Source organism: Akebia trifoliata, chromosome 3 (genome assembly GCF_017979445.1).
Source record: "Akebia trifoliata isolate Shusen 1 chromosome 3, ASM1797944v1, whole genome shotgun sequence".
Lineage (NCBI taxonomy): Eukaryota > Viridiplantae > Streptophyta > Magnoliopsida > Ranunculales > Lardizabalaceae > Akebia > Akebia trifoliata.
In genome coordinates, this window is record NC_141377.1 from 24,365,081 (window position 1) to 24,509,259 (window position 144,179).

Here is a 144,179-nt window from a genome sequence, read left to right on the forward strand (position 1 = left end):
TCCATCGACCTTGTTCTTCTTTCATACACTAACAAAAAATAACCTACATAGCCCCCCCCCAAAAAAAAAAAAAAAACCCAACCTTTTTTTTTTTTAATTCGGACAACCCTTTTATGTTTGGGTGAATATTTGAGATGCCCCTATATTTTCAAATTGAAAACATGCCTCCATTGACTTTGTTCTTATTTTGTACACTAACAAAAAACGAACCTACATCCCTCATCTTCAACTTGTAAGTAAAAAAAAAACCTTCATTTTTCTTCCTAAAATCAATTCAAGCTCTTCAACTTCTATAAAAAGAAAAAAAAATAATAATTTCAATCTATTTAATCTCATATTTAATCCATCATTTTGAATCTCACCTTCATCTCTTTGTAGAAAATCCTAAATTTTTCTTTCAAAAGCTCACATCTTCTATTTCAAAAGTCTTATTTTGTTGTTTAAGTTTGCAAGTTATAGTAGATAAGTCCAACAGTTTTGGACTAGATTAAAGTAGGATGAAGGCGAGGGTACTAAGATAATCTATTAGAAAAGACTGAGGTCACGGAGGCATGTAAACTTTTTAGTCAATATTTGAGATCCTAGTGATGACATTACCCTTTGACTTAGGTCTTCTCTCATAGATTGATGAAAAATGCCTAAATATCTCTTTTCTCCAATCTCTAACAAATAAACAATTGAATTTTCTCCTCAAAACCACTCATGTTCAAGTTCTTCAACCTCACCAGTCTCCCCTCCCCCAACAAGAAAACCCTGGCTCTTCCCTTGCCCTTCATATTCACAACCTTATAGCTAGATTTCTTTCAACCTTCAAACCTAAAGAAATAACAGTAAGTAGAAGACAACAGAAATTTGGGTGGAAAATGAAGGGTTTTCTACAAGAGGTTAAGAGATGTTGATTTCAAGGAGTTGAAACTAAGTTTTGAATAAGTCAAAAATAATTTTACCATAGGTTGAAGAGCTTCAAGATATATTTGGGTGATAAAAGTCAAGGTCTTTGGTTAGGAATGGAAGAATAGGGTATTTAAGTCATTTAATTTAGTCTTGAAAAGTTATCTATGGTCAAGTGGGTATTTCTTCTTCAGTTTAAAAACAAATTAAGGGGTAGAAAATAGATTCACTAAATGAAGAAGGGGCATGTCTAAATCACCCTTTGGCCTTTGATAGCCATCTCTCAAATAAATACCCACTTATTTAGAGACCACACCCAAGACATTCAAAAGATGTTGAAAATTTCAAACAAAATCTCAAGTATGAAATAATAATAAATAAGCATGTGATTAATAGCCTCCCTCATGAATTTGTATAAAGTAAAGATGCTGTCCAATATAAACAGTCAAACATGAAGAAAACAATCTTAGTTGGAATAACGGCAACCAACGTCTTATAAAGAATAAAGGTTCCGCACTTGCAATTGCCTTGGAAAAAGAATTCATTGCAAGGTCCCTTTCAGTGACCATTTCCACATCCAACTATCAGAGTCCATCAAAAAGATGGAAATAAGGGCTGTCAATGGATTGGATTCGCATTAGATAAGCACCTAACTGATAAGAAAGTTATTAGATTCCGAATCGATCAGATCAGATCAGATCGGATCTATCATTTTAAGCTCCGATTCAATTGATCCAATATATGACCCCAATCATTATTCATTACTATAGGTTCAAACACATTATCACATCGAGTTCTATCGGGGACATTGATTGATCCAAAATTGATCTGATAACTTGACATTGGATCCTTTATCAGAACCCAAATCCTTAATCAAGACTTGGAGTTATCGGATCGGACCATATAAAATTTAATTTCTAATCTTATACATTGAGAGCGATTGCAATGGAAGTACATATTCTTTTCAAAGATTGTTGCCATGGAATAATTGACCCGTCACTAAGATTTCTCCTAATGTCAAGGATTTGGGACTCCTTTTTTATGTTCCCTGATGAAAGAATGGCAAATGTATATGAAGTCCTTCACAATTAAAGAGAGAATATTATGACAAAAATTTATATTCAAAGGAGAATTACCACACAAAATATCTTTCCAGAACCTTAACTACTTGATTTTGATTTGTTCACCTGACTTCATTCAAGTAGTTTATCAGCATGGTTGATTTTTCAAGTATGATAACTGGAGTTATCAAAAGACTTCCTATTACTACCCATTGCCAGACAAAAAGGGTTAACAGTTTAATCACGAGTACCTGAGGAGATTTCCATCCATAAGATCTCAATTTATTTTTAAAATTTTTTTTATTCTTCGATCATAAGAGCAAAAATATGATTTAGTACCTGTCACGGTATGCATTTAAAAAGCACCTTTAGCATTGAAAAATGCTTTTCGAATTCAAATTATCATTTGGTAAATACTTGATGAATTCAGACCTATGGAGGGCCGAAATGGCTCAAACCAGCTTCCTGCATCCTGTGTTGGTGAGACATGAAGGAATTGTAAAGTTCCTTTGTTTTCCAAACGTAATGGCCTTTATCACTATGTCAAAACTAGAAAATTCGATGGGCCAAGGTCCACGAAATTTAGAAACTGAATTTTGACGGCCTAGGGCCATTGAAAATTTTTATGTTTCTCATACTGTTGAAGGTTTTGACTTATCGAAAAAAAAAAATCCACAACAAAAAATTCAACATCTTGATCCGTCGAATTTTAAGAAATTCGATGGCCTTGCGCCGTCGAATATTGGCTTTTTCACGTTGTGTTATATTTTTCTCATTTAATAACTAAAATATCATTTATGATGTTACCAATACGATATTACAAGTCTAGAATTTATCTAATAAAGTTAGAAAGTATGGAGAGTAAAAGAAAAAGGAAATATAATAAAGTTAGAAAGTGTGGAGAGTAAAAGAAATACAAGGGGCCCACAAAATCCCCCCTCCTTACACACAAATGTAGCACTATACCTTAAAGTCGGGTTAATGAGGTAAAAATAGAAAAAACTTTAGTTGGAAATGTGTTATTAAAAAAATTCAAATTAAAAAGATAAAAGATGAAACATAATAAAGTGGACTAAAGGGTAAAAGAGGAAATATAATAAAATTTGAAAAGATAAAAAATAAATGATGTAAAGTGTGTCCTACGACATTATAGTATAATGGGAAGTTTATATAGGTGATGAAAGGTTTATCCTAATTGAATTTGTAACCCACTGAAAAAAGATAAAATTGTAACAACTCAGTTGCATTTTATTATATAGATTGTAGATCCTACCATTGTTATTAAAAAAGAAATTAAGATTTAGAGGTAAAAAATAAAAAAAATAAAAAATAAAATGGGTTAAAGAGGAGATGTAATAAAATTAAAAGAAGTGAAGACGACAAACAAAAATGTGTTGCGTAGGACGATTAAACATTTGTCCACCAACAGAACTATAACTAACGAGACATTTATTTTCAACTCAAAAATTACAAAACAATAACAATTCAGTTGTGTTTTATTATATTCATATGCAAGTATCTATGTGACTTACATTTATGAGAAAATCATTCTTTAGTCCAATTAGAAACATAACCAAACACGGCTTAAATATATACTTACTTGGAAATGTGAAAGCAATCCAAGCACCGACCAAAAAAATGCAATCCAATGGGAGAAGACTGGTCAGGCCCATTAGTTTGAAAGTCAACCATGAAGGTTTATGGAAGGTCCCATAGTGGATTAGTAAGGGTCCATCTGTTTCAACTTCCAGCTTCTACTTCAGGCTTTTGTGTCTGGGAGAAGCAAAAGCCCAAAGCCTGGGAAGATGCGTCTGGGAGAATCTTGTATGTTACAGAAGTTGCATAAGTACTAGGCTTTGCGAAGAAGCCTAAAAAGCTTGTTTGTTTCATAGCTTTTATTTGCTGGATTATGAAAAAAAATGTCCAAAATACCCTTACATGTAAAAATTGTAAAATGAAGTATTTTGACAAAAATCTTGATAATTATTCATACAAATATAAAAAATATAAAAGATAAACTTGTCATCTAACATGTTTTAGTCTATCACATGCCTTCAATCAAAGATGAAGTAAATATGCTACTATAAATAAAACAGTAATCAAAATAAAAATATTATTAAAACTACAGTTCAACCAAACCGATTTAATAAATTTTCTGTTTGATTTTTGAAACACTTTTAAACCCATTTTTCAATGGCATTCATTGTATTTTTTAGGGCAAAGATGATCAGTAGTAGCATCTGTTGCAAAGTACACTTTTCTTTAATTAGACAGAAAAAGTGAAAAAACATTGTAAATTGAGGACTTGAAGTTGTGAAAGTGGGTATGAAAGCCTATTATATAGATTGTAGATCCTACCATTGTTATTAAAAAAAAAATTAAGATTTAGAGGTAAAAAATAAAAAATAAAAAAATAAAATGGGTTAAAAAGGAGATGTAATAAAATTAAAAGAAGTGAAGAGGACAAACAGAAAAGTGTTGTGTAGGACGATTAAACATTTGTCCAACAACAGAACTATAACTAATGAGACATTTATTTTCAACTCAAAAATTACAAAACAATAACAAATCAGTTGTGTTTTATTATAGTCATATGCAATTATCTATGTGACTTATATTTATGAGAAAATCATTTTTTAGTCCAATTAGAAACATAACCAAACACACCCTAAATATATACTTACTTGGAAACGTGAAAGCAATCCAAGCACCGACCAAAAAAATGCAATCCAATCGGAGAAGACTGGTCAGGCCCATTAGTTTGAAAGTCAACCATGAAGGTTTATGGACCATGAAATATGTCGAGAAGATATGGATGTCTCATCTTTTGACAAAGAAGAGTGGAATCTGCCGACCATTTCTTGGACACAGTGGGGATGATTGTTCTCCCACCATCAAATTTCAAACTTGGTGGTTATTATTAATAATGTTTTAAAATTCAAAAACTCTTTTGAGTCAACTCGGATAAGTTCAATTAAAAATTAATTAGTAAAATCAATTTTTTAAGGTTGGTATTTATTTTTTCTTTCAACAAGACATACACATATTGCATGTGCAAGCTACCATATTTGGAATTGTGGATAAAATTTTATGAATTCCCCATCAATAATAAAAATTACCAAAAAGAAAACACAAATTTATTTTTGAGTTAGTTGAATCCTACACTTTACATTCTCAGACACCCTAAGAGTCATTCTACAATAAATCAGACAATCATTCTTTAAATATTATAACAATGCAAAATACTTCTTTTTAAATAAATAAAAAAGCAATCATGATTATCGAAAAAAAAAGGAGTAATTAATGTAATCATTTATCCAAAATGGTAATTCTTGAATTCATGTTTATCCAAATAAGGTCACGTCATTAGACACAATAAATAAATCTAGTATATAAAAATCTCAGGTTACACATCAATATATTCATCGAGATTTGTATTAGACCAATCCTAGCATCGATTGGTAAGATGTGATGGATTAGAAAGAGTGATATTTTATACCCAAAGTGATTATAACACAAACCTAGATTCGTCCTGCCAACACCAAGTTCTTAGTCTTATTAAAGCCGCCTTACAAATCAAAAAAATGCATATAAAAATATAGCATTAACTCATAAAATTAATCGCTTTAGAGTTTTACACTGAGTAACCTCTAAAATCTATCAATTATAGTTGAATCATCAAAGTTTGTAGATGATTTGTTGAGTTTTAGAACTTTAATATTACCTTATTTATTTATTTTTATTTTTTTGAAGTGGGGGAGTTATACTTGAACCCACGACCTCTAAGAGCAACTCCACGCATGACCAATCCCCTTTCAACTTCCATTTTTGATCATGAAATTAAAAATAGGAGTCTCCAAGGCACTACTTATCCCTCACCACTTTTTTTGGTAATGGAATTTTGACTAGCCAAGACAGGTCAATCCACACGGTTTCCCCATTATTTTATTTTTTTTAGGGGCAAAATTCAGACAACTAGTTGAAAATATCACAATTTCAGACCGATTTAAATTTGAGTTGAATTAAAAAATATTAGAATATATGTTTATGAATAGCAATTTGTTTGTAGCGCTGTTGAACTGGCTATCCATGGATATTCAAAATGGCTACCCATAAACACTTGATGACCCATAAATGATTTTACATTATGTCAAACCAACTGGGCCATGGGTCTAAGCCCAACTGTGGTATTAGCTAATGTAACGAGAAGTATCTCATAAAGTATCCAAGTATGAAAGAAAATAAAGAGACCAGTAGAAAGAATAAATCTCTCTCCCTACATTGAATTGGAGAGAAAGAGAGAGACAGAGAGAGAGAGAGAGAGAGATGGTGAGGGAATGGAAAGACAAGGTAATTGGGGATGGAGGTGGAGGTAGTGGTGGTCTACTGCTCTTTTGGGTGGTTTTGGTCACCCTTTTTCTTATCTCAACCATCATCTTCTCTTGTTCAGATGGTGCATCCAAAGACAAATCCTCTACTGCTACTGGGGATCATCATACTGTTAATGGTGCGGGATGTGCTGCTGGTTGTGGCGCTGCCTGTGGTGCATGATCAGCTCACCACCATCACAGCTTTTTCTTAAAAAGAGAGGCGAAAGGAAGATCAGTTCTGCAGTTTTCGGAGAGAAGTTTTTAATAAATTTCTGATCATGTTTTCTTGTTGCAAGCAATGTTCTTTTGAGGAATAATTTGCCTTGTTACTGCTGTGAGCTAGCTTAGAATGATTAATTAAGGAGAAATTTTATTTTTACAGATGGAGTAGTTATAATGATTTATTTAATAAGATTAGAACATGTATATTGATTTTCCCCATATTGTAATTACAAAGAACACTAAATACTCTAATTAATATGATCTTTATATATATATATATATATATCTTAGCCTTCATGAGAAGATGTTCTGGTACATCAATAATCGCGTTATCCTATATATATATATATATATACATATTAAATGCTTTATAAATCCTCCTCAAACTTATGGTGATCAACAATCATCTTGATTTTATGTTTTCTAATAATCATTATTATATGATCATCTAATGAACTAGTTGATTGTCAAATGCATATCATTGAATAGATGATGAAGAGTTGCATGAGGATTGCCTGCATCACAAGTGATATAGATCGAATGCCTAAATTAATGCGTAGAAAAACTCAGATGGATCTTGATTGGACCATAATTGGTTTAGAAAATATCCAAACCCAACGTATTTTTGAAAGTTAATTATCAAAATTATATTATCATGGTACACATTCCAAACTATTTAGGAAGTTGGTACAAATGTGATTTTGGTAAATAAGTTATTTTTTTAAACGGTCAAAAGTTATTAGTAAATACCCTTGTTATTAATTTGTATGAGATATATTTCAAATTTAATTACCCTTTTCACACATTATCATAGGGGAAAATTCAGTATTTATCAAATGGATCGTGCCAAATGGGTCTGATGGGATGGATCAGGTCAGGTCGGTTTAATTGATTTAAGTCAGACCAAACGGTATTGGTTTGGTTACATCTTTTAACTTGACTCAGTCAAATGGGTTTGACATTGACAGATCTTTTGAGCTGGATCAAATCCATCCAACTGGGTTCTAACAATGTCAACTAAACTGACCAAGACTTGAGTCAATTGGAGCTGACTCAGTTTGTTGGGTTGAAGAGAGCTGGTGTATTTAGGATATTTTAGTTTAAAATCTTACAGACCAAATCATTAAATATTTTTGGAATGTGTGATATCACCGTAATTTGGTTAGAAAACATTTCGTTTTCTAATGTGTACCTTACTCTATTTATGTACTATAATTATCTTTATGTACTTTTTAAACATTCCCAAAGTTGCTGGATATAGACTTGTTTTTCTTGGTAATTAAGCAACTGCATTTATAAAGAGAGTTGCTATTGCCACATCAACATATACTAATGCCGCACCAAAGAATTGCCGCACAGTTGGTGTGGTGTTAGTCAAAGTTGATGTGGCAATGTTGACTCTCTTTATAAATAATGTAAAAAAAGGTGTACAACGTAAAATGGGGCATACCCATATTACAGAAATCTTAAAGGAGGGAAACCCAACAGATCACCAGATGAAAGCCTATTGGGTTTCTCCCAACTCAAGAATTATATAACACAAGGGGTATATTTTTTTAATCTTATTTATAAATCCACTTGCTTCATTACCAAGCCGAATAATAATAATTAAGTTTACATCAAGCAACCTTGGGTAGTTTAAGAAAGGACATAAAGATTAAGTCTACAAATCAAGTAAGGTTCTATAAGAAGGAGAATATTAAAAACCCATTTTGTGTTGCAATGATAAAATCATTAATCTATAATTTGTAAATGAGGAATGCAAGCAAATTAATATCTTTTCGTATTTAATTAATAATAGTTTATTGTAATCTTTCCCCACTGATTTTGCTTTGTACTTCTCAACTTCATTGTCTTGTACATCTACTTTCCTCTAAACTCTGACATGGCGAAATCATAGTGAGACGAAGGAGAAAATCATTGTCTTCCCCCTAACATAAAACCTTGAACCCAAGGAGTCAAACAAAAGAATAAATTTATAAAGAAATTAAAATTTATATTTTTATTGAAGAAAGTTAATAATAATAATAATAATAATAATAATGATAACATCCCTTGCAAACGTATAAATAGACGCTAATCTTATTGGCTTGAAATCTTAGTCCTACCTAACTTATCCAAAATAGTAAAATTTACAAGAAATATTTACCCTTCTTAAAATAGTAATTAAAATAATTCTTATTTAAGCCAAACTCTTCAACTAACCTTAGAATATCTAGTAAGTAATAACAACCTTCAAATAAAATTAGGACTCTAAATACGTTAAAACTAAATAAAAATGGAACTTACCAGAATAGCAAGTTTTTATTATAATTGTGTTTTGACTCACAAAATAACTCTTTTGGCCCTCAAAACAAATGCTAATCAACATAAGCAATTACCATGGCATAATGCTCATGAAAAAAAAAATTGGTTATATAAAATTGAAACTATTTTGACAACCTTATCAAAAGTTATAACCGTTTAAGTTGAGGTGCACATCCCTTCCACTCAACTTCGACTTTGTCCCTCTATATACTCCTCTGCCACTCATCCTTACATCAATCTCTACTATTATTCGATCAACTCATTACCATATTTCATGGGATCATAAAAGTTGTGGAGGTTTTTTTGGGCTTTTCACTCTTCGAGATTTGTATACTAACCGTGATGGTGAATATCCTTCCTCAAGATACAAGTCTAAAGTTAAAGAGATTGAGCACTTCTCTTTCAAGTGAGACAGTTAAACTCCCATCTTCCTCGCAGGCAAGATAATTTGATTATGGTCTTCTTCTCCAATGACACGATAAGATCTTGATCTTCTTCTCCAACAAATTAGGATCTCGATGTAGTGTCTACCAAGGATACTTTGATGGTCAAGTTAATACTCAGATAGAAAGAAATGAATGAAGAAGAAAATGAATAGTATTCGAAGAGATGGAGATTAGAACCCCCTTTAATTTTCAGAGTATAAACAAATAGGAAAATTTGGAGATAGGAGTCACCACATGAATGAAACATGTGTATAATGAGTTGAGTAGTTGAGAAGCACTTAAGTGCTGATGAGACTATCGTTGTTCTTCTCACCGGAGTTAATAATAATCTTACTTTTACCTTACTTGTGGGACAAGTAGGGGATCAAACCCAAGAGAAAGGAGGAGTAGAGTTAAGCTAAGAGGATAAAATTCAAATTAGCTAAAAGGAATTAAAACTGTTTTTCTTTATATTTTTGAACTTATAAGAAGATGTAAAATTACTAGAAAATGAACTAAAGTAAATGAAATTAAAAGCAAGTAAACTTATGAAATTAAAGCACCATTGGATGTGGATCTACTTAAAACATGTTGATGAGCAATTCCTAGTCTCTAACCTTTTTATAACTCAATCGTAAGGGCTTGGTGTTAGCTCCTTAGATCGAAAAGTTTTGTAAATAAAATGAAATGAGGGAACATAAACAAAGTAGAATTCTTTAAAAACTTCCTACTACCCATTATCTAGTTTAAGCATGTTTTATCTTGATCTAATCTAAGCATAAAGTATCTATATTAAGAATAAAATGTGCAAGAAACTTAAAGAGAACTCATAAGCATTTTAAATAAAAAAAAGACATGAAATTAGAAATAACATAAGAACTTGCTCTAGGCTTTTCCACTCTCCAATGGAGGGGAACTTAGCCTAATGTCATTGCAAGAGAGGGAAGCTAAGAAATGAAAGAACTGTTCTTCATTTCATGGAGAAACTTACAATTTTTTCTTTTTCTATTTCTTACAAAACTATTTAACCAAAAGAAAATAACTAGAAGATAAAAATACAAAAAATAAGAGAATAGATTAAGAACCTTAGATAAGGGAACCAAGAGGGACACTTTCTCTAGAGATGGAGGTTTTATTTATAGAGAAAAATGTGTATAGAAGAGTCTAAAAGTAGCCTCCACTTTTGTAGACATGAGAAATGTTCACCTTTGAACCTCAATGCTACGTTGTTTGGAGTCGCCACCATTCTTTTTTGTAAATGGGTGTGAATGGGCACCCGAATCGATTCTTTTGAAAACTATTTTTTTATGGCATTGTAGTGACTCTCAATCATGGAAAAGGTATGGTCTACCTAAGATCTAAGTAAGGGGATTCGGTTAGAGAATGGGGAAGGTGTTAAGCACCCCATTCTCTCCACCTAAGGTGGTTACCTTTAGATTTGGCCATTTTGAAAATGATTAAAATAACAAGTAGAATGCATGAGATGCATGAAGTGGGTGGGTGCATATAGTGTGTATGTACCTCATTGGAAGAGATTTTGATGTTGGTGTTGACATAAGAGATATCTTATAGAAAAAGACATTCTATGGAGTCAACACACTTTTGCATGAGTTGAAATGTTGGTTTATGATTTTAGAAAAATTCCATGAAAGGAATTCTCTTAGATCTATAACCTTAATGCATGCATGTTTAGCTAGAAACTTAGTGTTTTAACCCCATCAAGAGAGTTACACATTTCTTCATCATAGCCAACATGTGTGATGTGTGTGTATAGTGTACATTATGATGCATGATATGAGAGTGGGTTAAAAAGGGCTTCAACCTCCATCCTTTCGACCAAACCGCCTCAAGCATTCCATGCCCAAGGTTGAGGTTCAATCTACTCGGGATGAAGGAGGGTTCTCCATTACATCCTAAGGGTTTCTAAAAAAGAAAAGAGAGGGTTAGAAGAAGAAGATGCAAGATAAAAGAAAATAAATAAATAATTACTATCCCACCTTGTCCCCTTGGAAGTCTTGAATGAACTTGAGCTTGAGAAGTGAACTTGAGATTTAAAGGATGAGAGAGTTGGAGGTTGGAAGTTGAGAGATGAGAGATGAGTAGAGATTTTGGTAGAGTTTTAGGTTGAGAGATGGGGGCTTGAGAGCATGAGTTGATCATGGAAAATGAGGGTATTTATAGAGTTTTTGGATAACTTTTGGGGATAAAGTGGTCCAACCCTAAAAATAAAGAAAATGGACATGAGATTTAGGTTATTTCTTTTTGGATTTTCCATTTATATGAGGGTAAAGATGACATTTGTGAAGAAACCCTAAAAGCATGCTTTGATCCTTGGTTTTTTGGTAAATAGAGGTGAGAGAACAAAAGTACTTTTGGGATGGTGAATAGGAGGATGACATGTGTAAAGGTGGAGTGGTAGGTAAAAAGTAGATCTTGATTTATTTGTAAATAACTCATAAAGCAAGGGTGGAAGTGTAGTTTTGAAATGGACCAATGGGAAAACAAAAGCACATTTGAAAGGGTGAATAAGAGGATGACATGTGTAAAGGTGAAGTGGTAGGTGAAAAGTAGACTTTGGTTCATTTGTAAATAACAAATAAAGCAAGGGTGGAAGTATAATTTTGAAATGGACCAATGAGAGAACTCCATGTATGTACTTGAAGATTCCCACCTTTTGAGGGCATAATGGGAAGTTCCCTCACCTTTATGGATTATTACCAAAGACCAAATAACCTTTTTGGTTTGACTAAACTTTTTTGAGAAGGGCATTCTTGAGTTTTCACAAAGGGAAAGTTGACCCTCCAATTAGATGATGCATTGGGTATTGGGGGCTTATGAGGCATCAACATGTGTCATCATATAAGGGGTGAGAGAATGGACTTGAGTTTGGGTTTGGGTTTGGGATATGGACTTGGATTTGGGCTTAGGATGGACTTGGTTTTGGATTAGGACATGGACTTGGATTTGGGTTTGGGATATGGAATTGGATTTGGGTTTGGGTGATGGGCATAGGTTTAGGTGGATTAGGGACAAGGTATGGGCATGCGATGATATGAGATGATGCATGTATACATGAAAATGATGCAAAATAGCAATGTGGGTCCGTCAAAGAACTTGAGTTCTAAATCGAAATTAATTCGAGAAAATTTGGATTTTCCTATGGGTTCGTGCAAATTGGGGTGTCTACAACTTTTCTTTGCACAAAAAAATAAAAGAGGAGAATATGAGTTAAGGATTAGGGCATTTCAAAGTAGCCCAAATGCTTTTGCCTTGAGATTTTGATTCCAAAATATTGATTTTCTGCACAAAAAACACACGTAATTATATTTATCTAGTAAATGAATTTATTTATATATAATTAAGCTTAATTAACATGCAACATGGTGTTTTGAGGCTTATCATGATTATTACCTTAATATGGATAAATAGGTACAAAAATCAAAATAAATATCTGGAAAATATGTGTATAATTGAGTGTTTGGAGACACTCATCACACCCCCAAACTTACCTTTTTCTAGTCCCAAGAAAATAAAATTGTCACTTTCGCAGGCACCTCGACTGCATTTAGCGAATACAGCAAGCCTTAGAGATTCCATTGGATTTCGACATAGAAGAAATAATTGTTCAGCTTGTCACAAGTTTCAAAAGGAATAAAAAAAATAGTGTTTTCAACATGTTAGATAATGGACCTTCAACTCAACTCGATTTATAGAACAATTGGTAGTTTTCATAGCTTGGATTTGAAGTAGGGAACTTCTAAATCTTTTTAATTGTCATAGTTTTCAAGTGCATCTCAGTTTGCAATTCAAAAACCTTATATTTTTACTATAAATTAGGTAAAAATGATATCTTTTACAAATTCATATTTTAGAATAATTCTAAAGATGTTATTTTTATGGATCGAACTTTCAAATATTTTTTTTGAAAGTTTCGATGAATTTGGGGGAAAATTGGAGATGAATATGAAAAAAAAAATGATGTTGGTTCAAGTCCGACGATGGCACCAGTAAGAGTTCATTGTCTCTGTAGGTGGCACCGACACATACTGCTGGTGGCATCGACAAAATCCCATTTTAAAGCAATTTTTTTCCACTAGCATGTATATTATTGTAGACACCCCATTTTTGCATCCGCCTGATTAATCAACTCGTCAACCCGATCGCAAGGATTCCCAATGATGGATGTGTATTCCATTGCTTTACTTTGTTACCAGATTTGTTTCAGAAATCCAGATGAGGTATCTCGAATTGACAAAACCTTAGAAACCACGCTACGCTAGGAAAGTACGACCCCAGAAACATAGAAATCATCATCTTGCAGACCAAAAAGAAGCTTCACGATAAAAATCATTAAAAATTATCAAATTACCAAAATACCCCTAACCTCAAAACAACCCTAGAGCCTACGTTACGGTTAGGAAAACCCATTCGAACACATAAAATGATAAATCGGAACCAAATAAATCATTTCACCAATTTTAACAGAATTTGACAAAATTACGGAAATGCCCCTCATAAAGTTCACCACCATTTCACACAAAAAATTTCATAAATAACAAAAACTAATATTTCCATTGAATTCCTTACGAAAAACCGATTCTAAAACATCCTAGAACATTAAAAACCGACTTAAAATGTGAAAAGTCCTCTCCGGGGGCAAAACGGTAATTTCACAATTTTCATGATAAAAAATTCCGAAATTAATAAATAAAACATTAAATAATTAAATTTAAACATTAATGAAATTAATTTAAAAATTTGAACCTAAAAAATCGATCAATCGGACTCTCAGGCAAAATTGTTGAGGGTTCGTGGGATATTTCTTTAAGGACCCCTCCATTTGGGGGTCCAAAGAATTAAAGAAATAATGGAAGAGGGTTCTCCAAAAATCAAAGTAAATCAAGCAAGACTAAGGTCAAGGTATTCAAGTCAATCAAGTGAGACTAAAGTCAAAATTAAAGTCAATTAAAAAAGACTGAAGTCAAGATATTAAAAGTCAATCAATTAAGACTGAAGTCAAAACATTAAAAGTCAATCAAATAAGACCAAAAGTCATAATAGAATTCTAATTAAATAATAACTCTATCTAATAGAGTTCTAACTTAAAAACAATTCTACCTAAAACAATTTGAATTAAAACACAATTCTACCTAAAATAATTCTAATTAAAACACAATTCTACCTAAAACAAGTCAAATTAAAACACAACTCTAATTAAAAGATTTCTAATTAAACACTAACTCTATCCAAATCAACCCCTAAAAAACATCTATAAATAGAGGTGCTCACACCCTATTTTCGTATCAAATCATAAACCTTAAGAGAAGTAGGTCTAGAAGCTCCCCTAGCCCCCCATAAACCCTAGTTTTGGAGCCCTAACTCCTTAACTAACATCCCTCCTTCAATTTTAGTCTAGAAAACACCTAAAAGCCTTCTAAAAACACCCCCAAATCCGCAACGAACTTGAAGAGTTCAGATTCAAAAACAATGAGATACCTTGCCTCGGAGATCCGAAGTCAAATCCGGAAGCAGAACGAAGCAAGGGAGCACGGTACAAGGAGCTCTTTTTGTCAGATCTGAGGGAACCAAGTCCTTGCCATCGGAAAGGTAAATTTTTATTTTTATTTATTTTTTTATCTAGGTTTTAGCAATGTAATTTACTTGGGACTTTAGTAGAGACCAGCTTTGGTCGGGCGGGGTTGGTGCCTAACACCTTCCAACCCCGTAACTTGATCCCCGAATTCAGATTTTTTATGGTAGATTAGTTCTTTTTATCCATGTTAGAGTCAATATGGTTCCTAGACCACAATAACTAGGTGGCGACTCCCAAACCTCAAGGGTCAAAAGCGGATCTGCGCACCCCACGGATCGAGGGCGCTTTCAATTATCAACATCTTCTTTTCATTAAAACATTTAAGTAAATCTCATATTTATATTTACTTTCTCATATAAGTTAAGTTACTTAATGAAAATAAGGGAGTACCCCACCCCCATTTTTAGGGTTGGCAATGATCCGATTATTATCTAATATCCAATCCAATCCAAAAAAGTAAGATTTAGATCTGGAATTTGAGTGTTCGGATGGGATTTGGGTTATAATTTATAAATCCAAAGAAATTCGGATAAACACCAATCCAATCCATAAAAACTAGGAACCTCTATTATCTATTAACAAAACCTTTCGTATTCCAAAAATGTTTATTCACACATATGATATACGTGAGACATATGGCGGAGGGAATGAAGATAATTAAATATTTTATTTTTCTTAACCATCATTTTTTTTCTCTCCTATTAAATTCCCATCGTTTTCTTTCCCTCTTTCCTTATTTTAGTATAAATATAAAAAAAAATTACATCTTCAAACCCTAAATAATACAAACAATGGCTTCCTCTTCCATTGATAAAGATGAGATGATCGAAAAATCAAGATGAAGAAGAAACTAGAAAAGAGGAAGAAAGAGAATCGTTACACATAGACTATCTTTTTCTTAGATTTCAATTTGCGATTTTGACTTGGGTTTTTAGGGTTTTCTATTGATCCCTTGGGTGGAATCAATTGGGGAAAATCGTTGATGATCTTCCTCTTCTATATTCGATTGCTTAGGGTTTAGGTTCATCAAAATTTTGGAACAAAACGAGTAGAAATAATGGCAATGATTTAGGGTTAATATTGAAAGTGAACTCAAGACTTTTTTTTTGCATCTTTTTTCTATAGAAAGAAGAATTTGGGATGAAGAAAAAGGAAAATAAAATAAATAGAGAAATCGTGCATCCCTCTTAGTACTCTATCCCTCTCTTTCCTAGACTTATTCTCAGATTCTTTGAATGTTGTTAGCAAAATCCTAATATCTCTATTGGATCCGATTGGATCGGCTTTGGGTTGATTGAAACTATAGTCAGATTGGATTTGGTTCATGAACTTATTGATTCGATCGAATCGAATTTGATTCATAAGGTTAAATTTTTTGATCGGCAGCGATTCGATATTGATCCGGTATCGAACCGATCCATTGTCGACCCTACCCATTTTGATTCAATAAAAATGATTTTAAAATACAAAAATCAAAGAATAAAATAATCTAATTTTTAGGTTCAAGAACAAAATGCAAATTTTGACATTTTTACTAAATTTTAGACAGCCATCTTCGTGGGCTTTTCTTTCAAACCGAGCTTTTAAAATTATGAAATGACAAATCTCTTATTTATGACTTCCATTTCAAAAACTCATTTTCCATTTGAAAGACTTTGGAAATGGTATTTGACACTTAGTCAAATTTTCACAACTTTGACCACTCATTGAAAGTTTTGCCCTAGATTGCCAACATAATTTATTTTTGATCATTATACTTTAAATGAGTTTGAGTATTTAAATTTGATTGAAAACTTTACTTTTATCTATTTCAAAAAAGTGTATAAGATTAGCTGAATTTGAGAAAGAAAATGGTTTGAGTGTAAAAGTTTTTCAAGAATCGCATTGTAGATGAGATATCTTACATTTTATAAATGAGAGTGTAGATTATCTTTGGGTGTGTGTGTTGGTGAGTAGATATTCATGATTAACATTTACTTTATGTTATTGCGAGACGATGTTGCATGTTATTTACTTTTCTATATGAGCAATGATAATAAGAGTGTTATTTATATTTGTCGTGTTGAATGGTTGCATGATAGAAAATTGAATATCCATGCTACACACTTATATGTTAATTTTAATTTTATTTAAAAAAACAAAAGAAAAGCTTGAACATGTATTTATTTTGGAATCTATTAAATAGTATGTGAATGCTTGAAGGAACAGTATGTCATATCATTTTTGGAGTGACTTACTATCTTAGGATGTACAGTTGGGACGATAAACTCTTCTGTAGTATGGGATGTATGGGAGAGTAGCATAATATCTAAGATCAAGGAGATTCCATTCCATCATTACCATTGAACTATGCAATGCAAAAGTAGTTTGTAAAAGAGTGGAAATGTATTTCGATCATATGTTCGCTTGATTGGCTTAGATGAAAATGACCAATCAATGATCATTAACAATCTAGAGTAATCAAACATATTGATACTTCGTAAAAGGATCTACTATTATACCCCACGATGGGCCCACCCACAGTTCAAGCCATATCACAAATATTCTGGTTGGGAATCAGACACCATTTTAATTGCTCAAAGTTTTATGAGCTTACGAGATGAAAATTTGATATATTCAAAGATTATCGAACCAAGAATCAAGAGAAATGAAGAAAAAAAGTGATTGCTAGAAGAAGAGAAAATCCAAAAATCAAGAAAAATAATTGTGCAAAATATTGATTTCTACTTGCTATCCATATAACGACCGGGGTAGATAGCGATTTTGGATCGCTATATTGTGTATAGCGATCCAAAATTTGGTTCGTTTTGGTGAAGTGGAATTGGGTTGGTATTTCGGATTTGTGGTTATTTTTGTATATCTCCTCCCTCTAATATTCTATAAATAGAAGGAGGGGATCCAAATTTAGGGGGGACTTGGAGTGTTAGAGATTTTTCTTAGAGAGATTTCTTGAAAAAATCATCTAAGGGGATTATGAAGATGGAGAAAGCTTCAAGTAGATTTTAGATATACTCTTTAAAGTCCCAAAGAAGTCTAGGAAGATAAAACAGAGTTTAGATCTTGGAATTTTCTAGATCTTGAGAATGTTTCTCCCAAATTTTTATAAAATTATTGTAAGATTTGATTTCCTACTCAAAGAAGCAATAGAAAAAGAAATTTGTTCAGATCAAAAAAATTTATTCAAGCTAACGAGAGTAAGATCAAATTTGTGAAAGATTCACCGAGTTTTTCTCTTAGATTTCAATTCCAAATTGTTTCTTTTGAATCTAAGTTTTATTATGGATTTAGCTTATTTGTTCTTCAATAAAAATGAATTTCTTAATCTTAATCCTTATGTTTCATTGTTGATTCTGATCTCCCATCACAAAACTTGATTTCTCAACTTCAGTAAATTCCTCGATTAGATCTAAAACTCTAATTCAGATTTGATCAAGATGTTATTTTAGTTATAATTTCGAATTTGGAGTTCTAAAAAAGCTCCACAATCAATAACAAAATTGATCACTCATTACATTGTGGGATTAGATCCCAGGTCCTTCTCCTTATACTGGGGACTAGATCAACCAATAACTCATCACTGTTTCCCCTAGCTTATATCGACTACCACATAACCACCTATCTATCCTCCATACATTCATCTTGCTCATTCTCATCCTATTTTATATGAATAGTAACAGTCTATAGAATCCCAAGTTTTCGATTCGTATCTCAAGAAAAAATAAATAGTGAAATTTTCAGAAAATCTTGAAAGTGGGACTTAGGGTAAAATTATAAGACCTTGTTCTGATCATTCTTAATGAAATCTGATCTTACCATTAGATTCAAAATGATCGAAAAATATACTTTAGCTTGTTAGCAAGCTTAAATGCGAATCTGAACATAAAAGTTGCAAAATCCTCGATTACCGAGTCGGACCAGGCTAAAATAGTGACTTTTTGTTAGAGTAAGAATTATTAAGATTTTATTATACCATTGAGTTCGTGATAAAAAATTATTGAACATGGACTATTTACTTGTCATTTTTGGAGCCCAAAAAGTCGAATTATCGTCAAAAACGAAAACGACGTCAATTTTAGGGTCACAGTGGGCTAAAAATGCAAATTTTTGTTAGAGATAGAATTTATAAAAATTGACTAGACCATTAGATCCGAAACTAAAAATTAGACAAAATAGGATATTCATTCGTCACTTTTGGAGTTTGGATAGTCAAATTATCATCGATCGAAACAATAGGTAAAATACTGATTTCGTCCCTAGATTTATATAAATAAATTTTTTTAATTTTTTTTACTATTCACTTTCATTTTAAACTACCCAAACCAACCAACAGAATTTTTAAAAAAAATTATTTTTTTAAAAATTTCAAACTCAGATCCCTCGCGATTGGGCTGTCGTTGACTTCCATCGTAGAAGGAAAAAAGGTTCGTAACCTCGACATCTACAAAATCCACCCAAATCTCTTCGTTTCATCTCCTCTTTCACCCTATATCATCCAAAATTAGTTGTATATATATACGAGGATTTCGAAACTTCGACCTTAAATTTCATCAATTTCGAAGTCAAACCGTTCTCCTTCGTAGAAGGGAGAAAGGACGACGACATCGAGATCTTTAAAATCACCGGGTCAAATAAAAAATAAGTCACTTTGAAGTCTAACTTGTCTCGATTTTTGTGTCATTCGTCTCGATTTCTATGCACATCCTTCGATCATCTCACACAAAGATTGTAAGGAACTCTCAATTTCTATTAGTAATCGTAGATTGTGAAATTGCATTTAGGATTTTATTAAAAATTTGTGGTGAGTTTCCAAAAATATAGAATTAAATTGGTTATTTCAAATTCATGTCAGAACTTGCATATTTGATATATTTAATTATATTTTATAACAAATTATACGTGGACAGAATATTTCACTGGGTTATTTCCATTAATTGGGTCTTGTGCACTGTTCGGACCCCGTTTTGATCTAAGTTTTATACTTTTTCAATGTTATTGATAAAAATAAATTTCATAGTTGGAAAAATGATTTAATATTCAATGAACTCATATTGAGTTGATGAATATCAGAAAGTGGATATTTTGTTTGAGAGATTGACAACTATAAAAATTGAAAAAAAAAGAAAAAAGGGTATAGAACGGTAAAATGTCAAGAGTCACACCCGGGGGGTGATGTCTACATTTTACATTGTTGTATTGTGTGTAGGTTGGTAAATGGATATCTAGGGACAATGTTACTGGTTGCATGTTTATTTATTTTCTGTTAGTACGAGGCACTGTTTACTTTTCCGTTCTGTTATTTATTTTAAGCCGGGTAGCCATAGTTGCATGGTAGGAAACTGGATATCCATTTTCAACCTTGTATTGTTAAATTCTCTTTTATTTTTAAATGATATATATATATATATATATATATATATATATATATATATATATATATATATATGTAGCTATTTTGTGAGTTGTTAAAAAGTCTGTGAATGCTTGAAAGGATAGTGCGTCATATCATCCAGAGTGGTGTATTATCCTGGGATGTACGGTAGGGACCACCAAGCTCATACGTGGTATGGGACGCGTATGAGAGTGGAGTCACAACTGAAATCTAAGTTTATTCATTTCTATCTTTACCAGTGAACTTGTAATGTAAAGGTGGTCGTATACGAATGGTTTGTATATTTGGGAATCACATGCACGCCTGATAGGCATAGACGAAGATAATTAGTCAGTGATCACTAACAATCTATAGTAGTAGAACGTTTTGACACATCAAAAAGAGATCCATTGCTTACGGTCACGTCAAACGGCCAGCCTGAGCCGAATAAATAATCTCGCAAGTGTGGTAAACAGTGATCAGCTACAAAATCAAGAACTAATACTTTATTATGAAACATCATGTCCCGATTGGGAGTGATCCAGTCGTGAATCCCAACTATTTAATTCCACTACTCCACCATTGTGTATTATGTATCTGTTGCCTTATTTTGATATATAAAATGAAATGCATGTTTAATATTTTCACTTGATCAATTAGTCTTGTATAAAAAGAAAATGTTATAGTGAGTACTGCTAATCGATGTAATGTGAGTTTTAAAATATTTAGTTGCTCATCCATGGCTATATGTACTAATTAATTGTAGTTTCTTCTGTAAAATTTTACTTATTTTAAAATTATTCAGTACGTTTATTCGTTCATGTTAGGAGAGGTTATTGGCAGAAATTGTTTTCTTCCTCACTGGGTAACCATTGTTACTCACCCTTTCTTTCTTTATTTTTTTTAATTTCAGATCTGAAGCTTGGCAAGGCAGGTGTAGAAAACGAGTGAAAATCATCTGGTGGGTCAGATAGATAGCCAGAGTCTGCCACTTGGTGAGTATTGAGGCTATACCCCTAATGATGTCAGTTTCGTATAAGAATATTATGACTTTTTTATTGAGCGTTAGGACTTTTGTTAGAGTGAGAAAATAGTTGTATAATTATGTATTTTGTTATCCTTCCGCACTCTGATCTATCGTACGTTATTAGATGTATATAGGCTTCCGCTATTGTTATATTTTGTATATATATATATATATATACATACAAGATTATATGTCGTTTATTAGGTGCAAGTTGAACGCCTTGGAATGCTAACATAAACAGAGGAGACCATGCCAAAATTTTGAGGTGCCACCTTGTGCCTCGAGATCTAACATGGGGTTTGGTGTTAGTGTTTGGTGGGGCACCACACAGTCATACTTTCAGGCAACACCTGTACCTAATGATTATAGTTAATGACCAACTTGAGGCATATAAATAATCATCCAAGCACAATATGTGCAGCGACATGCCACAAAATTAGGAATTAATGGTGAAGGTCCACACTAGTGAAGTCTAGAGCAATTAAATCTTGATTAGGAAGTATCCAGTCTTGATTCTCAGTGCATTTATCAATTACACTACCACTGCTCGTATTTAGATCTGTTAGGGATTCTATGTTGATTTTTAATTGGATTATTTACAAGTTATTTTAAATGATATACTTACTCAAGTTTAAATCGAAAACTTGCATATGTTTCAAATGTTTTAGAGTAATTGATAAATTCATATCTAGGGGATTGTTAGTTTGAGATAGTTGTTTATTAGTTGGGTAACTCCCCCATTACTTATCTTAACATTTCAGTTGCAGATCAACTCTCAATCAAGGAACACTATGAGGAGCCTCTAGGAGAGCTTCAACCTCAGTGGACACATTGATGATCAAAGCCCACTCTAAGGCGAGCATCGGGGTCATTCTTACTAATTCTACTATAGTTCAGATTTAAGATCTTTCATCTTTCTTTTGAGTGAGAGAGTAAGATTTTTTTTAGTTAGACGACTTTCTTATGTTGGTGATGTTATGCCATTTCCTTTCTATTAATATTATTTTTGTTTTAATCATAGAGTACACTTTGATACACTGTTGTTTATATGAGATTGTGGACGCCTGCCATTATCAGTTTATGTTAATTCCGTTGCTATGTTATCACCATTTAAACTTGTGTTGTCTATTTATATTGTTATTATCTATGAGACATTGTATTTAATGCCTTAGGATTTTAGTACAAAATCATAAGGATTCATGTTAAGATTTGGGAGCACTACAATATAACTAGATAATGAGCTTGGTGCAAGACTTAGGTCCAAGATGCTTATGGAGTGACCCAAGAAGTTTAGGAGATTTGAACTTGGACTAGTGGTAAGGAGCAACCTCGGTACAAAACCTAGGTCTGAGGTGTTTATAAAACGACCCTAGAAGCATAAGAGTTTTGAACTTGGACAAGTGCTAGGGGGAAACCTCATTACAAGAGTTTGCTCCAAGGTACTTATGGGGCAATTCTAGGTGCATAGAACTTTTGAACCTGAACGAGTACCAAGGAGCAACCTTGGTAGTAAACCTAGGTTTGAGGTGTTTAGGAATTTTGAACCTGGGTGAAAGCACCCTCGATCCGTCGATGCGGATCCGCTTTTTCTTTTTTTGGGAGTCATCACCTAATTTTACAATATAGGAACTTAAACATATCTTTAAATAGATAAGAAATTCTAAGCTACGAAAAGATCGTGGGTACGGGAATCAGGTTACGGGACTAGAAGGTATTAGACACCAACCCTCCTGACGAAAGTCAATCTCTAGTCTTTCCAAAGATTTACGTTGCAAAACAGCTTAGATGCGGAATAAATGAAAATTTACCGTTATTTTTAACTGAATTATTACAACAGTTGATTCCTTCAGAAATTGGTGGAGAGCATTTCTCATGTGAATCTTCTCGTTTTATCTCTATTGCTAGATTTGTCCCCGATTTTCGAGATGAGATTTTCTTCTCTTAGATCTGAATATTTTACTGACTTTTTAGGGTGTTTTTAAAAGTTTTTTGGTGTTTTTTTTTTTTTGAAAATTGAGGCTTGGGGTTAGGTATGAACTTGGGGCTTCAAATTTAGGATTTTAAGGAGTATTATAAAAGTTTTTTACCTTCATTTTCTAGGGTTTCTTTTGATGTACGAAATTAAGTGGTGGAGGCTCTTTTTTAAAGAGCTTTGTGATAAGATTATGATTTGATTAGGTTTTTATACATAAGGCTTATCTCTATTTAATTTGTTAAGTGGTTTAGATAAGATTTTAATTAAGTTTTATTTAAACTTTAAATTTAATTTTTTTTTACTTACATAGAATGAGAATATTTTTTTTAATTTTGGAGAACTCCCCAATGGAGGGTTCTTTATAAAATTATTTTGAATTCTTTGAGACCCCCGATGGAGGGTTCTTTATTAAATATCAAGTGGGCCCTACTTGAATAAATGGGTCACCACTTAAAATTTGGTTAATGGATTTAATTAATTGAATTTATTTGTTCAAAAATTTTAATTTGATTTATTAAGATTTCACTTTACCTTAATTAATATTTTAATTATTAGTTTCAGATCATTGAATTTTAGGTTGAAAAATTATTATTTTGCCCTCAAAGAGAACTTTTGTATTGGAATGTTGTTTTTTAACGTTTTGGAATTATTTTTCGTAAGGAATTCAATGATAGTATTGGTTTGTGTCACTTATGAATTTTTTGTATGAAATGATCGTGGACCCTATGAAGGGTATTTTGATAATTTTTTCAAATTTTATGGATATTGGTGAAATAGTTTATTTGATTTTAGTTTATTGTTTGATGTGTTCGAAAGGGATTTCTTAAGCGTAATGTAACCTCTAGGGATGTTCTAAAATCCAGGGTATTTTGGTAATTTGATCATTTTTTTTGATAATTTTTCTCGTAAAGTTTCTTTTTGTCTCAAAATGATGATTTCTATGTTCTGTATCATATTTTCCTAGCATAGCGTGATTTCTAAAGTTTTTTTACTTGAAATACCTCATCCAAGTTTTGGAAACATATCTAATAATAAATCAAAAACTTTAGAATATTCATCAATCATTGGAATTATTATAATCGGGTTGACAAGTTGATTAATCAAGCAAGTGCAAAAATGAGGTGTCTATACTAGGCAAGTGATAGGGAACAATCTTGATAAAAGTCTTAGATCTGAGATGCTATGTATCAACCCTTCTTACTCAAAGAAATAAAGTTGTCTAGAAATCATGCGAGTGTGATAAAATGACTGATGCAAAAATCTATCCAATATGATCTCACAATGACCCTTATTTCCTAAATAGATACAACTTTCCATAGATCACTTACTTAGACTGATACAACTTTCCAAGATTACTTGCCTGGGTAGATACAACTTTCCAGAGATTACTTACTTAGACAGATACAATTATCTGAATATTATTATCCAATGAAGTAGTTGATTGCCAAATGCATTTTATTGATGAGATGCAAACTTGTTGCATGGGGATTGCCTGCCTCGGAAGAGATGGATCAAATGCCTAGATGAGTAAAAATAAAAATAAACGGCTCAAATCAAATGGATGTCGATTGAACCATAATTGGTTGGAAAATGCTGAAATGACAAAAAGTATTTACTGCGATTCTCACAAGATTGACGTGGGATGTACACATAATCATAGATGTGTTTCCTCATGATATGAGTAAAAACCATCTACGGTTATGTATTGCATGTCCACGTCAGAATTGTGAGAATCACAGTAACTCCTGTGTCACCCTAGCACGACTCTGGGAGAGATCGAAACCCATCGTGCTTTGGCAAGTTACCAAACCATGCAACAAAACAATCTTATTTAACTAAATGGCACACATTCCAAACTATTTAACAAGTTGGTACAAATGTGATTTTGGTAAATAAGTTATTTTTTAAGTCAAAAGTTATTAGTTAATATGATGAATGCCCTTGTAATTAATTTGATGAGATATATACCGAATTTAATTACCTTATTCACACATCTATGATAGGGGCAAAATTAGTATTTATCAAATGGATCATGCCAAAAAGATCTGATCGAATGGATTGGGTGAGGAAGGATCGGTCTATTTTAAGTTAGACCCAAATGGTTTTGATTTGGGTGGCTAGGTCAAGTCAACATTTTTTACTTGACTCAGTCAAATTGGGCTTGACCATGATCGATCTTTTGAGCTGAACCAAGTCCAATCAACTGGGCTCCCATCATGTCAACTCAACTGATCGAAACTTGAGTAAATTGGAGTCGACTCAATTTGTTGGGTTAGAGAGGAGAAGCGAAAAAAAAAATAATGGTAAGTTAGTAAATACTTTGGGAATGGTTACCCAATTCGTTAGAAAAATGTCAAACCATGAACTGGTTCAAACTCAACCATTTGTAGTATGGTTCGCGGTGGGTTGGTGATATATAGAGTATTCCATTCTACTTCAGTTTTTTTTGTAAAACCCGTCCACATGTTGATAATATTTGACATATTCCTCTACAATTTCAAACCGATAACATGCCACTTTGATCTTGGTCTTTATTAATAGATTAATTTAAAAAAAAATCAAAATATGTCATATTCAATTTTTTAATCGTCAGGTTCATTGCTTCAACCATTAAGAGTTGTTCTAGAGTAAAATTGAAATGTACATCGATGCTGACTTTATGATGTGGTGGTACACATAGCCATGGATTTTTTTTTTTCACTTGTATCTTGATGAAAAGCGTCTATGGTTATGTGTGCACCACCATGCCAGAATGTACAATTGATGTACATTTTAATGTTACTTCAGCATTTTCCAACCATTAAATGCCTTCATCTCCATCTATCCCTATAAACCGGGTTCATTCTGGAGCCATGAATCTGAATTCGAATTAAGCATACTCATGAATCAGGTAACATAGCTTTCGAATGTGTGATATCCTAATAATTTTGACATAATTGCCAAATGAATTTTAAATCTGCCATTTCTTTAAATTTGCGGCAAGATGAATCAGTCTGCTGTGTAACGTTGGGATGGAATGGATAATGCTTATCAAGATCCTCTTCCAACTCGTCAACGTGCTTATTATGTTGTTATGAATCCATCTATTGCTGAATCTTCTTGATTTGTTGACTCGGGAGTAAGTAGTCATTGTAACATCAGGTTTAAATAATCTGAACATTCATTCTCCATATGCCGGAACTGATCATGTTGCTGTTGGGAATGGTAAATCACTTCCTATAAAGAATACAGGCTCTGGTTTACTTCAACCTTTTAACTTTCTAAAATTTTACATGTACCTAATATTAGCCATAATCTTCTCTCTGTACACAAATTGGCCAGAGATAATAATTGCAACCTCATCTTTGATTCCCTTGGTTTCCGTGTGCAGGAAAAGTCCACGAACAGGACTTTGTATCACGGGCACAGTGAAGGTGGTCTTTACCCGTTCAACTACTCATCCTTCCGCTTTGGCTTGTGAAAATACTTCTTCGTCTGTGTGGCATATGCGGCTTGGACATCCAGCTAATGATGTCTTCAAGTCTATAATCTCTACTGCTAGTTTACGTGTTTCTAATTTTGCTTTAAAGCATTGTGAGAACCGTGTTTGATGAATAAATGTCATAGACTCCCTTTTCGCTCCTCAAATAGGACTGTTAATCGGCCATTGTCTTTACTTCATTGTGATGTGTATGGGGTCCTTCCCCAATTGTTTCCCATACTATCTACTATTTGTTGATGAGTTTTCAAAATTTACATGGATTTTTCCTTTACATGCTAAATCTGATGTTTACGGTGTTTTTACTCATTTCTTACCTATGATACAAAATTGTTATCCACCACTGTTCAAATTTTTCCATCAGACGGTGAAGGGGAATTTTGCAATAATCATTTTAGAAGTCTCCTTTCCAAACACAATATTGTCCATCAAATATCGTGTCCTCATACCCCTGAACAAAACGGGGTTGCTGAGTCTAAACATAGACATGTTGTTGAACCGGCATGACTTTATTGAGCCAAGCCGGCATGCCACATTCGTCTTGGACGGATGCATTTTGCATTGCTACTTTTCTTATAAATCAGTTACCAACCGCTTATCTTTCAAACTCATCACCTTATGAAATTCTCTTTCATTGCTTACCTTAATACTCCATTTTTTAAGTATTTGGGTGTTGGTGCTTTCCTTGGCTTTGACCATATGTTGAACATAAACTTGCCCCCAAGATCCATTCCATGCATTTTTCTTGGTTATTGTCAAAAATCCACCATTCATCAGGTTGTGTTTATTCCTTTAGGCATGTTATTTTTTGTGAATATATTTTTGGGTGGCGTTTTTTTGACTATAGAGATCATCCTCACAAAAAATCAGTCCATTTTGAAAATTCTAACCTCATGAAAAGTGGTTACAACCTAACGATAAAAAATTGACGATTCACGATTCTTCAACTAATAAACTTGGATATGAAATTTCAGAATTGACTGATATTTTGTGATGATGATTTTCTCATCATAGAGAATATCCTCACAAAAAATCAGTCATTCCAAAACTTTTAACCCGTAAAAGATAAAATACTTTGTCTAAAATATTATCTAGGATTTTGTAAAAAAGACACTGCCCTATATTTTTCCCGTTAAAGTATCTAATTCTTCCCTTACTGTGCATGCTTAAAAATAACAAGAACTTACCTTTTTCAATTCCTAGACCTACTCTCTTCAACTATTTACCTGTCATCTCAACACCCAATACAACCTATTCCTACTCACCCGTACGCTCATTAATACTATCACACCTAGTCCTATCCTATCTCTACCACTTTTCCCATCTCTTTTAAACCCATCCTCTACTCTACCAACATCACCCTCAAATGAGACTAGTCAATCTCAACAATATCTCTACCATATTTTACTTAGACAACCATCAATTTCAAATACTCACCCAGATGTTGACCCTAACAAAAGTTGGTATTTTTAAACTAAAAATAAAATTTTCATTACAAACAAACCTTGTCATGGAACCTCCTCAAAGAGAGCCTACCTCGTTTACAGAAGCCATCAAACATAAAGAGTGGCAAATTGCTGTCTTCCGAGTTCCAAGGTCTCCAAAATCAAGGTACATGGAGCATGCCCATTTGATTGCCGAATTATAAGGTGCAAGTGGATTTTTAAGATCAAGTAAAACTCTGATGGCACGATCTCCCATTATAAGGCACGACTCATTGCCAATGATTATCTCCAAGAAGATCAGGGGTTAGACTTCCATGAAACTTTTAGCTCGGTGGTAAGACATGCTACAATCAGATTGGTTCTCACCCTTGCCATTCATCACAACTGAACTATAAGACAACTTGATGTTAGTAATGCTTTTCTCCATGGCTCTATTAGTGAAGATATGTACATGTCACAACCTCAAGGATTTCAAGATACAAATATGCCGAATGCCGTATACAAATTACACAAAGTTCTCTATGGTCATAAGCAAGTTCCAAGATCTTGGTCTGAGATATTCTCTAGCTTTCTTCTTGCTGGGGGGTTTCATATGAGCAATGCATCACTCAATGTTTGTCTTCCATCACAAAAGTCGGATCACTGTGCTTTTACTATATGTGGATGATATGCTAATTTGTGGTAATAATACCACTCATATTTCCTCTTTTATTTCTGGTAGGGGGCAACATTTTTTGATGAAAGACTTAGGAAGTTCATCCTATTTTCTTGGTATCAATGTGAAACATACAACACATGGCTTATTCTTATCACAAGAAAAATATGCCAATGATATCATCCACAAAGCATTTATGCAGACATGTAAACCTTATGCTAGGCCTGTTACATCCAAAATAAAGACTACTACTATCTCTTCAACACCATTTCATGATCTGACACTATAGAGGAGCAAGGTTGGTGCTCTTCTATAACTCGCCCAGACTTGAGTTTTCCAGTAAATTTAGCATGCCAGCACATGCATACTCCACATAGGATGATTTCACGGTTGTCAAACACATTATACGTTATATTAAAGGGACTGTCTCACACGACATTCATCTAGTTAATGGTTCTCTACATGTCTCAGCTTTTTTAGACATTGATTGGGCTGGAGATTCCACTGATCGACGATCAACCTCTGATTACTGTATCTTCATTGGTAGTAACCCAATAATTCGGAGTGCAAAGAAACAACCAATGGTGTCTCACTCCTCCACTGAATCAGAATAAAGATCACTAGCTCATATCGCCGCTGAGCTATCCTGATTGCGCATGTTACATTCAGATCTTCATGTCTCACAGTCTTCTCTGATTTTTTGGTGTGACTCAGCCATCTCCCTTGCTTCTAATCCTGTATTTCAGGTGCGGACCAAACACATTGAGGAAGATTATCATTTTATTAGAGAAAAGGTTCTCTCGAAGGAAATCATAGTTCATCATATTGCATCTGTGGATCAATTGGCAGACATGTTTACCAAGCCACTCACTGCACAACACTTACGACAACTTTCAAACAAACTCATGATTCGTCCCTTGCCATGTGTTTGAGGGGGTCTGTTAGAATTATTACCTTGTTAAGTTTGTTAAATCTGTTAGTAGTTAGTTTGTTAAGTGAGTTAGTAAGTCCCTCACCATGTGTTTGAGGAGGTCTGTTAGAATTATTAGTTTGTTAAATTTGTTAAATCTGTTAGTTGTTAGTTTATTAATCTGTTAGTAGTTAGTTTGTTAAGTGAGCTAGTAAAGTAGTTAAGTTGTTAAGTTTGTAATTGTGTCTACTAATGACACCATTGTAGAACTATGTTCTGGAAGCTATATATAAGAGGTTCGGTTGGCTCTCATCGTCTTGAGGGTCTTCTTCTTCACCTCTCAACGGTAAACAAGAACCATAGTCGGATGAAGGAGAAGATCATTGTCTTCCTCCTAATATAAAACCTTGAATGCACTAGGCCAAACAAAAAGGTAATTCTCTAAAGAAAATTCAAATTTTATTCAAGAAAAATCTGAATAATAATAATAACAATGTCCCTTACAAAAGTATAAACAGACTCTAGAATTGTAATTTGATTGAAAACGGCTCTTCTGCCCAGAAACGAAATGTTCCTGGAAATTCTTGCTCCCATTGGACCATTTGTATCTATATGCATCAGGATCCCGATTCATGGATCTCTCAGTTCGAGAAATAAGAGGATCGAACCATTTCTTCTGACTCTTTTTCAAATTCGATAAATGTTGGTTGATCGTATATTTCATTATAGTTCTATGATTCAGAGTATCATTTCCTATTTGATCCCTTTGAATTCCATATTCGAAGTTGCGATCGGATCTATTCATTAAAAAGAATCGATTCGATACATTTCTTATGTACCCATAGGTTGACCTCCTTGTCCTTGCTTCTCTCATGGTACAATCCTCTTCCCGCTGAGCCCCCCTTTCTCCTCGGTCCACAGAGAAAAAATGTAGGACTGGTGCCAACAGTTCATCACGGAAGAAAGGACTCACCGAGCCGGGATCACTAACTAATACTAATATAATAGAAAAGAACTGTCTTTTCTGTATACTTTCCCCGGTTCTGTTGCTACCGCGGGCCTTACGCAATCGATCGGATCATATAGATATCCCTTCAACACAACATAGGTCATCGAAAGGATCTCAGACGACCCACCAAAGCACGAAAGCCAGGATCTTTCAGAAAATTCACTCATTGACTGAGTAAACAATTGAATTGGATTCGGTTGGATGGTACCAACGAAATCGAATACTAACTCCCATTTCTTATTTTATTGAATTAACCGACCAACTTGCTATGCTATCGGACATTTTTCGATTCGGTTTGCAAAAAAATTTCGACATATTTCACTTGATTATTATTCTATTATGAGAATCAATCCTACTACTTCTGGTCCTGGGGTTTCCGCACTTGAAGAAAAAAACCTGGGTCGTATTGCTCAAATCATTGGTCCATCTCTCCCAGACATATGTAACGCTTCCAAACATATGTAACGCTTTAACTAGTACACGGAAATGGATACCATGATTCTTCTGTCTATTAATAACTGCATGCATTGCACGGTGGATGTGAAGAAGTAGACCATTATCTCAATAATAATGAGCTAAGCTAGTATTTGCAATGAATCCCCCCATTAAGTAGTCATGCATTACGATAGGAACTCTCAATTCTCTGGCAAATACAGTTCAACTCTTACATTTTTTCTCTATGGATTGAGAAGAAAGAAGGGCTCAACGAGAAGAGGATTGTACCATGAGAGAAGCAAGGACAAGGAGGTCGACCTGTTTCAAATATACAACACGAATTTTGACAATGCAATGTAGATGTACCCTCATGCCGATCCAAATGACTCAACTTTAACACGGTTGCTTCCATTGTGTATATACTTACGCAAAACGGTAAAATTTACTTGAAATAGTGTTTCTTTCTAAAATATTTAAACAATTCTTGCTCCAACCCAAACTCCTTTATTATTCTTAAAATATCTGACCACCACCTTCTAATCAAATTAGGACTCAAATACCTTAAAAATAAGAAGAAAAAAATGAACCTTACCAATAACTAAAAGCCATTTGACTTGGTCTGAGTTTGTATCAACTCTGGCCAATATTTTCAAAATATCTGACAAGTCATCAAATCTCGGACGAGTCAATGTAAAAGGACAATACACCACAATCACTAGCTGCTGATATTTAAAAACAAGATCCCACCATTTAAAATTATATAGAACTAGTAGTTTAAGCATATGCTCATATCCATTTTCGCTAGATCCATTTCTCATTGACAAACTAAGGATTGCAATCCTAGCTAAATCAATACACAATAATGGGATCCTTCTCTGCAAAACAGAGAGATTGTGGAGTCAAAAATACTCCTATATTTACATCAATACGAAATTTTATTATGCTGCAGCATACAAAACTTCTATGTATCAAGTTCATTTTACTTTTATTGAAAGAACATATTGAACAAATAGAAAATGAATCCATCTTCGGTGTTCAACGAATCAAAACCTCATATGAGGGGGGCCAAAGAAACTGCCTTAATCATAAAAGAAAAATGAGAAAACACAATAAAAAAACACACAAGCTTTAATGTATCGATATGGAGCAGAATTCTAATTTGATTGTCCATGAGGAGCGTCTTCATTGCCTTTAGCTTTGCCTCTAAGCATGTCGGTGAAGTTTCCCCTCATGATTCGTCTAAATCTTGTGTCTTCTGGTGGGGTTTGTGGTACTGACGTCGGATCCTCAACTGGCTCTACTGGATCTCCACTCTCTTTCTTGCCCAAAAGTCCACCTTCACCAAAGAAACTAGTGACTGATGATGCAAGTCCAAGATGGGCACCCATGCCCATGACCTTACTGATAGTTTCGAAGGTCCCTCCTGACCTTTCTCTAATTATGATCTCTAGGGCTTCCTTGTGAGCTGGGTCAAGTGAATCTGGGTCTTTTAATAGATTCTGAATGGATGGTAGGAGAAACTCCCGAATGCTTGTTGCTGGAAGATCTGTAAGAAAATACAAGTTAAGCAGTAATAATTCAATCTCAAACACATATCAAGCTTATGTATAATTTGGTGTCGGAATCCAACATAAAATTGGAGAACTACGTTTAAACTCATAAACCAAAGCTGTAGGAAAAGAAATATTGATTTCCATGTTGAGCAATCAGCTGATCATGGAATATTGAATGTCATCTTTTTCAAAACTATAAATCTAAAGGAGACCGAGGAAAATACAAAAGATGAACAAGAAGACCTACCTGGGAATAGAAAATTGAACGAGAAAAACAGAAAACAAAGCACCAACAACATTACCAAGTACTCAAAAGCTCCTATCTAAACAAAGCACCAACAACACTAAGATTCCAATACGAATCTGACCCGAAATTCCGATTTTTCATGTTCTTTCGGATCGGATCGGAATGGAACAATTCAGACATCAGGTATATTTCGGATCATTGCCAGCCCTAAACAACACTACCGAGTACTCAAAAGCTCCTGCTGAAACACGAAATCCTCAAATAAAACAAACCATTGAAACTCTAAGAAGGGTTTGTATTTGAAGAAAACAAGCTATATAATGTTGACAATGATCCCCTTTTAGCTCTGACCTAATTATTTGATTTCAGCCAGATAAATCTTGTTACTCACTATTTCATCATTCATTGTGCCCCTTCATAAGAGGGGCCTAGTTCAGACTCAATTTTAAGGGATGATAACTATCATTCCATTTAGTTGAATCTTCAAAATGGTCAGAAAAAAAAAAAAAAAACACTATAGTGTTATCTAAAAGTCTAGTCAGATGGTCACACCGATTCAGCTAGATTTCTCTCTATAAGATCTGAGTTTGGCACTATGTAATTAAGATATGGACAAGTGTCTGACACATGTAAAAAGTCTCAGAAACAAAGACCATACATGTCTATACATCTTATTCCATATGTTTAGAGACATGTTTTAGAATATTTAGTTCAGAGTAGGTTTAACATTTGAGTTTCAATAAGTTGATATGCATTAAAATTATATAGAAGAAAAAGCAAATAATAGCTGAGAATAAAATGATTAAAGATTAATTTCACGAAGAGTTGGCAGGAGTGGTACAGCATGGTAGCGGAACACAACAAATTCTTAGAGAATGGTGTCGTTGTCACATAGTTTGGGGCTCATCAAAAGATGGATCCATATACCTACCCAGGTGTAAAGTTTCCTAATATGGTTGAACAGAGACATTTATCATCCATAGTATTTGAACTAAAGAATACCCCCAATATATAAGCACCATAATCCATGTACTCATCAGGGGGGTAAAAATAGATGGAAAAAAAAAATCAGTGGTCATTGTGAGAAAGCAAACCTGTAGCATCTAGAGCACGTATTGATTCACAAAATGCATTGGCTCTCTCACGCCGGCGCATCACATCATTTCCAGGAGGTGACATAGTTGTAAGTTGGAAAATCTTGGACAAAAGATGTACATCATGTCAAAGAAACATTGCACTGCCAGAATATTACATAATATTGCTAAGATGAATTGTGTGCATATATGTGCGCATGCGTGCTTGTGTTTGTGACAGAGGGGTCAAATTAATAATGAGAAGGTTGAGGATATAATCTCTGAGTCTGTCTGTTGTATGTGGTACTGCCACGACCAAGGCACGGACAACAGCAACAGTAGCCTCATGGGATCCATCTTCGAGAAAAGCATCCATCTGAACACGTATCTTATCAACAATCTGAAAGAAGCAAAATTTGGTCAGCCAACTATGTGGGTGGAAATGTTAATTAAAATATGAATATCAAATCGATAACCAAAAAATGTTGTACCGTGTCATTCTTGAAATGCTGAGCTACAGCTCCAAACGCATCAATGCTAGCATATTTGACATTCAGGTTTTGATCAGAACCAAGAGTGACCAGGGCAGGTAAAACATGTGTAGAAGCAACTTTTGCATTGATATATGGAACCTATTCAGGAATAAAATGAGGAGTTAATGAAACATTGGATGTAATTGAAATGGCAGTTCAAGAGAAGTGGTAGAGCACATACAAGGACTTTCAACAGATTGGCAGCACTCATCTTCATATTTACATTGGAGCTGACAACCATTTCCCACAGAATATTAAAAATGATTCCATGATGTTCGTCAAAAATGCTGCATCACAGAAAATACATGTCAGCCAAATATAAGAATGATCAGTAAATTATAAGACAAGGCAAAAATACAAACCATAGAAAGCGGACTGCATCAATGATCTCAGCGGTACGATTTGCTGACCAACCCTCCCTCATCGTACTTTGAACTAACAGCTTTTTCAAGTACTCTGCTAATTGATCATGCATACTAGAAGCACCAAGAATACCCGCCAAGAGAAGTGGTAGCACACACATGATAGAAAGTTTCTCAGCCACAGCAGTTTTAGGTCGCAAACCTGTAAGCAATCAACAATATAAAATAATGCAATAGTGTCAAAACTACAAAGGAATTTGAAATTTTTTTACCTTTGATTCTTAACTGGATAGCAGAGGGAAAAAAGGTAAAATCAGCAGTATCCCCTACTGCCACCAAGAAAACAGGCAACATTATGTGTGTCAGGTACTGATCCCCAAGGCATTCTGATACAGCCAACAGAAACTGCATTACAACATCCAAATCAGAAGCAGCCAACTGAGGCATGTTTATCCTATCTTTAGATCTTGGGAATATGATGAGAAAGGTAACCCTAATAATGAATGTGGGATAGATAACTTAACCTTGGTGATTCTGCTTCGTAGATTATCTTCCTTTTGAGGTAACAGGCAGGCAAGTTGAATCAAGTCAGCAAAACAGTCAATGTGCACCCAGTCAAATGCAGGCCACTCCACATGTCCCCTAATAAGGAAGGTAAGACCACTTAGAAGGAAACAACAAATAGATGGCTTTAAATATTCAGGAAAACAATCATGTTCCTTCCTTCCACTGTATCCAAAGTCAAGTCTTTTGTCATTGAGAGTGAGTTTATGCATGCTTTCACAGTCTCCATCCAAGTTCTATTGGGTCTTCCTCTTGTTCTTTTAAGACCTTCAACTTGAATATTTCTTTTAATTAGGGCAGTAACTGTTCTTCGCCAATCGTGCCCAAACCATCCGCCTACTTCTCTTGGTTAATGCTCATTTTCACAAATGCATCAATTTCTAATATTACTATCCTAGTCTTTCCACTCACCCATCCCAATATCCCCAGCTGATGGGGACATCAAAATTATGGGTCATCATTTAGTAGGTATTGTAGCCTATTAACAAGTTGGACAAATTTTAAGGATATAAGTCTTTTTTAATTATTTTTCTTTTAGGTTATTTTGAGTCCTACTTGCTTTAAAAGTTAATTATAAGTATTTTAAGTTTAGCACAAGAGTTCTTGTGAAATTAGAATTTTACTATTTTTTGGAAGTTATCTATCGAAACAATGTAATAGATTGCTTTAGGACTAATAAACAAACAAATAAAAAGTTACAGAAGTTTTTTTTTTTTTTTTTTCTTGCATGAATGTTGGACATTGAACTTGATGATGCAATGAAAATCACTGGTGGGCAAATCTATCAACTTCTTTGTCTCTTCTTTTTTCTTTTATTTTCTATTTTGAACCCATAAAACAGCCAAGCCAAACCCTTCTTGGATTACAAGAAACTACCCAAACCTACCATAGCGTAAATAAAATCAATCCAAACTCCTTCAAAACTCATATTTGAAACCCACAACCCAATCCAAAATCTTCTTCAACCTACCCCAATTAATTTTAACCCTATTGCAAAATTTTGTAATTACCATTTAAAATATAGCTAATTTGGCTCCGTGAAACCTATCATAATGGCCAATAAGACCTTTTGGACCTAAAAACTCTTTTTATATCTTTTATTTTTTCTTCATCATTACTTAATTAGTCTTTTCCCACTCTTCCTAAAGTAGAACAAACCTAGAATCAATAAAATCTAGGTTGTCTGACATCACTATCTCATTTGTTAACATGATGCTTCTTAACTGCCCAACATTCAACTCCATAAAGCATAAGTGGTCTTATAAATCTTATAAAATTTTCCTTCAAGTCTGATTGGATACATCTGTCGTATAGTACGCTAGAAGCACACCTTCACTTTAACTATCCAACTGTCATTCTATGGGCAAGCATCTTCTTCAATCTCTCCATCCTTATGTAAGAAAGACCTAGGATAACAAAATTGGTCACTTCGAGTTATTTCTAGACCACAAGGTATCTTCTTCTTGTGTTTCAGTGCTAAATTTACAATGCATATACTCGATCTTGGTTCTACTTATCTTTAAATCCCTTGGACTCCTAAAATCTTTCTCCATTCTAGTTTCCAGGAAAATTACTGATAAAAATGATCTCAAGTTAAAAAGTCTGTACCAGTTAGGGCACAAAGTGATAAAGAAAACATGTTCATGAAAATTACACATACCCTGCATAGAGTTCAAGCAAGGATATAGAAAATGATGCTCCCCTTGGTTCCGAAGTCATGAAAGACCCAATCACAGAAGGAAATGGGCAGGTTTCAATTGCTTTTTGGCGCACGAAAGGGAGCAACTCTGTCAGCATGCGGAGTAAAACATCGACATTCCAGCGTTCTCGCTCTCCTAAAACATGAAGATATGACTCAACAGAGCCTTGAACCCCAGACAATGGTGGACACCGCTGTCAAATAGGAAAAAAAAAAGAATATTAGAAACCTTGTTGGGTCTCATTTCTAGACCTGAAGGAGAAACTCTTATGTTCAGAGCATACCTGAGCAGAGCCCAAAATATGAGAAAGCAAAACTCGTAAGACATGGTCTAGCTTGTTTCCCCAATTTATGACTGCAGGAACTAATTCTTTTAGCGTAGTTTCGACAACCACTCCAGAAGGGTCACAGATCAATTGGAACATCAACTCCTCAACCTATTCAACAAACAGAAAGAGAGAATTTGGAGCAACTCTTTTTTTTAATAATCTCATTTTACTATGATCAGGGGAAAAGCCTCCTAGCCATTCCCAAGACCATGTGTTTTCAACCTGTTCTAGAGCTTACATTGCAGCCAATTCTGTCAAGTCAGTTTTCTGCTCCATGATTGCCTCTGAGCATATATAGTGAGGCTGACCTTGAAATATTTGTCCATATTTGGAAATAGTGGAAGCAGCAATGCAAGGTTATGAGCAGCAGCCTCTCGAACAACTGTAGCAGAATCCTCGATCAGTTGTTGCACAATTGACAAAATGAGAGAATCTCGAATCTCAGGTCGAACAAATACTGCAAGCTCTCCACATGATTGGGCAACAAGCAGTCTACGTTCCTCATACATGTGATTAATCTACAGTCCAAAAAAACAAGATGTATGAAAACAGGATCCTTAAGAAGAAAAAGGATAGTTCCAGTCAACTAAGAAGTTTCCAGCAAACAAAGATTCAAACTCACTTGTTCCCAGCATTGGGGAAGCAATTCTGATTCAGTTCTCATCTCTCCTACATTCTTAGCTAGGCTCACACAGGCCTGAGATAAAAGTAGATAATTCAACTTAAAATAGTTAAATAAATGAATAAAACTTTGACTTGATATCCACATCATAAAGGTTTGTTAAGATGGCGATGTCATGGCCCATTACATAGAAGCTCAACCATGGTTTAAAATCTGGCTTTGGGGTCTCATCTCTTTCATGGACGAGACCAAGTTGTCTCGGACGAGTCAACGCATCTCGGACAAGATAAACCATTTATCATGGTTTATAATTATTTATTTATATAAAATTAATTATAACGTGCTTCTAAAAGTAAAGTTGATTAAAAGATGTTTAATCATGAAATCAAATTTTAGTTAGATAATAATATGTATTTAATTTCGAAAAAACAAATTATTTTAATACAAATTTACAAAAACCCGGTTGACTCAGCCCAGTTTTACTGACTCAGATAAGATATTCAAAATCTTGGCCGATTCATCTTGTTTATCTCGCGAGATTCTGCAGACTTGAGACAACTTGTCTATCCGTCTTGTTGATGGAAGATAACGAGATGACTCGTGTGAGTCATCTCGGTCTCGGACAAGATTTGAAACCATGAGCTCCACACATAATTAGAGCAGCACAAATAATAACTTACATCCATTATAATTCGTCTCTGCTGTTCATCTGGCCGTTTAATTAAATTAAATAACGTGTGTGTCAAGGAATCTCGTGTGCTGCTATCTGGATGGCGCTCAATTGCACACATTATCAGAGGAAGAAGTTCCTGTAGGTACAGATGGCGTCATAACACTGGTAGACTAACCCTTTCACTGCAAACTAGACATAGGAAAAAAGATTCGGAAGCAAACCTCACGATGGTTGATCAAAACATACGGAACAATCTTGGGCAATGCATCCGAGAGAATCTGGATTGTTTCCAAACCCTGTCAAAGAAAAACTTACATTTAGAAACTGAAGCATAATGGAAATTCCACCTCATGAGAAAGAGTAGGACTAGTCTGACTAACTTAGTAAGGAAAAAAGGTCATACTAGCTCATCCACCATCAAAACAAAACCTCAAGAGTAGGACTAGTCTGACTAACTTAGTAAGGAAAAAAGGTCATACTAACTCATCCACCGTCAAAACAAAACCTTGAGGTTTGTTTTGACGGCGGATGACCTTAGTAAGGACTTTCTTTCTTACTAAGTTAGTCAGGAAATTGTTTCTGTACGAATAATTTTAAAAAAATGCTCTAAAGGAAGGTAGTCATACTGCATAGAACTTACCTTCTTTTCGGGAACAGCTTCTTTCTGTTGACTGTCTGATTTAATATCAAGTCCACTATCTCCCGGTGGGGGTCCAGAATCATTTTTGTAGATATTCTCACTGTTTTCAACTCTACCATTCTCAGTAGAAGAATTTACAAGTGGTTGCTGTTCAGGCTTAGTAACCATATTGTCCTCAAAAGTCTGATGTTCAGTATCTGTGACTCCAGATGTCAAGTCTTCATGATGAAACATTACAGCTTTATCTTCATCTATCTCAACAACTTTTTCTTCTGTTGGTGTATGCTCATTCTCACAATTGGTAGACTCTACAGGACTTCTAGCTATAGAATTCTTTGCCTTTAAACTGTCTATTTCCATCTGCAAAGATTTTATTTCTGCCTTATAGTTTTCTAAGGGCTGTGATTGTGTGTGATTGATATCCCCACCTACCCAACCTCTACCAGATCGAGATCCTTCAATATGCATTTTCAGTGAAGTGATTTCAGCTCTGCAATCATTGAGGTCCTTTCTTTGAAGCTCCAATGATTGCTTTAAATCTTGCACCTGAGAAATTAGACATTATTAAATAGTCATTTACAGATGAATCAATGCTACAAACATGGCTTCAAAACTCATTTTGACATCTTGTCTAGCCCATGGATGAGACTGAGTTGTCTTTGATGAGTCAACTCATGTTGGACGAGATAAATCAGTTAACTCATTTTACAATTATTTATTCATTTATATTTATATAAAAATAATTATAATTTTTTTATAAAAAAAGTTAGATTCGAAGATGTTTAATCATTAAATCATATTTTACTTAGATAATAAAAATTTTAATTTTTTGGAGTGTCCACTAGCTAAGTGGTAAGATGTGTGGACTGTTGTTCCCACGTCCTAGGTTCAAACCCCCTTGAGCCCAACTTCATATGCTAACCACTATATATATATATATATATATATATGGGGGGCATTCAATGGCCAACTTTTTGGCAAAACATTTTTCAAAACATGAGTTAGAGGTTTTGGAATGGGCTGATTTTTGGTGATGATGATCTCCACGAGGAGATCATCATCACCAAAAATCAGCCCATTCCAAAACTTCTAACCCCATCAAAAACAGTTTACAAAAAATGGACAGTCCACGATTTTTCAGCTTGTAAACATGGGTTAGAAGTTTTGGAATGGGCTGATTTTTGGTGAGGATGATCTCCTCACCGTAGAGATCATCCTCACCAAAAATCAGCCCATTCCAAGACTTCTAACTCATGTTTTGAAAAATGTTTTGCCAAAAAGTTTGCCATTGAAAGCTACCCTATATATATATATATATATATATACAAAATTCTGGTTGACTCATACGAGTTTTACTGACTTGGCCGACATTTTCAAAATATCGTCCGAGTCATCTCATTTGTCTTGCGAGATTTTGCATATGTGAGATTCCTTGTCTATCTGTCTCGTTCATGGACAATACTAAGATGACTCAGGGTGAGTCATCTCAGTCTCAGACAAGATTTAAAACCATGGCTAGAACTAAGCTGTAACAAAAGATTCAGTGTAATATGTGAAAACTACCAGAACCTCCTTGTCCTTGAGGTCCTTCTGGAGAGTTTCTGCAGATTTTGTTAATGCCATTATTTGACCATCAGCTAAATCCTTGTTTTTTAGCAATGAATCTTTCTCATGAATCAGTCTCTCATTTTCCTTTTGTAACGACTCATTTTCTCGAAGAAGGGAGATTTTCTCCTGCAGGACAAACAACAATATTATTTATGCATGAGTCCAAATCAGACATAGCTGTGAAATTTGGTAGATATTAACCATGTATAACTGGTAGCATTTACATTTTGATTCATATATGGTCAAGTACAAAAGGGGATCATAAAAGTAGATAGAAATAAGTTCCAATAGATTGGATGTGTTTTGGTGCATGGTATTGTAACATTTTTAATTTTTTACCAAATTCCGTAGAAGCTAGATACATCAATGTGTCTCTATGCCAAATACAGAAGTTCAAGATTTTTGACTGAGGATTAGAGTTCTAATTTTAAAGCCCTAGTTTATGGTGTGCTCATCTATGTTATTGATTCTTCTAAGAGGTTATTTGAATGAATGGCAGATTTGGGTTCGGCGAGTTTTTGTGAAAATATCTAATGTACAATATAGAATGTTAAAAGGGGTGCAAAGGATACTTTTTCTCCTACTTCAGCAACACTTTTTCTTCTACTTCAGCATTCTGTATTGACGATTGACTAATGAAGTAGGTAATTGAGACAGCCCATGTTCAAAAAAAGGTTTGAATTAAACTAATAGTATATGCAAAGAAGTTGTTGAATTGATTTGATTCATAAATATTTTACGTAATGTTTAGTTAGAGAAAGTTATTGAAAAACAATATGTAGTATATTTTGGCAAATGAACATAAAATAATTATATACTGCAGAAACTTTCAATTATTGAAATATAAAATATTTCTTTCTCACTGAAGGGAACGGATCAAGGGACATATGAAAAAACATATGTAAACAATGTAACATTAATAAATTTTCAAAATATAGGTTAGAAGTTTCGGATTGAGCTGATTTTTTGTGAGGATGATCTCTATGATGGGAAGATCATCCGAAAAAAAATCAGTCCAATCTGAAACTTCTAACCCCATTAAAAGTGATTTAGAATGTGGATCGTCGATTTTTTGTCAATTTTTGCCAATAATTTGTAAATCACTTTTGATGGATTTAGAAGTTTCAGATTGAGATTAATTTTTGTGAGGATGATCTTCTCATCATAGTGATCATCCTCGCAAAAAATCAGCTCAATCCAAAACCTCTAACCCATATTTCAAAAAACCATTGTTTTTACATATGTTTTTATTTTACATATGTCCCATGAACTGCCCGCCCCCCCTCCCTCCCCCCCCCCTCCCCTCACTGAAATATAAAACAATAATATCTTGTATCATTATTAATGTAAGGCATTAAAACTTGGCATTCATCTCCAAGCTTAAGATCAATGGAGATTGGAAGTGCGATGAGGAAAGTATAAGAGAAGGGATTGTTGAGTTCTACACAAAACTTTACATTGAAGACCATTTGTCTCGGCCGCTCCTAGATCAGTTGGACTTTGATGCAATATCTTTAGACCAAAAGGGGTGATTGGAGCGTCCTTTTGAGGAGAAGGAAGTTCATCTTATTGTGTCAGGTATGTGTAGTTTTAAATCACCAGGACCGGATGGTTTTTCTATGGGGTTTTTCAATGCTTGTTGGGAGGTGATCAAAGAAGACCTCATGGTGGTTATTCACGATTTTACAAGGATGGTTTTTTGGACATTGGTTTGAATGGGACTTTCATCACCTTAGTCCTTAAGAAAGAAGGGGTGGAAGACATTTTAGATTTGAGACCTATCAATCTTGTGGGAGCTACCTACAAGATAATTTTGAAATTCTTCGCAGATAGGTTGAACTTGGTTTTGGAAGGTATTATTAGATCTCAGCAAGGTGCTTTCGTAAAAGGTAGACAACTCTTGGATGGAATTATGGTCGCTAACGAATGCATTGATTCAAGGTTGAAGTCAGGTAGTGTAGTTAAGGGTGAAGAGAAGGTGCAATGGCCTCCTAGTGCTTGAGACGCAAGGCGAGGCACACGCCTAAGTAAAGTAAGGCACAATAAAATTATCAAAATTAAAAATTTTAATAGTGAAAGGTGGGTTCTAGATATTTTACAACTATAACATATACAAATGGGAGTTTTTACAAAGAACTTAAAGTATTCACACTTCAAGAAGAAGAAAGATCAATGGTAAAAGAAAAGGTTGAGAGGAATAAGGAGAATAAAAAGAAGGGAAGAAAAAGAAGTAAAAGTTGGCCACCAACATGTGTTGTTGCTGCTACGGCAGAACAACAACTATGGCTATCAATGGGTGGGTTTTGATCAGGCTTGGTTGAGCACTAACCAGGCCCTAAAAAAGCAAGCTCAACCTTATACTAGTCTAATACCCGTATTAGGAAAGGTGGGTTCTAGATATTTTACAACTATAACATATACAAATGGGAGTTTTTACAAAGAACTTAAAGTATTCACACTTCAAGAAGAAGAAAGATCAATGGTAAAAGAAAAGGTTGAGAAGAATAAGGAGAATAAAAAGAAGGGAAGAAAAAGAAGTAAAAGTTGGCCACCAACATGTGTTGTTGCTGCTACGACAGAACAACAGCTATGGCTATCAATGGGTAGGTTTTGATCAGGCTTGGTTGAGCACTAACCAGGCCCTAAAAAAGCAAGCTCAACCTTATACTAGTCTAATACCCGTATTAGGCCTAAGTCAACTAAGTCCTAACAAGCTTGAGCCAAGTAAAAATCACCAAATGTAAAATTCAATATTTTTAATCGTAAAACATTGAACTTTCAAAATAAATTTTATTCTATATATAAAAAGTATACAATCAAATTGGAAATTAGTGTTTTAATTAAATAAAGTAATTCATTTTTCGTAAGGGGCACACCTGGTGCATCTTGTGCTTTGACTGAGGCATGCGCCTTGGTGTGCCTCACTTAAACTGCCTCGCCTCACATGTATTAAGGCGCTTTCGGTTCCCCCCCCCCCCCCCCCGTCTTGAGGCGCTCACCTTGACTACACTTAGTCAGGTATCCCTAGAATAGTTTGCAAGGTAGATCTTGAGAAAACTTATGACCATGTGAGTTGGAGTAGCTTGAAGTACTTGTTAGGTTATATGGGCTTCGGGCAGAGATGGATCGGTTGGGTCATGAAATGCGCTTTCATTGCGGCTTTCTTGATTCTAGTTAATGGGTCACTGACTAGTTAGGAGTTTGAAAGGCTTGAGGCAAGGAGATTCTTTGTCGCCTTTTCTCTTCATTATTGTAGAATAAGCTTTTGGAAGGATGGTGGGTAAGGCAATAGCAAACAGAGAGTTGTCAAGTCTTAGCGTGAGCATTCAAGGACCGTTAATTTCGCACCTTCAATTTGCGGATGACACCTTGATTTTTTTGGACGTCTATTTACATCAAATACGTTTCTTGAATGGGTTACTCATTTGTTTCGAGACTTTAGGATCCCCTTGAATCTAAGAAAAAGTAAGGTTTTCGCAGTCTGGAGGGTGGATAATATAGAAGAGCTTGAGGCAATGATGGGTTTCCAAGTGGGTTGCTTAACCTCTACTTATCTAGGGCTCCCCTTGGGTGCCGCTTACAATATCAAGGCAATTTGGGACCCAATTTTGGAAAGAAGGTGAAATTAACATTGTTGAAAAATACCTTAGCTAGTATACCGGTTTACTACCTTTTCCTCTTCAACATGCCAAGCTCGGTGGAGAAAAGTTTGAGTAAGTTATCTAGAGATTTCCTTTGGCATAATAGAGATGGGAATAGGAAATTCCACTTGGTTAACTAGAAGTGTGTTTGTCTTACGAGAAAGGTTGGCGGCCTTGGGGTTCAGAACTTAAAGAAGATGAACCAAGCTCTTTTTGGCAATTGGTTATGGAGATTTGGAACTGAGCGTAAAAGTTTCTGGAGAGTAGTCATAGCAACAAAGTTTGGAGAGAGGTTATTCGGGTGGCTTAATGGTTGTTCTCGTGGGACTTACGATTGTGGAATGTGGAAAGGTATTTTAAAGGTTTTCCCTCAGTTTCAGGAAATTGTCAATTTTAAGATAGGGAATTGGTTAAAGGAGAGATTCTAGGAGGATATTTGGTGCGGCTTGAAACCCTTAAGTGAGAAATTTCTGGATCTCTTTGCTTTGTCTTTTAAAAAAAGTGCAAGTATTTTTTTTTATGAGTACTCCGAACTCTGGTTTGACGTGGAACTTTGGTTTCAGATGAGCTTTTAACAATTGGGAACTAAACTCGACGATTAGTCCCGTCGCAGTGGTTGATTCGATGGTCATAAGCTTAAGGGAAGAAGACTCGCGCATTTGGGATCCGGGGAAGATTGGGGTGTTTTCTATCGAAACCTTTTATTGTGTTTTGGCATGGGAACAAGTTAGGACCTTTCTTGTGGTACAAGTGTGGGGCCCAAAGTTCCGTCAAAAGTTGCCTTCTTTGTTTGGGCAGCTTCCTTGGGGAAAATCTTAACTTTGGACAATGTAATGAAGAGAATCATCATCTCAGTCAACTATTGTGGGTTATGTAAGGAGGATGGCGAGACGATGGATCACATACTTATCTATTGCAAGGTGGGCTCAGAGATTTGGTGATGGGGACATCAAACCTTGAAGAGTAGATTTTAGTTTTATTTAGATTTCTGTTTTAAGATTTTAATTTTATGTTTTTTGGGCTTATTTTGATGTTTTATTAGCTCATGGTTTAGTATAATATTTAGGGGCATTTTAGTCATTTTTCTTTATCTTTTATTTAAGTTTATCAGGGTTAGAAATTAGAAGAGAGAAAGTTATGAAAATTAGGTTGTTTATTTGGTGTTTTAGTTTAATTAGGGCTCTTAGATTTATTTTCTTTATATAGATTGTATTAGGTTTTTTTAAATGAAGAATGATGAATAAAAAGAGAGCTTGAACTTGATCTTCCCAACAATGGGTGTGGTGTGAGGCCATTTTAGAGTGAGTCCAATACAAAATTCTTTTCTTCTAATATTTATTTTTCCTTTCTACTCTTTTGTTTTTCTTAATTTTATTTTTCTTCCTTGTCTTGATTTTCTAAAATTCTTGATTCTTCAAACCCCTTTCTTGATTCTTGAAACCTACAAACTTCAACCCTTAAATCCTTCCCCATTTTCTTTAACCATTATTTCATTAATCTCTTTTCCAAATCTTTAACCCTTAATCCCTTCCCATTTTCTTTAACCCTTATTTCATTAATCTTTTTTTCAAATCTACCCAATACTCTATTACTAAACCCTTTTTTTGAAAATATATATATATATATATATATATATATATATATATATATATATATATAAAATTTTTCAAACCATTTTCTTTAGTGTAGCCCAAATCCTTACCCAAAATCATAAGCCTTACCCTAACCCCTTATTTTCCCCTATCCTACTCAAATCCTTAACCCAATCCCCAACCAGAATTCCCTAAATCCCCTTATTTACTGTTCTCCCCTCACCGTCCTGCATCAAATTTGGAATCAGAGACTAGGTTCAGGCAACACAAATTAGTAGATAGCGTTGAAGGGAGATGAACTCAAAAGAGATGTTCTCAAAAGATTTGAAAAATATATTTTCAAAATTACGTCGAACGCGCTACTCTCAAGCATATTTTCGCATTGTCCATGACCGTATTATAAAGGAAAGCAAAGAGCATAGGCAATTAAGTTATTTATGGTATGAGTTCAGACAACAAAACTTGTGCTCCAAGTACAATCATTTTGGATACTTTAAATCAGAGTACTCGAGTAGGGATAATGGGACAAATGTGATAAAAGTCCTGCACCTAAACTCAAGGTGAGTAATGAAAAAATTGATGAAGAAATCTATAAGCCTGATTTATGCGAGAGTGAGATTTACGAGTGTGAAACATCATTATTGGTTCTTGAAGAAGAATCTAAGTCTGAAGAATTTGAACAACTGGCAGGAAATTGTGGATCCACAACATACTTTGCTTTTAACACCAATTTGATCCCATGACAAAGAAAATGTAGATAATGTTTTAGATAAATCAGTGAGTTATGTCAACTTTGGTTCCTGTCAAAAAATGAGAGTTCAAATTTGATTCAATAATGTCAACATTTGGGAAGAGATTGAACTGAAGACTCAACTTCGAGATGAATTAAAATGAAAGACCCCACCCTGGGATGCATTAGTTGAGAAACAAGTTTGAATCAGATTACATGTGGATTACAGAAACTTCACTTGTTGGGGAATTACTACAATTTTATTTTGCCAGTGGTGAAATCTTCCCAACCGAGGAGAATTGATGGGGATATCAAATCTTGAAGGGCAAATTTTAGTTTCAATTTCAATTTCTATTTTAGGGCTTATTTTGATGTTTTATTGGCCCATGGTCCTATAGTACAATATTTAAAGACAATTTAGAAACTTTAGTTTATCTTTTATTAAAATTTATTCAGGTTGAAAAATTAGGAGAGAGAAAGTTACGAAAATTAGGTTATTTTATTTAGTATTTTAGTTTTATTAGGATTCTTGGTTGATTTTCTATCTTTATAGATTGTATTAGGGTTCAATTATGGAGAGACTAATGGAATAAATAAAATGTTTTCTTTTGAGTGTTGATGCATTCAATGTGGTTGATGCCATGGAAATCATTAGGGTGATTCCAAGGTAAATATCATTTTTTTCCTTTCTTTAATTTTCTTATTATCCTCTATCTCTTCTTCAATCCATCTTTTCTACATTTTTTTTTTAATTCGTGAGAAATCAAGAAACCATCAAGAACTTTTTAATCTTTTCAAGTTTCAAGAAACCAATCTATAAACTTTGGTATCACCGTCCTGCATCATTTGGTACTACCACATTTGACCTTTTTAGGTGGCGTGGTGTGCCCCTTGCTCTTTTCATGATCTAATGGATAGTAAGGTAGTTATTAGTATGGGTTTTTTGGGCTTCAAAAGTAAATTGTGGAGCTTTATTCCGTTTGCGATTTTTTAGGAGATTTGGTAAGAAAGGAATCTTAGGACCTTTGAGGGGAAGGAGTCTTCGTTTTAAGGAATCCTTCTATCTATCTTGGGTTCTTTATTTTTGTGGAATAAGGTTTTTGGGAATCTAAGGGAGTCTTCTTTGAAGATTTTGTAACCAAGTGGGAGTAAGGGTGTAGTATCTCAGATTAGGTTGGGTTTTGTTTCTTTTCATGTTTGTAGTTTTGTTTTGTTCTTTGCTTCATGATCATCTTGACCATGCTTTTAATAAAGATCTTTGATTTATCCAAAAAAAAAACTTGGAATTTGAATACATGAATCTGAATCTTCAAATTTGTGTGATTGCCCTAATTTTGTTATTTTCAATATCAATCACACACACACACACACACATCTTATCGTAAGTATCCCCATCCTTCGGGCAAGACTAATCACGCACATATTGATGGGACATCAAATCTTGAAGAGTAGATTTTAATTTTTATTTAGACTTTGTTTTAGGGCTTTAATTTTATGTTTTGGGGGCTTATTTTGATATTTAGGGTAGTTTTGTAATTTTAGTTTGTCTTTTATATAAGTTTATTAGGGCTAAAAAATTAGGAGAGAGAAAGTTATGAAAATTAGATCATTTATTTGGTGTTTTAGTTTGATTAGGACTCTTAGATTTATTTTCTTTATATAGATTGTATTAGGGATTTTCTTTTAAAAACAAGAAAAAATTTGATGAATAATGAGTTTCTTTCATGGAGTGAAGTGAGTTCCTTACAATTTTGTGTGATTCCGAGAAACTTTTGGTGTGATTCCAAGGTTCTATCTTTCTATCCCATCTATTTTTCTTCTAATTTTTATTTTTATTTTTATTATTTTTTCTTTAACTTGAATTTTTGATTGTTGAGTCTCAGTTCTTGATTCTTGAAACCTACAAACCTCACCCTTAATACTTTTCATATTTCCTTAACCATTAATCCTTACCCTACAAACCTTAACCTTTAAACCCTTTTCATCTATCTTACTGAAAATGTCATAATTGTAAAAGAAATTAGTTTACTTTTGAGTTTACCCTATCTTAGCCTAAATCTTTAATCTAATCACCAATCAAATTTCCCTAAACCCCTTTTATTTTCCCTAATCCTACCCAATCCTTAATCCAATCCTAAACATAATTTCCTAATTCCCCATTTTTGCTCTTTTTCCCTCACCATCCGACATCATCTTTGGTATCAAAGACTAGGTTCAAACAACACAAATTAGCAGATCGCGTTGATGGAAGATGGACTCAACAAGCATGTTCTTAGATGAACTAATAGCTACATTGTCAAACTTACGTCAAACATGCTACTCTTGGGCCTATTTCCGCATCACTCATGATCATATTATAAAGGAAATCGAGAATCACAGGCAATCATATGATCCATGGTATGAAGAGTTCAGGCAACAAAACTTGTGCCCCAAGTGCAGTCGTTTTGGATACTATAAATCGAAGTGCTCGAATTGGGAAAATGAATAAAATGTGATCTACGTCCCTGCGCCTAAACTCAAGGGGAGTAATGGAAAAATTGAGGAAGAAACCTATTATCCCGATTTAAGCAAGTGAGATCGACAAGTGTGAGACATCATTATTGGTTTTAGAAAAAGGATCTAAGTCTAAACAATCTGAACAATTGACACAGGAAATTGTGGAACCACTACATCCTTTGATTTTAACACCGATTTTATCTCATGAAAAAGAAAAGGTGGATAATGTTTTGGATAAATCAGTGATTATGCTAGCTTTGGTTCCTCTAAAAAAAATGAGTCCAAATTTGGTTTGATGTTTTTAACATTTGGGAAGAGATCGAATTGAAGACTCTTAACTTTGGTATTAATTAAAGTGGAAAACACCACCCTAGGATGTATTTGTTGAGAAGCAAGATTAAATTGCATTTGGATTATAAGGCCTTCATATGCTAGGGAATTACCACAATTTTATTTCGTCAATGGTGAAATCTTTCCCACTAAGTAGAATTGATGGAGACATCAAATCTTGAAGAGTAGATTTTAATTTTTATTTAGATTTCTATTTTAGGACTTTAATTTTATGTTTTTGAAGTTTATTTCGATGTTTTATTGACTCGTTGTATTAATATAATATTTAGGGGTAGTTTAGTAATTTTAGTTTGTCTTATGTTTAAGTTTATTAGGATTGAAAAAGGAAAGAGAAAATTACGAAAATTAAGTTATTTATTTAGTGTTTTAGTTTGATTGGGATTCTTAGATTTATTTTCTTAATATAGATTATATTGGGGATTTTTTTTTTAAAAACTAAAAGATTTAATGAATAAGAAATGAGTTTCTTTCATGGACTGAAGTGAATTCTCCACCATTATTGATGTGATTTCAATGTTCTATATTTCTATCCCTTCTCTTTTTTCTTCTAATCTTTAGTTTTCTTTTTATTATTTTCTCTTTAACTTTCTTGAATTCTTGATTCTTGAGTCGTGCTTCTTGGTTCTTGATTCTTGAAACCCATAAACCTCAACCCTTAATACTCTTTTCATATCTCCTTAACCTTTAATCCTTACCCTCTAAACCTTAACCTTTAACCCTTTTCATATATCCTACAGAAAATGTCGTAGTTGTAAAAAAAAAATTTACTTTAGGGTATACCCTATCCTAACCCAATCCCCAATCAGATTTCCCTAAACTCCCTCATTTTCCCTTATCCTACCCAAATCCATAACCCAATCCTAAACATAATCTCCAAACTCCCCATTTTCCCTCTTCTTCCCTCACCATCCTGCATCAAATGTGAAATCAGAGACTAGGTTCAAACAACACAAATTAGCAAATCACGTTGATTGAAAATGGACTGATAGGCATGTTCTCAGATGAACTAACAGCTATGTTGTCAAACTTACATCAAACATGTCACTCTTGAGCATATTTCTCATTGTTCTTGTTCATATTATAAAGGAAAGCGAAAATCACAAGCAAATATGTGATCCATGGTATGAAGAGTTTAGGCAACAAAACTTGTTCTCCAAGTGCAATTGTTTTGGATACTATAAATCGGAGTGCTCGAACTAGGATAATGAATCAAATGTGATCAAAATCCATACGCCTAAACTTAAGGGGAATAATAAAGAAATCGAGGAAGAAATCTATGATCCCAATTTAAGCGAGAGTGAGATTGACAAGTGTAAGATATCAACATTGATTTTAGAAGAAGAATCTAAATCTGAAGAATCTAAACAATTGGCATAGGAAATTGTGGAGCTGCTACATCCTTTGATTTTAACACCAATTTTATCTCATGAAAAAGAAAAGGGAGATAATGTTTTGGATAAATCAATGATTATGCTAGCTTTGATTCCTCTAAAAAAATGAGTGTCCAAATTTAGTTCCATGTTTTTACATTTGGGAAGAGATCGAATTGAAAACTCAACTTCGGGATGAATTAAAGTGGAAGACCCCACCCTAAGATGTATTGGTTGAGAAGCAAGTCAGGATCAGATTGCATTTGGATAATAAGGACTTCAAATCTGGGGAATTGCCACAATTTTCTTTCGTCGGTGGCGGAATCTTCCAACCGAGGAGAATTGATGGGGACATCAAATCTTAAAGAATAGATTTTAGTTTTTATTTAGATTTCTGTTTTAATGCTTTAATTTTATGTTTTTGGGACTTATGTTGATGTTTTATTGGCTCATGGTATTAGTATAATATTTAGGGGCAGTTTAGTAATTTTAGTTTGTCTTTTATCTAAGTTTATTAGGATTAAAAAATTAGGAGAGAGAAAATTACGAGAATTAGGTTATTTATTTGGTGTTTTAGTTTAATTAGGACTCTTATATTTATTTTCTTCATATAAATTGTATTATGGATTTGTTTTTAAGAAACAAAAAAGATTTGATGAACAGAGAATGAGTTTCTTTCATGAAATAAAGTGAGTTCTCCACCATTCTTGGTGTGATTGGAAAAAATCCTTGGTGTGATTTTAAGGTTCTATCTTTCTATCCCTTCTATTTTTTTCTTCTAATCTTTATTTTTCTTTTTATTATTGTCTCTTTAACTTTTTAAAATTTTTGAATTCTTGAATTCTTGATTCTTGAGTCTCGATTATTGGTTCTTGGTTCTTGATTCTTGAAACCTACAAACCTTAACCCTTAACCCTTAACACTATTCATATTTCCTTAACTAGTAATCCTTACCCTATAAACCTTGACCTTTAACCATTTTCATCTATCCTACTAAAAATGTCGTAATTGCAACAAAAAAAAATTATTCTACTTTTGGGTTTATCCTATTCTAGCCAAAATCCTTAACCCAATCCCTAATCAAATTTCCCTAAACCCCCTTATTTTCCCATATCCTACCAAAATCCTTAATCCAATCCTAAACCAAATTTCCTAATTCCCCATTTTCCTTTCTTCCCTCACCATCTTGCGTCACATATGTATGTATCAATGCAGATTCATACACATTATGCATATGCATATATTTGTGTCTATGTGTGTGCATAAGGTGTGAGGTGTACTCTTCACCCAAAAATGTGCACCTCACTCATTCCTCATGCTAAGGCACACACATCTTCATCTGAGGCATACACCTCAGCTGTTTTTACATGTTTTTCCTTGCACCTCAAGGCATTTTTATGAGGCTCTCCTATAACCTTTAAAATGTACTTTGCAGAAAAAATGCAATATATTACAAAGAAATAATTTAAAGGAATATATGATTTGCAATCTCCCTAAGAAATTTCTTGATAAGAAACTCAGCAGTCTGATCAGCATTTTATGAATTACCTCAGCAGCCTCTGCAGTCGATGAAAGGTAGTGATAATAATAATGGCGCAAAGCATCTACTACACAAGCAGGTGTGTTCTGCCAAACATCAAGGTTCTGGTCTGTAACCTGCAGGAAAGGCATAGACAAGTTAGGATAATGTTCCAATAAATAGGAAAACAGAACTGCATCTAAGATAAATAAATGCTGAACGTACATAGAAGGTACCAGTAATGTCAAAATGAAGTATTGGTGCCCATGTTGGAGCCCAATTTTAAACATTGGTGAATGTAAAAGAAAACGTAGGAAATATAACAATTATAGGTGTGGATAAATACATATGTGATTATTAGCTCAAAGCTTTTCAATAAAACTTCTTAAAAAGTGATAGAACGTAATTCAAACATGTGGACAATTTGGAATTTTCCTTGATTACCATACAAGGCTTGTTAAGGAAGGTGGGGGGGCAATCGATCCCATCTCTGTTCCTCCATTATTACCTGTCTTACTCATCCTCTTATTTCTCCTTGAATCTTAACCTGCAACTTGGTATCCAAGGAAAAAGTGGTTGTTACACCATTCCTGTGAATAGAAGACTCTTTTAGACCATGATTACCTTACTGACGAGGTCAATAGTAACTGGCAACACCAAATACTCCAACAACCCATCCATATATATATATAGGCCTCGTTCTGGGGCCAACTATTTAGCCAATGTTTTGACCACCACATCTTGTCATACATGGGTTAGAAGTTTCAAAATGGGCTGATGTTTTATGAGGATGATCTCTATGATGAGGAGATACTCCTCACCAAAAATCAGCCAATTCCAAAACTTCTAACCCCATGTTTATGAGTTGAAGAATCGTGAACCGTCCATTTTTTGTAAACCACTTTTGACGGGGTTAGAAGTTCGGAATTGGCTGATTTTTTGGTGAGGATGATCTCCTCATCATAGAGATCATCCTTTCCAAGCCATGTCGGAAAAAAACGTGGTGGCCAAAATGTTGGCGCCCAAACAGCTCCCTACATAGATATATATCGGGGAGCGTTCAAGGGACATAAGTAAAAACATATATAAAAAACAAGCATTTTTTCAAAATATGGACTCGAAGTTTCGGATTGAGCTGATTTTTTGTGAGGGTGATCTCTATGATGAGAAGATCATCTTCACAAAAAATCAGCCCAATCTGAACCTTCTAACCCCATCAAAAGTGATTTAGAATATGGACCGTCAATTTTTACCAATAATTTGTAAACCACTTTTGATGGATTTAGAAGTTTCAGATTGGGCTGATTTTTTGTTTGTAGGGATCATCCTCACAAAAAATGAACTCCATCTGAAACTTTTAACCCATATTTTAAAAAAATGATTGTTTTTACATATGATTTTACTTATGTCCCTTAAACGCTCCTCATATATATATTTAGTAAAAAATCGACGGTCCACATTCTAAATCACTTTTGATGGGGTTAGAAGGTTCAGATTGAACTGATTTTTTGTGAGGATGATCTTCTCATCATAGAGATCATCCTCACAAAAAATAAGCTCAATGCGAAACTTCTAACCCATATTTTGAAAAACTGATTGTTTTTTCATATGTTTTTACTTGTCCCTTGAATGCTCCCTATGTATATATATTTGATGACGGGGCTTTTGGACCCATAGGGCCAACAAACAGAGATGAGGCAACTGGCCTCTTAGAGCACCATATCTCGCCCAAATCCCCTGGGTACATGCAATATCGCACAAACCACACACACACAACTATGTGGATTGGGTTCAACACAAAAAATCAGCCCATTCCGAAACTTTTAACCCATATAGGACAAAACACTTTGGCTAGGAAGTTGGCAACCAAACACACTACCCTATATGGGTGCGGTTCATGGGATAACAACTGTGACAACATCTATGACAACGGTTTTTGTCTTTTATGGGTTAGAAATTTTGGAATGGGCTTATTTTTTGTGAGGATAATCTCCTCACCATAGAGATTTATCCTCACCAAAAATCAGCTCAGTCTGAAACTTATAACCCCATCAAAAGTGGTTTATAAAAATCCGTTGTCATAGATGTTATCACAATTGTTGTCCCATGAAGGTTGGGATTGGGGGACAGCTAGTTGTTACAACTTTTGCATTGCCTAGATGCATCCATTTTACAAGATCCAACAGCATCTAACGTTGATGTAAAAAGATTGAAAAAATGGAAGACATCCGGATGGTATTGTAAAAAATGTAGTAACAAATAGTTGTCCCTTGATCATGGCCTTGTGTATATATATATATATATGGGTCAAGTTCAGCGGCCAACATTCGGGAGCCAAACTTTGTCTTATATGGGTTAAAAGTTTTGGAATGGGCTGATTATTTTGTGAGGATGATCTCTATGGTAAGGAAAGATCATCCTCACAAAAATCAGCTCATTTTGAAACTTCTAACCCCATCAAAAGTAGTTTACAAATTAACGGTAAAAATCGACGGTCCACAATTCTTCAACTTGTAAATCCCTTATGATGGGGTTAGAAGTTTCAAAATGGGCTGATTTTTTTATCTCCTTACCATAGAGACATCCTCACAAAAAATCAGCCCAATCCAAAATTTTAACCCATATATATATATATATATATATTATAAAACACAACTGAGTTGGTCAATTGAGAGACACAACCCCTTGTATGGGACCCACTTTATTGTTTTTTTCTTTTTACCCCCTCAACTGTATTTTCACTGCTCTAACTTAAATATATTTTCTCTTTGACCGCTTTTAACCTATTTTATTGTTTTTCATCTTTCATCCCTTTAACCTCAAATTTCTTTAATAATACCCTTTCAACTTTATTTTTTTTTACTTTTATGCCCTTAACCCTCCCATCAAACTATAGTTTTGTAGGACCCACTTTATTTCTTTTACACTTCACCCCTTATAACTTTACTACATTTCCTCTTTTACTCCTTTAAGTCACTTTATTGTTTTTCATCTTTTACCCCTTTAACCTTAAAAAATTTCAATAATACCCCAAACCCACTAATTTTATGTTATGTTCACGGGTCGTGTTAAAAAATTTCCACTACGTACTCCAACTTCACTTTTTTTTTTTCTTTTACCCCCTTAACCCGAAAGAGGATACCCATGCCTTAAGCACGGGTGAACTCTATATATAGATATATGAGCAGTGTTCGATTGCCAAAGTTTTTTCCTATATGGGCTAAAAGTTTCAGAATGCGCTGATTTATTGTGAGGATGATCTCTATGGTGACGAGATCATCCTCACAAAAAATCAGCCCGTTCCACAACTTCTAACCCCATCAAAAGTGGTTTACAAATTAACAGTCCATGATTCTTCAACTTATATACTAAGGTTAGAAGTTTCAGAATGGACTGATTTTTTGTGAGAATGATCTCTACGCCCTAGAGATCCTCACAAAAAAATCTGCCAATTCCGAAATTTTTAGCCCATACAGGACAAAACACTTTGGCTATGTTTTTTGCCACGATCAAGATCCGGGTTCTATATGGGTTAGTAGTTTTGGAATGGACAGATTTTTGGTGAGAGGATGATCTCTATGGTGAGGAGATCATCCTCACTGAAAATCATCCATTCCGAAACTTCTAACCTACATAGGACAAAACATGTTGGATAAAACGTTGGATCCCGGTCCTGGTGTATATAAATAGAAAATATTGTGAGATAGAACTCTTGTTTTGTTTATTAAATGAATTTAGTTATGTTTCTGCTGCAGTATATTGTACCATTGTCAAAAATCATTGTATTATGTATTTATCATCATATGACAGATTTCAAATCCCGAGATTGTAACACTTAATCATGGGTATGATAGTTCGAATTTGGGGGTGTAACAATGTCTATCTCTAGTAGCAAAGTAATCAGTGTTATTGTACTTATTAGAGGCAGCAAAAAGGAAGAGGCCACTGTTGAATATCAACAGTTAAGATCAGCAGTGACCTATATTTAATTATGCTAAATATTAACATTATGACTTATATGCTAAATATTGGTATTGAGCACCATTTTCAGACAGGTGTACTAGATGCATCCTGTAGAAATGCATTGAAACAACCTGGAAACTTTAGAAGAAATCTAATAGATAATTCTCACGCACCTCTTCATAAAATGTCATTGCAGTAAGCCGGTATCCTGCTAGAAGCAAGTATTCCTTTATAGCACAGTTAAGATCTCTGCGTTCATTTTCCTTCAAAGGACCAAAATCAGAAAAGAGGGTGTCCCTCTTTTCCAGTTGAAAATTTGGTCCCTCACCCACCGAAGCATCTAAACCCGACCCTGTAAAAACAACTCAAGAAAGTAAAGAAGCTTATAAGTCTAGTGTCACAAGGCAACCCACATCATTCACAAAAGTACTGAAGAAACCAAATAGCACCTCCAGTAACATGCCATTACAAATAGTTACACTGTCTACTAGTGATACAACAATCTCAAGCATGGCTGCAAACTCATTAACAATCAAAGCATATGTACAATGTATAGAGTTTAGGAAGGTTTTTCCAATCAACTAGTAATTACATTCAAGTTTGCACATCCAATGTTGATTTCAAACTCCGTTGTTTAGCCACATATAACCGTTACATGAAAGTTTAAATAAGTACTTTATGATCATTGATTTATCTATCAATCATTTGTGATCTTATTTCACGAATCTCGAGGTACATCTATAAAATTTGTTGTCGACAAATTTCTAGCACGCCCGATGGGACTATTTCAACCTCTCATTTTTCAGTCAACTGCAAAAACACCAACAACAACATCAATGGCATCTCGCACCGCCAATGTTATGGCACCAGCTACTGCTGAAACAGGTAAGAAAATCCTTTTCTCCAACTCTAAATCTATCCAGGTTGTCAATCGCGATCATCCTGTGACACGAACAATGACGAAAACTAGTGGTTCCAAACTGGTTGAGCCTTTCCAGCATCACTCCAAGAAATATGCCATAAAAACGATACTCGCAACAAAGACATTGTGGAAAACAACTCATCGAATTCTGAATCCGATTTGAAGTCAAGTAAGGGATTTTCTAGATCTCTACAATCACTTCCCCGTCGCAAACTCACACCTCTATTAGAGCAGTGATGACAGATGGAGCACTAACGATGGAAGAATAAGTAGTCCAGTTGGCAAACACCATCAATAGGTTCACAAAAACAATGTAAGAAAAGGACATTCAAATTGCCACCCTAGTCAGCCATTTGGAACAAAAAGACAAAGAGAATGAATCAAGTGTTGGACCCTCGCATCTTCCAAGATTCATTCCAAAAACGTACATACCTCCGCTTGAAGAACAACAACAAGGAGATTATTCCGGCTTGCAAAATGTTGCGCGAGACCCACCACAAGTATTTGTCACTTCGTTTTCTATTCAACAAATGCAAGCAATGATCACTAACACAATTCGCGCTCAGTATGGGGGCATGCCACAGTCATCATTGGTCTACTCCAAACTCTATACTCAACGCATTGAGCAAATGCATTTTCTGGCAAGATATCAACCGCCAAAATTCTAACCATTCGAGGGAAAAGGCAATCTAAAACAGCACATTGCCCACTTCGTCGAAACACACACTTGAGGGGGCATTTGTAGGCATCAAAATGTAAACGGGCCTCGTCGCCTTCCGAACTAGCGAAAAGCCTTTAAATCTAAAATGGGCCCACACATTTAAATTAAGGTCCATTGACTGGGACGAGCCTTATATAGTTTGAATTTGGGTTTTCGCAGATAAAAACCATGATCTAACAAATCCAATTGATCAGCATTAATTATTGGGCCCATACAACCAACAAATGGGTTAGCCCTTGGTTAAGCCCAAAACCTATTAAAATGGGTTGGATCAATAATCAAATACCATTTAAACTGATTATGTAAAATTCGGTTAAGTTAGGGGCATATTTGAAAATATCCTCTTACTTTAAGTCTATAAATACTAGAGCCTCTCTCATTTAGAGGGGAGGAGAATCACTTTCTTAGAAGACAGAAGCTCTCCCACTAGAGAATCTCTCAAGCCATCCTCCAAAGACAAAGCACAATTCTTTAAGAGACTCGAACTCCAATTAAAGAGAAGATCAAACTCAAATCCCTTCTCTAGAAACCAAGAAATCCTTCTTAGCCAATAAAGCACAAAGTCCAAAGAGAAGAAAATTTACAGAAGATCAAGCACAAACAAAGCTACCATCAAGGCAACCTTCTCAATTAATCACGCGCAAAGTCTAGAGAGAAAAAAGCTACACACGTCATCTTTATTTTTGTACTTGACCGTTAATCAAAGGAAAATACTAAAATTTGTACTCCCATTTTTATCAAAATCAATATAAAATCATTTGCAATCTAATTTCACGAATCTCAAGGTAGATTTGTGAAATTTATTGTCAACAGATGTAAAGATCTGAATTGAATAGCATAGAAAAATTCATTAATGAGAAGTAATGTGCAAACGTGGTTGTGTGCTCTTCTATGTTGGGGCAAGAGATATTCAAAGCTTGCTGCTTCTGTAAAGGAGGTCCTACGTCATCAATCACACTGGATTCCAGAGATCAGGTTGCAACCTCCACCAATATCAAGGAGGTTATAATTTCATTGAGCTTTCTACATTGCTTTTAAGAAATAACCAATTCAAACCTGTCTGAAGAGAGATTAGTGCTTGATTTGAACTGAATTTTAAAGATTGATTTGATTGACATTGAATTCCATTAATAGATATACCCAAGAAGTTGACATCTTGTGATATTCCTTCTATCAAAGCAAGCTCTAATTCCTTAGAAAAGGTTTCAAAACTTTTACACCTGAGAGAAGTGGAAAGTTGATATGATCATTGTTGGGGTGTATGTGTATGGTGTGTGATAATGCCCTAAATACTACAAATTACCCTATTAACGATAGGGCCTTACCTAACTATTTCGCATATAACTCTCAACCTACATGTAAACTCATATAGTTTCTCTCCATCATTGTATCGTCGGATCTCTTACATATTCTGGGATCTATTCAGATCAATAGATATGTATATTGCATGTCCCATGCATAACCACTCTAGAGTTTTTTTTGAACTCTAAGATCATGATTGGGATGACTAAAGATTCAAGATCATGAAGATCCCGAGGACCAATAATGTGAAACACAAATCAAGTCAACAATAATGGATTCCAACAAAAAAATTTGTAATTATTTAGGTTGCAGCTCATTTGGGTCTAGAGTTACAATTTTATCTCATTTATTCATTGGGATTAGTTTTAGATTCAATTATTTTATTTTTGATGTATTTTAATTGGACAACTCAGTTAGCTATGACACTATAATACATCCCATGCATAATTCATTCCAATAACCATATCAGAAATTTTTCTGGTTTATAGTTTGTTGCCAAGATTTAAAATAGATCTTTTTTTTTCTCTTTCTCTAATGTCCTTATAAAACTCATCAATCTACCACCAAGACTTGTAATGGTCCTTTTAATTTAGAGTGTTTTAGCAACAGGTAACATGAGGGAGGGAATGGGATGAAGCGTAATATTTTCTAAATGAGAGTAAAATGTGACAACATTGCAAGTGATGGGGGATAGAGTTAATGAGATCAAGAAAGGATGATTGAAGAGAGTGGCTCGTAAGTAGGGATAAAAAATTCATTGTGCGCTCTTATCACAAAAATTCCTTTTGTTGTGTGCGGGGGCTTTGGAAAGAGGTGAACAGAAGGGTGTTCCAGAGAGAGGAAAAGACTCCAAGAATTCATTTTGGCTATCTTGGGTTGGATGTTTCTGTGAAGCAAGTTGTCCAAGAGTTTGAAGGGGTGTTTTTTGAAAATTTTGTTTTTAAGGGGGACTCTCTTTGCCATATGTAGCTAGCTTGGGGGAAAGTTTCTTTTTGTTTGTGTTGTTTCTTTCTTTTGCTTCTTTTTTGCTTTTTCCTTTTTGTTATAAAGGGGCCACCTCGGCCACTTTTTCTTTTCTTTATTAATTAATAATTAATAAAATCTTATACTTATAAATAAAAAGTTAAAAATATAAAAATCCATATCCAATGGCTTGCGTGGATGACTAAAAGATAGAGATTTATTTAAGGAAGTGAGCAACTTTCCTGATTGGCAAGGATTTTAGTGAAGAAGGTAGATCGATGTTATGCCAATTACAGCTGTACACATTCTCTTGACGGCCATGGTTATATGATTTAAATAAATAAACATATAATAAGCTTATACAGTTACACCATAAAAGTATGAAAGTAACACTTCCAATGAAGCGACCACAATAATCAACCTCACAACAAGTTCTCTACTCTAAAGAACCAAAATTCTAATGTGTCATAAAGAAAAGAAAATAAGTGTTCACAAGGCAGGTGCACGAAACCTAGTTGACATTTGTCAAATTCTTTTCATTTGGGAAAACTAATGCAGTGACAAGATGTGGAGTGGAGGGTCACACAATATTGCCAATATCATTGTCCAAAACCAATTTAAAAGGAGGATCTGCTTATCAAAAAAAAAAATTTAAGGAGGATCTGCTTATTGGCATGATCCATTATCCTTTGTGTGGAAAGTCTTGTCTGGATTTAAAACTAGTGATTGTCCTAATTATATTATAAATCAAATCTTGCGTCTCTCAAGAAAGGTTGTTAAGTAGACTTCTTGTGTTTATATGTGACTGTTATATGTAAATTAGGGGGAGTGGGAAAGGGGTGGCCCATTGAATATGGTAAGAGATATTTGGACTAGCATAGGAAAAATTGATTTAATGAGAATTTCGAGTGCTCATCTAGATGTGTGCATCTCTAGGGGTTGAGATAGTCAGATATGCCTCCTTCCTTGAAAGAAGCTAAGACTTTCCCTTACCCATCTAACCCATTTCTACATATCAACCTGCAACCTTCAACAATGCTGGTCCTAATGACTAATTTGTTTACACAGATTTGAAAAGATCTTAGTCCCCGATAGGATTTAAACTTATGTTAAAGGCTGCACCAACCATGCTCTCAATGGCAGTGTGATGGAAACTCCTAGCCAAAAGGTATTCCAAAAGAAAATCTTCAAGAAATGAAAAGAAATTGTTCATCATGATTTTAAGTTCAAGCTTTGTCAAATTAACACCTTAGATCATCCATCATATGCTAGTAACAATTCAGAGAGATTATGTTTGCAAGCTCCATGGAGAGGAGATTAAATGTCTATAAGACTTAGATAAACAATGTGCCATGTTTAACTTGTAGACAGCATTATTCACAAAGATGATGCACCATTAACATGTTTAAACTTAGCAAAGAAAATTTTATATGTCGAAGACACTAGATAGAAAAGGACATATCACTGTAACCATAATGGCATCAAAAAGGGAAGACTTACCACTCGATTCAATCACAGGGGATACAGCTCTCTTTTGCAATTCTGCCTTAAGTCTCAAAATATCTTCTTGGGCTAAACGAAGCTCATATTCACTGATTGCCAATTTTTCTTCAAAAATTTCTTTCTCTTCTAGCAAACTCTGAGGGTCTGCAACTGCTTCCATAAAAAAAAATGGAAACAGAAATTACTTCGTTATGTTTCAAAATTGATAACAGTAATAAAAGTCTTGGAGAAATAATTTTCATCCAGTCAACAAGTTCCCTATGCTACTTCATCAAAAAAAAAGCGGATGGAAAACAAGGAATAAAGATCAAAAAAACTACAGAACTATAGCAAAAGCCAAGAATCTAGACCTGGTACTACATCAATTATCTTATAATTAGGTTTTGCAACCAACGTGGCTAAGCAGAAAAAGATGCCCATTAGCAGCTTAGGTTCAACTTATTTTGCTGGCTGACCATTTTCATTTTTCAAATTATCACTTGCCTGAAAAAACCACCCAGTTTTAAGACTTTTCTCTTTGCCCATTTTTAACTTTCATCTTCTATTCTAAGATACCAAGACATGGATACAGACATGCTACAAAATTCCGTTTAGTTTCAGTTTGTCTAGGCAGAAGCATCTCACAATTAGGCATGGCAGAAATTGATGGGGACATCAGAAATGAAGCAAGTAGAAAATTATGTTTGATTCATTTGATACAGAAGGTTTTGGCTTGAATCGGCGAGACATTGACATATTCAAAGAAAACAAAACACTAAGGATTTAAAAATATATATATGAAAAAGAAATATTCAAATCCAATGGAGAGACATCACTACGTGAAAAATGATCAAATTAAATGGCTAGACATCACCAATAATGCTGATTTTTGGTATGCATCCCCATCCAGAATTGGGTCAAATATTTGTGTGCTCGTGAATCCCTGCAAGAGGCTGCCTCTTGGCATTCCATTGGAGGATGATCAGAATTGGTATTAGAACAAGTTTAGTCACTGTCAAAAGTGTTAGAAGAGCCCCAAATTTTTTACCTAATTTCAATGAAACACTCACCACAAAAGAGGCAAGAAAAAATATGTTTACGGTCTAAAAATAACCACTTTCCAACTCCTGTGGTGATTGACGTGCTCGCCAGTGACCTTTTTTATGCCTGACAAAGTCTTGAAAGTTCCCACATAAAACAAATTTTTAGCAGTGTATTGAGTCAGTGCTTCACAGTGTGACCTAAACATGTCTCGGCAAAACCAATCCCAAATAAAGCATTTACCCTAGGTGAAAGCAAGGTTTGATTGAACAAATCTACAACTTAAAAGATTGGGTTGGCCAAATCAGATTCAAATCTAACTTATACTTGAATTGAAGAGAGACTTCACCAGATTTCGAAAGAGCAAAAATAAAATGTGTGTATGGCTTGGTGTACCAATATCAGTCCGTCCTCAACTGTTGGAGGCCCAATCAAAATCATGGAATCAGCTTGTTTATTTTTTCATCACTCATCTCAAGAGCAACCATAAGGGCACTTTGTACATATTGCAGTAATATAATTCAATGCATCTATCATTGATGTTGCTCAATTCAAGGGTCAATGATTTCCAATGAGTGTAAAGTGGACAAGTCTGACATCGGAAAAGTGATCTGTAGAATTCAGTTTTGCATGTTGACCTTGATTCTTAGTCTCAATCTCAATAAAGGATTTGGAGAAAACTAAGGGTATGTTTGATTGCACATGGAAAATAGGGTGGAAAATCAATTTCCATGGAAAATGACATTTTTCAAGTGTTTGATTGCACATGGAAATGGAAATTCATTTTCCACCCCAATCAAAAAGTCCACCAAAACATGGATTTCACTTTCCCACCCATATGGTGGGAAAATGAAATCCACCCATATTTTCCATCCTCAATTCTTCCCTACCACCACCATCACCATTACACTAACCTCGCCGTCGTCACCATTGCCGTCGCCGTCGGCTCTCTCTCTCTCTCTCTCTCTCTCTCTCTCTCTCTCTCTCTCTCTCTCTCGCTTCTTCTCCATCCCTCACCTCCTCCGCCACCACGTTCTCCCCCCATCTTCCTCATCATCATCTTCCTCACTTACCTCCGTCGCCGTCGCCACCGCTACCGTCGTCACATCCTCCCCCCTCCTCTCTTCTTCTTTTTTCTCATATTTTTTCCATGATTTTATCCAAGTAAAATCAAACAATGGAATTTGATTTTCCAACCCTACCTATTTTCCACAACTATTTTTCCATAAATTTCAAATTCCATGGAAAGTGACTTTCCATGCAATCAAACATACCCTAAATGGAAAATGTAGATTGTGCTTCCTGTTGAACTCATAGACATTGTTAATATGGCTTCTTGGGAATAGAGTTCACCATCCTTGGTGCTTCAAGACCATTGAGTAGAGTTCAAGAAGAATACCTATCATCAAAATATTATCAGCAAAACTTGAGGCCAAGTTTTTTCTAAGCAGAGGAGAATTTGATGTGCATCATTTGCAGCACCATAAGAGATGAACAAGGAAGATCTTGCGCGAAATGAAGCAAACAGAGGCCCAGCAAGAGTAGTCTATGAACTAGGAGATATTAAAAACTTTTGAATGATTGATTTTTAATTGTGTTTAGGTTTCGTGATTTTTACATAATTTTTGGAAGATGTGTGGTTAAGGTGATTTTAGACGTTTAGGAAATCCTACAGTTGGGAGTGACCTAGAGTTTTGGGGTGTGATACATGTAACTAGCAAGTGGCCTTGTTTTCACTATACTTATGTTTCCTTCCTCTTTTGTTTGTAGTTCCTAGCTAAGTCACCCCAATCTTTTAAGCTTCTCCCCTTGTACTAGCTTTATTTGCCAAGTCTTAGTAAAATTTATGCTCGAGCAAGTACTTTTTGAGCAATCTGGGATGGACAGGTGGGAGAGATGCTTCTCATAAGTTCCTTCCATTCGGCTCTTTTGACTGAAATTATAGTGTCTTTCCCATCTTCTCACATTTGGGGGGCAAAGGTTCCTTCCAAGGTATCTTTTTTTTTATTTGGTTAGCCACTTCTGACAAAATCCTCACACTAGATCACTTAATAAAGAGAGGGTTTGTTATGCCAAATTTTTGTCACTTGTGTAAGATAAAAAGTGAATCGGCAGATCATATCTTGGTGTATTGTCCATTCGTCCATAGATTATGATCTCACTTTCTCTCCTTATTCTGAATCAGTTGGATCATTCCAAAATCAATAAATTCTTAGTTCCAAGTTTGGATTTAAAATGTGTTCCTGGGTAGGAAAAGAATTCTTTGGGCTTGCTGTTTTTCTTTTTTTTCTTTTTTTGCCATTTGTAGGGGAACTTGTTAAGAGAAGAATAGGAGAGTCTTCCAAGGGGTGTGGAGAGCATGCTCCAGACTTGATTGTGCAAATACTACTGCTGTGGTTTTATTGAGGAAAATTAGCTCTTGAATTGAAAAGGAGTGATTTTTCTAGGAGTTGTTTTTAAATGGGATTCTTTGGGTGCAATGTAAGAGGTATGTTGATTGTAGGCTGGTTATCTCGACTGCCTATTGTAATAGAAATAAATAAATTTCACTTATCAAAAGAAATAAAATTATGCACCAAATGTTAAAAAGAGGAGAAGGAGTTTATTATTACATTTGAATGTTATATCTATTGTGAGAGAGTGCACTAATTCCACTTTGTATGTAATGGAGTCTTCGTGGACACAGTCAAGGAGTCCATTCATGAACTCAAGTCAATCACACTGAGAAGTCCACAAAGGCGACTTCAATCAATGGTTTATGATCCCGTCATCAATGATTATAGAGGTTGAAGACCCCCATTCATCACCTATCACTCCTATTCTCAACCCATAAATGAAATCCTTAATTTCCTTCTTGTTTTTCATTTCGTTTTTCCTATAGTTTCAATTTGGTAGTGTAACCAAAATTTTCCAAATGCATCAAATGTCTAGATATGATTCATTGATTCTCCTGCTTTTTTAATTCTTAGTTTTAAAAGTAATAAAGTTATTATTTTTTTAAAATAATTTCATCTATTCTACCACACTTCCCGTGAAAAATCAAGATCCAATTGATTACTTCGTGATTCTAATCAGAACTAATTACACTCGAATACAAGCAAGGATGTTGTTCTTTCATGTCACCTTGCTCGCTCAAAAATTGCAATTTAAATGAATTATGCCATGCATTCTTCTATGAAACGTGCGCAATTGAGAGTAAGATCTTCCTTATGAACCCAAATTATACATCAAAAACTATTAATTCAACAAATTAGGAAAACAAATACTCAAAAGAAAAGATGTAACTGGGAGAGATCGAATCATAGAGATTTAGAAACAAATCAAAACCGCAATAATTGATAGAGAGAGAGAGAGAGAGAGAGAGATCGGTACCTCGAAGAGTGTTGAAACGTGAAATCTGATCTGGAGGGAACTGAGATGGATCTGAGAAGAACTCCTTGAGTCTGATAGCCTGCGCGTCTCTTCCATCATCGAGAAGCTCATGGAGCAACTCGAACGCAGAGATCAAGTAGTTCTCTTCAAGGAGAAAATTGACGACGCAATTGCAGAGAGAAGATTTCTCAACATCCATCAGATCGATCGCTGGAGATCGCAAATCTTAAATCGTAGATCAGAGCATAGTAGTCGCTCGATTCTCTTTCTTCTTAAATTTTTGCAAGAAAGATTTCGAGCTTTGAATGAAAGATACAGGAGAAGTGAGAACAGCCTTACGATCTTAATAAATCCTAAAATGAAGAAGAAAAATCTCTAAGCGTGGCTTTGATGAAAGAGGAGTTCTTTGGTACAACAAGATGCAATTGAAATTCAAACTACGTGGCCCTTATTTGTCCACATGGTGCACATAGCGGATTCTACTACAAGCCCAGTAATAATCATCCATTCATACTTAGGCTCTGTTTGGAAAAGCTGTATGTAAAGTTGCTGATGCTGAATTAAGCTGCTGAAACTGAGAGAAAGTTGCTATTGCTGTTGCTGAAACAACTTGCTGAATTGAGTATATTGTTTGGTAACATGCTGTCTAATTGTGCTGTTAAGATATTGAGCTATTTGGTAACATGCTGTCTAGAAATTACTGGATGAAATTAAAAATAATATTAAAAAAAAGATTATTTATCTAATATAAGTAATAATATGTTAATAATAAATATAAACATAAGATTTAATATTAAAAATAAAAATAAAAATTCATTTTCATTTTTTCTATACTAACATATTTAATGTCTATCAAATAAATAATAAATAATTAAATAAAATTTTACATCATGTATATATGGCATTATAAATTTGTTGAGCAATCTCATCTCGTACAATATTCATATCAGCAACCAATTCATCATCAACTTCATTTGGTGTCGTATTAGATGCGCTTCCTCTATCAATGTCAACATTTTCATCCTCATATTGTGTAAACCAACTATCAGTAACTGATTGTTGTCGGATAAAATTATGTAAGGCCATGCACACACATACAATACGTATCTGAGTCACAAAAGAGTATGAAGCCATCCGTTTTAAAATCGGGAATCGTTTCTTCAATACACCGAAACAACGCTCAATAACGTTTCTACATGAAGAGTGATAATAATTAAACCACTCCTCCTTCGTTCTTGGCCCATTTCCTCTACGAAAATCATGAATGTGATACCGTGTATTACGATATGGTGCAAGATATCCTCGCATATTTTGGTAACCCGCATCAACCATGTAATATTTTCCTAAGATAATTAAGATATTTTTTTCAGTAACTTTAAATTACCTTAATGGATATAAAAAATATCAAAAATAAGAAAATAAAATAATATTTCATTACCAACAGGAGGATGTGGGAAATTCAAACTCGGATCGCTAAGCGCAGATTGAAAGACTCTCCAATCATGTGCTGAACCTTCCCATCCAGCCAAAACAAAAGTGAACTGCATGTCAAATGAACAAATAGCCAAGACATTTTGTGTACATTCGGTCTTTCTTCCTGATCGAAATGGTATTTGTTTGTCAAATGGTATAACTACAGGTATATGAGTCCCGTCAATTGCACCTACACAATCCTGTTTCATTTAAAAGTAAACATTAAATAATTAGTATGTTATTGATTATATTAATTCAAATATTACATAATTAATTACTTAAACCATGGAAAATATCGTCGATCTGCTAATATTTTTGGTGGTGTGACGCTCAAGTCAGGTGCTTTTATTAAGTCATGGGCAAAACTATATAATGCTTGCAACACGTGATGAAAATATCGGCTTATCGTTTCACCAGAATGTTGGAATCTATCTTGATTATTTCTATTTCTAACATTATGCCCAACTGTATATAAAAAAATTGCAATTTGTTCTTCAACTCTTACCGTTCTACTATCTTGAAGTAATCCTCTATCTCTCATAAAATAACATAATCTATTGAAGACATACTTATCCATACGAAAATTGTCATAACAAGGCACTGGGTTGTCTGAGTCAAGTATTTCTCTGACATATGAATCACCAGAAAGTAGTGAAGTTCGACATGGTTGCTTCATGCGTCGATTCTTTATACGGTAGTAATGCCACAGTAAAATAAAGAAGAAAATTTTCTTCTTTGTGATATCATCCATCTGTTATTGCATACATGTAAATCATATGATTATAAACATATAATAATTCATAATTATCAAATCATATAGAGTTTAAATGAAAAATAAAAAATTTAAACAAAATATTTCTACCAATCATAACGTAAAACTATTAAGTACAAAATGAATTTAAAAATTTAATAAACTTAAATAATATCTTCTAACAACTATGGTAATAAATAAATAAATAAATAATATCACTATTCTATTATAACATTTAATAGAATTTATAATCATAAATCTACCCTATCCTTAAAAGATTATCCATTACAAGATCCCATGAGCCTCTTCAAACTTCATTTTAATCCATTCTGATGCAGACATGCGGTCAATATCCATCAAGCCAACAAAAATCTCCCTGTTAGAAGACTCTTTGAACAACTTGTCAATTAAAAACATCCATACTGGTCCACATCGATCCATATCATTGAAAGTACTTAACAGGTTGATGCATGAGATAATAGAAGTGTCTTTCTTTGTGCTCTGTGTCATTTCTTGTTTTTTTAAATCCGTCTCTATACTATCAGCCATTACACAAAGTATTCTATTGACTTCAACATCGCCCATTTTTGCATTTCTTTTCGCATTCACACTTGTGGTAGAAGAGGGGTCAAACTCATTCGATCTCTTAGGACGTCTTCTAGGTATCTCTTCAACAGATTTTTCAACTGGATCAATTGAAGTATTTGGTGTTGACCCTTCATTCACATTATCAATATCTGCATCTAAATCATCAAGAGAAACACGACTATTTTGCAAGATTGAAGAAGACGTCTCGTTTGGGGTCATACAATGTTTTTCAGTTGCAACGGTCCCACCAAATATTTGATCTAATTCATCTTCGTACTCTAGTGCCTTATATCGAAATTGATTGGAATGTTTATTTAACTGATAAAAGATATAAAATGTAATCAGAAAAAAAAATTAACTAATACATTTAACTTCAATTATTATATGAAAAAAAAATTACCAAAACATATGACTTCCATTGTTCATCAGTTGCTTCAAAAGATCCTGTATTTACATCCCATCCTAATCCAGATTTCATCATGAGATTCTTCCACGCTTTCCATCTATCCTTCACATAATCCCAGCGATGCTTGTATTGAACTTTGGTGTAAGATTTTTTTGACTTTTCTTCAAAGATAGTTATAAAATAATCATGTCCTTTTGAAGTTAGACCCCCTCCTCCTTTACCATACTTTTGAACTACTTCAACATAACATTGCACCCAAATTTTATGTGTTGCTGAATCCCAATATGCCTTTACTGATGGTTGACTAGACATTATTTTGATAAAAACTACAAAAACAAATTTTAAATTAAAAAAAAATTAATAATAAATTAATTCACATACAAATTTGTCTATGCATTAACCTGAAATAATAAAATATCATAGCACTCATTCAAATAATTTTACTAATTTTTTATTATTAAAAAAATATTCATAGAAAAAATAAAAAAATCTAAGCAAAAGAAAAAAAAATGAGAGAGTTTCTAATGGCACCTCAACTTGTACTTATTCTCTACCATTCACATATTTTCTTTATTTATTACTAAAGTTTGCCTCAAATTATAATGTCAACATAATAAAATATTATAACACTCATTTAAATAAATTTATTAGTTTTTTACTATTAAAAAAATGTTCATATAAAAAATAAAAGAATCTAAGCAAAAGAAAAGAAAAGAAAATGAGAGAGTTTCTAATGACACCTCAACTTGTACTTACTCTCTACCATTCACCTATTTTTTTTATTTATTACTAAGGTTTGCCTCAAATTACAATGTCAACATAATAAAATATTATAACACTCATTCAAATAATTTTACTAGTTTTTTACTATTAAAAAAATATTCACATAAAAAATAAAAGAATCTAAACAAAAGAAAGAAAAAAAAAATGAGAGAGTTTCTAATGACACCTCAACTTGTACTTACTCTTTACCATTCACCTATTTTTTTTTATTACTAAGGTTTGCCTCAAATTACAATGTCAACATAATAAAATATTATAACACTCATTCAAATAATTTTACTAGTTTTTTACTATTAAAAAAATATTCACATAAAAAAATAAAAGAATCTAAACAAAAGAAAAAAAAAATGAAAGAGTTTTTAATGGTACCTCAACTTGTACTTACTTTCTACCATTCACCTATTTTTTTTTTTTATTACTAAGGTTTGCCTCAAATTTCAATGTCAACATAATAAAATATCATAACACTCATTCAAATAATTTTACTACTTTTTTACTATTAAAAAAAAATTTATGTAAAAAATAAAAAAATCTATGCAAAAGAAAAAAAAATGAGAGAATTTCTAATGGCACCTCAACTTGTACTTATTCTATACCATTCTATTTTCTTTATTTATTACTAAAGTTTGTCTCAAATTACAATATCAACATAATAAAATATTATAACACTCATTCAAATAAATTTACTAGTTTTTTACTATTAAAAAAATGTTTATATAAAAAATAAAAGAATCCAAGCAAAAGAAAGAAAAAAAAAATGAAAGAGTTTCTAATGGCACATCAACTTGTACTTATTCTCTACCATTCACCTATTTTCTTTATTTATTACTAAGGTTTGCCTCAAATTACAATATTAATATAATAAAATATTATAGTAATCATTCAAATAATTTCAATAGTTTTTTACAATTCAAAAAAAAAAAAAGATTCATATAAACCTAAAACAAAAGAATTTAACGTGTGTCCTAAAGGGGCACCCGATAATAAAATACTAAAAATATATATGAATACACTTAGATTTCTTAGGAATATCTTCACATCTTAATGATTTGTTGGACACTAAAATTTAAAAAAAAAAAATTAAACAACACGAAAGTGCTCACTTTTAAAAATAAAGAGCTTTTATTGCACACCAATCCATAATAAATCAGCAAATAATTATATAGTTGCTGTAGCCTTAGCAAAATTTAGTGTGACAGTAGTAACTCTCTTTTTACTCTCTTTCTAACCCAATCAATTTTTGTGGCTGTGGTGTACATTGGAATAAATTAGCAAATAATTGTATAGTTTCTGTAGCCTTAGCAAAATTTAGTGTGACAGTAGTATCTCTCTTTTTACTCTCTTTCTAACCCAATCAGTTTTTGTGACTGTGGCGTACATTGGAGTCCAATCTCCTCCTCCAATATCAAATTCTCTAAAAGGAAAAGGCACCCAAAATCAGTCCTCCACCATGTTTGATCTCCATCACCACCACAAATTTTTCACTGCAAAGTGTAGAAATCTTTATCATCTCCACTCAAAGATTTATCTTCCTCTCAAGAGAACATCAATCTCTCTCAAAGTTTCAGGTTTGTCCCAAATTTCTTCATATTTTACCATTCAATTTCAAAACAAAATTCTAGTTTTTTTTTCCTACTTAAAGAATTTATCTTTCTTTAGTTTTTTTGTTATTTCCATTATGATCAAAAGTGATAATTAGAAGATAGAGATTGGAGAGCAATTGCCGACTGGAAATTTAAGGTTTTGAATATTGAAAGAAAAAAAAAAAAAAAAAAAAAAATAGAGGAACGTTGCTTACCTGACAGAGATGAAGATGGAGAAAGAAAGGTTCTTTGTTGTAAGAGAGAGAGAGAGAGAGATATGACGCCAAATTTTTCCCTTTTATTTTTGTGGAGCCGTGTGAGATTGCGGAGCCTCGTTAAAGAATTAGAAGTCGAGAGAATCGGAAGATTTTTCCGAATGAAACGGAGTATGAAAGGACTTCTTATCGAATCCAAACACTCAAGTTCCTAAACCAGAACGAGTTCGGCGTGATTTTAGCCGTGCGAAGGTGTTTCCAAACAGAGTATTAGTGGTGGTGAATAAGGAGTATTTTTTGCTCCCTACATTTTTCATCACGGAGCTCACAGACTCTCCCGCGCGTGCCACGTCATACCCCACAAGGGTACTTTTGTAAATTAGAGATATGTAATACACGCGGACTTATTTGATTGGTGGATCCCGAATTTCTGCAATCATTAAGAGAAAAATTTTGTGAGCAGAAAACTTTTGGGTAAATAAAGCAACGATGATTCCAAGGCCAACGCTATATCAGATCACATGTAAATGTAATAAACTCACGAGACACCTGTGTTGAACTTTGGCGCTGAGTCTCTCTCGAATTAAGGGTCAGGTTGCAGCTGAGGGAGCACACATGAGTGCAATCACATGGGTAAGCGTGATAGATTCTCTCTAAAACAAAATTGTGTATATAATCTCAGTAAAAAATAAATGCCCTTAGTATAAAAGGAAAACATTACTCTTTAAAAAAAAATGCCCTTGTCATGAAAGTTTGAAATCCTTGATTACCGCAAGTACAATAAAGATTTAACTTTTAATTTTGATTTTTTATGTTGAAGATTTTGAGTCAGGCTCAAAGAAATTGGAACAAAATATTTCTTTATGAAATTCATCATAGAATCTGTTCTTTTTCCTCGTCGGTTCGCTTAGGGACATGAAGATCTTCAGATCAATCATAGACGAGATATTTGTATCCACTGAGTCTATATTTGATTCAAACTGGATATTGAAATTTGATCATTCGGACTTCTGATGTTTTGGTTCGAACCACCTTTTAGTTTTTCAACTCAATAAATATTTTCTTTTATTTTTTTGGTTGCTCTAGCTTTTGCCTAGATTGTCTTTTCAAGTTTCAATCTAGCGAGCGTGTTCTAAATTTTGCCTAGATCGCCTTTTTAAGTTTTCGATCTAGCGAGCTTATAATTTTTTCTCTTTTCTTTACTCTGATTGTTGTCAAGGCTATCTTTTCATATTTTCAACTTTGCGAACTTGTCTTAATTTTTGCCTAAGTTTCCCTTTCGAATTTTCAACTTAGCAGGCTTTTCTATTTGCTCTAATTGTTGCCAAAGCCCTTTTTTTGGATTTTCAACCTTGTGAGCTTGCCTTAATTTTTGCCTAAGTCGTCCTTTTGAATTTTCAACCTAACAAGCCTCAATTTTATTTTTCTGTCATTTTGAACTTCTGAAGTTATTGTCTGATCATGCTTTGCTACCTTCCTTGACTTTTCGCACGGTACTTAGGAGGACTTTCATGGGTAAGCTTAGAATTGGGCAAAGAAAATAATTTTGAAGCTCAAAAACCCAAATGCCCCTCATATGGCATTATTTTCTTTTTCTTCGAATTTTTTTCCCCATTCTGAGAATATTTCTTTTTTTTTAATTTTTCTTTTTGGATTTTTTCTTTGTGGGGGAATTTTTTTTTTATTTTGATGTGGTCCGGCCTGAAGTAACTTCTCAGGTTGCCTACGTATCCAAGAATTTTAGGATCAGACCAAAGTGTAATTCGAATTCTTCCTTCCCCTAGGTTAGGTGATCGGGCTGAGAAAGAAAAAAAAAAAAAATATATATATATATATATATATATATATATATATATATATATATATTTTAAAGTTGCAAAGGGCTAAGAAATGAGATAGGAAAATTGATTCGGCCAAAGATGACCTCCTTAAATGTAGTACCGCTTGATCTGATTAAGGTTGGTTAACTTTGGTAGTTCAATTCTATCATGATCTTGAAATCTGACGATTTTTTCAGGTAGTATTTTCTTAATGAATGAATTTCTCCAATTGGGTTCAGACTTTCTCTTATGATCGAGGATGAATGCGTAATTTTCTTTAAAATCTAATGGTTAGATCCTTGACTTGTAAGTGGCAAACTTTGATTTTCTTGTCAAACGTGCGAGTGATTCTTCTTTGATAAGTTTACAGTTAGTACAGAACTTCAAGGTTGTTTTTTTTTTTTCAATCCAGTTTAGCTCTTCGTACCGATAATGGACCTAGTATGTTTCTAACAATTGACTTTCCATCAATACCTTGAGATATGAGATTTCCATTCAACTAGTAAGATTGCTTCCATATCATACACTAGAGAATAGGGAGTGACTCTAGTGAAAACTGTATTGAAGTACAATATGTCCCCAATATGAATGGTAACTTCTCTGACCAATCCTGACATATTTTCTCGATGATTATTTTGAGATTCTTATTGACTATCTCAACTGTTCCATTGGTCTGAGAATAGTAATCTATTTTGGGAGCTCTGCCTCGACTATTCTATTGGTCTGAGAATAGTAATCTATTTCATAACTTCTCCTCTGATTATGTAAGTCTTTTCTGGTTTATACATGTGGTGTTCCATAGGACAAGTATATATTTCACGTTGACCAACACCTAAAGTTAACCAACATATCCTCATAGGACCACGTAAGCAAGTCTTTTGAATTTTTTGAATAAATTCATCATCTCTTTGTACTCCTCTGGGTATAGGTTAGTTTTAATCTAAATTTCTCAGGAATTATTTTTTGTTCTGAGGTCAATGACCTTCGCTTTCTCGATTAGAGGTTGAGCAAGTCATTTATCTTCTCATTCAGGAGGGGATTCCTTATTAGAAGAAGTTCTCATTGAAGCCAGATTATTAACTAATTCGTCAATGCGCTCGAGGTATTCAGAAATTTCTTTTATTCAATTGAATTCAAATAGAACGACTGACGCCATTGCACGATAAACTAACTTGACTCCAAGGGAAAGAAAACATACTTGATTGCTAAATTCATAAAAAATAACTAGACTCAAGACTCATAAAAAACTAGAGGCAATTACCCACGACGAGCTTGATTATAGACTAAGAACTCAGGACATCATTTCCAAATAATAGGATTGAGTCTTCTTCTTCAGATTTTTTGCCTTATTCAGAGTTACTTCTTCTCACTTGGTTAAGGCTGCATTTGGTGGCGAGAACTTCATTAAGGACCATTACTCTAGTAAGAGAGGATTGGGTGGCTTATGATTGACTAAGCGAATAAGAATGATTAGGTCAAACGAAAGTTGAGTATTGAATACCATGTTCAAAGTATGAGGAGGTTGGTAAGTGGGTAAAGGGTTGGTGGTAACATTTAGTTATTCAGAGGTAGGGATAATAACTTTGTTGGCATCAATGAGGTCTTAAATTGTGTGACGAAGGACGACGCAATGATCAGTAAGATGACCGGGATTTTGGTGAAACTCACAAAATAGGTTGGAATTATGAGAAGTGGGGAGTGGGTTTGAGGTGCAATGAGTCCTTTACTTAATAGTTTTTGAAAGACAATGCTCAAAGGCATCCCAAGATTGGAGAATGTCTTGTGTAATCGAGGTTAACTAGGGTTAACTTGGTTACTAGGCAGGGTAGTAGATTGAACTAGTGTAGCAGACGTATTGGCTACATAGACGTGATCAGTGCTAGGCTTGGAATTGGTGAAGGGCTTTTTGAGTTTATTGTTAGAAGGATTGGAAATGACCCCAGAAGCGAAGACATCTTCCAATTGGCTACCGGCTTGCAATAGAGACTCGAATGTAGGAAGGTATTGGGAGACTAGATGTCGAGCATACCCTTGCGAGGAATATTTTAAGATAATAGCCACTTGTTCTTTCTCTGAAGGTCTATCCCACATTTGTGAAGCCTTGGCCCTCCAACGACCAATGAAATCAGTAAACGTTTTCCCATTCTTCTATTTAGTTGACTTCAAATCCTTTATTGAAGTTTTAATATTGGTACTAAACTTGTACTGATGCCAGAAAACCTTCGACATATTTTCCCATGTACCTATTGTAGTTGGATCTTGAGATATTAACCATTGTAGTGCTAATGCTGATAGAGTTCGCTGAAATAGTAATGTCCTCTGTTCATCGTTGAGACCCATGGTGCGCATGTTAGTGACGTATACCTTGAGATGTGTTCTTCCACAACCCACTCCATTGAACTTGTCTATCTCAGGCATTACAAACTTCTTTGGCCAATGAATCCTAGGGATACGATTCAGAGCCTCAATACCTGCTGTAACTCATCAATACCTTTTATACTCTTCAAAGCTGACTCCAATTGAGACATCTTGTTGGCTAATACAAGATTTGCATTGACGAGTTCTTCATCTCCATCAAGTTCAAAGACTTCATGTGAGTGTCTTGCTACACTTCCTTCTACCTTATTTTCCTTTGGGTCGTCAAGGGGATTGTCCATTGATTCTGAAATTTGCTCTAAAGCTTCCACTTTACCTTTTATATTATTTATATCCGTAGTAAAAAACTGTCAAAATCTTACGGATCTCTACAAGTTCAGATTCTGAGGCCATTTCCAACTGTTGACTTGGTACTAACGTCGTTCTTACCGACTGGACTTACGACTCCAGGTAGGAAATGGACGCTTGAATTTGGGTGTAATGATAACCCTGAAACCCCATCAAAGGTGGAGTAGGCTTTTAACAATTAGAAATAGAGGTCCCTCTTGATAGCATTGGTTAACCCCCTAAATTCAAAAATTTTAATCGATGAAATATTTCGATCAAGAAACATTACATGAAGGTGATTTACCGATTGATCATGAATCTTAGAAAATTTTGAATCACGATTAAGGGTTGTACGATTTTTTAAAAGTAAGATCCAGATTGTACTAATCAGTACATCCCTTAATATGATTTTTTTTATTGATCTTGATCTTGTTAAATATGAAATATTCAGTCCATTGAATTAAATTGGCCGATACAAGGTGATTAGGACTATGTACCCATTTGAATTTGGGCCAATTTGACCCAATGGATCTAAATATTCTACTTGAATCACTTTATCAACTATTTTTTTAAGATAATTAATCCAATCGATCCATATGTTGATCTATAAGATCCATTTACCAATTGGGCTAACTAGTTTAATTTGCTATTGATCGGTATGTCTCATCAATTAAGTTTACTAGGTTGGACCGGTATTGTGGGTTGGATTGGAGCAGCGTGGACCGGTCCACCCACTTACATTTGGGTTGGACTAAATAGAGCAACCCGGGAATACCCATAGTCGATTCGAGTCGTAACCTATAGGAAGGTTCATAGACTCTAGGTTTATTACGTGCAATGCAATTTATCTGGCCACCCTTGCCCAAATACACCTATATACATCTCGAGCGTACCCAATCAAATGTTACGGGGTGACTTGATTTGATATACTGTATAAGTGATAATCTAAGACTCCAACTCAAATCTCTGAAGTCAAAAGTAACCAGTTTAATTCCCAGTTGAAAGGTGGCATACAATGCTGAGTAAGGACACTTTTAAGTCACCTCTCATCTAGAATAGACGTAATTTATCCCTCTTGTACTATAGTACATCGGGGTAGGATCTCGTTTAGGCACTAATTTTAACCAAGAAGTGTAGTTAGTGAAATTAGCTTAACTTTGATATACCGTATATGTAGGAGTCTAAGGTTGGCAATCAGGACATGTGACTGTGCGGCTTATAATAGGACAAAAGGCTTAGGTCACCCCAGTATGGGTGTATCGATATACGTTTTAGTGTCACTTGATCAAATGGTACTGATGCCCCAGTTTAATATAGCCTAAGGTACTTGACTGGAGTTGTGCTTTTCATGAATGACGTCGCATCTCCGAAGAGACCGGGCCACGCATAGTGGTATGTACAATACAGGGTAGGGTGCGCCCGTGGTGTTTTCTAGATAAATAGGCCCATGAGCCAAATCAGATCACAAGAGTATGGATTTCAAATATTGATCAAGAAACATAAATAATATCCATAACATCAAGATCGAATCAAGGCATGTACATCAAATATATGTATCAATCAGATCATGACATATTAGATCGGCAATCAATCAGATATAACATGGAGTAATCAGTCAGATCTAACATTGAAAGAGGCATATCATGAACCAAAACAATTTTTTATCTTATTTTTATGGTCTCATCAAATATCACTTTGGATGACCTTAAACAAATCGAGATATTCAATTGAGGATAGAATGGTAATTGTTGAGGTAAAGAGTGATGAATTTTTTTATTTTTTATTTTTTAACATGAAAAAGAATAAAAATAAAATGATTATATTTTTTGTAAAAGAAACTATGTTTTATTAAACCATGTACGTAGAAAATCCCCCTTCATTTTTTTTAAACAAGAACCTATTAAACAAAACCGAACACAACTTTTTCATTTTTTTTTTATTTTAAAACAAAATAGAAACCAAAGCGAAAGTTAAAAAAAAAAAAAGATTGAAAGAAAAACACGATATTTGTTTTTTTTTTTCTCTTAAATCAATCCAACCATTTCCAAATCATTTCTCATTCTGTCAACTATTTTCCAATGTAACAGAACAATTTAATGACGAGTTCTTCGTATAAAATCAATTATTCAACATTCTGTTCATCTCCGTGAAATTATTTTTCTATCTCAAAGTTAAATTCGTCAACTAGAGTTGCTTCTCTAGGGGATGGATCTATATAAATCCCATAATCTGTCATTGAAAATTTTGGCGAATCGTAGCCCAAGCAAGAACCCAAAATATTCCAAACAAAATTATTAGCTCTAAAAGAACATGGAGGCTTTTGGAAACGATGTAAATGCATATATCTCAAGATTTCCTCATCGGTGAATGGTTTTAGCCAGGTTGATGAATTGGATGGTATTGATCCCTAGCTTCAGATCGATCTTTTCATCTCCAAACAAAAAGAAATCTTTCCATCTCTAAACAAAGAGAAATCGACATTGAGCCTTTCTTCAAAATTTTAAAGTTTCAAATAAGCTCAAAGGAAAAAAAAAACCTTTATTCCAAGAACCAAATCATATTTTCAAAGGGAAATCCACGAAAGATTGAGATCCTACCTTTTTCATTTCGAATCGAAGATTTTCCACTGATCAAAACCAACAAATTCTGAAAGTTTCTTCGATAGAAAAAAAAATGGTTTTCAATAAAATCATTCAAGATCGAGTTGGTTTCAAGAGCTGTTAAGCTTTGTATTTTTACATCAGCAAGAATCAGAGATTCTCTTTGAGCGTTAGGGTCCTAAATCGATCGGGCTGAGAGCTTTAGACCGATCAATCTCTATTGAAACCGATGGAACTGGATGGAAGAAAATTGGATTAAAACATTAAGGGTTTGAAATTTAAATGAATGTTTCACTAAAAACACACCACTCACATAATTTTATTATTTGAAAATTAAGGGTTTGCTAATAACACACCCAAAAACTAATTTTATTATTTTTAATTATTTTTTATTTTTGAAAAACAGAAAAAAAAGTATACCATTCATCTTTAAAAAAAAACTTTATTGGTCAGCAACAACATACCATAAATAAATTTAAAAAAATGATTTGAAAAGAAAATAAATAAATTTTGCAGAAAAGTGAGAAAATCTTTATATTTTTTTATTCATTTCTTTGATACCATCTATCACGTGGGGAAAAAATAATAATTACACACCGATTAAAAAATTGATTGCTTCCTATCTCGACCACCATCATCCCATCCTTCAATGAAACCAACCTCTTGAATTATTTAGAGTCATCCCAAATAAATCTTGATTGAACCATAGAAAAATGTGCCAAAATAAAATATTCACCATTCAAACAAGTAATCACTAATTGAGCAAAAAAGAATGATAAAAAACAAAAATAAACAAAGAAACAAACAACTAAAAATAAAATAAAACAAACTAGGTCGTTATGGCAATGCGTCCCATACTTAGGGACTTTTCAAGTCTGATCCTCAATAATCCCCAGTGGAGTCGTCACTGAAATCGTCCTCGATCCGCAAGGTATACGGATCCACTTTTAATTTTTGAGATTTGGGAGTCGCCACCTAGTTATTACGGTCTAGGAACCGAGCATTGACTCTAAATAGATAAAAATAATTAATCTATGAATAAAAAAAAACTATGGTCCGGGGATCACATTACGGGATTGGAAGGTGTTAGGCACCAACCCCGTCCAGCAAACGCCAGTCTTTACTATTTCTCAAAAAAGATTACATTGCTAAAAGAAATAAAACCAATGAATAAAATAATAAGAAGTATACATAGATGATCGCAACGATTTGTTCCCTTAGAGCTGACGGAGATACTCCTCGTATGAGATTCCTTACTTTATTTTCTTCACTGGTTCTGCTTCTGATCTCCAAGTTGAGGTCTCTGTAGACACTCCATTTTTGCATCTGCCTGATTAATCAACTCGTTAACCCGATCGTAATGGTTCCCAATGATGGATGTTTATTCCAATGCTTTATTTTGTTATCAGATATGTTTCAGAAATCTGGATGAGGTATCTCGAACTGACAAAACTGTAGAAACCACGCTACGCTAGGAAAATACGATCCCAGAAACATAGAAATCATCATCTTGTAAACAAAAAGAAGTTTCACGATAAAAATCACTAAAAAATGATCAAATTACCAAAATACCCCTAACCTTAAAATATCCCTAGAGCCTACGTTACGATTAGGAAAACTCATTCAAACACATAAAACAATAAATCGAAATCAAATAAATCATTTCACCAATTTTAACAGAATTTGACGAAATTACGAAAATGCCCCTCATAAAGTTCACAATCATTTCACACAAAATTTTTTATAAATGACACAAACTAATATTTCCATTGAATTCCTTATGAAAAATCGATTCTAAAACATCTTAGAACATTAAAAACCGACTTAAAATGTGAAAAGTCCTCTTCGGGGGCAAAACGATAATTTCATAATTAAAATTTTGAAATTAATAAAAAAATATTAAATAATTAAAGTGAAACATTAATGAAATTAATTTAAAATTTTGAACTAAAAAAATCGATTAATCGGGCTCTCATGGAAAATTGTTGAGGGTTCGTGAGATATTTCTTTAAGGACCCCTCCATTTGGGGGTCCAAAGAATTAAAGATATAATAGAGGAGGGTTCTCCAAAAATTTAAAATCAATCAAGCAAGAATAAGGTCAAGGTATTAAAGTCAATCAAGTGAGACTAAGGTCAAAATTAAAGTCAATTAAGCAAGACTGAAGTCAAAGATATTAAAAGTCAATCAATTAAGACTAAAGTCAAAATATTAAAAGTCAATCAAATAAGACCAAAAGTCAAAATCATAATAGAATTTTAATTAAATAATAACTCTATCTAATAGAGTTCTAACTAAAAAACAATTCTACCTAAAATAATTCTAATTAAAACACAATTCTACCTAAAACAATTCTTACTAAAACACAACTCTAATTAAAAGAACTCTAATTAAACACTAACTCTATCAAAATCAACCCCTAAAAAATCTATAAATAGAGGTGCTCACACCCTATTTTCGTATCAAATCATAAACCTTAAGAGAAGTAGGTCTAAAAGTCCCCCTAGCCTCCCATAAACCCTAGTTTTGGAGTCCCAATTCCTTACCTAACATCCCTTCTTTTATTTCAGCCTAAAAAACACCTAAAAGCCCTTCAAAAACACCCAAAATCCATAACGAATTCGAAGAATCCAGATAAAAAAAAAAGATATACCTTGCCTCGGAGATTAGAAATCAAATCCGGAGATAGAGCGAAAAACAGAGTACGGTACAAGAAGCAGTTTTTGTCGAATCTGAGGGAACAAGATCTTTGTGTATCGAAGGTATAATTCTTTATTTTTATTTTTTATTTTTTATTATCTAGGTCTTTTAGCAATGTAATTTATTTGGAAAGTTAGTAGAGACCGGCTTTGGCCGGGCGGGGTTGGTGCCTAACACCTTCCAACCCCGTAATGTGATCCCTGGATTCAGTTTTGTTCAGTAGATTAGTTCTTTATCTGTTTTGAGTCATTGATCGGTTCCTAGCCCGTAATAATTAGGTGGCGACTCCCAAACCTCAAGGGTCAAAAACGGATCCGCGCACCCCGTGGATCGAGGGCGCTTTCAGTGGCAACTCCATTGGGGAATATTGACGATCAAATTTGAAAAATCCCAAGTATGGGAAGCATTGCAAGTAAGACCTAGTTTTTATTTTATTTTATTTTTAGTTATTTATTTATTTTTATTATTTCCATCATTCTTTTGGCTCTATTGTTGATCATTGATTGAGATGTCGAATATGTTTGTTTGGCACATCTTTGTTATGACTCAATTTGGGGTCATTCAGAATGACCCTAAATAATGCAAGGTACCGAAGGTTAATGACATGGAAAATGACCCATGTGTATTATTTGGATTATTGGGTCTGTATTATCCTCTATTAGCATCATCCAATCCAATTTCGGAATGCCTTGATTTGGCATCTGATTCTCTATGGTTCAACCGAAGATTATTTAAAAAGACCCTAAATAACGATATATTTCAAGGGGATAGATGGGATAATAATGGTTAGATGCTGATTTTTTATTTTTAAAATTTTTAATTCTTATTTTTATTTTATTTTATTTCATTTTTATGTTCTGTGGGCGTGTGACAGCAAGAAAAGAAAACTTTTTTAATTTTGTCAACAATACCAGTGTGCTGATGTAATTGGTATGCCAAAAGTAAATCGTTTGTTTTTACACCATCTTAACAATAACAATGTGTTGATTTAGTTGGTGTGTGAAAGTGCCCTCGATCCGCGGGGGGCGCGGATCCACTTTTGACCCTTGAGGTTTGGGAGTCGCCACCTAGTTGTTAAGGTTTAGGAACCAAACTGACTCTAAAAAAGGTAAACTAATCTACGAAAGAGAAAAAGAGTCCGGGGATCACGTTACGGGGTTGGAAGGTGTCAGGCACCAACCCCGCCCGGCCAAAGCCGGTCTCTACTAACTTTCCAAATAAATCACATTGCTAAAAACCTAGATAAAAATAAAAAAAAAAAAATTTCATACCTTTCCGATTGCAAGGATTTTGTTCCCTCAGATCTAACAAAAATAGCTCCTTGTACCGTACTCCCTTACTTCGTTCTGTCTCCGAATTTGATTTCGGATCTCCGAGATCAAGGTATCTCCTTGTTTTTGGATATGAACTCTTCAAGTTTGTTGCGGATTTGGGGGTGTTTTTGGAGGGCTTTTAGGTGTTTTCTAGGCTAAAATTAAAGGAGAGATGTTAGGTAAGGAGTTGGGGCTCCAAAACTAGGGTTTATGGGAGGCTATGGGGGCTTCTAGACCTACTTCTCTTAGGGTTTATGATTTGATGCGAAAATAGGGTGTGAGCACCTCTATTTATAGATGTTTTTAGGGGTTGATTTAGATAGAGTTAGTGTTTAATTAGAGTTTTTTTAATTAGAGTTGTGTTTTAGTTAGACTTATTTTAGGTAGAATTGTATTTTAATTAGAATTGTTTTAGGTAGAATTGTTTTTAAGTTAGAACTTATTAGATTGAGTTATTATTTAATTAGAACTCTATTATGACTTTTGGTCTTATTTGATTGACTTTTAATGTTTTGACTTTAGTCTTAATTGATTGACTTTTAATATCTTGACTTCAGTCTTGCTTAATTGACTTTAATTTTGACTTTAGTCTCACTTGATTGACTTTAATACCTTGACTTCAGTCTTGCTTGATTTACTTTTAATTTTTGGAGAACCCTCTCTAAAATATCTTTAATTCTTTGGACCCCCAAATTGAGGGGTCCTTAAAGAAATATCCCACGAACCCTCAACAATTTTACTTGAAAACCCGATTGATCGATTTTTTCGGTTCAAAATTTTAAATTAATTTCATTAATATTTCACTTTAATTATTTAATATTTTATTTATTAATTTCGAATTTTTTAATTATGAAAATTGTGAAATTACCGTTTTACCCCCGGAAAGGACTTTTCACGTTTTAAGTCGATTTTTAATGTTCTAGGATGTTTTAGAATCGATTTTTCGTAAGGAATTCAATGGAAGTATTAGTTTGTGTCATTTATGAATTTTTTGTGTGAAATGGTCATGAACTTTATGAGGGGCATTTTCGTAATTTTGTCGAATTTTGTTAAAATTGGCGAAATGATTTATTTGGTTCCGATTTGTTATTTTATGTGTTCGAGAGAGTTTTCCTAAGCGTAATGTAGGCTCTAGGGTTGTTTTGAGATTAGGGTATTTTGGTAATTTGGTCAATTTTTAGTGATTTTTATCGTGAAACTTCTTTTTGGTCTGCAAGATGATGATTTCTATGTTTCTGGGATCGTAATTTCCTAGCGTTGCGTGGTTTCTAAGGTTTTTTCAATTCAAGATACCTCATCCGGATTTCTGAAACATATCGGGTAACAAAATAAAGCAATAGAATACACATCCATCATTGGGAATCATTGCGATCGGGTTGACGAGTTGATTAATCAGGCGAGTGCAAAAATGGGGTGTCTACAGTGTGTAATAAACAAAATTGTGTTTTTTCTGTCCACACATCATCTTCTTAAAAATATTACCCTTCTGTTCATCGTCCCTAACCAAGAGATCGAACTCATCTCTCGACTCAATCGGCTGAAATCTCAGCCCGATCAGTTAGAACTCTTAATGAAAATGTCGAGTTATAGCTTTGAATCATCGATTAATCTTGAGTTTGAACGAAGAAAGTTGATCTCTTCTCCCTTTCGTCGGAAAAAGCTCCAAGATTCGAAGTAGAATGGTGTTATCTCGTCTGAGAGGAAAGAGATAGAGGGTCAGTGCCTTTCCACTTCGTCTTCTCTACGGATCCAAAGAGGGTACTACCACTGTTTTAACCTCTATTCCTAAACCTCATCACCAAATTTGATCGGTCGTTTTTTGCTAAAATCTTGGATTTTCTGTTTTGAATAAGAAATAATTAAAACGCTGTTGTTTCAAAAATCAATGGAAAATTCAAAAAACAAAAAAAGAAACCTCTTCGATGTTGCCAAGTCTCATGAGCCCTTGAAGTCAGGTAGTCTGCGATTTACGTTGAGAGTTGTTTGTGGCGAGATGATCTTATTTGAAGCGAAACAGGACATGAACACCAGGTTCCCGCAGCTGAGTTTTGATGAAAAATTTACTTTAGATGTATTTTAAAGTCTGTGAAACGCCATTAGAGTAAAATCCGATTGTCATCTGGACATCAGTCTATGGCCTGATTCGCTTGGTGCTTTCCTCCTTGACTCTACCACCTAAAGGGGTATTAAGAAGAAATAGAATATGCTTGATGGGCAAATGGGACCGAGAGTTGGATCTTCGCTGGTTCTTGGACTAGGTTGTTCACCAAGTACCTCAAACAGTAAGGGTGGTACAGCGATTGTATGTGCAACCACCTCTTTAGCCAGAGAAATTGAGGAGAAATCTTCAATAGACCTTGATTTATATCTGTGAACAGTGTCCCTTTGAGTTCAACGACCACAACTCTCTCTCCCTCCTTCTCTGTCTGCGTTTTATTTGCCTTCTTCTCTATATTTCTTCGTCAATGGATTTTATTGGTATTTGGTTTGAAACATTATTTTTCTGATTTGTTTTCCTTTGTTTTTTTCATTCGGTAATTTGGTGAGATTTTAGATTGCTCCAACTAATTTTTATCATTGAGGTCAACGATTTTTAGTGCTGATTCGGAGTATTTGAAGAAAGGGGTTTTTGAAAGTGATGTTTTGATTTTTGGGGGCGATTCGATTTTTATGGTCCTTGTAGCAATGGTGTCAAGGAGAGTTTTTTGTTTTTTGTTTTTTTTTTCCTATCATCACACCAATTCTTACCGACAATACATCACATTTTGATATTTGCTTGATTGCAAACGAGTTGGTTTGGCAATACAATTTTCGTATTGGCTGTGTTTTAATTAGTAATAGTTTGTTTTTTTTGTTTTTTGTTGCTTCTTTAAAAAAAAAAAAATCAATTTGGTAAAAAAAAAAAAGCATTCCTTATGTCAATTAGTATTGTGCTATCCTCAATTCAATATGCTTTGAAATTTCGAATCGTTTTGGGTCGTCCGAAATGATCTTTGATTGGTACATAAAAAAAGAGGGATTGGATTTCGAAATCAACCATAAGAGTGAATTTTTAGGTGAGTTAACTCAGTTGAACTCATCTCACATCACGTGAGGAACTAATTGTGTGCTATTTATTTTACCATAATGTGTTGTTATTTTGAACATAATGAGTCGAGTCAACTCATTTGAATTTATTGGATTCATGCAATTTGTTGCTTGTTCTTATACATTCCCTTGATATGTTATGATGATATTGTTTCCATGTTATATGAGGATTGAATGCTATGAGATGAGTTAACTCGATGAGTCCATGTTTGAATAGGTTATGTGCTAGATTAGGGTACATGATTTCCCTTTTGATATCCGATTGATATGGTGATACACTTTTGATATCTTGATTGTTGGAACCTTAACTATAACATATTGATTGATTGGTTTTAATTAATTGATTGGTTTGGATTGATTGGTTGATTTTGATTTCTCCTGATTTGCATGCCATGACTTTGATCTTAATAATTTTTTGATGATTGTATTCACTATGATTATGGCCCGTTGATGATATGATTAGGCCCATGGGCCCAGTGTTTGGAAAAGGCCCCGGGCACACCCCACCCTGTTTTGCACACACCACATGCACGTTTATTGTTTTACCCACTTACACGTCCCACATAGCCAACGTGGCACTAGTGCGTGGCCCGGTCTCTTCGGAGATGCGATGTTGTAGACACCCCATTTTTGCATCCGCCTGATTAATCAAGTCGTCAACCCGATCGCAAAGGTTCCCAATGATGGATGTCTATTCCAATGCTTTATTTTGTTACCAGATATGTTTCAAAAATCCGGATGAGGTATCTTGAACTGACAAAACTTAGAAACCACGTTACGCTAAGAAAATACTACCCCAGAAACATAGAAATCATCATCCTGCAAACCAAAAAGAAGCTTCACGATAAAAATCACTAAATTACAAAAATACCCCTAACATCAAAACAACCTTAGAGCCTGCATTACGCTTAGGAAAATCCACTCAAACACATAAAACAACAAATTGAAACCAAGTAAACCACTTCGTCAATTTTCACAAAATTTGACAAAATTAAGGAAATACCCCTCATAAAGTTCACGACCATTTTATATAAAAAAAACTTCATAAATGACAAAAACCAACATTCCCATTGAATTCCTTACGAAAAACTGATTCCAAAACATCCTAGAACATTGAAAAACGACTTAAAACGTAAAAAATCCTCTCCGAGGGCAAAATGGTAATTTCATAATTTTAATAATTAAAAATTTTGAAATTAATAAATAAATCATTAAATAATGTAAAGTGAAACATTAATAAAATTAATTATAAAATTTAAATCAAAAAATTTGATCAATCAAGCTTTCAAGAAAAATTGTTGATGGTTCGCAAGATATTTCTTTAAGGACCCCTCCATTTGTGGGTCCAAAGAATCAAAAATATAATAGAGGGTGGTTCTCCAAAAATTTAAAGTCAATCAAGTAAGACTAAAGTCAAGATATTAAAGTCAATCAAATAAGGCTAAAGTCAAAATTAAAGTCAATTAAGTAAGACTAGAGTCAAGTATTAAAGTCAATCTCATAAGACTAAAGTCAAAACCTTAAATCGAAACCCTAATTTAAACTAATCGAGTCAATCTCATAAGACTAAGGTCAAAACGCTATATCAAAACCCTAATCTAAACTAATCAAGTCAATCTCATAAGACTAAGGTCAAAACCCTAATCTAAACTAATCAAGTCAATCTCATAAGACTAAAGTCAAAACCCTAAATTAAAATCCTAAAGACTAAGTCAAAACCCTAATTGAAACCTTAAAAGAAACCCTAATCAAATCCTAATGCTTCTAAAAACTTTATAAATAGGAGCCTCCATACCCTATTTTCGTATCAAAGAAAAAATCCTAGGAAAAGTAGGTGAAGAAACCTCCACAACCTCTCCAAAACCCTAATTTTGGAGCCTCAACTCCTTACCTAACACCCCTGCTTTGATTTTAGCCTAAAAAAACACCCAAAAACCTCTAAAAAACATCCCAAAAATCCACAACAAATTCGAAGCACCCAGATCCAAGAAGGAGATACCTTACCTCGGAGATCAGAAATCAGATCCGGAGATAGAACGAAGTAAGGAACATGGTACAAGGAGCCGTTTTCACCAGATCTGAGGGAATAACACTTTTGCAGATCGAAGGTAAGCTTTTTATTTTTTATTTTTTTAATCTAGGTTTGACATTAGCGATGTAGATTTATTTAGGATAAGTAGAGACCGGCAATGGCCGGGCGGGGTTGGTGCCTAACACCTTCCAACCCCGTAACATGATCCCCAGATTCAGATTTTCTGTAGTAGATTAGTTTTTATCCGTTTTAAAGTCAGTTTGGTTCCTAGACCATAATAACTAGGTGGCGACTCCCAAACCTCAAGGGTCAAAAGCAGATCCGCGCACCCCGCGGATCGAGGGCGCTTTCAGACGTCATTCATGAAAACCACAACTCCAGTCACGTACCTTAGGGTATATCAAACTAGGGCATCAATACCGTCTGATCAAGTGATTCTGAGAGGTATATTGATGCACCCAGGCTGGAGCGACCTGAGCCTTTGACCTATTGTAAGCCACACAGTCACATGTCCCGATTGCCAACGTAGTACTAGTACGTGGTCGGTCCCCTCGTGGGATGCCAAACCATTTATGAAAAGCTACAACTCTTGACTCGTACCCGTAGGTATATAAAAGATAATCCAAGTATATCAATTGCACTTCTTAGTCAAAACCGGTGCCTAAGCAAGATCTTGCCCCGATGTACCCTATTGTACGAGGGGGATAGACTACGTCTATTCTAGACGAGAGGTATTTAAGTGGGCCCTTGCTCAGTATTGTGCGCCACCTCTCAACTGGAGATTAAACTGGCTGTTTTTGACTTCAGAGAAGTGAGTTGAGGTTTTAGATTATCACCTATACGGTATATCAAACCAAGTCACCACGTATCGAGAGGTATATAGGTGTGCTTGGGCAAGAGTGGCTAGATAAAAATGTATTGCACGTAGTAAACCTAGAGTCTAGAAGCCTTCCTATAGGTCACGACCCGAACTGACTATGGGTGTTCCCGGGTTGCTTTATACAATCCAACCAACAGGTAAGTGGGTGAACCGATCCAGAATAATCAAACAAAACCCGCAATATCGGTCCGACCCAATCGGTGAAATGTACCGATTAATTTGAACCACTCAAACCAATTGGCCCAATTGACAAATGGATCAAACTGATCAGTACCAAATCAGTTGAACTAATTGGTTTTCACTTTTAAAGATCCAGACCACTTTGTATAGAAAGACTCAATCTTAGGATTAAATTAATTTATCTGATCAAAAGTTCAATCCCAATCAGGGGTAGACCCGCGTCTAACCTTTCTCACTTTCTTGGTCACCATAGACTTATAATGCATTTGGATTCAATATTTTCCACCAGACTTAGGCTATTCTATATCGAAACTTTAATCATGTGGTTAAGAGTCAAACCTTTAGAGTCAATGGTTAACCTTGGTTTACTTCCAATCAGGTGATAATTGGTCCTAAACGTTCTAAACCTCCATCTGTACCACTTTGGGTCCGTGAAAATAGTTGTCTTTCCAGAGTACCATTGCCAAGTAGTCAGTCTTTGCCACGAGAAGAAACGAGTAACATGGATGAAGCTGCACTCCGTCAGATTTTAGAATCTTTTCAAGCACAGATTATTGCTTCTGTCCAAACACAAATTGAATCCCTAAAAATTGAAAAGGGAAAGGATAAAACTATAGAACCTCAGGATGTGTTTGACCTCGTTGAAAACTAAGAAGATGATCAGTTACACGTCGACCCTGTCCTAGCTCATCGAATAACTCAGGTTGAAACTATTTTGAAGAATATTAAAGACCCTGATGATCTTACTCTTGGATTAGGGGCAATGACCTTGTTTCCCACGGTCTGTCTGCTAGAGAAGTTCACAATGCCAGATATGGAGAAATTTGACGGTATTGGATGCCTAGGACTCACTTAAAAGTATATGTCGGCATCATGCAATCTCAGGGTTTGAGTGAAGAACATATGACACAATTTTTTCAAAGAACCCTTATAGGTCCTGCCTTACGCTGGTTAATGTCATTGGATTCATCTCGGATAAGAACATGGCATGAATTGATGAAGGAGTTTATTGGTCGGTATTCATTCAACACGGATATTGAACTTACAAGAAAAGACCTAGAAACTACTAAACAGAAACCCGGAGAAACTTTCACTGAGTTCATTGCTCGATGGAGAGTTAAAGCCGCTCAATTGTGGGACCGACCTCAAGAGAAGGAACAAGTCAAGATTATCCTCAGGAATCTCACTCCAAATTATGCCAAGTACTTGATGCCTCAGTACCTTCCTACTTTTCAATCCCTCCTTGAAGCTGGAAATCAAGTTGAGGACGCCTATTCTTCGGGACTTTTTGGTAACTCGTCTGAGTCAAAACCCAAACATTTCAAATCTAATGTCAATTCCTTACAAGTGACCAACACCTCCTTCGCACTATCTCCTCAAGCTAATCAGCCTTCACAAACTAAGCCTAGGAGACAGTTTGCCAATCTTGGAATGTCCCTTAGTGTTGCTTATCAAAAATTGATGAAAAGGGGCTTGCTAACGCCTTTACAACCCAAGCCTTTGCCTAATCCTCTTCCCCCAAACATGGATAATGGACAATTCTGTGAATTCCATCAGATGCCTGGTCATGTTCTTGACAGGTGTATTACTTTCCGTCATGCTATCCAAGATTTGATTGAACAAGGAAAAGTCACCATACCCACTCCTACTACTCCCAATGTTAAAACTAACCCTTTGCCTACCTTTCAAAATCAACCCTCTCCTACTCTGAACCTAATATCCATATCCAAACCCGAATCAATTGACCCAATTTCTTTCATTCACCCAATTGGTCATAACAGTGCATTCGCTCCATGCCAGAATGAGCTCAACTACCCTAAGGCAGTAACAGAACTGAAGAACAGAGAAATCATTGAAGCAATGAGTTGTCTCGCATATAACAGGCTTGAATCGGAATATGAAGAGATAGTAAAAGTAGGCAAGTTCAAGTCATCCATCGAAGATAATCGAAGTGGCATAGACTCTAGAATTGTGTCCCTCCATTCAGAATGATGTCGTCTTTTAAGTCTTCTTAATTTTTTTTAGCTTTAGTTGCGTCAGTCTTTGAATTCAGTTAGTCATCTTTATTTTTGGGTTTTAGTAAGGTTTGTCAGTCTATGTTCTTTTCAATTCCAATAAATAAAGAAGCTTTTGATTATCATGTGTGCAATAATGATTTGAATATAAGATTTAACATGAGAAATAACTTAAAGCTCAGTAACTGAACTTAATAAATATTGGAATTAAAGAATACACTCAAGAAGTACAAATTGGTGATACATTATCCTCAAGAGAACATGAGAGAATAGTAAACTTACTTGAGAAATTCAACAATATTTCTTGCATGATCTCATAAGATATATGGATAAATTACACAAAAACATAGATCAAGTCAAGAGTGATTTCAAAGTCAAAGATTATCGGTAAAAAATGATATAGTTGAAAGTATCGACAAAGACGCTAAGACTTATAAGTGGATCTACCATGTTTCTCACTCAAAAGAGGAGAGTTTCATTCATAAGAGAGTAAAAGATTTTCTCGAAGTTTTAGAAGAGTTGAATAGTCAGAAAATTCAAAAGAAGACTGAAGAATATTCATTCTCAAAAGAAGACCTTACTCGACAGAGCAATCCAGATATCAAATTCTTGAAACTTTGACCAAGTCGAACAGCATTCATCAAAGGAGGCCTCCTTTGGTCGAATCATTTTCCTATCTTACCAAAAAAAAAATAACCTTCTTTAGCCCCTCGCAGCCTTTAAAAAAAATAAAAACAATAGCATCTTCTTTCTAAACCATACCAACATTGGGAGGGAATCTTAGCATGAACTATGTTTTGACCTGATCCAAAAAAAAAAAAAATTTAGGGTACGTAGGCAACCTGAGAAGTTACTTCAGGCCCGGTCATGCAAATAATAAGGGTATTTTCTTAAGAAAAATGTCATCTAAAAAAAATCCCCTATTGAAAGGTTCAAAAGAAAAAAATGCCAAACTAAGGGCATTAGAAAAAAAATCAAAAGAATTGATAAAAAGAAAAGAATGCCAAACTAAGAGCATTTAAAAAAAATCAAAGAGAGAATATCAAACTAGGGGCATTTTGGGAAGTTGAGCCTTATATATTTTCTTTCTAAACCATATCCTAAGCCCACCTATTAAGTCCTCCTGAATGCTAATTGACTCGGTTAAGGTGCAGGGAACTGAGAAATTGTCGAGTTGGTTATACAAGATCATCAAGAAAAAAAAGAAAAGCCCGCTAAGTCGAAAATTCGAAAAGGCGATTTAGGCAAAATTTAGGGCATAACCATAAAAAAGAAAGCCTGCTAGGTTGAAAACCTGAAAAGACGACCTAGGCAAAAATCAAGGCATCATCAGAAAAAGAAAAACAAGGTCCGCTAGATTGAAAACCTAAAGATGCGATCTAGGCAAAAATTAAGGCTTCATCAAACGGGAGAAAATGTCTCATCAAGAAGAAAAATTCAGAAGGAAGCTTGTGCAGAAACTAGAAAATGCATAACCATTCAAGCCACAATCAAAAATCATCTTGAACATTGTAGGATCTTCAAAAGTATGTTTACTTGTTCAAGTGTTCGCTAATGGAAGATGTAGAATCATCAACCACTTTGAAGAGAAAGATCTTTTATTTTAATATTTATCAAGATTTTTTAAGTCCAGCTCAAGCATTTCTCAAAAATAATGATCAATTCTTTATTGCACATATGATAATCTTAAAAGTCTTAAATTTAAGAGAATATCAATTTTTCTATCTGTCATACATCAGAGTCCATATTTTTCAAGCGTAATCTATTCCATCAGTCTCGTAGTCAAGTCCCAGTTAAGGCCAACCTTGAAACTAGGGGCATTTTTGAAGGTCCTTTAATTCCAAAGTTTTTGTTCTTAATCACATCTTACTTAGAAGTCCAATGATAATTATGAATCCAGATGCATGATAAGCCAATAAATGCCCAATCTTTCATACTTTGAGCTCGATTTTGAATGAATTAATAGGATTGTTGAAGTTCCTATAAATCTAAGTCCAAGAAACGTGACTTAGTGAGTTCGAGTCCGAGAATCGAGACTCCAACTTTTTGAATCATAGAATGAATAGGCTTTTTGAAGTGCCTATAAACCTAAGTTCGAGTCCGAGAAATGAGACTCCAACTTTTTGAATCATAGAATGAATAGGCTTTTTGAAGTGCCTACAAACTTGAGTTTGAGTTCGAGAAACGAGATTCCAACTTTTTGAATCATAGAATGAATAGACTTTTTTGAAGTGCCTACAAACTTAAGTTCGAGTCCGAGAAACGAGACTCCAACTTTTTGAATCATAGAATGAATAGGCTTTTTGAAGTGCCTATAAGCCTAAGTTCGAGTCCGAGAAACGAGACTCCAACTTTTCGAATCAAAGAATGAATAGGCTTTTTGAAGTGCCTACAAACCTTAGCTCGAGTCTAAGAAATGAGACTCCATGTTTAATAGGATTGTTTAAGTTCCTGTAAACCTTAGCCAGAGTCAGAGAAACGAGACACCAGCTTTGTTTGAATCATATTGAATTAACAGGATTATTTAAGTTCTTTAGCCCGAGAAGCGTGACTACAATAGGTTCGAGTCCGATAAACGAGACTCATACTTTTTCGAACTCTAAAAAAGAATTTCAAATAGGATTTAACGAAGTTCCTACAATATTATGACTCCAATTACCTCATGATTGCTTTCGTTGCATAAGCACATTTCAATTTTAAATCATTATTATCAGTGAGAGAAGATCTCTAGGACCTAATACATTTTTACTCAGTAAGCATCACACTATTGCACACTCGTGCACTTTTGCATTAGTCAGGGAGAATTTTTTTAAAATTCGAGGATCTGACATCGTCAGTGAGAGTTCAAGCTCGAGGACCTGACAACCTTTTAGTTCGGGGAGAGTTTTACGCTCAAGGATCCGAACACCCTAACGAATTGCAAAATCAGGCTGCAAAATGAACTGTCACTAGCTTTGGCATTTGGATATCGCACTATCTACCGAAATAGATTTGCTATCTAGTTTGCTTCAACCCTTTGCCAAAGAGGGGCATCTGTAGACACCCCATTTTTGCATCCCCCTGATTAATCAACTCGTCAACCCGATCGTAACGGTTCCCAATGATGGATGTTTATTCTAATGCTTTATTTTGTTACCAGATATGTTTCAGAAATCTGGATGAGGTATCTCGAACTGACAAAACTATAGAAACCACGCTACGCTAGGAAAATACGATCCCAGAAACATAGAAATCATCATCTTGTAAACAAAAAGAAGTTTCACGATAAAAATCACTAAAAAATGATCAAATTATCAAAATACCCCTAACCTTAAAATATCCCTAGAGCCTACGTTACGATTAGGAAAATCCATTCAAACACATAAAATAATAAATCGAAACCAAATAAATCATTTCACCAATTTTAATAGAATTTGATGAAATTACGAAAATGCCCCTCATAAAGTTCACAACCATTTCACACAAAAAATTTTATAAATGACACAAACTAATATTTCCATTGAATTCCTTATGAAAAATTGATTCTAAAACATCTTAGAACATTAAAAACCGACTTAAAACGTGAAAAGTCCTCTTCGGGGGCAAAACAATAATTTCATAATTTTCATAATTAAAAATTTTGAAATTAATAAAAAAAATATTAAATAATTAAGTGAAACATTAATGAAATTAATTTAAAAATTTGAACTAAAAAAATCGATTAATCGGGCTCTCATGAAAAATTGTTGAGGGTTCGTGAGATATTTCTTTAAGGACCCCTCCATTTGGGGGTCCAAAGAATTAAAGATATAATAGAGGAGGGTTCTCCAAAAATTTAAAGTCAATCAAGCAAGACTAAGGTCAAGGTATTAAAGTCAATCAAGTGAGACTAAGGTCAAAATTAAAGTCAATTAAGCAAGACTGAAGTCAAAGATATTAAAAGTCAATCAATTAAGACTAAAGTTAAAATATTAAAAATCAATCAAATAAGACCAAAAGTCAAAATCATAATAGAATTCTAATTAAATAATAACTCTATCTAATAGAGTTCTAACTAAAAAACAATTCTACCTAAAATAATTCTAATTAAAACACAATTCTACCTAAAATAATTCTAACTAAAACACAACTCTAATTAAAAGAACTCTAATTAAACACTAACTCTATCAAAATTAACCCCTAAAAAATCTATAAATAGAAGTGCTCACACCCTATTTTCGTATCAAATCATAAACCCTAAGAGAAGTAGGTCTAAAAGTCCCCCTAACCTCCCATAAACCCTAGTTTTGGAGTCCCAACTCCTTACCTAACATCCCTTCTTTTATTTCAGCCTAAAAAACACCTAAAAGCCCTTCAAAAATACCCCAAAATCCATAACGAATTCGAAGAATCCAGATAAAAAAAAAAGATATACCTTGCCTCGGAGATTAAAAATCAAATCCGGAGATAGAGCGAAGCACAGAGTACGGTACAAGAAGCAGTTTTTGTCAAATCTGAGGGAACAAGATCTTTGCGTATCGAAGGTATAATTCTTTATTTTTATTTTTTATTTTTTTTATCTAGGTCTTTTAGCAATGTAATTTATTTGGGAAGTTAGTAGAGACCGGCTTTGGCCGGGCGGGGTTGGTGCCTAACACCTTCCAACCCCGTAATGTGATCCCTGGATTCAGTTTTGTTCAGTAGATTAGTTCTTTATCTGTTTTGAGTCATTGATCGGTTCCTAGCCCGTAATAACTAGGTGGCGACTCCCAAACCTCAAGGGTCAAAAGCGGATCCGCGCACCCCATGGATCGAGGGCGCTTTCAGTCTCTAGATTTGAGTATTTTTTGTGTTTTCTTTTGAAAGATTTTTGAGTGTTTTTTGAGTAAAAACTGGGATTTGGATGATAGGTAGGAAGTTAGGGCTTCAAAATTAACATTTTGAGAAGGCTATGGAAACTTTTTGACCTATTTTTTCTAGGATTTATTTTGACCTACGAGATTGGGTTGTGGAGGATCCTATTTATAGATTTTTTTGAAAGAGTTAGTGTATAATTAGGTTTCTTTTAGGTAAGGTGAATTAGGGTTTTTACTTAAGTCTTATTTGATTGACTAGGTTTCTTTAGATTAGAGTTTTAATTCTTACGTATAATAAAAGAATATTTTTTTGATTTTTGAAAAACCCCCCTTAATTATATTTTAATTCTTTAGGCCTCTAGATGGAGGGGTCTTTTAATAAATAGTAAGGGGTTTCACTTAAATAAGTGGGCAACTATCAACAATTTTTCCTGAGGGCTTGATTGATTAATTTTCTTAGTTCAGATTTTTAAATTAATTTTATTAAGGTTTCACTTTACGTTAATTAATGTTTTATTTATTCATTTTGAAATTTTAAATTGTTAAAATAGGAAAATTGTCATTTTACCCTCGAAGAAAACTTTCGCGTTTCAAGTTGTTTTTCGATGTTCTAGGATGTTTTGGAATCGATTTTTTCTAAGGAATTTGATGGGATTATCGGTTTGTGTCATTTATGAAATTTTTTTGTATGAAATGATTGTAAACCTTATGAAGGTTATTTTCATAATTTTATCGAATTTGATGAAAATTGGAGAAATGGTTTATTTGGTTTCACTTTGTTATTTTATGTGTTCGAAAGAGTTTTCCTAAGCGTAATGTGGGCTTTAAGGATGTTTTGATGTTAGGGGTATTTTGGTAATTTGATCATTTTTAGTGATTTTTTATCGTGAAATTTCTTTTTATCTGTAAAATGATGATTTCTATGTTTTTGGGATCATATTTTCATAGCATAGCGTGGTTTCTACAGTTTTGTTAGTTTGAGATACCTCTTTCGAATTTCTAAAACATATCTAGTAACAAATAAAGTATTGGAATAATCATCCATCATCGAGAATCGTCACGATTAGGTTGACGAGTTGATTAATCAGGTGAGTGCAAAAGAGTTGTCTACAGTATGAGAGCTTAAGCTTTAGGTCTTAACGAAAAGAAATGTTTGAATGTGCATAATGTACCTTAAGGTAAGGAAATGAATTATGACCAATGAATGCATAATACGTTAGAAAAAAAATGTTTTTATATGATCAAATTTTAACCTTGAGATTTGTGTTGTAGTTATGCCGCCTAGATTTAAATGTGGTGCATCAATGTCTCCTACCAATCGGGGACAAGATGGGATGATCGAGATGATGCAGTCCACGAGAATGATGATAGAAGAGATGCGACACAACTGGAAGAGTTGCAACAAAAACAAGAAATACTCAGCAACAACAAGAAGAGTTACAACAACAAGAGGCAATGTGACAACAACATGCCACAACAAGACAACAAATCTCAATTACTCCAATTAGGGCTAAGAGAGATGTCAAGGCAGTGACAATAAGAGATTTCAAGAGGATGAGTCCCCTAGTAATCAAAGGAGAGTTAGATCAAGTGGAAGCTATAGACACCCCATTTTTGCACTCGTCTGATTAATCAACTCGTCAACCCGATTGCAACGGTTCTAATGATGGATGATTATTCTAATGCTTTATTTTGTTACTAGATATGTTTCAGAAATTTAGATGAGGTATCTCAAACTGACAAAACCTTAGAAAGCACGCTATGCTAGGAAAATATAACTCCAAAAACATAGAAATTATCATCTTACAGACAAAAAGAAGCTTCACGGTAAAAATCACTAAAAAATGACCAAATTACCAAAATACCCCTAACATCAAAACATCCCTAGAGCTTACATTACGTTTAGGAAAATCCTTTCAAACACATAAAATAACAAATCTAAACCAAATAAATCATTTCACCCATTTTCACAAAATTTGATAAAATTACGAAAATACCCCTCATAAGGTTCACAATCATTTCGCACAAAAAAATTTCATAAATGACAAAAACCAATAAACCCATTGAGTTCCTTACAAAAAAATCGATTCCAAAACATCTTAGAACATAAAAAACTGACTTAAAACGCAAAAAGTCCTCTCCGAGGGTAAAGTGATAATTTTACAATTTTAATAATTTAAAATTTAAAATTAATAATTAAAACATTAATTAATGTAAAGTGAAATCCTACGTAAATCTTAAAGTCAATCAAGTAAGACTAAAGTCAAGAAAATAAAGTCAATCAAATAAGACTAAAGTCAATCTTAAAGTCAATCAAGTAAGACTAAAGTCAAGATCTTAAAGTCAATCAAGTAAGACTAAAGTCAAAATCTTAAAGCCAATCAATTGAGACTAAAAGTCAAAATCTTAAAATAATCCTAATTAAATAATAACTCTATTTAAAATAATCCTAATTAAATAATAATTCTATTTAAAACAATTCTAATTAAAATATAACTCTACCTAAAATAATTATAATTAAACAATAACTCTTTCTAAAAGAATTATAATTAAACATTAACTCTATCTAAACAAACACTTAAAAAAATCTATAAATAGGGGTCCTTACAACCTATTTTCGTATCAAAAAATAAATCCTAGAAAAAGTAGGTCAAAAAACTTTCCTAGCCTCTCATAAACCCTAATTTTGAAGGCCTAACTCCTTACCTAACATCCATACCCCAACTTTAGCTCAAAGAATACTAGAAACCCTTCTAAAACACCCCAAAAATCCATTAAAAATTAAAAAAATTTAGAAGAAGATACTTTATTTTGGAGATCCAAAACGAATCTGGTGATAGAACGAAACAAGGAGTGCTGTAGGAAGAACTATTCTACCAGATCTGAGGGAAAAAGATCGTTGTCTTCGTAAATGTGTCAAGATTAAATTTTTTTATATTGATTAGGTCTTTTCAGCAATTTAGTTATATTTCAGAATTGGTAGAGACCGACGTTTGCCGGGTGGGGTTGGTGCCTAACATCTTCCAACCCGTAATGTGATCCCGAACTCAGTTATTTTTTAAGTATATTAGTTATTTTTATCCGTTTAGAGTTGATGTTCGGTTCCTAGATCGCAATAACTAGGTGGCGACTCCCAAACCTCCAAGGTCAAAAGCGGATCCGCGCACCCCACGGATAGAGAGCGCTTTCAGTGGCGACTCCATTGGGGACATTTGAGGATCAGACTTGAAAAGTCCCAAGTATGGGAAGCATTGCCAGTAGGACCTAGTTTTTTAATTATTTTATTTTATTTTTGGTTATTTATTTATTTGATTATTTTATTTTTTTTTATCATTCTTTTTAGCTCAATTATTGAGCACTGGTTTGGATGTTTAATATTTTGTTTTGGCATTTTTTTATGGATCATCTAGGGTCATTCGGAATGACCTTAAAATCATGCAGAATATCAAGAAGGTAATGGTCTAAAATAATGGGTGTTGACTCATTTTTATTTGGATTATTTTTTTGGTTTGTATTATCCTTTATTAGTACCCTTTGATTCAATTTTGGATATTTCGGATTTGGCATATAATTTTTCTTTTTAGTTCAATCTAGGGTCATTTTGGGATGACCCTAAATAATAAAATATTCAAATTGACATAAGTTGATGATGGAATGATGGTGGTTGGAATGTGAGTTATGGATTTAAAAAAAAAAAAAAAAATTTGGATGAATTTTTTTTAGTACGTTACTAGGCATAGGCGGCGAGTTGTGAAAATAAATTATTTGTAAGTGATGTGATAAGAAATAAAAAATTTGTCTTTTTTAATGTTGTTCATGATGAGGAGAGGATTTCAAGAAAAAATAAATAAATAAAATCAGAAAAAAATATTTTTACGTGTGGTGTGCCGTTAGTAGAACACAGTTTCTGTTGTTTTTATCTTCTTCTCCATATGTTTAAGGATGAAAAAAATAGCAAGAACAAGGCGTTGCTTCTCTCTCTCTCTCTCTCTTCTCTTTTCAATTTCATCTCTTCAAATTTGATTTTGATTTCGGTTCTCAAATTGCGAATCAAAGAATTGAACTATCAAATCCCAACCGTTGGTTCTATTTCCTTCAAGGATATTCCAAGCAAGCTTCGTCTCCACAGATCTCCTCTTCGAGCTCTGTTCAACCTTACATTTTCTATGGAATTGTCTTTGTTCAATTCGTTGCTAAAGTTAAAACTGATGGTGGTGTTCAACTCAAACACACAACAACCGGTTTTGATGAAAATTCAATCCTTACATAAATGATACCTTACAGCTGGGGTGTATCTCCATTCTTCAACTGTGATCTGGTTATCCTACTGTGAAGGAGAACACCATTGGTCTTGACTGCCATAGGTGGAGTTCTTCAACAAAGAGACCTCAACCCTTAGATTAAGGAACCCATCATGATGCCTCGAGATGGTTATTTAATGACGATGTAGCAGCTATGGACAATAGCGAAGATGGAACGGGGCTTTGAAGAGGTAGCCTGAAGCACCATGAACGTATTGCATATCAGATTGATATTTATCAAGTTGATAAATTATTCAAACAATTTCTTATTGTTGAGAAATAGGTGCTTGAAGATGATAAATTTCTGGGCGAGAAAATTGGTCAAACTTAATCGAATTTCTAAGTTGAATAATCTGAATTTTTGAGTTAATTCGTAGTGGTGCCTTCGAAGAGTACTCTAACTGAATCACCTCAAATCCAACCAAACTGAGTTGGTATGGACCCACGATGGGTACGATTTTTTTCGGTTCTTTATGGTTCCCCAAAGGATTTCTTAATGTTTTTTCCACTTTTGATGAGTAAGATCAGATGAATTCAATCCCTTTGAAACATGGGAGAAGCAAAATCACAAGACGATCATGAACACGTGAGTGGTCATGATTTGATGATTTTTTTATTGAAATTGTTAAGTATGATTTCTCAAAAAAATAAAAAATAAAAAATAAATAAAAAAGGGGTTGGAAGTTTATTGATGACAGTCTTTGGGAGTTGTTATTAACACACCAATTTTCATTTATAACGCATCAATTTATTTAAAATAATTATTTATTTTCAAAAGAATTGTTGTGTTGCCAGTAGACTATGGATGTGTCAATAATAATTCAATTTTTATCTCAAATATTGTAAAAATAAAAACTTGCTGGCAGCTATGTTTGGTGTTGAAAGAGAGAAAATTTTTTGGCACTCCAATGTTTATCTATAGCATACAAGTTGATTTGAGTGCCAACAAGTTGGGGTGGCAATATAATCCTTTTCTTTTTTATTATGGGGTGTGTATATAGTTTGCTTTCATAGTTAGCAATGGTTTTAGGAAAAAGGGCTTCTTTGTGCTTTTTAAAATCAATTTGTTTAAAATTAAAAAAAAGAAATTGGGAAAATCAATTTGTAAAAAAAAAAAAAAAAAAAGTCACTCATTGCCTCAACAACTGTCATTCTATCATCAGTTTAATATTTTTGGAAATCCCAAATTGTCTTGGGTCGCCCAAAGCAATCCTTGATTGGACCATAGATTAAAAAAAAAAATTCCTTTTGTGTGCCTGTTTCAATATTGGATCTGATTGATTATTTCTTGTGCTATACTGATTTACTGTCCATCTAACATGCTATGATCCTAATTGTTATACACATGCCTTGATCTCGATTTTGATATGATGGTTTTTAATTAATATTTATGTTATTGTCATATGATTTGATCTGGCCTATGAGCCCATTTATTTGAAAAAGGCCCCGGGCACACCCTACCTTGTTTTGCATACACCACTAGCACGTTTATTGTTTTGCACGCTTGCATGTCCCATATAGCCAACGTGGCACTAGTGCGTGGTCTGGTCTCTTCAGAGATGTGACGTCACTCATGAAAATCACAACTCTAGTCATGTACCTTAGGGTATATCAAACTAAGGCATCAGTACCATCTGATCAGGGGACTCTGAAAGGTATATCAATGCACTCAGGCTGGAGCGACTTGAGCCTTTGACCTATTGTAAGCTACACAGTCACACGTCCCGATTGCCAACGTAGTACGAGTACGTAGTCGGTCCTCTCGTGGGATGCCAAACCATTTATGAAAGCTACAACTCTTAATTCGTACTCATAGGTATATCAAAGATAATATAAGTACATCAATTGCACTTCTTGGTCAAAACCAGTACCGAAGCGAGATCCTACTCCGATGTACTACGATACTAGGAGAATAGACTACGTTTATTCTAGAAAATAGGTGAAAGTGCCTTTGCTCAAGCATCGTGCGCCACCTCTGATCTGGGGATTAAACTGGCTATTTTTGGTTTCAGAGAAGTGAATTGAAGTTTTAGATTATCACATATATGGTATATCAAACCAAGTCATCACGTACCGTCTGATTGAGTACGCTCGAGAGGTATATAGGTGTACTTGTGCAAGGGTGGCCAGATAAAAATGCATTGCATATAGTAAGCTTAGAGTCTAGAAACCTCCCTTGTAGGCCACGACTCGAACTTACCATGGGTATTCCGAGTTGTTATTGAATGGGACCTTGTATGTGAATGATGATATCAGAATGTATGGTTGTCCTTAAGGATTAAAGTTTTCTGTTTTAGTTAATTAAAATGGGTGCACCGACCTAATAAAGAATCCATTTTTTGCAATAATTCATAATGACCTAGTCCATCTCAATCGGGGGTCACTTTTGACCCAGTCCATCTTAACTAAGGAGATTTTCCAAAAAAAAAAAAAATTTATGGTCCAATCGGGGGTCACTTTTGACAACCAGGAATAATCCGAAATTTCAAGGGATATTGAGAATGAAACAATGATTAATGGATGAGGAGAACATTTTTTAAAAAAACTATTTGATACATTTTTTTATATAAAAAATCACTGCAAAAGTCTAAAAAAATAAAATTATTTAACCCGCAAATGAGTCGTTATTGCTATACCACCTTTTATTAACGTCACACCAATTCATAGTTTGCAATCACAAACAAAATTAGCCAATATCTAAATATGGTGTACTATAGATAAAAGTTGGTGTGATAATATAAACAAATCTAAAACACCCAAAAATACGTGGAACCTCCTCAATTAGAGTGATTTTCAAATTAGATTTTTTACTACAAAAGATGTTTTTTTTTTGTTTTTTGTTTTTAATGAATTTTATTTATTAAAAAAAAATAGATTTTCTTTTTCAAAAATCTAGAAGGCCATCGTATCCGATTTTTTTTTTTGACAATCCAAGAGGGCCCAATGACATTAAGCAAGATGTAATATCTTGCTAACTTAATCATGGTAGTGTGACCCAAGAAGTGGGTTCCAAATTGCTTGCAGTGTAACAAATTTCAAAAGGATTTTGTCTTACAAATTGCTAACAGCATGCATACACTTTATTCTATTTTAGATTGTCATGTTGCTGCCACACACATGTTGCCAACACAACAACACCTAAGAAAAATTTTAAAAAATAAAAATAAATTCACACGACTCAAAAATGCTGTTGCTAGCACTTCACTTACACATCCACGCATCACTCCCTCTTTTTCTTTCGGTATCTCCCTTTACCAAAAAAAGAGAAATCGGCTTCTAACCCCTTCCTTCTCTCTTTTTTTATTTAAAAAAAAACAAAACAAGCAGAATGGGCTTTCTAATAATCTGACCGAAGAAAAAAAGCCTGGAATTTGTTGAAGAGAAAAAAAATTTAGAAAAAACCAGAAAGAAAAGGAAATCGATCACGATCGGGTTTGATTTGAACTGTATATAGTGATGCATGTTTTATAATTGAGAAATCTGAGCGTTCCCTACCCGATCTGAACCAGCAAAACTTTTCGTTTTTTCTTTGACATCCAAGCAGGGACATCGATTCTTGTTAAGAAAAATCTGTTAAACTTTAAGAGGAAACAACGATTTCAAACTTTTAGCCTTGGCTTTAGAAGAAATCAAAAACTTTCTCCAAATACCAAAAGTTCTAAACCGATTAGAACGGGTGGTTTAAAACGATCGGCCGGTAAGATTAAGCCAATCGATCTTTGTTTGAAAATGATAGGGTTGGGTGGTCATTTGAAGATTTCAGAGATAAAAGATTAAGGCTCTTGAGGCTTTTAAAAAAATGGAGGGAAGAGAGAGAGAGAGGCAATGCCTCTGTTGTTGCTATTTTTTTCGTTCTTAAACATATGGAGAAGAAGATAAAAACAGCAGAAACTGTTTTCTGCTAATGACACACCACACGTAAAAATCTTTTATTTTTCTAATTTTTTTTTTATTTTTCTTGAAATCCTCTCCTCATCATGAACAACATTAAAAAGGCAAATTTTTTATTTCTTACCACATCACTCATAAATAATTTATTTTCACAACTCGCCGCCTATGCCTAGTAACGTGCTAAAAAAATACATCTAAAATTTTTATAAAAAAAAAAAAAATCCATAACTCACATTCCAATGACCCTCATTCCATCTTCAATTTATGTCAATTTAAATATTTCATTATTTAGGGTCATCCCAAAATGACCCTAAATTGAACAAAAAAGAAAAATTATATGCCAAATCTGAAATATCCAAAATTGAACCAAAGGGTACTAATAAAGGATAATATAAACAAAAAAATAATTCGAATAAAAATGAGTCAACACCCATTATTTTATACCATTACCTTCTTGAAATCTTGCATGATTTTAAGGTCATTCTGAATGACTCTTGATGATCCATAAAAAAGTGCCAAACAAAATATTCAACATCCAAACCAGTGCTCAATAATTGAGCAAAAAAGAATGATAAAAAAAATACAAAATAATCAAATAAACAAATAACTAAAAATAAAATAAAATAATTAAAAAACTAGGTCCTACTGACAATGCTTCCCATACTTGGGGCTTTTCAAGTCTGATCCTCAAATGTCCTTAGTAGAGTCGCTACTGAAAGCGCCCTCGATCCGCGGGGTGCGCGAATCTGATTTTGATTTTTGAGGTTTGGGAGTCGCTACCTAGTCATTGCAGTCTAGGAACCGAACATCGACTCTAAACGGATAAAACAATTAATCTACTTAAAAAATAACTAAGTTCGGGGATCACATTACGGGGTTGGAAGGTGTTAGACACCAACCCAGTCTGGTAAACGTCGGTCTCTACTAATTTTCAAATAGAACTACATTGCTAAAAATACCTAATCAATAAATTTTTTTTTAAATCTTTACCTTTACGAAGATAACGGTCTTGTTCCCTCAAATCTGGTAGAGTAGTTCTTCGTACAACACTCCTCTCTTCGTTCTGTCACCGGATTCGTTTCGGATCTCCAAAACAAATTATCTCCTTCTGAATTTTTCTAATTTTTTTAATGGATTTTTAAGGTATTTTGGAAGGATTTCTAGGTGTTTTTTGAGATAAAATTGGGGCATGGATGTTAGGTAAGGAGTTGGGGCTTCAAAATCGAGGTTTATGGGAAGCTAGGGAAGTTTTTTTATCTACTTTTTTTAGGATTTATTTTTTGATACGAAAATAGGTTGTAGGGATGGTAGGAGATGATGCTGGATCTTGAACTTTGAACACAAAGTAATCCTTAACTTTGAAGTGTGACCCGTTATCAGATATCAATCCCAAAGGTACTCTGTATTGACTTATGATAGCTGCAGTGAGGACAACATTGAAACGTTTTGTAACATCTTCTTTGTTCTCGTTGGTATTTTCATTTCATCGAGCAAGTATCTATTCCATGTCAGACAACACCCAAGTTTGCACCTAACATATCCTCATCAAACCACGTGAACAAGTCTTTTGACATTTCTGAGTAAATCATTATCCCTTCGTATTCCTCTAGGGATAGGATGGTTTCTACTTGAATCTCTTTAGGAATTATTTTCTGTTTCGAGATCAATGACTTTTTCTTTCTTGATTAAAAGTTGAACCCAACCCTTATCTTCTTGTTCAAGAAAGAAATCTATCATTGAAGCCAGATTAGCAGTTAATTCGTTAATGCGTTTGAGGTATTAAAAAATTTCATTTATTCAAATGGGACGACAGACGCCGTTCTAAACTTGGCAAACGAACTCGACTCATAGATAAGAGTAGACTCAATCCAAAGAAGTCATGACCTTGCTGAAAAAAGAACTCGAGCTAACCCAAATGGCTAATGAAAACTGAAGATAACTACCCACAATGGGCTTGATTAGGACTGAGAAATTGCTTACAACTGACAGGATTGAGGCACAGTGATCTTCAGGGAACAACTGGGCAATGTTGAGAATTTTTGAGGTCATTTCTGATTGTTGACTTGATATTAACATTTGTTCTAACTGACCGGACTTACAACCCTTGCTAGACAATGGATGATTGAGCTTAGGTATAATGATAATCCTTAAACCTTGTCGAATGTGGATTTAATCAACTTTAGTGTTACCCCTTTAATAACATTTTAAATGAACCTTGAGATTTTATTGAATTCTATGCACCAATCCATTAAACAATTCATTAATGTAATGATTATTCATGAGGAAAATAATTTTATTGCACTTTTGAAAAATATTGACAAATAATGTTTTCAAACATATTTCAATAATTTTTCATGTAAAAATAGATCTTTTGTAAATTATTTTTTTTCTGAAAAATATTTTTCTTCATTTACTTTTTTTTTAGAAAATATTTTCTTTTAGAAAACTTTTTAGGAAAGCATTTCCTTTTGGAAAATTTTATTCTTCTAGAAAACATTTTACTTTTGGAAAGCATTTCTCTTTTTGAAAACATTTTACTTCTGGAAAATATTTTTCTTCTTTTAAAATGGGTTAAAAATTTGAATTAGAAAAAAGTTTGAATTTCATTTTGATCCAAATGGCTTGGCCCATAATGATCATTGGATCGAGATGGACTGGATTAAGTTTAAAATGGATTTTTTATTGGGTTGGTGCACCCATTTTAATCAGGTAAAACAAAAAAACTTTAATCCTTGAGGACAACCATACATTTTGATCTCATCATTCACAAGGTCCCATTCAATAAACAACACGGAAATAGCTACGATAAGTTCGAGTCGTGACCTACAGAAGAGGTTTCTAGACTCTAAGCTTACAACGTGCAATGCATTTTTATTTGGCTACCTTTGCTTAAGTACACATATATACCTCTCGAGCGTACTCAATCAGACGGTACGTGGTGACTTGGTTTGACATACCGTATAAGTGATAATATAAAACTTCAACTCACTTCTTTGAAGCCAAACGCAGTCAGTTTAATCCCCAGATCAGAGGTGGCGCGCGATGCTTGAGGATATGCACTCTTAAATCACCTCATTTCTAGAATAGACGTAGTCTATCCTCCTAGTACCGTAGTACATCGGAGCATGATCTCTATTAGGCACTGGTTTTGACCAAGAAGTGTAATTGATGTACTTATATTATCTTTGATATACTTATAAGTACGAGTCAAGAGTTGTAGCTTTCATAAATGGTTTGGCATCCCACGAGGGGACCGACCACGTACTAGTACTACGTTGGTAAACGGGACATGTGACTGTGTGGCTTACAATAGGTCAAAGGTTCCTCTAGCCTAGGTGTATCAATATACCTTTCAGAGTCACCTGATCAAACGGTATTGATGCCTCAGTTTAATATACCCTAAGGTACGTGACTGGAGTTGTAGTTTTCATGAATGACGTCGCATTTCCGAAGAGACCGGGCCACGCACTAGTGTCACGTTGGCTAAATGGGACGTGCAAGAGTGCAAAGCAATAAACGTGCTAGTGGTGTGTGTAAAACAGGGTAGGGTGTGCCCGGGGCATTTTTCAAATAGATGGGCCCGTGGGCCAGATCAGATCATCAAACCATCAACATATAGATATCAAATAAATATTGATCAAAAATATAAAAATATCCAAAACATCTAGTTCAAGATCAAAACGTGCACATCATAGAGATATATCAATCAGACCATGGTATATTGATAGGCAAAAATCAGATCATGGCATATTAGATAGACAATCAATCAAGATAACACATAAATAATCCTTTATCGACCAATCAAAAAACTCTTTTTTTTTTAACAAAAGAAAAAATTACTACTAAAACAACTAACAAACAAAATCCTAAACTAATTTGTGTAACCAACAAGTAAGTCGTTACTGCCATGCCATTTTTACTAATACCACTCTAATTTTTATGTGGGTCACTAAATAATTACCTTTAACTGAGGTAACATTAGGAAAAATTGGTGTGCCATTAAACAAAAAAAAAAACATAATAATAATAAAAATAAATAAATAAAATAAAAAATTCTCCTTAACCATAGAGAGGGTTGCCAATAGTTCTTTAAAACAAAAGAAATAAAAAATTGAGACATTATTTACACATCCATTGTTTACTTACAACACATCAATTCTTTTGAAAATAAATGGTCATTTCATATTGGTTGGTGCGCTACAAGTAAAAATTGATGTGTTAATAACAACTTCCAAATACTTTCATCAATAAGCTTCGCCCCTCTTTTGTTTTTTAAAACAAATGGATTTTTTTTTATAATATATGTGTTGTTGTCAACACAACACTCGCAACAACCCATTACTCACATTTTTGTGGGTTATTTATATGCAACCACCACACAATTTGCTATCATCACGTAAGACCTCAAACTTTTTTATTTTTTTATTTTTATATCCTTACCATGTTGTTACCAGCATAACACCCACAACACAAAAATCATTTTTTTTTTTGTATGTTGTTGCCAGCAGCCCACAACTTAGAAACGTTTTTGCTTTTTTTTTTTTTTTTTTTCATTTTTATGTATGTTGCTGCAGCACACACAACTCACAACAGTCACAATTTTTATCTTTTTTTTCTTTTGATTCCCAAGCAAATTCCAAACAAATGGAATAGACCCAATTTCCACATCATCCAGCCACATCAATCTATGAAGGAAAGCACATGTTTCAGAATTTATAGCTTTACATGTTAAAATCTTGTTCTTCGGATGACTACAATTATATAGAACCATCGAAGACCAATTCTTCTTTGGACATACAGTCTGCACCACTCCACCCATCTTAGTACTTTTCTTTGTCGTGTAATCAGATGAACATACATTAATGCAAATTTCTCATCAATTAGTTCTGTTAATTCCTTGATGTCTGCAAGATAAATAAAATCACAATCCACAAACATTGACCAGCCTTCATAATTAGCTAGATATGGAGTCAAGAATTGAGCAAACGCGAATTATGTACTCTCTGTTGCTCTCTTTTATCTCCAATAGAGGTCATTGTTCCTCAAATCAGATTGTTTGATTGGTATCACTTTGATTGGAATCGAGGAATGCTTCAAGATCGAGTGAAGACAAAGATTTGAATTGAGTTCATGACTCGGTAGAAGAAAAGAGACAGAAAATAGCAAACCAGAAACGTAATGCTATTTCAAAATGGGTTTTAGGGGGGAGAAGAGATGGGTTTTGGAGAGGTCACGATCGAAGGGACAGAGAGAGAGAGAGAGAGGGATGCCTCTCCTCTTGCTGTCATCTTCTTTCTTATTAAAGAAGAAGATAAAAAAAGAAAGAATTAAAAAACACTAACAGCACCCCACATTAAGAGTTTAAGAATTAAAAATAACTTTTTCTAATAACACACCACCCATCCTAACAGCACATTGAAAACTTATATTTTTTTTCGCTTTTGCTTGCTGTCAATCGACAGATTAACATGCTTAAAAAAAAGAACTTTTTTTTAAAATATTGTCCAAGGACAGATCAAGCACGCTTAAAATTTTTTTTAATAAAAGAATACTGTCGAAGGATAGATCGATACCTAAAAATAAATAAAAACAAAGTAAAAAAGTTTTTTTTTCTTAAAAAAAATCTACATGGTCCAATAACCATCACTCCATCCTCAATGAACCATTCCTTTGCAATCTTGAATTATTTAGGGTCACCCTAAGTGACTCTCAATTGAGCCATAAAAAATAATATGCCAAATCAAGGTACTCAAAATCGAACCAAATGATGTCCAATAGAGGATAATACAAGCCAAAAAATATAATTCCATACCATTAACCTCTTGACATCCCGCATTATTTAGGGTCATTATGAATGACCCCAAATTGAATCATAACAAAGATGTGCCAAACAAAAATATTCAACATCCCAATCAATGATCAACAATAAAGCCAAAAGAATGATAAAAAAAAAAAAAAAAAAAAAAAAAACTAAAAATAAAATAAAATAAAAAATTAGGTCCTACTGGCAACGCTTCCCATACTTGGGATTTTTCAAGTCTAATCCTCGATAGTCCTCAGTGAAGTCGCCACTAAAAGTGCTCTCAATCTGCGGGGTGCGTGGATCCACTTTTGACTTTTGAGGTTTGGGAGTCGCCATCTAGTTATTGCGGTCTAGGAACCGAACATCGACTCTAAACGGATAAACAAATAACTAATCTACTAAAAAATACTGAGTCCGGGGATCACATTACGGGGTTGGAAGGTGTTAGGCACCAACCCCGCCCGACAAATGCCGGTCTCTACTAATTCTAAAAAACGATTACATTGCTAAAAAGACCTAAATAATAATAATAAAATAAAAATATTTACCTTTGCAATGCAATAGTTTTATTCTCTCAGATCTGATAGAACAGCTCCTCGTATAGTACTCCTCGCTTCGTTCTATCACTGGATTCACTTCAGACCTCCAAGACAAAGTACCTCCTTCTTAGATCTGAATATTTCTGATTTGTTTATGGATTTATATATATTTTTGAAGGGTTTCTAGGTATTTTTTGAGCTAAAGTTGTGGTATGGATGTTAGGTAAGGAGTTGGGGCTTCAAAATTAGGATTTATGGGAGGCTAGGGAAGCTTTTTGACCTGTTTTTCTTAGGATTTATTTTTTTATACGAAAACAGGTTGTAAAGACCCATATTTATAGATTTTTTTAAGTGCTTGTTTAGATAGAGTTAGTATTTAATTATAATTCTTTTAGAAATAGTTATTGTTTAATTATAATTATTTTAGGTAGAGTTATATTTTAATTATAATTATTTTAACTAGAGTTATTATTTAATTAGGATTGTTTTAAATATAGTTATTATTTAATTAGGATTCTATTAAGGTTTTGACTTTTAGTCTCACTTGATTGACTTTAAGATTTTGACTTTAGTCTTACTTGATTGACGTTAAGATCTTGACTTTAGTCTTACTTGATTGAATTTAAGATTAGTCTTACTTGATTGACTTTAATTTCTTGACTTTAGTCTTACTTGATTGAATTTAAGATTTTGACTTTAGTCTTACTTAATTGATTTTAATTTTAATTAGAATTTCACATTACATTAATTAATATTTTAATTATTAATTTCAGAATTTTTAATTATTAAAATTGTAAAATTATCGTTTTGCCCTCGGAGATGACTTTTTACGTTTTAAGTCAGTTTTTGATGTTTTAGGATGTTTTAGAATCGATTTTTCGTAAGGAATTCAATGGAAATGTTGATTTTTATCATTTATAAAAAATTTGTGCGAAATGATCATGAACTTTATGAGGAGTATTTTCGTAATTTTGTCGAATTCTGTAAAAATTGGTGAAATGACTTATTTGGTTTTGATTTGTTGTTTTATGTGTTTGAAAGGATTTTCCTAAGGTAACGTAGGCTCTAGAAATGTTTTAAGGTTAGGGGTATTTTGGTAATTTGATTATTTTTTAGTGATTTTTTTCTTGAAGCTTCTTTTTGTCTGAGAAATGATGATTTCTATATTTTCCTAGCGTAGCATGGTTCCTACAGTTTTGTTAGTTTGAGATACCTCATCTAGATTTCTAAAACATATCTAGTAACAAAATAAAGCATTGGAATAATCATCCATCATTGGAAATAGTTTTAATTGGGTTGACGAGTTGATTAATCAGGTGAGTGCAAAAATGGGGTGTCTACAATGGTACACAGATATAAAGAGAGTGTTGGAAAATCAATAATTTCTAGAAGAAGCATCGAGGAAGGAACAACAAACCTTACTAAATTAGCATCTCAATTTATCCTGTGCGTAGGAAATTTAAACAAAAGGTCTTATGATGGGATTCATTTGTCGTGCGTTGATGAAAATCAAACTGAACAAATAATGGTTGAACTACATTCAGGGGACTGTGGCCCCCAAATGAGTAGGAAAATGTTAGCTAAGATAATTATGAGACAATGATATTATTGGCCCACGATGGAAACAGATTGTCATCACATGGTCAAGACTTGCCACAAATGCCAAATACAGGCAAATCTCATGCATGTGTCACCTTCTCAATTAGTTGGTCTGACTTCACCGTGGCCGTTCTCAGTTTGGAGAATTGACATTATTGGTAAAATATCGCCTAAGGCGTCAAACGGGCATAAATACATTCTAGTTGCTATCGATTATTTTACTAAGTGGGTCAAAGCTGCCTCTTATTTTGTCCTCACTGCGTCTCCAGTTGTAAAGTTCATCCAAACAAACATCATCAATCGATATGACGTACCTTCGGAACTGATTTCTGATAATGGATCGTATTTCAAAGTTGAAGTTATTACACTGTGTTTGAAGTTCAAAATCTCACACTACAAATCATCTCCTTACCGTTCTCAGACTAATGGAGCAGTTGAAGCGGCCAATAAGATTCTAAAGACAATCATCAGGAAAATGTGTCAATCACGTCGAGATTGATCAGAAAAATTATCATTTGCACTATGACATATCGAACTTCAATTCGATCCTCTACTGGAGCCACTCCCTACTCCTTAGTATATGGCATCGAAGTAGTCTTGTCAGTTGAAATGGAAATTCCGTCTCTCAAGGTCTTGTTGGAAAGTCAGTTGTCAAAAGCAGATTGGGTTCATCAACGGTATGATGAATTAAACTTGATCGAAGAAACATGACTAAGAGCTTTGTACCACATGCAAGCTTATCAGAGAAGAGTCGCCCGTGCATTTGACAAAAAGATCAAGGTCTGACACTTACAAATCGGGGATTTGGTATTCAAAGAGAATCGGACACCTATCTTTGACCCTAGAGGGAAGTGTAAACCAAATTGTGGAGGTCCGTTCATCATCGAGAAAATATTACTAGGAAAAGTTGTCAGACTTCAAGACATAATGACATCGAATTACCAGAACCAACCAACCTTGACCAAATCAATTATAATTAAACAATAACTCTACTTAAAACAATTCTAATTAAAATCTAACTCTACCTAAAACAATTATAATTAAACAATAACTCTTTCTAAAAGAATTATAATTAAATACTAACTCTATCTAAATAAGTACTTAAAAAAATTTATAAATAGGGGTCCTTACAACCTATTTTCGTATCAAAAAATAAGCCCTAGAAAAAGTAGGTCAAAAAGCTTTCCTAGTTTCTCATAAACCCTAATTTTGAAGTCTTAACTCTTTATCTAACATCCATACCCCAACTTTAGCTCAAAAAATACCTAGAAACCCTTCCAAAACACCCCAAAAATCCATTAAAAATTAGAAAATTTCAGAAGGAGATACTTTATTTTGGAGATTCAAAACGAATTCGGTGACAAAACGAAGCAAGGAATATTGTAGAAAGAACTATTCTACTAGATTTGAGGGAACAAGACCGTTGTTTTTGTAAAGGTAAAGATTAAATTTTTTTTTATTGATTAGGTCTTTTCAGCAATGTAGTTCTATTTGAAAATTAGTAGAGACCGACGTTTGCCGGACGGGGTTGGTGCCTAACACCTTCCAACCCCGTAATGTGATCCTCGAACTCAATTATTTTTTATGTAGATTAGTTGTTTTTATCTGTTTAGAGTCGATGTTTGATTCCTAGACCACAATAAATAGGTAACGACTCCCAAACCTCAAAGGTCAAAAGCAGATCCGCGCACCCCGTGGATCGAGGGCTCTTTCAGTAGCAGAAAGGTGGATGAAGAAAATTCGTAAAATTTTGAGACACCAAGGAGTTGTAGAGGAATAGTGGCTACCTATGGCCTCGTTCATGTTTCAAGAATGATGTCAATTTTTTGTGGGACTTCATTATGAGGGCTTGAAATGTGGACCAGATGACATGGGTACAATTTGAGGAGGTATTCTATGATAAATACTTCCCTGGGGCTCTGCTAGATCAGAAGGTGAGAGAATTCATTGACTTGGCACAAAAACCATAACTGTTAGATAGTACGAGGTGAAATTTGTAGGGTTGTCTCGATTTATGCCACATTTGATTTCTACGGAGGAGTTACAGATCAAGCAATTTTAATAAGGTTTATGGCCTTTTATGAGAGAGAAGCTTATTTCAATAGACATAATCACGTACACAAGGATGGTTGATAAGGCCTTGTTAACAGAAAGTGAACTAGCATCAAGAAAATTTGAAATCAATAAAGGCTGAAACGATACACAAAAATTTGCATCATAACATCGACATGGCCAAGAATTGATCATGGGAGGCCAATAGACAAAAAAATGTAACATGATTCGGGATTGTCCACATAGAGGTGCTTAGTATCCCCAACAATAGTGCCAAGATCAACATCAACAGTTGATTCAACTACAACACCCTCAATGTCAGACTAGACCAAACTCTGTATGATTTCGGTGTCGGCAACAAGGTCACATTCAAAAGAACTGTTTGTTAAGAAGTGAAACAAGTTCAACAATGTCAGAACCTCCCAAAATTTCAACAAAAGCTTACACAACAACAACATGATGGTAATAAAAGGCCTAGAGCAGATAGTAGAGTGTTCACACTAGTTAAGCCAGAGGCAGGTGCTCCGAACACAATGATTAAAGGTACATTTATAGTCTTCAATTCATTGGCTAGAGTCTTGTTTGATTCTAGTGCCACCCATTCATTTATTTCCTCATTGTTTGCATCTACCTTGGGTTTGGTGAGTGACACCCTTAAGTGGACCTTATGCGTGTCTATGTCGATTGGTGAAGGAGTTGAGACAAATATGGTTTGTAAATCACGTATAATCCAGATAGAAGATCAAGATTTCTGAGTAGATCTTATTCTTCTTGGAATGACTAGATATGATGTAATCCTAGGTATGGACTAGTTAACTACCTACCATACGACAATAGATTGCTTTAAGAAGATAATGTGTTTCCATATAGTAGGACGATCTACGATATGTTTTCTGGATGAGAAGGAAGCCTTTCTATTAGATGAGTTATCAAGGTTGTGTCTTTGCTTGCCTAAAATAATGTGTTATTCAAACTTCTTAGGTCACATAGAGGAGAAAAAAAGGATCCAAGATAGAAAATGTCCTAGTGATTCAAAAGTATCTTGATGCGCTTCTGAAAGAGTTAACTAATTTACCTTCAAAGAAAGTGTTTGACTTTGTGATCTAGCACAACTCAAATATCTATACCTTATCGTATGGCTCCTATAGGGCTTCGAGAGTTAAAGGAACAATTTCAAAAACTGTAAGATCAAGGCTTCTATGGCGTCCCGCCAAACGCTAACACAAAGCCCCATGTCAAATCTCGAGGCACTAGGTGGCGCTTCAAATTTTCGGCATAGTCTCATCTATTTATGTTAGTATTCCAAGGCGATCAGCCTGCACCTGATAAACGACATACAATCTTATATATATATATATATATGTACAAAATAGAATACTAGCAGAAGGCAATATACATCTAATAACGTACAAAAGATCAGAGTGTGAAAGAATAACTAGAATACATGATTATACAAATATTTCTCAATCTAACAAAAGTCCTGACGCTCATAACAAAATCTATTACTTTTGGACAATCGACACTACTAAGGGCTATAACCCCAATACTCACCAAGTGACGAACTTTGACTGCCTATCTGACCCACCAGATGATTCTCACTCGTGATCTATACCTGCCTCGCCAAGCTCTGAATCTGAAACTAAAAAAAATGGAGAAAGAAAGGGTGAGTAACAATGGTTACATAGTAAAGAAACAAACAATTTCTGCCAATAACCTCTTCTAGCATGAACAAATAAGAACACTAAATCATTTTAACATATGCAAAGTTTTATAGAAGAAACTACGATTAATTGGTACATATAGCCAGGGATGAGTAACTAAACATTTTAAAACTCACATTACATCGGTCATCAATACTCACTATAATATTATCTTTTTATACAAATCTAATTGATCAAATGAAAATATTAAACATGCATTTCATTTTATATATCAAAATAAGATAACAGATACATAATACACAATGGTAGAGTATTGGAATTAGAGTGTTGGGATTCACGACTGGACCTCTCTCAGTCGGGACATGATGTTTCATAATAAAGTAGTACTTCTTGATTTTGTGTCTGGTCGCTGTTTACTACACTTGTGGGACCATTTATCTAGTTCAGGCTGGTCGTTTGACGTGACCGTAAGCAATGGATCTCTTTTCGATGTGTCAGAACGTTCAACTACTATAGATTGTTAGTGACTACTGACTAATCATCTTCGTCTATGCCTATCAAGCATTCAAAGACTTTTTAACAACAACCAAAATGGTATATATATATATATATATTATTTTCATTTGAAAACAAAAAAAAAATTAACAATACAAGGTTGAGAATGCATATCCAGTTTCCTACCATGCAAGTGTGGCCAGTCGGCCTAAAATAAATAACGGAACGGAAACGTAAACAACACCTCACGCTAATAGAAAGTAAATAAACATGCAATCAGTAACATTATCCCCGGATATCCGTTCACTAACCTACATACAACATAACAATGTAAAATGCAGACATCACCCCTCAGGTGTGACTCTGACATTTTACCGTTTCATACCCTTTTTCCTTTTTGTTATTTTTTTTTCGATTTTCATAGTTTTTCAATCTCTCAACAAAATATCCACTTTCTGATATTCATCAACTCAATATGAGTTCATTGAATATTAAATCATTTTTTCAACTATCAAATTCATTTTTATCAATAACATTGAAAAAGTAATACTTAGATCAAAATGGGGTCCAAGCGATGCACATGACCCAATTGACAGAAATAATCCAATGAAATATCTTTCTCACGTGTAATTTATTATAAAATACAATTAAATATATCAAACATGCAAGTTCCAATGTGAATTTGAAATAACCAATTGAATTCTATATTTTTTGAAACTCACCATAAATTTTTAATAAAATCCTAAATGCAATTTTCACAATCTACGATTACTAATAGAAATTGAGAGTTCCTTACAATCTCTTGGCAATGGAATTGAAGCACGTGTACAGAAATTGAAGCGATTGGCACGGAGGTGACTTGTACTTTGAGACGGCTGATTTTTGAAATCGACCTGGTGGTTTCGAAGATCTCGATGTCGTCGTCCTTTCTCCCTTCTACTGTGGATGATGGTTTGACCCCGAAACGGTTGAAATTCGAGATCGAAGTTACGAAATCCCCGTATATATATATATGGCTATTTTTTGATGATACATGGTGAAAAAGATGAAAAAATGAAAGGAATTTGGGTGGATTTTGTAGAGAACGAGGCTGCGGACGTTTCTCCCTTTTGCATGGGACGTCGATAGTAAACAGTTCGCAACGAATCGGAGTTGGAAGATTGGGAGAAAAATATATTTAAAAAAAAAAATGTGACTGGTTTTAATGAAATGGGAAGATAAATAGTGAAAAAAAATTAGAATTTATTTATATAAATTCTTGGGACGAAATTGGTATTTTGCCTATTATTTTGATCGACGATAACTTGACCATCCGGACTTCAAAATTGACAATCGAATGCTCTATTTCGTCTAATTTTTTGTTTCAGATCAAATGGTGTGGTCAATTTCTACAATTTTTATCTCTAACAAAAATTTACATTTTTAGCCTGAGGTGACCCCTAAAATTGATGTCATTTTCATTTTTGACGATAATTCGACTTTCTATTATTTAAAAATGATACATAAATAGTCTATATTCAATAATTTTTCATTACGAACCCAATGATATGATCAAATCTTAATAATTTTTTCTCTAGCAAAAAGTCACTATTTTAACCTAGTCCGACTCGGTAATTGAGGATTTGTAATTTTTATGTTCGGACTCACATTTGAGCGTGCTTACAGGCTAAAATATGTTTTTCGATCATTTTGAATTCAATGTTGAGATCAAATTTTCTTAAAAATGATCAGAAAGCTTCTAAAGTTTTACCCCTAAGTCCCACTTTCAAGATTTTCTCAAAATTCCACTATTTATTTTTCATCGAGATACGAATAAAAAACATGGGGTTTTACATCTTCATTCGGTTGAACACCTTGACTTGGGGAGTGCTGAAATTATTCTTGAAGAAGAAGGATGGTTATCTTCGAATTTATACAGACTACCATCAATTAAATAAAGTGACAATGAAGAATAAATATCTTTTGCTGCAAATAGATGATCTATTTGATCAATTGAAGGGTTCGCGATTATTTTCCAAAATTGATCTGCGATCAAGTTACTACCAATTGAGGATTAATGAGCAAAATATCCCCAAAATCGCATTTCACATGCACTATGGGCACTTTGAGTTTTTGGTAATGCCATTTGGATTAACAAATGCCCTAGCAACATCCATGGACTTGATGAATTGAGTATTTAAACAATACCTAGATCAGTTTTGTAAAGCGAAATAATTGCACATTAATTTTAGTCGTACACGTATCCAAGTCAATCAAGTGGTACCTGACACAAATCAAGTGATGAGGTGTTGTCCAACAAGCAGGGTAGGTCAGAGTAGAGACCTCCCTAGTCTGGCTAACAGGGCAGCGCAGCACTAAGTGAAGCCAATCCTACCAAGCAAGGCAGACCAGACCTCGAGAAAATCGCAATACTGTTGCGTGCACGTCAGTTTTGGAAATCCCAGATGCAATCATAACAGATAACTCGATTATTTCAGAATACCCCGATTAGGTAAACAACCTCTCAAAGTTAGCAAAAATCCCATGATTACGACCTATACTACAACATATAGAAGGGGAAACCCTAGGGAGAGGTAGGGGTTAAATAACATAGTAAGCACTATTATAGGGGGGCTGAAAGGATCGAGAACTAGCCAATATTAATTACTGTTCCTCTGTCTCTCTAACTTGAGCATCGGAGTGTCTATGGTAGGTACTAAGCCGCTGCGAGGAAGAGGACGTCGGGAGCTACTCCGGGATCAATGCGCAAGAGATCCATCAGAGTCGTCGATCGGATTTCGACCGCCACAACTGGCTTTGTCTATGGTTAATAAATAGCAGATTCATTTCAGTTGAAACAATGGTGAGATCCACAAGAATGAATGAAATTAATGCGCCCCCGCCAGCGGCTCTGACTGTAGATGCGCGGCTTCTATCGATGTTGGAAGCTATGAAAAACATCAAAAAGAGATGTAGAAGAAGATGAATGATTTGATAGAACAAAACTGAAACTTAAGTCAACGTAATAATGACCACCAACAAGTTTAATGAGACAACATGCCAAAGGATCCTCAGGCGACAAGTAAAGATGGTCATGCCTCTAGTACGGAAGAAAGCACGCTGTCATTTATCCCTATAAGAGAGGACAAGACAGAGATTGCTACGACACCCACTCGGGCCGAACCTGTAATATGCTTGACTCAAGAAGAGGCCAAAAACTTTGGGCAAGCTGTTTGAAATAATAGAGAAGTATATTCGCTTAGAAGGTGATCCTCGAAATTCAGCAGGGAAGAACAAGGTCATATATGCCGTGGAAAAGCCTAGCAACCAACCCCAGCCACAGGAGGAGGACAGAAGCGTCCACGTGAGCAGGATGGAGAGATGAGAAGATCTGGGATGTATTTTGCTATGCAGCCAAGTGAAATATTACCCCTTATTGCTTATGAGCCATTTTTCGAGTGGCCCGCGCCGCTTCCTCAAGATCAGATTAACCAGGGTGAGAGATATTACGAGTATCACAAAGTGTGGGCACACACCACTAACAGATGCCAGGCTCTTAGGAGATTCCTACTAAAGTTGGTAGAACAAGACAGGCTGAGAGACTTGCCCAAAAGACAGAAGAAGGATCTGCTACAGGATAGAGGTCGCAAGGTAAAATAGTCGCAAGTAAGAGGATAGGATGGGAGGGCAGCCATGATACACGTTGTCCTTATGGAGGAGAGTAGCAAACTTGGGCAGACCAGAATTACTGAGAGAGTGAAAAGAAGAGAAGTTGAGCACTTAGCTCATATCTTTACGACAATGAGTGGACCTACTGAACTAGAATTCTTTGGGGGAGCAAATGGTGGTGTTTACGAAGAAAGATTTGGAAGGAGTGGCCAGACCCCATTATGATACACTGGTAATAACCTTAAAGGTGGGCACCTTCATGCTCAAAAGGGTGCTGGTAGATAGCGGTAGCTCGGTAGACATCTTGTACGCATCGACCTTTTTAAAGATGGGCCTCAATAGGAGCGTGCTTGCTCCAACAAGCACACCGCTGGTTGATTTTGATGAAATATCTAGTCAGTCCTAGGGGGAGATGATGTTACCGGTCAAAGCAAGGCCTGTAACCCTGATGGCCCGATTCGTAATCGTCGAGGCAAGTTTTCCGTACAATGCCATTTTGGGGAGGTGGTGGACAAATGAGATGAGAGTGATCCCGTCCACCTATTATCAAGTTTTTAGGTTCTCCACGTCACACAGGGGATATAGAATATCTGAGGTGACCAAGTAGCAGAACAAATATGCGTATTGAGCATGGAAGAATCGATTGAAGATAGAGTTCAACAATAGCAATTATAGTGGGGGGAGACCAAGCTTGGTGGATCCCCATGCTTGGAAGGTATATAGATGGTGGATGTAGGAGAAAAAAAGCAAATAGGAGTAGGTGCTATGTTGGAATCGGGATAATTGAATGAGTTAGTAGAGTGCTTGAGGAGGAATATAAACGTCTTTGTTTGGTCTATCGAGGAAATGCCAGGGATCAGCCTAGAGGTGATTTGTCACTACTTGACCGTCAAACCGGATTTTAGACTAGTTAAGCAGAAACCAATGAGACTAGCACCGCGGTTTAGAGAAGTAGTGAATGATGAGGTGAATAGGCTAATCAAGGTTGTTTTTATAAGAGAAGTGCAGTTTTCGGAGTGGATAGCCAACATTGTGGTTGTGCTCAAGAAGAATAGGAAAGTCAGAGTTTGCATAGACTTTACAAATTTGAATAAGACTTACCCCAAGGATAGATTCCCAATGCCAAGGATAGACCAACTCGTGGACGCGATTTGTTATTATGAGAGATTATCCTTTATGGATGGCTACTTAGGCTATAACCAAATACAACTCAGCCCGGATGATCAGGAGAAAACGACATTTATTATGAAACATGGGCTCTATTGCTACAAGGTGATGCCATTTGGATTGAAGAATGCGAGGGCCACCTGCCAAAGGTTAGTGACAGAACTGTTTAGAGATCTACTGGGAAGGGCAGTGGAGGTGTATATAGATGACTTATTAGTTAAAAACAGAAAGAAGGAAGACCACATTGGAGATTTAGAAGAAGTCTTTTCTAGGATAAGATAAATCGGAATGAAATTCAACTAAGACAAGTGCACCTTTGTACTAACTTCAAGGAAATTCTTGGGTTATTTAGTAACAAAGAGGGGAATCGAGGCCAACACAGACCAGATTAGGACATTGATAGACATGCCATCCCCAAAGACTCAAAAGCAAGTCTAGAAACTTATAGGGAGAATAGTTGTTTTGAATTGCTTCATAGCTAGATCTTCCGATAAGTGTAGAACTTTGTACTAGCCATTGCAGAAGAACTCTTGGTTCAAGTGGACAGAAGAATGTGAACGGGCATTTTCGGAGTTGAAAAGTTATCTTGGCAAGCTACCCATACTCTCCAAACTAGAGGCAGGAGAAGAGTTAGGGGTGTATTTGGTTACTTCCAAACATGCATTCAGCTCAGCTTTGGTAAGAACCGGGACAGCAAAAGAACAGCTCATTTACTTCCTGAGCAAGACTTTTAGAGAAGCAGAGATGTGCTATACAAGGCTTGAGAAGGTGGGATTAGAATTGGTCTATACAGTGATGCACTTGAGATCGTACTTCCAGGCACATCGAGTACAAGTCACCATAGAATTTCCTCTGAAGATAGTATTGATGAAAGTAGAAGGATCAGGTAGGATGGCCAAGTGGGCAGTTCAATTAATAGAATTTGACCTCGAGTACAAGTCGAGAGTTTCGGTGAAAGGCCAAGCGGTAGTTGATTGCAGACTTCTCGGTGGACGAGAAAGTAGATCTGTTGGTAGAAGAGTTGCAGCAGACGGAGGACGAACAAGAACTACAGCACAGACTAGGATGGAAAGACTATGTGGATGGGTCATCTAATTTTGAGGGATCAAGAATCGGAGCAGTACTAATCACTCTGGATCGTGCCAAGATAGAGAAGACGGTGACTCAAGGCCTCAAATAATTAAGTAAAATATAAGACCATGCTGCTTGACTTCGAATCCTTAGTAGGACTGGGGGTAACAGAGGCCACGGTCTACAGTAACTCTCAGTTAGTGGTCAACCACACCAATGGGACGTTTGGGGTCGGGGATCCATGGATGCAACTCTACCTGGAGAAGATCAGGGTAGTTGTGCAGCAAATAAGAGACATTAAGATTGAACACATACCAAGGGCGAACAATAGATATCCAGATGCACTGGCCTACATCGCCACGATGTTGGCCAGGCAGAATAAGAGAGAGTTATCATTGAATTATTAGAAACACCCGTCAATAGATGAGTTTGGGTTGCCCAATTTAGTAGTAGTTGAAAAATATCAAAGGTGGATGAGTTTGATCCTAGCCTAATTGCAGCGCGGGGAACTGTCCAATGATTTGAAAGAGGCCAGGAAAGTTAAGAATAGAGCAGAGAGGTACATGATTTTAGATGGGACTTTGTACAGAAAGTCTGTAAGAGGCCACTCCTGGGCTGCCTTGCTCTAGATGAAATAAAGGAAGTTCTGAGAGAGATCCATGAGGGTGATTGAGAAAACCATTAAGGGAGGAGAACTTTAGTACATAAAGTGCTCTCTTAGGAGTACTTCTGGCCCTACTTTCAGAAAGATGAAGCATTGCATGTCAAACATTGTGATAGTTGCCAAAGGCATGCAAAGATAATACGGCAACAAGCAGTGCAACTTCATTCCCTCATTAGCTCTTAGCCTTTCGTCCAGGGGGGATTGACTTGGTAGCGACGAATTACTTCACAAAGTGGGTAAAAATGCTTCCTTTAGCTAGAATTTGACAGTAAGAAATCCAGAAGTTCCTCTAGAAAAATATTATCTATAGATTTGGCTTACCGCGCACCATAGTTTTCGATAATGGAAGGCAATTTACTAAGGAGCAAATAAGAGAGTTTTGTAGTGAATATGGGATAAAATAGATGTTTTCTACACCCCAGTACCCCCAAGGAAATTGGCAGGTCGAAGCTACGAATGAGGTGATGCTCGACATTTTAAAGAAGAGGTTAGGGGAAGTCAAGGGCAGGTGGACTTCAATATTGCATGGAGCCTTGTGGGCTTACAAGACAACTGTTAGGACCTCCATGGGAATGTCCCCATTTTCCATGGCATATAAAATAGAAGCAGTAATCCCGACAGAGAATAGTTTCCCCACAATAAGAACCAAGATAATGCAGTCTCAAAAAAATAGCCAACAGCTGGTTGCAGAACTAAATCTGTTGGAAGAAAAGTGAGACACAACATTAATTAGACTGGAGTATTACCACAAGAAGTGATAGAACTACTTCAATAAGAAAGTTCGTCATCGACAATTTCAATAGGCCGATTTAGTACTGAGACGAGTATTTCAAAACACGAAAGAGCCGCATAGTGGTAAGTTAGAAGCAAATTGGGAAGGGCATTACAGAATGGCACAAGTGGGCCAAAAATGGTATATTACTTACTCACCATGACTGGTTAGGAGTTAGCTAGACCATATAATGCATATAATTTAAAGTGATATTATCAATAGATGTTCTGCTGTGTTTGTCTTTTAGTTGTGTTTGCAGGGTTAAGCTAAAGAAGTGGATCCAACCAGGATCCGGGCCTGCATGGGTCTTCCCTGTTTTCATTGACAGGGTGAGATTGCTGGTCGGGGTGCAACTCTGACACGAGTAACAATAGATGTGTGGATCTAGTTGGGATCCGGACCTACGTGGCTCTTATCTACCCTCAGTGGCAGAGTGAGATTGTTGGTCGGGGTTCAGCTCTTGTATGACTAACAATAGTCGTGTGGATCCAGTCGGGGTCCGGACCTACGTGGGCCTGTTCTGCTCTCTCGAACAGAGCAGAAGCTGGTCGGGGTCCTACTCTACCACGAGTTCACTAGTCAAAAAGTTAGTTGAATGATTATAACAAAAATGAACAGAGTTAGAGCTTTCTTCAAGGACAGTGACTCAGATAGCAGTGTATGTGGGTAGCTCAGCTCAAATTGAAGGAATGAACAGAGTTAGAGCCTTCTTTAATGATAGTGGCTTAATAATCATTTGCAACGTTAACTTGAGTAGGTTTCTCCAAAAGTAAAACTTACTTTGGGTAGAACCTGGGGGGAAGTAAAGAGAAAAAAAGGTATGCTTGAGCAGTTTACAATGTGGATAGAACAGCTAGTAGTATATAAGTACTCGAGTAGTTTACAGTATGTGCAGAACAGTTAACAATATGTAAGTGCTTGAGCAGTTTACAACATAGTTGGCAGTATGTAAGTATGATAGAGTAGTGGATAGTCAGAGAAAGTAGTGTTTGCTTTAGCAGTCTGGTAGCTAAATAGGCTAATCGCTAAGACAAAATGCTGGGGAGTCTCTAAAGGCTCAGTATATGTAGGGGTTATTTCAACCAACACGCGTATAAGCAGTGTGATCAGTAGACAGAGATTGCAAAAATAACAGCAAGTGTGAAAAATTTTCATTAATAATCAAAGAAAGAGTAAAAAGAAGAAATCCCGAAAGACGGAATAAGTACAAAGAGCACAAAGTACAGTATTAGAAAGTAAATATTCACTTAAGAGAAGGCTACAAAATGGAAGCAAGAGGATCAGCATCGGAAGGAGCAGAAGGGTCTGTTGCAGAAGTAACATGAGGGGGATCGACGGCCCCATCTTGGTTCATGTCGATAACAGGAGTGGATATTTGGACAGGGGGTGGATCAATTGGCTGGGCTGAGGAACCTGCTGCTTGAGCAAGGTTTAATTCTAAGGTAGCATCGACCTCTAAAAGATCCCCAAGGGCTTGGGTAAGGATAACAATGGGATTCCTTTCTTCATCCAGTTGGAGGGAGGAACGAACCCAAAGCCCCTAGTCCAAGGAGCATCTCGGTAGGAGATACTATGGGAGCATCATCCAGGTCTTCCTCATCATCCTTATCCTCCCCTTCATCCTAGTATTGAAGTCGAGTAGCCTCGAAACCTTCATGATAAGCCTTCAATGAAGACTCCTCCACCTGCCGAGAGTAGTGGGCCTGTAGTTGCCCCAGTAGCTTTCTTATCTCAACCTTATTCTCTTTGACTTGAGCAGCCTTGATTGAATCAGTACGTGTACTCAGGGAGGTCAACTCTAGTTCTTGCTGCCTTACTTGGCCCTAGAGCTCTGCTAGTTCTGCATATCTTCGTTGTACTCTCTCCTTGTAGCTGACCAGCTCTAGTTGTAAAATATCCTGGAGATCCGTCAGCCTCTTATTGGATGCCTCCAGATTGAGGTTGGCCTTGGAGAATTGGGTCAGGTTAGCCTCCGTCTCCTCTTTAGCCTTTTGGGAAAATTGGCTAGAGGAGGCCAGCTCAACCTAGAACACAGTTATTTTCTCGTGCTACTCTTTAGCTAGGACAGTTGCCTAGTTTTTAGCCTTATGCCACTTCAAGAAGGCCACGATTCCATACACGTGAGCCTACGAAGAAAAGAAACAGCATGTTAGAGCACAAGAATCAGAAAGTTGTTCAGCAGGGCAGTGAAAGTAGAAGTTACCTGGTGAAGGCAGTGGACGAAACGATCAAAGCCCAGGTCAGCATTATCCCAGTTAGTAACATCCTAGTCCATAGGAGAAATGGACTGGGAGAGTAGGAAAGTAGCAGTTACGGGGTCCTTAATCCCGCAGTCTTTATTGTGGACGTGGCAAGGGGAACGGAAGAGGTTGCCCTCATTCCCATCCCAAAAATAGGCCCCACTGCCCATCCAAGCAAAAACAGCCTCCTTCAAAAGGGTCTTACGCAGTGGAGGGCCCTCATTCGTAGACCCCTCAGAAGGGGAAGGGCTTCTCAGACTCCGTCTGACTAGTCCACGCCTTTTTCGTAGTAAAAAGAAAAATAGGGCTATCCTCCTTGGCGGTGGCAAAACACTGCCCAGCCTCTGTTTGAGTTTCCTCGAAATACCTGGAGAAACAACAATGGTATTAGTAGTAATCCCGACAGTAACTGCAAAGGCAAAAATAGAGACATGAACAAAGACAACAGGCTACCCAGATGGCATAGCCTCCCCAGAAAAGCTGGTGCCACGGGAAGAGGGGTTTCTTTTTTTCCTCTGTACCGTAGTTGGGATAGGTAGTATAGCAACCTTGGAGGTAGTGGAAAGAGGAAACTCTGAGATGTCGATATTCATGACGTCGGAGGGCTCAGGTAAAACCTCAAAAGTAGAACTGCGCCACTCAGAATGGATCAAACGATTTGAGCCCTGTATGTTGGAGGGAGGAATCAGATTACTGGGCTCCCTTCATCATGGAGCTGATGAAAGTGGATCAAGACCCTCTATGGTACGGCCTGAAGGAGTTCGTCGTGCAGGTGGCCGGAGGGATGTCATCTAGAAGATCATCCACCACCGCTCTCTCAACAGCCCTGGTCTGGAGATCCACTACCTCTGGTCTTCTATCTTTGAATGCTCCGTGTTGTATCTTTCTAGCCTCCGCAATCACCAAAGCGAAAGATCCTACACGAGAAGAAGAAAAGTAGTTGAGAAAATAATATTGAGTATGGATAGAGTAAATGAAAGAGGTAACTTCATCCAATAACCTAAAAGCGGCATTACCCTGGAAGGTTTAAGGGACTCAGAATCCTTCACGGGGAGTACCAGGGGCAAATTCCTAGTTTTCAAAAATGTAGAGGGGGTCTTTGTACCACCCTTTATCAGAACTTGGGAGAGAAGGGGTCAGAACCATTACTGCAATCTTGGAGGATAGTGAGTATAATCCAGGCTGATTGGGAATCACTTTTAGGTTGTACTGGGAGAGGAAGTCGTTGGGGGTGACATCCATCTTCTCCACAGCCTCCACTAGACAGTAGAAGTTCTTGGACATTTGGCCAAGGGACCGGTTTATCTTATTCAGTACCTCTCTAAGGAAAATAGAGAGAGGAAAACTAAGGCTAGCCTTGATTTGGCAGGCGTAGACAAAAATCTGCCCCGAACGACAGTCGCTAGGGGTATCAGAGTAACTACCAACCTGAAGGTTCACCGAAGCGAGAATGTATAGGCTTTGTCGGAGTTGGGATGTAGTGATAGCCATGGGAAAATCAAATGTAGAAGAGGAATCAAGCAAGCAGAGAGGAAAATATTACCTCAAGGAAGATAGGTAACTGTTGCAGCAAAGTAGGATGAGAAAGAGAAAGAGTCTTATCAGAAAAGCACAGAGAGGAATTGGCAGAATTTCAGCACGATAGCAAATGAAGAATGCACCAAGTCCCCAATTTATAAGAAGAGGCAAATGAGCACATACGCCTGAGAGGACAATTCGAATCCAGTTGAAGAGTTGTAGATTGGGGGTACTGCAAAGAGGTTAAGGGACACGTGGATGAACGCAAATGAAGAGGAATCCATTTAGTCGTTGGTAATGATTCGAAGTGACGTTGCATTGAATGCATCGATTCAGAAATAACAAGTACAATTATGAAAGGCCTAAGTAGCCAGTATGAAAACCAAATTACGTCTTGAGGAGACAAAAATATCTTGTGACTCCTCGAGAGAGGGTAGTTGTAAAGGAAAATAATTGCACATTAATCTTAGCCGTATATGTGTCCAAGCCGGCCAAGTGGTAGGACAGGTCAGAGCAAAGACCTCCCTAGTCTGGCTAGCAGGGCAGCACAGTACTAAGCGAAGCCAGTCCTGCCAGGTAGGGCAGACCATACCTCGATAAAACCGCAATACTGTTGCGTGCATATTAGTTCTGAAAATCCTGGATACAATCATAACAGATAAACTCGATTATTTCAAGATACCCCAATTAGGTAAACAACCCTCAGAATCAACAGAAATCCCATGATTACGGCCTATACTATAGTCTATAGAGGGGGAAATCCTAGGGAGAGGTAGGGGGTTAAATATCACAGTAAACACTATTGTAGGGGGCTGGAAGGACCGAGGACTAGCCAGTATCAATTATTATTCCTTTATCTCTCTAATTTGATCATCGGAGTGTCTGTAATAGGTACCAGGCCGCTGCGAGGAAAGGGACGTTGGGAGCTACTTCGGGATTAGTACGTGAGGAATCTATCAGAGCCGTCGATCGAATTTTGACCGCCACAAGTTCATAGTAGTCTTCATGGGTGATATTTTAATTTACTCAAAAACTCAAAATAAGCATAATGAGCATTTAATGATAGTATTACAGTCATTAAGGGAACATCAATTATATGCCAAAGGGAGCAAGTATGCGTTTTGGATGTCCAAGGTGCAATTTCTTGGGCATGTCGTCTTCGAGGAAGGCATCTTAGTAGATCTGAAAAAGTAGAAGTAGTGATAAGCTAGGAATAGCCTAACAGTGTATTCAATATTTGTAGTTTCCTTGGGTTATACTGCACCCTATAGAGGGGGAAACCCTAGGAAAGGTAGGGGGTTAAATATCACAATAAACACTATTGTAGGGGGTTGGAAGGACTGAGGATTAGCCAGTATCAATTACTATTCCTCTATTTCTCTAACTTGAGCGTCGAAGTGTCTGTGACAAGTACCAAGCCGTCTCGAGGAAGGGGACGCCGGGAACTACTTCGGGATCAGTGCGTGAAAGATCCATCAGAGCTTCGATTGGATTTCGACCGCCACAAGTTCATAGTATTTTTCATGGATGGTATTTTAATTTAGTCAAAGACTCAAAATAAGCATGAGGAGAATTTAAGGATAGTATTGAAACTATTAAGGGAACATCAATTATATGCCAAAGGGAACAAGTGTGAGTTTTGGGTGTCCAAGGTGCAATTTCTAAGGCATGTCATCTTCGAGGAAGGCATCTTAGTAGATCTGACAAAAGTAGAAGCAGTGATAAGCTAAGAGTAGTCTGAGAGTGTATTCGATATTCATAGTTTCCTTAGGTTAGGAAGATACTATTGGAGGTTTATAGTGGAATTTCTTGGTTGGCCACTCCAATGACCCACTTGAAAAAAAAGTGTGAAGTTTGTGTGGCCAGATGAGTGTGAGGAGGTTTTTTTATAATTGAAACGGATGATGACTTCAGCTCCAATATTGGCCAGTAGAGAGGGATTTGTGATTTATAATGACGTTTCTTTAAGAGGTCTGAGATGTGTTTTAATACAAGAAGGAAATGTGGTAGTCGATACTTCACAATGACTTAAAAATCATGAGAAGAATTACCTGACTCATGATTTAGAGCTTGTAATGATAGTCTTTGTTTTAAAGAGTTGGCAACACTGTATGTATGGTGAGAAGTTTGAAGTATGTCTTCACTCAGAAAGAATTAAACTTGAAGCAAAAGCGGTGGATGGAGTATTTTAAAGACTATGATTTTGAGTTACACTATCATTCAAGAAAGGCTAACATAGTAGCAGATGCCTTGAGTAGGAAATCTCAAGGTTCCATCACTAGTTTAGCTTTAAGGCATCGTTAGATATATGAGGTAATTTAGGATTTCTATCTTCATGGGGAGAAATAGGATGATCATTCTTATGTGTTTCATATGGTGGCTGAACCGACTCTTGTATAAAGAATTATCGTTTCTCAATAAGAAGATAAAGAGTTAGATGAGATATGTTCTAGCATAGTAGCTGGAAGTGGACCTAAGGATTGAACTGTATGTTCATATGGGAGTTAGTGCTTCCTTGAGAGCCTTTGTGTGCCAAAAAAATATCAATTGAGAGAAGATTTACTCAATGAAGATCATAGATCGAGGTATATTATTCATCCCGAAGGAAATAAGATGTATCGAGACTTAAAGAGTCGGTTCTGATGGAAAGGAATGATGAAAGACATTGCAGAGTTCATTCAAGATGCTTAACTTGTTAATAGGTGAAAGCTGAACACCAAAGACCAACAAGATTGTTGCAACTATTACCTATATCAGAATGGAAACGGGAGCATATCACTATGGACTTTGTAATGGGCGTACGATGGACAAAGATAGGATAAGATGCAGTGTGGGTGATTATAGATCGTTTGACCAAGCCAACGCATTTCCTTGCAATGAGGGTTATAGATTCAATAAGAATATTGAGGAACTATATTTAGGAAATTGTGAGATTACATGGAGTATCATCATCTATCATATCAGACTGAGACCTACGCTTCACATCGTAATTTTGGCAAAGATTATAGGGTGCATTAGGGACACAACTCATTCTTAGTACAACTTTTCGTCCACAAATCGATGGGCAATCAGAAAAGGTAATACAGATTCTTGAAGATATGTTGCGAGATGCGCTTTAGACTTTTAGGGAAAGTGGAGCGAGCACCTTTCCTTAGCATAGTTCACGTATAATAATAGTTTTCAATCGAGCATTGGGATGGCACTTTACGAGGCTTTGTACGGGAGACCTTGTAGATCACCTATTTGTTGGGTAGAAGTTGCAGACCATACCATTCTTGGGCTAGAGTTGATCTAGGAAACAACTGAAAAAATTCATTTTATTCGAGATTGTTTAATTACTACTCAGAGCCGTTAGAAAAGTTATGTTAATCGTTCGAAGACCTTTCGTATTTTAGATAGGATATCATGTTTTTCTTTGAGTAACACCTCGAAAAGGTGTTTTTTGTTTTAGAAAGAAATGGAAGTTAGCTCGTAAATTTGTTGGTCCCTTTAAAACTCTTCAGAAGATTGGAAAAGTAACTTATCGATTAGCACTACCACGTCAAATGTCAGGAGTGAACAACATATTCCATGTTTCGATGTTTTTGCAAGCATGTACCAGATTCGTCTCATATCATTAGGTGGCAAGAAGTTCAGGTCAACAAAGATGCATCCTACGAGGTGAGACCTTATAAGAGTTTAGACACCAAAGAGCAATTCTTGCATAATAGGACTATCCAATTGGTCAAAGTATTGTGACAACACCATGATACAGAAGATGCTACTTGGGAATTGAGATCCGAGATTACTTGCAAGTATCCAGAGCTATTCAACAGACAGGATATTACAATTTCGAGGAACAAATTCCCTTTAAGAGGGGTAGATTGTAGAAACCCAAATCCAAATTAAGTTTTTTTTTAGTTATTAGATCAAGCCCAATGGACTTTATTTTAGAATCTATCTAATGGGCTTGAGTGAGGATAAGTTAGGTATTAAACTAAAGGTTGATTGGAGATTAAAGTGGAAGTGAAGGGGCAAATAAGAGAGATCTTTAGTGGATATTATACTAAATAATTGTAAAACATACAAAACATGAGCTTTCCCAATCTATTTTTGCAACATCACGGCTCAAATAAATGAAGATTAATTACTTGGGTGGTTAATAAGAAAAATAAAAGAGAAAAGATTTCACAAAATTAAGTTGCTAAAATTATTCTTGATTAAGTATGCCATGAAATGCCTTTTATTTGGCTTATCTTGTGAGTTTTTAGGAAAAAAAGAATGTACCAGGTGATCTAAAATATTTCATGCAAAGTATAAATTGAGAGTTATTGAATTAAATATGAGAGTTTGTTTGAGAAATAAAACATCATTTATTGCATGCGTTTATTCTTCATAGAAAATAAAGAGAGAAAATAAACATTAAGAGGAGGGTCAATTACTCTAAAGTTTTGTTATAAATTCACCTCTTATTTTCTTTTCTTATGAATTCATTAAGATTAAAAAATTTAAAACATAAATTATCTTCCTCCGATGATTGAAAAGGAAGCTTTAGAGAATCAAAGTTGAAAAAAGAAATTCAAGAATTGCTAGAATAACTTTTCTTGAGGTAGGGGTTCTTATATTATTTTACTTTATTTAAATATACGTTTTGCATATATGAATATTATAAGAGGTTGAAATATGTTGATATATTGGCATGTTGTTGAATGTTAACTTGAATTTCTCTAATGCTATAATGCTTGAAATTTTTTGTTATGTTAGATATGAAAAGATGAAATGTGATTATGTAATGAATCATCTCTATATGTTATTAATTTGGAAAGGTGAATGGACCTTGAAAATAATCCCTAAACGAGCAACTCAGGACCATAAGTCCTTGGGTGAAAGTCTTGGAAGCCCCCGATGAAGATCCTTTGCTTGGGATGGATGTTGGATAATGATGAAAATTAATTAAGATTGGATGCATGTGATCCTTTAATGAGATTTGCATGTTATTTTTGTTCTAAAAAAATTCAAATTCCTAATTTAAAAGTTTCATAAGTTTCAATTTAGTAGTTTTCTATTTTCCTATTTAGAGAATTTCCATGAGTTTCTATTTTGGACGATTTGGAAAATATTTGCATGTGATATTTTTTTTTATTGACTTTAGATCATGGGGCTAAATTAAAGCTTTTTCAAATCTTTTTATTTTGTGATAAATTTGAGGAATCATGTAACAATTGGAGGATCTTAGCCATAAGATCCATTTGGCAAACCTGATATAAGTTGATGATGATGATTGGACCATAATCTTTTCCGTTTGACCTTAGGATTTTTCTTGGATCGTAATAGAGATCGATCATCTAGATCGGACGGGTTCGGTGCCTAACACCTTTCGAAATCCGAAATTTGACCCCTTACCCATTTCTCCGATTCGTGGACCGATCCATATCCATTTGGAGTTATCTGTGGTTCCTAGATCTAAATTAGGTGACGATTCATATTTTTAAAAAATCTCTCATTTACCAATCGGACTCCTCCTTACTATTTAGGGAAAATGGTCAAGGCAATTTCATAGTCTCTCGTCATTGTACTTAGAAAAGAACCTGAGAATGGCTCGTCTGTTCCTAATTGTATTAAGATATTGAAAGAAATGACAAATTTAGAGAAGGAGATTCATTTTTATAAGCTTGTTCTCAACAAGTTTGTCAAATCGAGAGAGTATTGTGAAATATAGATGGTGTTAGATGATGAAGATGAGCGATTGTCTTGGCTAGAGAGTTTTGTTTAAGGGAGCTATGTTATTTTTATGATACATCTTTTTTTTTTGTATAAATATTATTATATGTGATTAATGTTTTTTATGAAATATGGGTTGTGACGCCCCGTTAAACGCTAACACAAAATCCTATGTCAGATCTCGAGGCATTAGGTGGCGCCTCGAAATTTTGGCATGGTCTCCTCTATTTATGTTAGCATTTCAAGGTGTTTAACCTGTATCGCCTGAGAAAAAAAATCTATAATATCCTGTATATACAAATAAAATATAATAACTAGCGAAAGTCTATATACATCTAATAACGTACTATAGATTAGGGTGTGGAAGGATAAACAAAATACAAGATTATACAAAACTCCTCACTCAAACAAAAGTCTTAACACTTAGTACAAAATCTATAATACTACCTAGACGAACTAACACCACCCCCATATAGTCTCAATACTCACCAGGTAACGGACTCTAGTCATCTATCTGACATACCAAATAATCATCACTCGTGTTCTACACTTGCCTCGCAATCTCCAGATTTGAAATTAAAAAAATGGAAAAGGAAATGGTGACTAACAATAGTTACCCAGTAGGGAAGCAAATAATTTCTATCAATAATCTCTCCTAACAAGATCGAATAAACATATCGAATCATTTTAACATATGTAAAGTTTTATAAAAGAAATTACGATTAACTAGTACATATAACCAAGGATGAGCAACTAAACATTTTAAAACTCATATTACATTCATCAACAGTAGTCACTATAACATTTTCTTTTTATACAAATCTAATTAGCCAAATAAAAATATTAAACATGTATTTCATTTTATATATATATATATATATATCAAAATAAGGCAACATATACATAATACACAATAGTGGAGTAATGGAATTAGAGAGTTGGGATTCACGACTAGATCACTCCCAGTTGGGATGTGATGTTTTATAATAAAGTATTAGTTCTTGATTTTGTGACTAGTCGTTATTTACTACACTTGCAGGACCATTTATCCGGCTCAGGCAGGTCGTTTGACATGATCGTAAGTAATGGGTCTCTTTTCGATGTGTCAGAACGTTCGATTACTATAGATTGTTAGTGATGACTAATTAATCATTTTTGTCTATGCCTATCAGGTGTGCATATGATTCCCAAATATACAATCCATTCGTATACGACCACCTTTACATTACAAGTTCACTGGTAAAGATAGAAATAAATAAATTCGAATTTCATTTGTGACTCCACTTTCATACGCGTCCAATACTATTTATGAGTTTGGTTGTCCCTACCGTACATCCCAAGATAATATATCACTCCAGCTGATATGATAGACTATCTCTTCAGGTGTTCACAAACTCTTTAATAGTTTATAAAATAACTATATATGCATATTATTTTCTTTCTTTGAAAACAAATAAGAAATTAACATTACAAATTTGAGAATGGATATCCAGTTTCCTACCATGCAACTATGGTCATGCGGCCTAAAATAAATAACAAAACAAAACATAGCTTGCGCATCATATTATAGAAAGTAAATAAACATGCAACAAATATCATTATCCTTGGATATCCATTCACCAGCCTAGACACAACATTACAATGTAAAATGTAGACATCATCCCTTCGATGTGACTCTTACATTTTATCGTTTCATCCCATTTTCTCATTTTTTTTTCAATTTTTACATTTTCAAACACATCATTCATTTTCCGGATTCATTCACAAAAATATTCATTTTTCGCTATAAAATCATTTTTCAAACTTTGAAATTCATTTTTATCATTTAAATTGAAACTTTACAAAACTTATATCAAAAGAGGGTCCGAACAGTGCACAGAACCCAACTGACGGAAATAACCAGGTAAAATATCCTACATACGTATAATTGATTATAAAATACAATTAAACATATTAAATATTTAAATTTTAGCGTGAATTTAAAATAAAGAATTTTTTTTTTATATTTTTGAAACATATAACAAAATTTTCGTTAAAACCCTATATGCAATTTTTAGAATCTACGATTATTTATAGAAATTGAAAGTCTTTACCATCTCTATGTGATAGGATTAAAGTGTGTATGCGAAAATTAAGATGATCTACGAGAACATCGAGATGCATTTGACGTCAAGACGACTGATTTTTTAATCTAGCCTGGTGGTTTCAAAGATTTCGATGCTGTTATCCTTTCTCCCTTCTACGACGGAGGACAATTCGACTCCAAAATTGATGAAATCTGAGGTTTAAGAATGAAAACCCCTGTATCACATACAGTTGATTTTTTATGATACGGGACGAAAGAGAAAAGAAAATGAAAGGAAATTGGGTAGATTTGATAGAGAAGGACGCTGCATACATTTTTCTTTTCTACGTCGAAGGTCAAACGGACTGTTCGCGACGAATCTGAGTTTGAAGATTAGGAAGAAAACTAATTTTTCATTTAAAAACCTTTTACTGATTTTTGGATGAAAATAAGAGATGATGAATAGTATTTTTATTTAAAAAAATTATTTATAAAAGTACAGGATGAAATCGGTATTTTTTATATTATTTCGTTTGACGATAACTTGACCGTCCGGACTCCAAAAGTGATAAATGATTACTCTATTTTGTATAATTTTTTTGTTTCAGATCTAATGATGTCGTCAAATTCTACAAATTATGTCTTTAACAAAAATTTATTTTTTCTGCCCGGAGGGACCCTAAAATTGATGTCGTTTTCGTTTTTTATGATAATTTGACTTTTTGGACTCTAAAAATGACAAGTAAATATTTCATTTTTTATAATTTTTCATTACGAACCCAATGGTGTGTTCAAATTTTAAAAATTCTTACTCTAACAAAAAGTCATTTGTTTAGTTGGTCCGACTCAAAAATGGAGGATTTTGAAACTTTTTTATTTGGATTCGCATTTAAACGTGTTTATAGGCTAAAGTATATTTTTCGATCATTTTAAATCAATGGTGAGGTCAGATTTCATTCAAAATGACTAGAACAAAATCTTACAATTTTCCCTAGGATTTTCTCAAAATTTTACTATTTATTTTTTCTCGAGATACGGATTGAAAACTCGGGATTTTACATGGGTAATATATTAACCATTTGTAGTGGATGTTTTTTTATTTATATAAGATTTTATTAGTAGATGGACGCTCTTTATTTATATAAGATTTTTTTGGTAGATGGATATATTTTTATCATAAGATTTTGTTGGTAGTTGCGTTATTTTTATGTTTTGTAGTCTTATTTGAAAACAACTATGCATCAAATGCTTAGTATATCATAAGGAAAATATTATTCGTAATAATACTATTATTATTGTGGCGCCCCGCCAAACGTTAACACAAATCCCGAGGTCAAACCTCGAAGTCTAGACAATTTCCTATTCTTATGTTAGCGTTTCACGAAACTTAGAAGCAAAGAAAAACTGATAAGCCAATAACCAAATAAATCATATATATAAAAGGTATCAAAATATATAAAATGCGGAAGACAGTAAACTACGAATATCGTAGAATTTGATCAGAATTACACAAAAAAATGGAAATATACAGGAGTACAAAAATTTTCGCACTCTAACATAGACCTAGCACTCGGTCCCAAAATAACATATACCTCTCATAGGATGAACATACTCTTAGTAGAAGTAGTCATGATGCTCACCGGGTAACGGACTCTGGTCGTCGATATGACCCACCGGATAGCCCTCACTAGACGACTTTACGACTGTCTCTCTGACTGTAGGCTTTAAAGCTAAAAAAAATAGAAGTAAATGGTGAGTAACAATAGTTACCCAATAGGTCCACAATAGTTACTTCACCTAGCATGGACAAATAAGCATATTGAATAATTTCAATATATGCAAGTTTTACTATTAAATCTACGGTTAACTGGTACATATAACAAGGGATAAACAACTAAATAATTTAAAGATTCACATGGCATCAATCATCAGTAGTCACTATATATTTTCATTTTTATACAAATAATTTGACAACATTGAAATGACAAACATACTTTGTAGTTTATAATTCAAAATATAACAACAGATACATAATACAAAATGGTGGAGTAGTGGAATTAGAGAGTTGGAATTCACGATTAGATTGCTCCCAATCGGGACATGATGTTACAACATAAATCTGACTTTTAATTCCTTATTTTGTGGTCGGTTGCTGCTCTTATCACACTAGTAACCATTTATCCGACTCAGGCGGGCCATTTGACGTGACTGTAAGCAATGGGTCTCTTTTCGATGTGTCAGAAAGTTCGACTACTACTAGATTGTTAGTGATCACTGACTAATCATTTTCTTCTATGTCTATCAGGCGTGCATGTGATTCCCAAAGTAAACACTCCATTCGTAAATGGCCACCTGTACAATATATGTTCACTGGTAAAAATAGAAGGGAATGAACCCAGATTCCAGTTGTGACTCTACTGTCATACGCGTCCCAAACCACGTATGAGCTTGGTGGTCCCTACCGTACATCCTAGGATAGTACACCACTCCGGATGATATGATGCACTATCCCTTTAGGCATTCACAGACTCTTTAACAATTTACAAAATAGCTACTTATATATATATATATATATATATATATCATTTTTATTTGAAAACAAAAAAGAAATTGACAAAACAGGATTGAGAATAGATATCCAATTTCATACAATGTAATGGTGACTACCCGGCCTAAAATAAATAATAGTACTCGGAGCCTCTACACCAACATAAATTTAAAAAAACATGCAACCCTTTCATTATCCCTGGATATCCCTTCACCAACCTACACATAACATACAATGTAAAATGCAGACACACCTCTTGGTGTGATTCTGACATTTTACTGATTCATCCCTTTCCATTCTACCGTATTTCTACTTCTTGATTTTTCAAACCAAATATTTCTTTTTTTAAGCTTGCAAACTCACTTTAATAATTCGATCGAAAAATTATCCAATTTCGTTAAAATAGGGTCCCAATAGGTATGCGAAGGCAAACTGCCAAAATTGAAAAAAATTGATGAAATTTTGGCTAAGTGTCGGAAACTTGATTTTTTTAAAATTTTCAAAATTGAAAATGGGTTTTTGTAAATGAAAGCCCTCGACAACATGAGAATGGCCATGTAATTTTGTAACCTAACTCAATGTAATGCAAAAGATATCACACAAATTATTGAAACATTCCCACTGTGATAAAATTTTATTTATTTTTTTCCCGACTCATTTGAAAGAGTTACGGGGCTCATAAGTAGTTGTTTTGGCATGTTAAAATCATGAGGAATCCAAAATAAAATATCAGAAAAAAATTTCAGACAACTTTTGGTTTTCACGATGACTCACGGTGGCACTGTGACTGAAGCACGGCGGCTCACGGTGGCACCGTGAAGGTTCACGATGGAACTGTCAGAATATCGAAAATTCATGAATTTTTATATTTTTTTCTTCATTTCTTCAAGTTTTTCACTCGTTTTCAATTCTAGTAACCCACCCACTGATCTAATATCCAAATCATGATAAAATACATCAAATACCTTAGTTTTAATCATGAATTTGAAACAGTTACAACAATGTTCTACAATTTTCAAAATACATTGAAACATCTCTAAATGCAATTTTCTCGAAATCTACGGCTACTAATAAGAGTTGAGAGTCCCTTACTTGGTTTGTAATTGTCGAATATGTGAAGCTAGCACGGAGGTTCAAGTGAGACCGCAATGAGCTCGGAATTTGGTGAACTTGGGTGTCAATGGTCGAGTTGATCGTGAAACCCTCTTTGAAAGTGGTCTTCCCCTTTTCAATGGCGATGGACGACTCTTCCTTGATTTGGATGAGACTCTCTAGTGGGTATAGATGAACTTACTTGCTGATTTTTGTGAGAAACACGAAAAAGAAAGGAAATTGAAGGCTAAATACATTGAAGGTGTGGAGTTCGTCGATGCCGACGACTTTCTCTCCTTCACCGATGATCAACTCGGACTCGCTTGCAATAGATCTTGATGGGAATGGTTGAAACCCTAGGCTTGGAGAATGGGCTGATTCTTTGTGAGTTGGAGAGGAGAAAGTGAATAAAAGAATGAGTTGGTTCTTTTTATAATAAAAGTTGGAGGCATTTTTGTATTTTTCCTTCGTTTCTATTTTCGACAAAATCTTAACCATTCGAACTCGAAAAATGACATATGAATATTCCATTTTGAATAATTTTTCGTTGTAGGCCTCATGGTGTGGTTAAATTTTTTTTATTCTTCTTCTATCGAAAATTCACTATTTTGGATCCCACTTAACATGGAATTCGAGGATTTTATAATTTTCTCATCCGAACTTAAATTTGAATGTTTTTAGAAGCTAAAGTATATATTTTGATCATTTTGAACCTAATGACGGAGTCAAAATTCGTTAAAAATAAACGAACTAAAATTTCAGTATTCTACCTTAAGTATTTCTTTTAGAATTTTATCGAAATTCATAATTAGATTTCCTCGAGATACAAATTAAAAACTCAGGGTGTTACAATTATTGAAAAGTCTCAAGCTATTATCTATCACACATGAACTTGTGAATGTATCCTCACTATCTAGTGTAGAATTTATTAATGAACTTTTAATATACTTTCTTCAAATTGTTATGAATTGTTAAGGATGGAGAATAGTGCATTCATTAGCCTTTGTCGTTTATTTCAAGATTGATGATGACTTTAAGATAGTCAACATGTTAGAGTATGATTGCAATATTTTTTATTATAATAAATAATAATTGTATGTATCGAACAATTAAAAATCGATTCCAACATTCATTGCAAACCATCCACAAATACTTTTATAGAGTGTTAATTGCAATGTTACACTTTTCAAAAGAAATGATTACTGTTCCATTTCTTGAAGGACTCATTGAGGAAATTAGAAGTCACTAGCGTCTTAAACAAAATATACAAGGTACATTTTCATATTAGGGGTTACATAATAATTATATACATGTCATAAAAAAACTAACATAGATGTTATTAAATTGTGAAGGGAGTAATTGGTGCGATAGGTAGAACACTCATCCACGTGTGTATTCTAATAGATAAACAAATACCTTATAGAGAAAAAAAGAGATTCGATTACTATCAAAATTTCATGACTATTTGTAATTTTGATATGATTTTCACGTAAGTCCAAGTCAGATTGGAAAGAGTAACACATAATTCACGAATCCTATTATAAACCATTTGTGACCCTACAAATAGATTGCAAATACCTTTACCTAGTAAAAAGTCATTATTTATTTTATATTATTAATAGTATTTACATGTTATAAGCTTAATGTGATGTTATTTTTATTTTGATGTAGATAAATATTATCTTATTGATGCTGCATATATATACACACACGTGGGTTCATGACACTATATCGTAATGTTCGATATTGGTTGTCTGATTTTCATCGTGGTAGAACTAGGGGTAAAGAAGAGATATTCAACCATTTACATGTCAAGTTAATGAATGTAATAGAAAGATCTTTCAGAGTTCTAAAGGTGCGCTTCCTAATTTTAGGAAGGATGATATCATTTACTTTTCCAACAAAGAAGAATATAGTAATTGCATCCATAGCAATCCATAATTTTCTTCATAGGACTTCGATGACGAATGAACTATTCGAAAAATTTAAAAATGATGAAGTCCTTCTAAATACGATTTACGATGGAGATGACTTTCACAAGATTGATCGATTATATAGGTAAAATGAATATGCGTTCATGATTGGTTTACACGGTCAAATTGTGAATCAACTTACTAATGCAAATCTTTGAATTTATGTGAATTATGTTACTTGAATTTATATTTAAACATTTTGTATGATGTGGATGTATCTTTATTTTCTTGTTTGTTTATTATAAAAATACATGGATGTGAGTCATTGCAATCATTTGAAACTCAACAATGCAAATATTTGAATTTATGTCGATGTATATTTATTTTCTTATTTGTTTTATGCTTATTACTTGTTTTATTTGTTATATTATATTGTCTATTTAGATGGATGTAAAAATCTCATGTGCATGTGGTGAATGTCCTTGCCAAGTTTGTACATCAAGAACTTCAAAAAATCCAAATTGTTTGTATCTAAAATGTCAAAATGCAGTAACTTTATAATTTTTTTGATGATATTTTATAAAATTATTTGAAATCATGTGTCAATATCTAAAATGTAATATTTATTTGTTTGTTTATTTCAGATTGAAAATAACAAGGACATGGGATTTTAGATTTGGTTGAATGAATTGTGATGGTGTAAATGTGGATGTGGACCATACAAACTATTAACAACTGCATCCAACAAAAGTGGTAACAAATGATAGAGATTTTATTGTTGTCCTAAATCAATAGTAGAATATTAGTTAAAGATGGTATAACACAAAAATCATATACGTAAATGTTATAGTATGAATTAATACATTTAGTTTTTACGTTATTTTTATTACATTTAGTAAAAAAATGGTTGTGACTTATTCACGTGGTATGGGAGCTGAATGTTATTTCATTAACTAACGTGAAGGAAGAGGAAGAAAAAATTGAGTGTAAAAACAAAGAGAATAAGGAAATTTTGACCAACATGTAAACCTATGTAAAAATTTGAAAAAAAAAATTAGATCTACAAAAGGATGAATAGAATTTTATGTAATTCAAAATTTAGGTATAATAAATTATGTTTGTAATTTAAAATATCAAATTAGTATTTATTTTACATGTATACTATTTTTATTATGTGTGATGTGAAGTAGTAGTTAAAATAGTCAAACAGTCAGTATTATGTAATTACAACGCTTGAAAATGAGCAATATGATCAATTTATCAACTTTCAATAGTAACTAACAAAAAATATTATGTGATTACAACGCTTAATTTTAATCAATTCAGTACAATTCAGACAGGTAAACAGAAAGCAACTCCAATACTTAAATTTAACGTTTATGCAATTTCAGCAATTATAATCTTTTAGCACTTCACTTGTTCAGTTTAACAAACGTCTCGTAGGTGTGTTAATGGGCTGGTTCCATATATACTTAGAATTAGACAATTTTTTCTTGAATGAGGAAAAAAATATGAGAATCCAATTAAATTGATATATATATATATATATATATGGGAAATGTTCAGCACCCTAAGTTTTACCACACACTTTAACAAACGTTTTTTGTCCTACATGAGTTAGAAGTTTTGGAATGGGCTGATTTTTGGTGAGGATGATCTCTATGATTAGAAGATCATCCTCCCCAAAAATCAGCCCATTCCGAAATGTTTAGCCCCATGTTTACATGTTGAAAAATCGTGGACCGTCCATTTTTTGTAAATCATTTTTGATGGGGTTAGAAGTTTTGGAATGAGCTGATTTTTGGTGAGGATGATCTCCTCACCATAGAGATCATCCTCACCAAAAATCAGCCCATTTCGAAATTTCTAACCCATGTAAGACAAAACACGTTTGTTAAAGTGTGTGGTAAAACTTAGGGTGCCGAACGGACCCTATATATATATATGTGGGAAATGTTCAGCAACAAACATTTTGGCAAAACATTTTTCAAAACATGGGTTAGAGGTTTTGGAATGGGCTGAATTTTGGTGAGAATGATCTCTATGGTGAGGAGATCATCCTCACAAAAAATCAGCCCATTCCAAAACTTCTAACCCCATAAAAAATGGTATACAAAAAATGGACGGTCCATGATTTTTCAACTTGTAAACTGGGGCTAGAAGTTTTGGAATGGGCTGATTTTTGGTGAGGATGATCTCCTCATCGTAGAGATCATCCTCACCAAAAATCAGCCCATTCCAAGACCTCTAACCAATGTTTTGAAAAATGTTTTGCCAAAATGTTTGTCAAAATGTTTGTTGCTGAACATTTCCCATATATATATATATATATATATATAGGGAAATGTTCAGCACCCTAAGTTTTACCACACACTTTAACAAACGTTTTTTGTCCTACATGGGTTAGAAGTTTTGGAATGAGCTCATTTTTTGTGAGGATGATCTCTATGATTAGAAGATCATCCTCCCCAAAAATCAGCCCATTCCGAAATGTTTAGCCCCATGTTTACACGTTGAAAAATCGTGGACCGTCCATTTTTTGTAAATCAATTTTGACGGGGTTAGAAGTTTTGGAATGAGCTGATTTTTGGTGAGGATGATCTCCTCACCATAGAGATCATCCTCACCAAAAATCAGCTCATTCCGAAACTTCTAACTCATATAAGACAAAACGCGTTTGTTAAATTGTGTGGTAAAACTTAGGGTGCCGAACGGGACCCATATATATATATATATATATGTCCCGTTCAGCACCAAACATTTTGGCCAACATTTTAGCCAACCGTTTTTGTCCTACATGAGTTAGAAATTTTGGAATGGGCTGATTTTTGACGAGGATGATCTCCAAACATTTTGGCCAACATTTTAGCCAATCATTTTTGTCCTACATGGGTTAGAAATTTTGGAATAGGCTGATTTTTGGTGAGGATGATAGAGATCATCCTCACCAAAAATCAGC

At 34.7% G+C, this 144,179-nt stretch overlaps 2 protein-coding genes, 1 long non-coding RNA gene and 1 pseudogene across 3 annotated transcripts; all 4 read right to left on the reverse strand.

Moving 5' to 3' along the window:
* Positions 1–32,087: 32,087 nt before the first annotated feature.
* Positions 32,088–66,888, reverse strand: LOC147406180 (HEAT repeat-containing protein). The gene is made up of 20 exons (XM_086434144.1): positions 66,540–66,888; positions 62,145–62,297; positions 56,910–57,088; positions 52,803–52,910; positions 41,030–41,200; positions 39,467–40,012; positions 39,048–39,122; positions 38,834–38,962; positions 38,154–38,228; positions 37,840–38,049; positions 37,487–37,639; positions 37,164–37,396; positions 35,464–35,581; positions 35,212–35,344; positions 34,940–35,141; positions 34,759–34,864; positions 34,536–34,676; positions 34,319–34,444; positions 34,066–34,180; positions 32,088–32,717 (listed from the first exon to the last, which is right to left on the reverse strand). The coding sequence occupies exons 1-20, from the start codon at positions 66,736–66,738 to the stop codon at positions 32,326–32,328; spliced, it is 3,564 nt and encodes a 1,187-aa protein (XP_086290270.1). The 5' UTR covers positions 66,739–66,888; the 3' UTR covers positions 32,088–32,325.
* Positions 66,889–67,092: 204 nt separating this feature from the next.
* Positions 67,093–72,603, reverse strand: LOC147406181 (uncharacterized). Its single transcript, XR_015176345.1, has 3 exons — positions 72,339–72,603; positions 67,978–68,763; positions 67,093–67,882 (listed from the first exon to the last, which is right to left on the reverse strand). It is a non-coding gene; the product is annotated as an uncharacterized LOC147406181 (long non-coding RNA).
* LOC147406182 (L10-interacting MYB domain-containing protein-like) lies at positions 69,029–70,092 on the reverse strand. The gene is made up of 2 exons (XM_086434145.1): positions 69,752–70,092; positions 69,029–69,669 (listed from the first exon to the last, which is right to left on the reverse strand). The coding sequence occupies exons 1-2, from the start codon at positions 70,067–70,069 to the stop codon at positions 69,049–69,051; spliced, it is 939 nt and encodes a 312-aa protein (XP_086290271.1). The 5' UTR covers positions 70,070–70,092; the 3' UTR covers positions 69,029–69,048.
* Positions 72,604–76,614: 4,011 nt separating the features above from the next.
* Positions 76,615–110,509, reverse strand: LOC147406183 (protein CDI pseudogene; annotated as a pseudogene).
* Between the last annotated feature and the right edge of the window lie 33,670 nt (positions 110,510–144,179).

Excerpts from the sequence above, each read along its gene's own strand:
- LOC147406180 (XM_086434144.1), bottom strand. The coding sequence starts at position 66,738 with ATGGATGTTGAGAAATCTTCTCTCTGCAATTGCGTCGTCAATTTTCTC. Across the intron at positions 38,963-39,047 it reads TTTTGATCAACCATCGTGAG|GAACTTCTTCCTCTGATAAT; the intron begins GTTTGCTTCCGA and ends CTGTACCTACAG. Across the intron at positions 35,345-35,463 it reads TACGAAGCAGAATCACCAAG|TTTCTGTTGGCTGTATCAGA; the intron begins GTTAAGTTATCT and ends GTTGTAATGCAG.
- LOC147406182 (XM_086434145.1), bottom strand. The coding sequence starts at position 70,069 with ATGTCTAGTCAACCATCAGTAAAGGCATATTGGGATTCAGCAACACAT. Across the intron at positions 69,670-69,751 it reads AATGGAAGTCATATGTTTTG|TTAAATAAACATTCCAATCA; the intron begins GTAATTTTTTTT and ends ATCTTTTATCAG.